Source organism: Diadema setosum, chromosome 3, assembly GCF_964275005.1.
Source record: "Diadema setosum chromosome 3, eeDiaSeto1, whole genome shotgun sequence".
Classification (NCBI taxonomy): domain Eukaryota; kingdom Metazoa; phylum Echinodermata; class Echinoidea; order Diadematoida; family Diadematidae; genus Diadema; species Diadema setosum.
The window spans coordinates 5917051-6060738 of record NC_092687.1 but is presented as its reverse complement, the minus strand read 5'-3'; the positions used below and the strand labels follow the sequence as shown (position 1 = coordinate 6060738).

Sequence of the window (143688 nt, the reverse complement as noted above, 5' to 3'; positions counted from 1 at the left end):
GAATAAAGTTAGACATGTTAGACTTTTACTTTCAAGTCTAACTATTAAGTCTAAGTTAAGACTTTACTTGTAATACCAGTTACTAAAACTAAGATCAGCTGAAGTCTAAGACCAAGTCAAATTAACACAGTTCAGAGCCATACCGGTAGTCTAGCTCTAGATCTACATCTAGACTGGTGGTAATAGTAGGTAGAGTCCACCCATTTTTTCCCCCAATCTTTACTGGTCCATTCCTGAAAAAGTTACTGGTCAGTGTCCAACAGTGATTTTTCCTGGTCAGGGACCGTCGGACCAGTGCCAGTGTGCAGAGTTGGTGTAGATGTCATCTATGACAGTATGTGGTCTAGTGATACTACCTAAACACTACGAGTACTCTACAGGTTAGGTGGCTTTCCTGTACAGTGCAGTGTTAAAGTATACTTGTGAATTCAGCCCTAGTACCGTACTGTGTGTAGTGTATGTCTAACGTTAGTTCGAGTGGAGTACCTAAGCACAGCGGTGGGGCTTTTTTCCCCTAAAACTTGTGAATGTGGCCCAACCAAATGCCGTTTATATATTTACGCTTGATTGATAGTGATACAGTGGCGCTGTCGATTTCCACAGCAGCCATACATAATCTTTTGTCCTTTCTTCTTTCCTTTTTTCCCTTTGTTCTTTCACTCTTTTTATTCTTGGAATCGAAGGACTTCCTAAGAAATGTCCCTCGACTGATTTAACCAGGACTCTTGAGTCCTGGTAAACCTAACCTTACCGAGTAACCGTTACCGGGGGGGGGGGGGGGATGGATGGGTAACGTTTGTTAGGCCTAACATAAAAGTAACACTGACTTAGCCCTGTCTTTGGCCGACTTACTGAGATGGCGAGTCTCACTCTTTAACGTTAGTCTAAACGTAGTCGCTAGATCTGTCAGTGTCAGTGTCACCGGTTATTGTATATGGTGCCATCTCTAACGTACTTTAACAAGTTGATGTTAGTTATCTATGTCAACTTACTGATTTAGTAATAGTGGTACTGTCATCCTGTTGGACATCGCCGAAATATCATCCGTGACGTGTTAATTTCGTGTCACAAAGACAAAAGTTGCCAAGATCTAATAGTATTAGATGTCTAGAATTAGATGTAGTCTAGATCTAAGTAATATGAAATCTGTGTAACTTAAAAGTGAAAGGTCTAGACTTCACTTAGTCTATAATTAGACCAGACATTCATGAGGCAAAGGCCTATTTAGTAGATCTATTCTTATTCTACTTTAATGTCAATTCCTGCTAACTCGCCACGTGTTATTCCTCAGGCCAAGGACTTCCGGGTTAGTGATTTTTTTTTTTTGATAAATACCAAACAGCAGACGTGTTTCATTTGCATTCTTGCACAGACTTCATGAAAATATGTGCAGTATCAAAGAAATATGATGCACATGACAATGCCACTGTTTCATAGGTGAATGGTTAATACCTTTAAAAGCTGAATGATAATGTAGAGTCTAAGTCTAATTAAGATGATACAGTCTCTGATAAGAAACAGGTTTGATTGTCGTAGACTGTTTCCCAAATGCAGGTAGTAATATTCAGCTACTTCAATGCAATGCCTTGTTTACAAGTACATGTAGATTTATATTCATGTGAATGATAATTCAATTTCTACATGAGACTTACTAAGTGCTAGACATAAGATCTTGCATCATTAAAATGTGTAAATGACGAGACAATTTGAATATGGATCAAAGACGAACAGCAGTATATTTTGACATTCTTTGATCCTGCATAGGCCTACCATTTTGTTTTATGTTTAATATAAATAGAGCAAAATAATTTCAACTTCAGTTTTGTTGGCTGATTTTTTTGTTCTTCTCAAAATTAAAGTTGTATCTTGTACCATGATGTTTGATTTTAATCAAAAGTTCTTAATTTCTTTCTTTTCTTTCAGATGACTGGTGCCATGTAGTAGCGAAGAACTGGGCTGTCTCAGAAAAGAAAAGAAAAAGTACAGGGTCGTGTACATCATCAACGGATGTGAATACAATGGTAATTAGAGTCTAGGTCTAATCAAGATGTTAAAGTCTCTGATAATAAAGAAGTTTGATTGTCGTAGACCGTTTCCCAAATGCAGTTAGTAATATTCAGCTTTTTCAAAGCAATGCCTTATTTACAAGGACATGTAGATTTATTCATGTGAATGATAATTTAATTTCTACATGAGACTTACTAAGTGCTAGACATAAGATCTTGCATCATAAAAATATGTAAAAGGCGAGACAATTTGAATATGCATCAAAGACGAACAGCAGTATTTTTTGACATTCTTTGATCCTGTATACCATTTTGTTTTATGTTTAATATAAATAGAGCAAAATGATTTCAACTACAGCTTAGTTGGCCGATTTCTTTTTCTCAAAATGAAAGTTGTACCTTGTATCATGATGTTTGATTTTAATCGAAAGTTCTTAATTTCTGTCTTTTCTTTCACATGACTGATGCCATGCAGTAGCGAAGAGCTGGACTGTTTCAGAGAAGAAAACAAGTACAGCATCGTGCTTATCATCAAGGAATGTGAATACAATGGCTTAGGAAAGAAGACAATCTACAGATAGGATAGAAGGGAGAACTTGGGATGAAGGACGACAACATAAGGACGGTATATCTACATTAAAATGTGATTGTAAAGTGGAAACATGAAAGAAGATTCTAAGATTGAAGGTGAAAACATGCATTCCATTCTGTGATGTCGTAATTACAATTTTGCTACACTTTCATAACACTACTGAGAGACATTTATATCAAGGCAAGCTTCATGTGGATATGGAATGTTAGATTTTCTTTAAGTGTTCATTGGTATGTATTTCATGATAATAAATCTTGAAGGTTTTGTGTGGTAATCATAACCTTGTGATACATCTTGATAAATTTCTAAGTGCACATTGGCAATATTCAGATGATGCTGTAATCAGATGAAGTTAGATGGTTGAATAATCATTGCATAGTTGTAATAGTTATCGACTGAGGATTAACATGCCCTTCACTGATTTATTTTTCGTAAACGGTGATAATTGCGAGAGTCAATCTAAATTGTCGGGGGCATAACCAAATGTGTCACACTGTCAAAATGTGTATATCAGAAACTTTTAGCTCGCTGTACGAATTTTCACAGAAAACAGATTTATGAGTCACAAATGGTAGCTTAGACCCATTAACAAAAAGTTCCAGCTTCATCTTCAACCATGTTCATGATACATGTTCATCTACATTTTGCAAACATTCTGAATGTTGATTGAGACATGTTATACATGTATGTATTTTTATGAAATTAATGCAACAAATAATCAAATATGCATCTCTGCTAGATGATAATATTAATCCAGTCAATGACATGCCAAACTCACCTCAAACTGTAATTCATTCTATTCTCCTTTATTCTTTTATTTATTATTTTGTTGTCTTCAACCCACTTTGAATGTGTTACGTATGATTCTTATAAACATGGGAAATGCACTCCATATAACTGATAGGACTTATAACAAATTGACATAATCATTCAACCATCACTAGACAGTTCTGTTATGAGATGTTTTTTATTTAACTAAAATTGTAAATTATGATACGTGTATGCTCCCATGCATACTCACAACAAAATACAGAAATATGATTTCTTTTAATAATAATTCATTATGTCTCTAAATGTACAATTAAAGAAAGTGATTACAAAAAGGATGTCAAACATTGTATATTAAAATAATAGATTATTCATTTGTCTCCATCCGTAGTAACACATGCAACTGCAGTGTGCAGTTTGTGGGCTGCTGTTAAAAAAAAAAAAAAAAAAAAATCACAGGCAGCCCAAGCGGGAATCGAACCCACGACCTCCGGATTACTAGACCAGCGCCATAACCACTAGACCACCGGGATGCCCTAGCACTACCTTTAGACATGAATGATTAAATATAGAAGGGCTTGGGGGCGCTTCGAAGTTAACTGCTCTTATTAAATATGCACATGTCATTTGCAACTCGACTAAAGATGATTAAACGCACTGAAATTCTTACTTTAAATAATATTCATAATCTGTTTTTTTTTTTCTTTAATAGCTTGGGATGTACACTTCATACACTGTATCGGTCTACATTTCGCCTACAATATGGAATTCTTTACTTCGAGACGTTTGTTTTTTACAAAAGAAAATTAAGAGTCCTTTAAAGGTGCTGTAAAACAGTGGCGTGGTTTTTTTTTTTTTTTTTTGGGGGGGGGGGGAAGGGGAGTCAAATTAGCCTTGGCCCCTCTCCACCGTCCTTTTTTTTCCCCCTTTGGCTGCATTTTTTTTAGTCATCACATGAAAATTCGTCTGCATCCACCCCGTAGTTTTGCTGATGACCTTTCTTTTTAATTATCTTAACCACACACAATTTTGGCCGAATTTCCCCACCCCTCTTGTGAATTTGCTAGCACATGTGTTTATAGTACTGGTGGATTAAGGATTCGGAGGGGGGGGGGGGGTCGGCCAAAATTTCTCTTTTCTCATATGTAACAAGCCTACGGGGCGAAAGGCTGATATTATGGGCTTTCTACACACATTTTTAGATGCTAATTATTGGTTAATATGAGCACGATCATTTATGTTGTGATTAATTTGTTTCCTTTTCATATATGTATGACTTCTATTAGAGACTTAATTGGCTTGGCACTCCTTACATCGACCTATTTTAGACACCCATTTCCTTCTCTCTTGCTTTTTCTCTACTGTCCTGTGAATAGCGTAACTACATGTACATGCAGTACCTCTTCTCTTTTGTATGATATACATCAAGTTTCCATCTGAGCATAATGTGTGTTGCAGCACTCTCAAGCTTCATGCATATGCAGCAACATCTTTTTATGTTCATATACATAATTATGCTTGATATATTAATTTGAGAATGTTATTCTTTCTTTTGTATATGTTCCGTCCGCACTCTATAGATGTAAATGTACATTGTAAGATTTGGTGCGCATGTTCGAACTGTGTTTCTCTTTTTGTGAACACACAAGAACTGATGTAATAATGAACTTGAATTACGCATATTCTTTAATATTGATTCGATCTCCATTTGCCATTAGATATTTATTGATTTATGGAGCTCTTCCACAATTGTTATCCTTCCCATTGTCATTACTCATCTCTGAATAATTCAAATTTGATACTTTATTGAGAACCTATGTTTCTTCGATTACATAATGTACCTCTTCAATATATTGCTGCAAAAGGCATAATAAAACATGACCATTGTTATATATTTAAAATGAAGCTTGAAATTCTGATAATTTTGATATTTATGTATTTTTAGGAGTTTATCAGTTTCGAAGAGTGCATGCAGGATGAGTTTTATGTTTTTATATGATCAAGTGCAGCTATCAAAGAATCTGTTGAGCAGGAAAGAGAAAGATGGAAAATGAGGAATTATGAGTGAATTCGCATGCAAGCCAAATGACAATAATGACACCAATAAAAATTGTGACAAAGTAAAAGTCACAAATAATGTGGAATAATAAGAAATAAAGAAATTAATAGATTATTTCAGAGAAAGAAATAACAGAGTGCATGAGTATGAAAGATGAGTAAATGCAAGTAATCATTACTGACTGGCACATCTTTTTCCCTATATTAGCGGTATCCTTCATCTTAGAACAAACATTCATAATTATTATGAAAGAAGTGAACTGAATTTGAATTAAAAATTATGTGAAAAGTAAAGAAAGTAAGTTAAAACAGTAAAAAAAAAAAACACAGTAAAAAGTAAAAAAATATGAAACACAGTATACCGAGTACATATTAATTACCAAATGATAAATATCCACATGCAAAAGTGTTGAATAATATATCCACACAAAAAAGGAGGGGGGAGGGCAAAGAAATCTTTGGAGCGGTCAACGACAGCTCTAATAACAATGCTAAATGAAGATGAAAACAAGGACAACACGCTTTTTAGAACAATTAAGAGAAACTGGCTTATATTATCATCTTAATTATCACCTAATGTATTATAATCATCACAATGATCATTACATGACAATTAATTTCAATTAATAAGGTTATTGTTGATAAGCAGGTATAGCCCTAATAGTATTTGTATGTAAACACATACGAAAATGAAATAGCGACGGTTCGTAAATACACGCGTATTGCACGTTACCTATTGTGCAGGCCCTACAGCGCGGGTCTCACGAACCGGCGTAATACAACTTACGTCGGTTCGTGAGACCCGCGCTTAAGTACATAACCTATGGTGCGCGCAAGAAACGATGGATTTACGAACCGACGCAGTAAGTTTGAAGACAGAAATATCGTAATTCTTTTGAATTCACACTAAAATTACACTATGGATAGGAAGAACAACTTCCACTCTCATCACCCTGTCAAAATTTTCACACACAAGACAGGAAAAGTCATTGAAAACGTTGTCTAAAACTTGTGAGATCTTTAAACGCGATTTTCTCAGAATTGCATTTTCGCTCAAAAACGAAATAGCGTCGGTTCGTGGTAACACCGACGAAATGTCAAAATTTCCATTTTTACTGCAAATGTCACAACACGTCGACGACAAATGTCAAAATCGGATTAACCACTAATGTCATAACACGTCGACGACAAATGTCAAAATTTCCAAATGTTCTGCAAAATGTCATGACGCGTCACAAGGGCGAATCGAGGAAGTCCATAAAAGGGAGGTGCCTTTACAAAATCAAAGACTAACCCTAGCCCCCCTCCATTTTCTTATTTTTATCTATGTTGTGTTCACAAAATAAAGAGAGGGGCACTAACGGGGGATGCATCCCCTCTAAATCCGCGATTGCGTCAACCACAAATATCATTAGGGACTTTTCGATTTGCACGTTGAGCCAGACGTCACCCTGTTATGACGTAGTGTTTACGTACTGCGCATGCGCGAGTGTCGACCCTCGGCTCATCACACAAATTTCGAACGCGTCAACCCCGGTTATCACCGTCCACCCAAATCGGTTGCGCCGCGCTCAACCCACCTTGCTATGACGTCACACTCTTCTCGGATATCGTGCAAAAGAGCACGATGACTCTCGGGAAATCCGTGCTCAGTTCACCTGTTTTCTTTTTTCTTTCGAGAGAATATTTATATTCTAATTACATGAAAGCTTATGATCTTGATACGTCACAGCAGCAGCGCTGACATACAAACTACAGCCTCTGGTACCTACTTTATTTGCCCGTTTTCACTGTTTCGCACTTTGCAACTGCCTACCGTAGTCTCACACATGCATTTACACGTAATGCTGTACGCAAACAGATCTTGCATGGTGCTTTTGGCCTAGCTAGTGCAACAGTGCATTTGCCTAGTAGTCTTACCATGTATCATGTTTTAAAATCCACATAATTCCTCCCAGGATACGCATCTAGTCAAAGACAAAATAAATATTACAAGTACAGAAACGAGTCACAAATTCCGCATATATGCACGCAAGGCACAGGTTGCCTCCTGCACACGCCACGAGACGTGACGCCGGCGCCCGAAATCGAAATTTGTTTAAGCAGCGGGTCAACGTACAGACGTGACGCCTTGACGTACGGTTGCGCTCGGCGGCACGTCCTTCTCGTTCACCCAATCGAAAACTCCCTAATATTGGATTAACCACAAATGTCATAACACGTCGACCACAAATGTCATAACGCGACACAGGGCCGGATCCATGAATTCCGTAAAGGGGGGCTTTATAAATGCAAAGGCTGGCGCGACCTCATTTTCTTATTTTTGTTTCTGTTGGTTTTACCTAATATAGTGAGGGTGCTTGACAGGGGGAAGCCCCCCCCCCCCCCCTCTCGATTCATCATTGCATCAACCACATATGGAAAAACTCATTGAATGCATTACGGGGGCGGATCCAGGAGTTTCGTAAAGTTTACGCGACTTTACAAAAGTAAAGGCTACAGCACCCCTTTTTTTTTTATTCTATCTATGTTGTTTTAAACACATACACAAACAAAAGAACGGGGCACCAGAGGGGGATGTGCCCCCTCTTGATCCATCATTGCTTCAACCACAATAGAATGACCACGCTCATTGCTTGCATTACAGGGGCGGATCCAGAAGTTTCGTAAAGGTGAGGCGTCTTTACAAAGTCAAAGTCTTGCGGGATCCCCCCTCCCCTATTTTCTTCTTTTTATTTCTGTTGTGTTGACGAAATAAAGACATTGGACACTAAAGGGGGATGTGCCCCCTTTCAATCCACGATTGCGTCAACCGCAAATGTCAAAATCGGGGATTAACCACAAATGTCATAACGCGTCGACGACAGATGTCATTTTTTTCAAACTAACTGCAAATGTCATAACGCGCCAAAGGGGTGGATCCAGAAATTCCGTAAAGGGAAGGGGCGCCTTAAAAAAAATCAAAGGCTGGCGCGACATCCCCCCCCCCCATTTTCTTATCTTTATTTCTATTGGTTTAACCTTATAATTGAAGGGGGATGCGCCCCCTCTAAATCCGCAATTGCGTCAACCATAGATATCAATATTGGATTAACCACAAATGTCATAACACGTCAACCACAAATGTCATAATGCATCACAGGGGCGGATCCAGGAATTCTGTAAAGGGGGGGGGGGGGCGCCTGTACAAAATCAAAGGTTGGCGCGACCCCCCCCCCTTTTTCTTATTTTTGTTTCTGTTGGTTTAAGCTAATATAGTGAGGGTGCCCGAGAGGGGGGGGGGGGGGTGCACCCCCTCTCAATCCACGATTGCGTCAACCACAAGTCAAAATCGGGGATTAACCACAAATGTCATAACACGTCGACCACATGGCGTCACAGGGGCTGATTCAGGAATTCCGCAAAGGGGGAGGGGGGATTTACAAAATCAAAGGCTGGCAAGACATTCCCCCTCCCCCATTTCTTATTTTTGTTTCTGTTGTTTTAACATAATAATTATAGTGAGGGTGCACCACAGGGGGATGCGCCCCCTCTCGATCCATCATTGCGTCAACCACGTATCAAAACACATTGCTTGCATTACAGGGGGCTGATCCAGGAATTCCGTAAAGGGGAGGCGGCGTAACAAAATAAAAGACTGGCCCGACTTTCGCCCCCCCCCCATTTTCTTATTTTTATTTCTGTTGTGTTGGAAAAATAACGAGACGGGGCACTAAAGGGGGATGCGCCCCCTCTAAATCCGCGATTGCGTCAACCAAAAATCAATATTAGATTCACCCACAGAGTAGTCCAGATTCTGGACGGTTTTTTATCATTACGCATCCACGCGCGCTCCACAGCTTATCGCGCTATCCTCTGTAACCGCTCGATATCGAAGAGGGCGCCAACAAACCTGTCCGAAAAAAAAACAAAAAAACAAAAAAACGTCCAGAATGGTTTGACAGTGCGTAGGGTCAAAAGTTCATATTAGGTATGCTGACGTAATGCCCTATCTCTCGCAAGCTCATTGCGTATGCATGAAAACTAAGGGATCGATCACAGAAAAGAATTATCGCTCGCTTCCTGAGGTATAAAGACCGCACTATCGTGATGCAGAACGCAAAAAATCTCAAGGGAACGAGTATGTATATCACGGAGGATCTCCCGAAGCGAGTGAGGGACCTTTGACGCGAGGAGATGCCCGCCATGAGAGCGGCCCGCGCAGCGGGCAAGCTGGCCTACTTTTCGCGACGCGAACCCTGGAAACTCTTCGTGGATCGGGTGTATATGCCTATGGAGAAGCAAGGTCATTTCGTCCAACAGCACCCGACTGGAATCCGCCTCCAGGTTGAAAAGGTGTCGGATCGAGAGGCTCATCCGACTCTTTTGGAGCAACAGGTGGCTGATGCGGCAAGAATGGAGGTTGGAAACTATATAAGTATCGGGAGCCATTTAGGAGTTGGTGAGTTTGGAAATTGATAGTTAAAGTAAATTTGTTTCAGTGGAGAAAGGTATCACCATCATGAAACGCTGATATGTTGGAGAAAGCGGAAAGTTAAGTTCTACCGTATAACATTTTGACACCTTCTTATGGATCACGCTGCCATTCTGGATATTGGAGACTTTGAAGTCTATTGATTTTTGAAAGGAAAAACATATCACGAGTGCATAGAACACTGAATGTCATGAAATGCTCAAGAAGAGACTCTAGGAAGGGGGACAAAGGTGGAAAACAATGAACCGTCATTTTTTTTTTTTTTTTTAACAAAGAACTGGAAACTGATAAGCGTGTGACATAAAATGACATCTCTGAAAACTGGCTTGGGAAATGTGTTCATCAGCATAAATTTGCAGTATGACATAAAATGTGACATAAAATGACATAAAATGTGTGACATAAAATGACATCTCTGAAAACTGGCTTGGGAAATGTGTTCATCCGTATAAATTTGCAGTATAGATATTTTATTAAAGCTGGTCTTGTTGAGCAGGGTAGGTTATATGAACAGGTTTTGTACATGTCAAACCAAATTATAAGAGCCAAAACGTTCTATCAGCTTTTTTTTTTTTCTTTTTCCTTCCTCTTTCACCAAGTATACATACCTCTGTGATCTAATCTTAATCATTTTTTTTTTTATTTAGCTGGGAAATATCATTTGTCACTACTAAGAGTAGTACATGATGGATGACATTTTGTATCGATAAGCCGAATGGTTGATGTTACAGGCGACAACCTCTCATGGAGGTCTGCCTGGTGAGCAGGGAAGAATAAGAGGTTAAATGAGATTTTGCCTGAGAATTTTGTGAGATCTCAGTATGTTTTATTTAACGGGACATTTTGGATATTATACCAGTTTACTCAAAGGGATTCTTTCTTTCTTTTTATATATATATAAAATTATGCATGATTGCCACAAGATTGGATACACGTGCAGTAGGTCTACATAAAGTGAATAGGGAGTGGTGGAAGGAACATGGTAAAAGGTTAGTGTATTTCAACTGTCAGGACAATTTTATTGTTGGGATATGCTATTAAAGTATACATGTATAATGATTATAGGTGGGGTTTAAGGTAGGAGTTTTGGATAGCAAGGTATATAGGAAGGGTTTTGGGCCAGAAGGAAAAGATTTCGGGAATGTTAATATTATGCAGATACTGGTGAAACATTCTGGGCATAAGGGTACAAGTAGTGAACTGCATCTGTTTCAACCGATGTCTACAAGACATAACTTATCACATATATTCCGAAAACTGAAGGTTCCCTCATGTATAAGGGGAATTTCCCCTTTTAATCGACCCTTTCCTCCCTCAGTCCCTCCCCCCATCAGTAGTTGTTGTTTTTTTGTGATTTCCCAAATGTTGATTCCATCAAGTGAATATGCGTATACGAGATATCTCAATTTCAACCTTAAAAAGGCAAAAGCTCCATCGGAAGGGAAGGGTGGAGATAACACTCGCCCACGCCTTCTCCCTGCTCGCCCGCCCCTACCCCCCCCCCCTTCCGCCATGCATAGAAGTAGACTGTGGCTATACCCAGATCGCTTTATTTCAATTCTAAAAACGGGGGAATCCTCCTTCCCCTACGCTCTACCTCATTAGACTTTATACATACACACAGATGGTGCACATTCGGAATAAGAGCTAAATTCCGTGATTTTAACACTTCGATGAAACAGTATTGCACCAAAAATTTGCACCAGATCGCTGAATTTCAGGTCTGAAAACGCAAAATCACCTTCGTGTGGGAGGGGATATGCCTCTATCTACACCCTCGTGTGCATGCTTTTTCTGTTTGATTGCTGAACAGACAGCGTTCATGACATTCAGTGTAAGAATAGATACAAGAAGATTATTTAAATGATACCATTTTAAGGCAAATTGTTTAATAATAATCTACACTAAAATACGCAAAAACATGCATCAAATTGCACTATTTGCAACATCAAAATGCAAAAAGTTCTCACCGTGGGAGGGGGGGGGGGGGAGGACACCCCCCTCCCACACCCTCCCCCCCCCCCTTCGCTCGCTCCGCTCGCTCGGGTTCAGTCGCGTTCATGATATTCAGTGAAAAGAATTAATACAAGAAGATTGTTTAAATGATACCATTTTATAGGCAAATTGTTAAATGATAATCTACATCAAAATATACTGCTACCTTAAACAAGTGTTACTGTTTTACGTCGATAAAACGCACAAAAACATGCATCAAATTGCACCATTTGCAACATCAAAATGCAAAAAGTTCTTACCGTGGGAGGACACACCCTCCCCTCCCCCTCGCTCGCTCCGCTCGCTCGGGTTCAGTCGCGTTCATGATATTCAGTGAAAAGAATTAATACAAGAAGTGTATTTAAATCATACTATATTATAGGCAAGTATAAATTGTTCAATGATAATCTACATCAAAATATACTGCAACCTTAAACAAGTGGGACTATTTCAACTCGTTAAAACACGCAAAACACATGTATCAAATTGCACCATTTGCAACATCAAAATGCAAAAAGTTCTCACCGTGGGAGCACACCCTCCCCTCCCCCTTCGCTCGCTCCGCTCGCTCGGGTTCAGTCGCGTTCATGATATTCATTGAAAATAATTAATACAAGAAGTGTATTTAAATTATACCATTTTATAGGCAGATTGTTCAATAATAATCTGCACTAAAATATACTGCTACCTTGAACAAGTGGGACTGTGTCACGTCGATAAAACGCGCAAAAATATGCATCAAATTGCACCATATGCAACATCAAAATGCAAAAAGTTCTTACCGTGGGAGGGGAGTTCTTACGGTGGGAGGGGGGACACCCCCCTCCCACACCCTCCCCTCCCCCTCGCTCGCTCCGCTCGCTCGGGTTCAGTCGCGTTCATGATATTCATTGAAAAGAATTAATACAAGAAGTGTATTTAAATTATACCATTTTATAGGCAGATTGTTCAATAATAATCTACACTAAAATATACTGCTACCTTGAACAAGTGGGACTGTGTCACGTCGATAAAACGCGCAAAAACATGCATCAAATTGCACCATTTGCAACATCAAAGTGCAAAAAGTTCTTACCGTGGGAGGGGGGACACCCCCCTCCCACACCCTCCCCTCCCCCCTCGCTCGCTCCGCTCGCTCGGGTTCAGTCGCGTTCATGATATTCAGTGAAAAGAATTAATACAAGAAGTATGGGATTTTAAATTATACCATTTTGTAGGCAGACTGTTCAATAATAATCTACACTAAAATATGCTGCTACCTTGAACAAGTGGGACTTTTTCACGTCGATAAAACGCGCAAAAACATGCATCAAATTGCACCATTTGCAACATCAAAATGCAAAAAGTTCTCACCGTGGGAGCACACCCTCCCCTCCCCCTTCGCTCGCTCCGCTCGCTCGGGTTCAGTCGCGTTCATGATATTCATTGAAAAGAATTAATACAAGAAGTGTATTTAAATTATACCATTTTATAGGCAGATTGTTCAATAATAATCTACACTAAAATATACTGCTACCTTGAACAAGTGGGACTGTGTCACGTCGATAAAACGCGCAAAAACATGCATCAAATTGCACCATTTGCAACATCAAAATGCAAAAAGTTCTTACCGTGGGAGGGGGGACACCCCCCTCCCACACCCTCCCCTCCCCCCTCGCTCGCTCCGCTCGCTCGGGTTCAGTCGCGTTCATGATATTCAGTGAAAAGAATTAATACAAGAAGTATGGGATTTTAAATTATACCATTTTATAGGCAGATTGTTCAATGATAATCTACACTAAAATATGCTGCTACCTTGAACAAGTGGGACTGTTTCACGTCGATAAAACGCGCAAAAACATGCATCAAATTGCACCATTTGCAACATCAAAATGCAAAAAGTTCTCACCGTGGGAGCACACCCTCCCCTCCCCCTTCGCTCGCTCCGCTCGCTCGGGTTCAGTCGCGTTCATGATATTCAGTGAAAAGAATTAATACAAGAAGTATGGGATTTCAAATTATACCATTTTATAGGCAGATTGTTCAATAATAATCTACACTAAAATATACTGCTACCTTGAACAAGTGGGACTGTTTCACGTCGATAAAACGCGCAAAAACATGCATCAAATTGCACTATTTGCAACATCAAAATGCAAAAAGTTCTTACCATGGGAGGGGGGACTCCCACTCCCTCCCCTCCCCCTTCGCTCGCTCCGCTCGCTCGTGTTCAGTCGCGTTCATGATATTCATTGAAAAGAATTTATACAAGAAGTATGGGATTTTAAATTATACCATTTTATAGGCAGATTGTTCAATAATAATCTACACTGAAATATACTGCTACCTTGAACAAGTGGGACTGTTTCACGTCGATAAAACGCGCAAAAACATGCATCAAATTGCACCATTTGCAACATCAAAATGCAAAAAGTTCTTACCGTGGGAGGGGGGACACCCCCCTCCCACACCCTCCCCTCCCCCTCGCTCGCTCCGCTCGCTCGGGTTCAGTCGCGTTCATGATATTCAGTGAAAAGAATCAATACAAGAAGTGTATTGAAATGATACCATTTTATAGGCAAATTGTGCAATAATAATCTACATCAAAATAAACTGCTTTCTTAAACAAGTGGGACTGTTTCACGTCGATGAAACGCGCAAAAACATGCATCAAATTGCACCATTTACAACATCAAAATGCAAAAAGTTCATACCGTGGGAGGAAATGGAAACACCCCTCCCTCAACCTCCCCCCCCCCTCCCTCGCTCGCTCCGCTCGCTCGGGCTCAGTCGCTTCGCTCATTCGCAGACTAACCACCCCCCCCCTAAAATGAAATCCTGGCTACGCCGTTGATGTATGTTAAAGAGAAGAATGTTTTGATGGCCAAAAGATTAGCATTAGGTTTTATTTCTCCTCTTTTTCTGCTGCTAGTACACATACATTTTTGCGATACAAATTTACATCTACACAAGATGATCTGAAATTTAGAAAGGACAGCAGATGGATACACTTTGTTTATACTGTTTATACCATGACCTCTTTTGAAAGTTTGTTATGGAAGAGTCAGAAGGAAAAATTTATTTTCCCTCTAAGGTTGAAGTTACCCCCCCCCCCCATGGGGAATGGCTACTGCGTGGTATTTGTATTTAATGCAAAAGTCGATGTGTATGTAGTATGTATCGTGGATAGGAAGAGGCACATGTGCTGAAGGGGAAGTATCACACTTTGAGGGGAAGTATCACACGTCGATTGTATGTCATGAGATGCGTATGGAGAGACACAGGTAAAGAGAAGGGAAAAAAGGAATCATCATCAATTATAGAATAAGGATAGGAAAGATTCTGATAAAGTATGTTGCTGTGACCAGGTTGATATGTACATGCTAAACAGGATGCTTACATCCTTTGTAATGGCCGAAATATGGTTATTCGGTGATTTTTTATGTATATTTTACATATATTCTTTATAGTAAGTACACAGTGATTTGTCCTTGAAAAGGAGGTCCTCCCCACAGTTTTGCAAATCCATTAATATGAGAGAGAGAGGGAAGTTCCCTGTGGAGTGGAGCGGGAGAGGGGGCCGAGAAGAGGGTGAAAGGATTGTGGGGTTCGCAGGCTTCACGGTTTTCGGGGGACACTTATAGGCCGGCCATGTTTTGGTGTTCAGATGGGCGGGTTGGTGGGACACACCCCAACTGTTTCTCAAATTGAATTAATGAGACACAAGAACGTCAAGTTTGTGGTGAGGGAATGGGTGAAGGTCTGTGAGGAGCTTCTTCATGCAACCAGCAAATTAGATAATGAGATGTTTTCTTTGAATATGTTTACAAGATACAAGAATGTCAAGTTTAGTGTGACGGAATTGGTGAAGCACTATGAGAAGCTTCTTCATGCAACCAGCCTAATAATTTAGATAATGAGGAGCTTTTTCATGCAACCAGCCCAATAGACAATGAGATGTTTCTCTGAATATGTTTGAACTGATGTTTACAAGTTACAAGACGCAAGAATGTCAAATTTAGTGTGATGGAATTGGTGAAGTTCTGTGAGGAGCTTCTCCACGCAGCCTGTATATGTTTCTTTGAATACATTTTGTCAAATTCTGCTTGAGCGCCACAAGCTTTGATACAGACAATATGTATAGTGTATAGGGAGTGGCACAGTGCTTAAGGCTGAAGTTTTGAGTGCTTCGGTCCACAGGACGACTTTTTGTCGTCGTTTTTTCCCCCCTCTCTCTCTTCGTCTTAAAAGACCATAAAGATGTGCACAGGGATTGAAAGTGGGGGCAAAACTGTACTTTGATTATTGAATAATACGGTATTTGGATGTTTGGATGTTTGTGGAGTGGTGCGGGAGGGGCCGAGTAGAAGGTGGAAGGATTGCGGGGTTCGGAGGCTTCACGGTTTTCGGGGGACATTTCTATAGGCCGGCCATGTTTGGTGTTTAGATGGGCGGGTTGGTGGGTCGCGCCCCCACGGTTTCTCATGCATTTTAATACAAAATTTATAATAAGCTTTCTTTTTTTTTTGTATTTGCTCTGTAAATGTAGGACTTGTTTTAAGATAAAAATAGAAACAAGTGTCTGATTTTGATGTATTTTGATTTAGGAATGTGTTTTATCTGTATTGACTAAAGGCGGCATTTTTTTCCGAGTTTCAGGTATGGCGTGCATGGGAGATTGGGGAGCGCGGCTCAGAAGACCCGCGGCCACTCGTCTGAGTATTCACAGGGCTGGTCGGGGGTGTTTTCCGAGGAGTGTGGGGGTTAGGGATGCCATTTTTTCTTATTTCTTCTCCGTTTCAGTCGCTTTGCGGCGTTCTACGGGGAAGGAATGTACTAGCTTATATTCTGCATAAGATGATGTCACAATGAGAACAGACAGGTGTGTTTTTTTTTTTCTCGCTCTCTCTTCGTTTGTAGTGAGGGTTGTTAGTTTGTGATTATGGTGCAATGTACATTATCAATTTTAGCGCGAAGGAATTGGTGAAGGCCTTAGGAAGCTTCTACATGCAAATGAAGATCGATGTTTTATTTGAACATGTTAAACTCGTCTTGAAGGCAATGTTGGTTGCAAAGAGTCATTTTGTTTAAGATTTCATGTGTCATACGTACAATGCTTGAGTTTTGAATACTCATTGCTTGGTAGGTGGGAGAGAAGGCTGCATGTGGGGTTAAGAAAAGATGTTCTGGATTATTGTTACTGGGGGTTTTAAGAGGTGGGCATCTGGTTCCGGGCAACTTCGTACTTTTCTGAGGTTAGGTTTGTTTTTGAGACATATTTCAGATATTTTTGATAATGAGTAATACAGATGAATCTGGAAAAGATTTTATAGATTGCAAAATGTATTCACTTAATCTAAAGGGAATTAGAGACAGGGGGAAAAGAGATAGAATTTTTTGTGGTGTAAAGATAAAGGTGCAGATATTGTTTTTTTACAGGAAACATTTAGTACCAGAGATATAGTGGACAGATGGAGTTTGATGTGGGAAGGTCCCTGTTATTTTAGTCATGGTTCTAATCACAGTAGAGGGGTGCTTGTGTTAATCTCCCCAAAGGTTGATATTGATGTGTTGCAGGTTTTTCGAGACAATGAAGGTAGATATATATTTATAGATTGTAAGATACCAGGTACCAGATTGATATTAGGTAATGTTTATTTTCCCACAAGAAATTATGAAAGTGATCAATTGATATTTTGGAAAGAGGTTTGTAAAACTCTTGCTAAAATTAATAAGAAAGGGTATCCGGTGATAGTAGGCGGTGATTCTAATATGATTTGGGATATTGAATTAGATTATTTTGGTTATTCTGTGGATAGGACTCCAAAAAGAATTAATCAAGTAGTTGAGGAATTCATGTCAGAAAATAATTATTTGGATATTTGGAGAATTAGGCATCCTTTGAAAAGGCAATTTACTTATACTCAAACAAATCCTTTTATGCAAAGTAGATTGGATTATTGGATAATATCTGGAAGTTTGGATGAAGTAGGTATAACATGTGAAATAATTCCATCTGTTGCTCCGGATCATCATCCAATATTTTTGCATTTATATAATAAAACAAGAAAAAGATGGGAAAAAAGAAGAGGATCATATTGGAAATTTAATAATAGTCTTTGTGAAAATCAGGTATATGTATTAGCGATGAAAAAGGAAATCATTAAATTAAAAAATGAATTAAGTATGGAAATACAAGATAAAAGGTTGTTATGGGATTTTATGAAGTTTGAAGTTTGAAGTTTGAAGTTTTATTAGCAACAACATTTGAACATGTACATTTTCAATCAGTATACAATGGTATTTACATACATATATGAAAAAAATACTTATCTATTACTCCTTTACAATAACATGATTAAATGAAGACATTTGAGATTTAAATGTGATACATGTAGCGTAATTCTACAAAGTTGTTGTTAACAAGGAAACCAAAAGTTAGCACACGTGCTAGTCGAGATTGGTCACCTTGATCTTCATACTAAAAGCTAAACACAAACGAAAAATTATTACATGGTTGGTTGAAATGGCTGTTAATATTTAAATACAACGTACATCATATATTTTCTAACACAGAAAACTAATTATACTTGATACAATATCTATTAGAGAAGGAAATCTGCAAGGCATTTACGAAATGTAGATCTTTTGCTTTGTTCACGCATTTCTCCTGGCAATGTGTTCCAAAGTTTTGGTCCTAAGTAAGAAATTGAAAATTGTCCCTGTGTGGTTCTAAATTTTGGTAAGTACAACATTCTTTTTTCATTTGTTCTTGTCCTGTAAGTATGATGCACAATTTGGCAATAGTCATACAGAGGGTGCGGAATAGTTCCATTGCAGAGATCGTACATAAATGTTAAAACTGAGAACTTATGTAACCTAACAACATCTAGAAGTTTGAATCGTTGGAACAATGGTTCTGAATGTGTTCGTAAAGTCGAAAATGTTATAGCTCTCAGAGCCATTTTTTGAGAAATATGTATACAATTTAAGTGAGATTTATAAGTACTGCCCCATACTTCAATACCATATAATATGTGTGGTTGTATAAAAGAAGAAGAAGATGAAGATGAAGATTCGTAGTTTTACACAAAAATTTTCTAAAAGGTTGGCAAAAGAAAAGAGAATGTTAAGAAAGCGATTGGAAAAAGAAGTACGGGATTTAGAACAGAAGCTTGTGAATGATATGAATGAAGAGATTTTGGAAAGACTGGAAAATACAAAAAAGGAATTAAAGGAATCATATGATTATGTAAATGAAGGTATAAAGATTCGATCACGAGCCTCGTGGTATGAAAGTAGAGAAAGGGATTCACGATATTCTAATCAGTTAATGCAAAGGAATAAAAAGAGAAGTATTATTAAGAAATTGAAGATATCGGAGGGTGTTATTTGTAGTGATGAAAAAATCATAGTGGAAGAAATTGGGAATTTTTATAGTAGATTGTATAGTACATTAGATACAAAGAATATAGAAGACTGGAATGTACGTTTTTTTTTTCAAGATTTACCAAAATTAAAGGGGGAATCTCGAGAATATTGTGAAGGTTTGATAAGTAATGAAGCAATTGTGTAGAGATATTAAAAGAATTAAAATTAAATAAATCGCCGGGGAATGATGGTCTGACAACTGAATTTTATAATATATTTTGGCCGGAGATTGGAGGAGTAGTAAGAGAAGCCTTAAATGAGGCATACAAATTAGGGGAAATGTCATCTTCACAGAAGCAAGCAGTAATTAAGTTAATTGCTAAGGATGGGAAAGATCCTTTTTTATTGAAGAATTATAGACCGATATCTCTTCTTAATGTAGATTCTAAGATTTTAACAAAGATTTTAGCTAAACGGATAAAGGAAGTTTTGAATGAAGTTATTTTGGGAGATCAAGTAGGTTATATTGAGGGAAGAAATATTGGGGATGCCATTCGAATCATAGATGATATGATATTTCATACCTCTCATTATAATTTACCAGGGTTTTTATTGGCTATAGATTTTGAAAAGGCTTTTGATTCTATTTCTCATCAATTTCTTCAGAAGGTTTTGCTTTCTTTTGGATTGGCCCGTCATTTCAAAAGTGGGTACAAGTTTTGTATACAAATGCTTTGAGTTGTGTTTTGAATGAGGGGGTTTCTACCGGTTATTTTAAAGTGGAGAGAGGTGTTCGACAGGGTGACGCACTGTCTCCTTATTTATTCATTTTATGCATGGAACTAATGGCGCATAGATTACGAAGGGATAATTCTGTACAAGGAATAAAGTTTGGAGAGGAGGAAATTAAATTAGTTTTATATGCAGATGATATGACTATTTTTATACGTAATGAGAAATCAATTTATAGGTTAAAGATGATGTTTGAAGAATTTCAAAAAATGTCGGGATTAAAGGTAAATATGGATAAGACTAAAGTATTAAGATTGGGATTATATCAGCATTTGAAATTAGATAATAATTTTTGGAGAAACAGTTAATTTTGTGAAGATACTTGGGGTTTTCTTTTCTTTAGACGAGGGAACGAAGGAAAATATGAATTATAAAGAGATTTTGAGTAAGATAAAAGTTCTTTTGAATTTCTGGAAACAAAGAGATCTAACTTTGATGGGAAAGATTCAATTACTCAAAGTACATATTTATTCAAAAGTTATATATCGAGCTTCTCTCACTCCTGTTCCTAGGTGGGTTTTTGATTCTTTAGACAAATTGGTTTTTGATTTTATATGGAAAGGAAAAAGAGATAAAATTGAAAAAGATATATTGTTTTTAGATTATAGACAAGGTGGGTTAAAAATGATGAATTTTGTTGATTTAGTTAAAGCACAGCGAGTTATGTGGGTTAAGAAACTTCTTAATAAAGATGAAAATATGAGAAGGAAGCAATATTTTAATGTTGTTACGAGAGATATAGGAGGAGAATTATATTTTTGTGTGATTATTTACCAGCGCTATTGAAAGTGAGAGCTCCATTATTTTATAGGGATTTATTAGAAGTGTAGGTACAAACGAAACAAATGAGAAGTAATGTTAGTAGTAGTTTGTATAGTGGTAATGTTATAATATTTAATAATAAATATATACGATTGAATAGAAGTTGTATATATGATGAAAGTATGTATAAAAATGGAGTTATAGATTAAAACATATATTAGGAAATAATGGTGAATTGAACTGTGATAGATATTTTAGAGATTTAGGTTTAGGAGTTAAAGATATTTTTTGTTAAGATGTATTCATAAAAATATACCGATGGGTTGGAGGAGAAATGTGAAAGAAAAAGAAAAAGATATTTTGGAAACTGATTTTATTATACGAGGGAAAACAATCGCCATTAGCAATTTAAGATCAAAACAAATCTATTTGCAATTTCTTAAGGAAAAAGAAAGTGCAGTATTGATTTTTGATAGAATTAATCAAACTTATGGGTTTTCTGTCAAGGAGATACAAAATATATTTTTAAGGCCAAGACAATGTACATTAAATAGCCGATTAAGAGAGTTTCAGTTTAAACTGATGCATGGTATTGTTTATACAAATCACCAAACCTGAAAAGATGGTGAAGAAACATACAAACACTTATTTCATATTTGTGAGCATGTGAAATTACTCTGGGAATCATGTAAAGAAATGATAGAGAATGTTGAATTTAAAAATTGTACTTGGGAAGAAATTCTGTTTGGGTGGAAGGAGGATAATAGGGGAAAACATCAGTTGTTAAATCACATTTTAATTTTGGTTGAATATTTGATTTTTAAAAGTAGAGAATATGGAAAGCCGCCTACATGTCGTGAAATAAAAAATAATATTTTAGAGGATAGATTTGAGGAAAAGAAATTAACATCAATGAAGGGAACTTTAACCATTCATTTTAGTAAATGGGAAAATTTGAAAATAAGTATGGAAGGACCCGGAGCCAGATGTCCACGGGGAAGGGGGGAAGGGAGGGGAATGGTAGAGGGGAGAGGGAGGGGGGGGGGGGGAGGGGGAGGGGGAGGGGGAGGGGGTGATTAACGGGAATATCGATTCCATTTGGTTGTATATCGATTTTATTTGGGTGCATATTGATGTGTTCAATATTTCTTTGTATGAAGCACCGTTACGCTGAAAGTACAGCTCCATTTGATTTTAATGAAAGCAAGTAAGCAGTGTATGTTGTTGTTTTTTTTTTTCTCGGTGAATTGTATTTCCTTTGCTAATGCACTGTCCCTGCTGAAAGTACAGCTTGGTTTGATTTCATTATAATTGTGTTTTGTTAAATCGTGAATTCTGTAATACATATGATTCGATTTATCATGAAATTATATTGAATATGGAATCAATAAAAGATTATGGAAAAAAAAGTTCTGTGGGATCGATCGATCTGCAGCCAGCTGTGTGCATTGCACCGTGAATATTGTGCGATCTGCAACAATTACTAATTATGTGCACAGAGATGCCTGCATTTTTGCACAACACACATTATCACAATCAAAGAGCCAACTCTTTGATCACAATGCAATGCGAAACTCAGTACTTCAGTGATTCGTACCATGTATTGTTGCACAGCTGATTCGTGCAACGTTTTTGACTGGCTGAAAGTTATGGCTGCAGTCATCTAGGACCTACTTTCACGTTGTGTTTTGGACTTTATTGTGCCCAGATTCGATGATGACTTGAATATTATTCTTGAGATTGGAAATGGCTAGCTACAAATCGCCAGCTCGCCGATGTATGATTTCTGATGTGCCACTTCTAACGTCCAAACACTACATAAAACTGCAAAGAACTCTGTGAAGGTCGTGAGATGTGGACCTCAAGAAAAGTTGAAAGATTTGTTTGGCGATGTTATTGTTGGTAAAGGGGATCAATGAGTTTTTTTTTTTTTTTTTTTTTTTTGGGGGGGGGGATTGTGCCAATCATGTTCATTAAAGGAAATAATTTTGTAATTAATTACTCTTCATTAATAATATTGAATGATGAAATATTCAGAAATTAAAGAAATTCTTTAATTGACATAGGCACTTGTATGCACCTGTTTTCAATATTATCTGGCCCACTAAGTAACAATGTAATTTTGGAATATAAGCTCAGGGCTGTGAGATGTGGGTTCTATGAACCATACTTAGCTATGGTATACAAGATATCAAGCATATTCAGGGGTGGAGAAGGTGAAGGGGATACATTACACAATTTGTAGTGCAAAGTTTTGAAGTACATGTAAGGAACCAGAAAATGCCTTTTTTGTTTGTTCTTTTCCCCAAATGTTAGTAGAGAGCAGTCTAAATTTAAAGAATTGCTCTATGTTTGTAAAACTTTTATCATTTTATTACCACTTCATGTAGGGCCTACTGGGCAGTTAGACCGAAACTATTTGCTTTGATAATTTCTGTAACAGAGACAATCAGACCAATATCCCTGTTGTAAGAATACCCCGTCATTCAGTCTTTTGTCTGTTAGTCTTCATGATAATAAAGCTAAATTTAGTAAAGCAAGATGAAGACGTTTAAGGGCATTTTTGCTACAGAGATATTGGTAGATTGGTCTCTGCAATTACAGAAGTGAACAGTTTTGGTTGAACTGCCCTTCTGCATATGCATATATATATATATATATATATATATATATATATATATGGGTGAAAACGTTGAACGATGTACAATTGGCCATTTTCGGGCTTTTCGATATTCAAACCCTTGTAAAATTGTCACCTCGGGGTGTTTTTCATAGTTTTAGGTACATTTGGTAGGGGAGGGTTGTACCTTCCAGAAAATATATACTTTGTAGTGTTCTTACTGCATTTTCTTTTAAAAATAATGCCTTGAAGCTGAAAAAATAGACAAACATGCATATTTTGGGGAAAAATCCCAGAATCACATGTCTTAATTTTTGTTCTAATGCAATTCTACAGCTTTGTTTTTCCTTGTGAGTAAGCCCACACACTTCAACTATTTAATCAAGTACTTCTGCCATGAACGTGTGTATCATTTATCTTATCAGGAAACGTTGAATTCACTTATGTCTGAAAAAGAACGTCTCTGAATGAATTATCTTTTCCTTGACGCCAAAAATTCAGGATGACTATGAAAACATGTAAGGCCATATTTATTTAGCGTCTTATCCATACTACCATTCCATCAAAATTTGTGAGTGGGCTGTGTGAAATAATCGTGTGGTGGCTCATTAAAGAAAATTATACTGAATAACCATCAGAGATGTTCAGTTGTTTATTAGTGTCATTAATGAAAGTGGATTATACTTGAGATAAAAAGTGGTTATCAGTATGTCAGTGTGAGCCAGGCGACTATGATGATTGGCAACTTTAGTAGCATACTGTCCACAAAAGTGAGTTCTGGTTGAAAACCCGAAATGGTGAATGTCTCTGATCAAAACAAATGTCCCTGATTGGAAGTCTCTGAAGGGATATTCCCTCATCTGACACTTTCGCACTGCGAGATACTTTATTTGCGTGCTTATTTTACGCACTGACGAGCCATCCTGGAATCGTGTCAGCACAGTTCAACGACAGATATGCCCACAAATCTTGAAAATGTGAGTAATAACAAAAACTTTCCTGGTGTTTTTGCCGATTTATTAGAATTATTATTCCGTAGATTTGCCAATCAGTATCATTTGTAAAATTATGTATTGTAATCTTTGGATTAGACGTAAATTAAAAAAGGATAGACAGTAGATATGTAAGAATCTGCACGAAAATCAAAGACCGCACGTCTCTGAGCAAAATGAAAAACGTCTCTGAAAATTACTGTTGCATGAAATACAGACATCCAATAATCAAATTATGAGAACATTAAAGTAAATTTGTGTTTGGATGGTCTCAGTTAGTATAATAGGAACAAGTAGAACCAAGTTAACACGGGCGTGTTGTAATATTAAGAAAAATGAAGCTTCCTGAAAGATGTTGAAAATATGTAAAAGAGTTTCAAATTTAAGATTTTCTGTTGATTGAGCAAGTGTAAACACATTGCCAGGACAGAAAATATGTTTTATGACGAGTAATAGGTCAATAGTCTATGATTATTATGTAGTAGTCACTTTAGTTTACGTATTTTTTGTGAGAGAGGAAGAAATGTAAGAAAAAGAGGTTTAGGTCAGAGACGTTCTCTGAACAAATAGGATCTGCTCTCAAACCAATATCAATGACCCATTATGGCGAATTGCTGCCTATGTTTGGAGCACATTGGTTCCTCAATCCAAATATAATGCCAATATCTTGTAAAAATCAAATCCATTAAGTACTGATATGCAAAGATGTTTACGTCAGAGACGTTACATTGAACGTTTTACACATTTTCAACTACTTCTATAATGAGTAGATTTTTCATTATTCCACAGTATATGGCCCTCGTATACATACATCGTTCTAGGTAATTTACGCAATCTAAAAACAATGTTGATTTTATAATTTTGATCAGAGACGTTCATTTGTGCGTACATTGTTCTTCCAGTGCATGATAAATTCATTTTAATATCATTTTAACTCTATCTTCTTTTTTTTTTCTTACAGCAAGATGGGAGGACCGAATGGATTTTAAATGCTCCGAATATTAGAATTTCGTCCCGCTCAGGATCTTTAGGTTCAGTCATGTTCATAGAGCCTACAAGTTCCAGACAACGGCCGTGGTACTGGCAAGACCGGACGGACATTTTGGAGGTGCCATCTGTTTACAAAATAATGACTATCCCAACCCCTGTTTCAGGTAGCAAGCGGCGCAGTTGGTACCATGCACTGATTGAGGACATGGAATACCAAGTGGAGGGGAAATACAATTCAATGTTATTTAATGTTTTTAATGCACATCACTACGTTTGATTTTGATTCTGTAAAATCTGAGGCTCACAAATTTGCACCTAATTTGTAACAATAGCAGCACACCTGCGGTGCATACTTGCACCCTTAATTGTGCTTAATTGCACCCTTAATTAACTGCCTTTTTGAAGTTTTGCTAATTTCTGCAAGCAAGTTCTCGTACAGTTGATAAGAATATGCAAATGAGTGAGCTAACCATGTCATAACCTCACAATTTTTCATTGATCGTGTACAAAAAATAACGAACATTCGTTTTTTTTTTTTTTTTTTTTTTTTTTGTCTTTGAAATCTGAAGCATGATGCTATTCCTGGTTGATTACCTTCAGAATAGTAATCAGTTAGATATACCCGGATTAAAGCCTCGGGCATAATTATGTTTGAATGAAAAACTGAAAATTTCAAAAGTTTATGTGCAAACATTATGGCAAGTTGTGAGGGAATGACAAGCTCAATTTGCCATTAGCATATTCATAATGACCGTTCAAAAACTGTTTCCTGAAAAATTAGCGAAACTTCAAAACGTCATAACTTCATCATTTTTTTCTTGAGCCCGTGAAATTTTATTCTTTCTTATCAGCGGCTAGCTCATATTTGGGCTGAATTTCCCCTGTAATAACTCCTTTTCTCTTAGAAGTAAGGTGAGATATTCTAGTGGTATCATTGAGGTTTGTAAGCCAAATACATGAGAAAAGGAAAAATACTAACATCTATGATGAAACAAGAAAATGTCTATTAAGAATGTACCTTTACTTAGTTTCCTCTACAACACTATACTTATGTATGGCCTTCGAGTAGAAAGAAGGATTGATAATCCCCTACCGATGTGACAGGTAAGATATTGTAATGTTATCATTGTCAACCTCTTGAAAGAGGTTTTCAGTTCATTTTTGGTCAAACATTTGCTGTACCACACCGTTGATATTCTTTTGAGTTTGGCGTTTACAATTTATATATGCCATATTATACAAAAAAGCACAGCGGAATTTGATGCTTCTAGGATGAGTATAGGTTAATTACAGCTTTCTGAGACGACATCATAACAGTGACCCAGGTACGGTCCCTAATAAAAATCCGAGCTGGCCTGACATACACATACAATCATATTTGAGGTATAGTGGTCAAATTAAAATAGTATTAGTAAATTCGTGTTTACCTTTGTTATAGATTTGGACTACATTTGGAAGAAATCATATACAATATTGATAGCATGTGGGCACACCTTCGCATACACCGGAAGGTGAAATACAAAGTAGTGGTCATCATAAACAAAAATAATTCTTGACATATGCCTCGGTAAATGATTTCTCAATGAATGTGGAATGTTGAGTTACGAGCATCTTTTAAAGTAGGGAGTTTCGTGTTTAATTCTAGTGATAACTTACAGCCGAAACGTCCCTGATGGAAAAGCAAATGTCTCTGATATATATATAAAAAAATAGGTAAGGTAGTCAACATTGCAAGTATTTCATGTAATTTTTATTTGTCTGTCATTCAAAAATGTTGTAAGATACGAATGATATAACAAGGACAGGTTTGTTGTTGATTTTTGGTGTAGAAATCGAAATTCCTCTTACAATTTAGAGGTTCGTAGTTACAATCGGTTATTATGAAAAATAATTCAAGTTGAAATTACCATTCTGAATTGTTCACAAAAGATAAACATATGTTTAATAGAAGAATAATGTTCTTTGTTCACAAACCTCGAAATTATGGATCAAAGGACACCGTTTTTATTGTCTATGTCCGAGGAACGTCTATGAGTGAAACCTGAACGTCTCTGATCAAAACATGGCTTACTTTCAGCATCTGTAAAGGGCTTTTATGGGGATTTGACCAAACGAAATGCACTAAATTCAATATTAGTATCTAGTGAACATTACCATTTAAACAAATGAGAACCCTGCTATATGTTTTGTTCAAATGAGATGAAAGTGACGATAAGAATATAAAAATCTCTGCTTAAATGACAAAAACTCCACTTTTACTTTAACTTCCGTGTGTATTAGCTTTTGTAAACTTCACAGGAGGTAAACAATATTTTAGGAACAAATTAACACAGTCTTCAAAAGCATGAACAAGATAAAATAGATTCATTTGAATGTTTTTCTACCCTTCATTTGAATTTTCACTAAAACAATGTTTATTTTAGTCAGAGACGTTCGCCAATATGTCACAGTTCTATCTAATCTTGAATAAAAACAACACCCTTGGAGATATCCCAGTACAATCGGGTTTCCAAGAAAGCTGATATCAATGACATTTGACTGAGATATATTTATATCAGTGAGTGACGTTTTTTTTTTTTTTTTATTTTGACCCCTTATTTGCCCAATTGTACATCGTTCAACGTTTTCACCCATATATATATATATATATATATCCAATCATATCTTCCTTTTTTTTTTTGCAAACCATACCTGTATTTGCTCAAAATAGAAGCTCCATGTATATATACATTATTAGATAAGTAGGCCTATTCATATCAAAAGACTGTATGACAGAGCAACTTGTTTGTTTCTAATTCACAAACATTTAAGGGGGATATCAGCATGAAATTATGCTTGGGAAATGTGTGGGCCATGCACACAACACACACAAACGCATACACGCATGTGCACACACACACACTCACGTGTTAGCAATTTGATTAAACCCCCTATTACAATTCACATCCAAATTAAAACATTGTACATATACTTTGTACATACAGCTGTAATTACACTGTAGTAGACTTTACTTTTTTCTCCACGTTTATGGCGGCTGATTATTGGTAAATAAGTTAAGATTTTTTTTTTCAGTGTTGAGGCGTGGTCAGAAAATACGTCAATTTATCACTGTTGTACTTTGAAATGTACAATGTACAGTGTACATGTACATTGTACATGTGCAATATATGTTCTGTTAAATACACTGTGTAGTTTTCATCATTTCATGTCCAGTAAGAGCAGACAGCAAAGTGAAAACAAATGGACTACAAGTAGTGTAATTTGAACATATAATTTGTACATTTTTTAATCACATTACTTCTTAAGCCTTCATTATAAAAATTTGGCCATGATGGTAAAACTGTTAATGTTGTACCAACTACCAAGGAAGTTTCAAAGCCAGCATCCCACTCCCAACTGCCAATAATGAGGTCAAAAAGTTGTCACTCTGGGAAGGACATTCAAAATAATTCCTCAGGTGTATAAGTGCCTTCAAAGTTGGATACTCTGTGCCACCAAGTACTCATAAGGAACTGAAATTAAATGTTCTATAGTTTCTCCATGCTCTTGAAATTCCTTCATTATACACTTTCATTTGTATATGTACATGTACAAGTACTGTAATATCCAATACATTTACTGTATATTCATGATAGTTCATGATCATTGTTCAATAACAGTGCATTATTTCAAACAAAATACATTGTAAACTGTTTGACTCTGAATTTTGATGTCAGAGAAATAATATGATATGTCACATTTCAGTCTGATTACCATGTGTAGTAGACTCTCATTACACATCAAAAACACAGGATTAACACAAACTGGTTACAAGTTATGACAAAGAAATCTTCCTGGTCCCACTGTAGATTTTGTTTTTTCATTTGTTGTGTTTTACAACAATTCTTGGTTAAAAAAAAAATGCTTCGAAGTTCAAAAAAAGAAAATAAATTCATTGCTACACAGTTCAAACTACAGGTATAAATGTTCATGTGCATAAACAGAACTAGTTTTATTTTTATCAAAATGGGCCAAAGAACATACTGTACTTCTCATGAATGATTTCGTATGTAAAGAAAGTATATGTAAACAAGTTCTTGGTAGTTGTACAACTCAAAAACATACCGTACACATGTGTACACTTGTATGTACATGTATGCATAGATGAATATGCGATGTACAATTGCATGTGCAGACAAATGGCATAACAGTTCAATTTTCAAACACCCACCCAAACACCCAAAACACACAGCCCATCCCCACTTGGCATGGTCTGTATGTACATACGTACATGTAATCCACTACATCACAAAAACACAACCTTGAACTAAAATATTTCAACTTTTCCATAATCTTATCACTTGTAATTACGATATGTACCCATCAACATGTCCAATGAAATGAAAATATTCATGCCTAAAAAACAAAGTACAGTATGAAAAGTAGGTGTGTACAAATGTACATTGCATTTGCTTCTATTAATAAGAGCAAGGTACAGTAATTGCAGTGATAAAAAGAAAATTATTGCATATGTAGCGTGGAATTGCAAAAATTTTGGTGCACCAGAAACCAATGTACCAACCACTCACCATTACAAACCTTAAGGAGGAAAAACACCCACAGTGGATTCTTGCTTTGAAACAATCATATGAATTCTCTAAAAAACAATTTTCAAAGCCCAAAGGTACAAGCTACACGTACACGTGTATACGTAACATTTTTCAGTTTAAAAAACAAAAAAAAAAAATCTTAGCTACGATGTACAACTGTACAGCATGCAGCTGTACATGACTCTTCATGTTACCAGTATATCTGATAAGGCCTGAAAATTGAGTGCTTTTAAAAAGTGGATATAATCGTCTAGATCACTTGGGCATCCACACAAAACCGTACTGTGTACGCTGCTTACGTCAACACCCAGGCCAGACGCAATGCTTAGCTATCAGAGCTCTGATTTCACCATCTGTTGCCAACATGCTGTCAACCATTTCCTTTTGGATATCAGTTTCCGTGTTCCAGTGGTACATATTATAAACTTATTAACATACCTGTGGGAACCTTCTGGAAGCAGTGCCATAAAGGTCGCGTACACATTACTGCACAATTTTTCTTATCATCCCTTCACAACATGCACGATGAGTCTTTTGAAGTCATCTGCCAGCCACTTGAACATTGTATCTAAATCTCTTGCAGCAGACTTGACAATATGTTTTATATTTTGCTTGTCCGGCAACTGATTTACCCACACATAATTGCGAAGACCAAAGTTTTCGATGATACCGCTACGCACATCTCTGGTTGCAGTGGCTGTCAGGGCAACAGCGGGACTGACTGATGACTTGAGTTTCGATCGTAATTCACCCAATTTTCCATACGCTGCTCGAAATGCTTTGGTGTCTCCAGATGCGCTCCCCCTATTTGGAAAATAAGAAAAAAAAAAACCCAGTAAGATTAAAAAAAAAAGAACATTTTCTACATTGCACATAAGTGATGTTAATAATCCCTGCAGTCTCTACGATGCATATCACATAGCCATAAGACTGCATAATTTTATTCTATAGATGAACAAGTATGAGTACATTTGCATACTGAAGCATGTTCCCATTTGAATTTTTTCTCAATGTACATGCACATGAAGAATTAGTCTGTGGGCCACAGCGTGTGTCTCGATTGCCCCTCTGTGTAGAGGAGCAAAGCCGACGAGGCACAGGCTGTAGCTCACAGACTAAAGCTATGAAAAGGCAGTAGGCCTATGTGTAATTGCATTTGTATGCGAGAAAGTTACAGTAATACTGTACTGTACAAAACAATTAAACCAGTGCAGTTACGGTGTTAACAATTTATCACAATTACACAGGATTTAACTCAGTACACCTAGTAGGAACACTCACAAGATATAGTACTGTAGTAGAAGCCTGCCATGTGTTTACCCTACCCGGCCCAGAGGCCAGACATACGGTAAATAGTTTTACAATCATTTTTTGTTGTTCAACTAGGGGCCTACAGTTACAGTTTGTAATTCAAGACAAGAGACACGTAATGAAAGTTGCCTTGACGAATCATTTTTAGAAACTGGATAGATCTAAATTGATTAGCTTACCGCTAGGCTGCTTGAGTCCTTGACTTTGTCACGCAGGCCAAGCAAGATCCATAGCCCTGCTCATCTGGTCCGAAATTAAAGACTTCAAAGGCATGACAGCAGGAGCCACGGCTTTCGGAGAGTCTGGTCCATCATGTAGATCTAGTTTGCGAAGAATATCAACGCATAACGGTGCAGCTTGGAAGTTGGAACACCACACTATTGCCGAAACCATGCAGGGAGATAAACAAATATAAAATCATGACCACGCACGGAGAAACGAAACGAGTACGTGTAGCTGTAGTAGGGACTTCTGAGTTCTCTGGTTCTGCTGCTGCTCCCCGAAACCGTCAACGAATCCAAGCTTCTCAGTAGCACATTGCATTGAATGCTCTTCTCATTATCACTGTCAGAAAAGCGACGTCGAGACGCTGATGTTGACATCATTGATCATGTAAACACGATTTGGAGGAAATACTTGAAATGCTGTACAGATTTTGGTCGGAAAACGCAAGCACATTGCACAAGCTGTATGCTGTACACGCGATCCGGGGGATCCCCGATCGAGAAGTAAAAGCCCCCTCGAAATTGACATGTACGATAGGTCACGATTCTCTAAATGGGCGAATATTTTTTTCTATACGTATTTATCAATTTTTAATTTTTAATTTTTAAATTATTATTTTTTTTTTGTCGAAAAATAGATCCAAATTGTTGATAAGTATGATATTTATAATTTAATTTATAACAATTATGGGAACGAGTAGAAGTTAGTCTTAATCTTACACACGGTTTTTGTACGTTCTAATTTCATTCTCCTCTTGTGATCTCTAAGATATACTATTTGAGCAATTTTTGATAAAAAGAACAATAATTTTGAAATGCCAGTAATATATGTTGAGATTAATACCAATATTGGCGTAAAATACGTGTTATATTGCTAAATGCAATGTACCTGTTTGCAATAAGACTACAAGATTAGAGATCGATCGACTTTTTTCGATCCCGCAAATTGCCTGCTGGATGCGATCTCATCGACCAATCAGGACGCTCGAAATGAATGAGCGGGTGGGGGTGGGGCCAATTTTTTCCGAAATATTTCGGGGAGACTTGGCAAACCAGACTGGACTGTTTTGGAGGTCGAGATGCGTGCGTGCGCGGCAAATAATACACGAGCGTACGGTGGGGCATACGCGTGCTGTAGCGGTGTGTGCGCGCGGTAAATGATCACACAAAACAGTCCAGGCAGTGGACTACCCACAGAGCTGCATTTACAGCTCTATGGATTAACTACAAATGTCATAACACGTCACAGGGGCGCATCCAGGAATTCCGTAGGGGGGGGGGGGCGCCAATACAAAATCAAACGTGGCGCGACCCCCCTTTTCTTATTTTTGTTTCCGTTGGTTTAACCTAATAATTGAGGCTTGTGCCGAAAGGGTGGGTTGGGTGGTGGCGCGTCGCGTTAATGGGAACACCACCCTTCGTCCAAAGCCCCCCCCCCCCGGTTTTGCCGAAAGGGGGCGTTGGGAGCGTTGGGTCGCGTCGCGTTGACTGGAACCCCTGACCACCCTTCGTCCAAAGCCCCCCCCCCCCCCCCCCGGTTTTGCCGAAAGGGTGCGTTGGTACTTTTTCTCATGTAATATTAAAAGACGAGTTTTGAATTTATATTTTACCTTCAAACAACCATTTCAAAGAGGCTATCGTCCGGATCGGTTTACATTCTATTACCACGTAGTCTACAGCCAGTTGGTCTAAGAGATTGTTTAATATCAGTTGGTCTAATTACCAGTTGGTCTAGTCATTTTGTCCAATTACTGTTTGGTCTAATTACTATTTGGTCTACAGTCAATTCGTCTAATAATAGCCATTTGGTCTATTTTTGGTCTATTATGAGTTGGTCTAATTCCATTTCGTCTAATCATCAAATGGTCTGAAATAAAACCAAATTTGTCCAATGTAAATTTGGTGTACACATCAATAAAAAGGCCCCCCCCCAAAAAAAAAAGAAGAAAAAATAGCCCAGTTGGTCATATAGACGAAACGATGATTGGACCAAATGGTACCTGATTAGACCAGGAGGCTGGCTATTAGACAAAATTACAATAAGATTAATGGTTATTAGACTAAATGGGTGTAGACTAAATGATGATGGACAGAGGCTAGACCAACTGGGCAATGGACCAAAATTAATGATATGTACACCAGATTTATAGTGGACAATTTTTTTTTAATTTTAGACCATTTGATGATTAGACGAAATGGAATTAGACCAACTCACAATAGACCAAATCGGTATTTGATGATATAAATTGGTGTTAGACCAAAAATAGCCCAAATGGCTATTATTAGACGAATTGACTGTAGACCAAATAGTAACTAAACCAAATAACAATTAGACCAAACAGTAATTGGACGAAATGATGACTAGACCAACTGGTTATTAGACCAACTGATATTAAACAGTCTATTAGACCAACTGGCTGTAGACCAAGTGGTAATAGAGTGTAAACCGATCCGGACGATAGCCTCTTTGAAATGGTTGTTAGATAGTTAAATATAAATTAAAAACTCGTCTTTTAATATTACATGAGAAAAAGTACCAATGCACCCTTTCGGCAAAACCGGGGGGGGGGGGGGGGGGGCTTTGGACGAAGGGTGGGGTTCCAGTCAACGCGACGCGACCCAACGCTCCCAACGCACCCTTTCGGCAAAACCGGGGGGGGGGGGGGCTTTGGACGAAGGGTGGTGTTCCCATTAACGCGACGCGCCACCACCCAACCCACCCTTTCGGCACAAGCCATATATTGAGGGTGCACGAGATGGGGAAGCGCCCCCTCTCGATCCATCATTGCTTCAACCACATATATAAAATCTCATTGCTTGCATTACAGGGGCGGATCCAGAAATCTTGTAAAGGGGAGGCGTCTTTACAAAGTCAAAGATTGGCGCGACCTTCCCCCTCCCCATTTTCATTTCATCTCATTTCATTTTATTTTATTCTTCTCCCCTTTCCAACAGAACATAATACAGTATAGATTAGGAATCACAACACAATCGTACACATACATCTTGCAAATGACATCAAATGATACAATAATAAAGTTACATATATATGCGTGTATACGCAAAAAAACACAAAAACAACAAAACAAGGTTATGTTTCAGTTGAAAAAAAAAGAACTGAGAGGTCCAATAAAAAGCAAGCTTGTAGATTGTGAACCCCTCAAGAAAAATCGAATGAAATACTTATGTGCATATGCTTAGCACAAGTACTAGGTGTTTCAAAAAACATTTCCCACTTTTGATTCATGAGTGATAGCTGAATAGTGTACAATTTGGTTGAAGGCGGTTTAAATATGAAGCATAAGTAAATTACATGAAATCCATGATTAATTTCACAGTTAGGTTCCAGACTTTGCTCTATTTTCAACCCTCTGTACAACATTTCACTTTGCACAGGGGTCAATGGGTGTGTATGGGAGTGTGTGGTTAACACCCTGACAATGGTCCTGAACAATGGCCAGGGTTTGAATCAAAGACGCTTAACTAATAAGACACAAAAGTGCACGCTAATCCTGTACAAAACAAATGGACAGCGCGCGGTTCTCAAGCGTATACGCACATCAACCGAGACGCGCTGCCTTGACGCTTGATAAACAGCAGCAGCGGCTTCAGGAACAGCGCGTCTCAGGTGATGTGTGTCTTTGCCTGAGACGCGCTGTCTTTGAAGATGTTGTTGTTTATCAAGCGTCTTTGATTGCGAGATCATGTTGTTGCCAATTTTTTACCTCCACGAAATAATCCTTATTAATTTAAAATCTCGGTCTTCAGATTAATCCCCTTAATCGAAAAAAAGCTACGACTATAATTTTTAAATCTTTTTAAAATAATAAAAATACCACTACCTTTTGAAATGAGTGATGTTAATAGGTGTACTGAGTTTGTACTTAGCTCTCTTTTGTATCGTCATGTCGGGTAGCCATTTTGTGTCCATTCTTATCGCGCGCCTTCGTATCTTGTTATCTACTATCTTTGGTTTGAATGTTTCATTATTCATTCATGAGAAATTCCACTATCACAGCTAGTCTTTATTCAGCCTCTGGCAGTATCTGTGTAAAGTCAAACGCCTGTCGATATTGTCGTTGAGTCGCGTCAGTGCTCTTCCTACTTCTGAAAAACAAAATTACAAAGAACACCTTCTGTTCTATCGTAAATGTGGTGACAGGAAGTTAAGAAAATCAATTAGAGTATACACTTGTGTACATGGAGCCTTAAATAAATCTACTCTGAAACAAATCGCCCCAATGATAAATGCTGCTGAACTCTTTACCAAAAATAACCTCTTTTTATCGAAAAAACGAAAAATTTGTCAGACTATTTAATTAGTAGACAGTTGTATTAAAATGAGGAACTTTGGATCATTCATGCTTATTTATATCCCAAATTTAGTGATTTGTCAGAAGCAAAATTTGACAATGATTGCCAGCTGGAATGAAATGTGGTGTTTGCAAGCATTTTACCGTGCATGAATTCAGACTAGCAGTGCCCAGGGCAATCCACATCAATTATGATTAAGCATTCATGTGCCAGGAAGCCCCAGACTGACGCCTAGTCAACAGGTGGTTCAGGCACGTCCATTGTTTAGGGCCATTGTCAGCACACACTCACATACACATCATTGGTTCCTGTGCGAAGTTCAATTTTTGTACAGAGGGTTAAATTTTGACCAAAATCTGAAACCTTATACTTCAAAGTCAATCTTAGATTTAATGAAAATGATTTATGTTTTCACGTGCAAATCACCTTCAACCAAATTGTACACTATCCAGCTATTACTCATATCAATGATAGTTTTATCGAATGAATAGTTTTTGAAATATTTATGATCAAAAGTGGGAAATGTTTTTTTGAAACACCTAGTATAATTTAAGACAAGACGGAACAAAATGGGAGACACACAGCAACATGGTGACACGACTCGACAAAATAGATGGAAAAATGGAAGGAAGGAAGAAAGAGAATGCCTACACGCTGATCAAGGAAACGACAGAGGGAAACGAACAAGGGAATTGAAGAGGGAATTGAAGAGGTGCTTCAAACAGCTGGTGGCTGCATACCGCCGTGCAGAGATTATTATGGCTATTTCATTATAATAGATTCAGAGATATATTGATTGATGGTTGGATGATGAACCCTGTGGTTGTTGGGACTGGGTTAATAAAAACGAAAAATCAGAGAGGGTTTAACAGAAAGGATTTCAACTTCCGCTTAAAAGAATACAAAAAAGGAATTTTTTTGTAATTTCGAAACTTAATGAATTCCAGAATCTAGGGCCTGTGTATAATAATGTGTTCTGAGCCAATAATGTTCTCAGAAGGGGTAAATGAAACTCAGCAGATTGCCTGGTGGGATAATTATGGAAAAACTGATTCCTTGTAAACATTGAATTGAATATACAGGGAAGTGCATTTGCGTTGAAAGTAAACATAAACTGTCCAATTTGAAAAAAAAATGCAAATCTTTAATTTTCAAAATCTTATATTTAGTGAATAATGGATCTGTATGGGAACGTGGTGGGACGCAACAAATAACACGAATGCACTTTTTTTTTGTAATAACAGTAGTCAATCTAACAAAGTTTGATGAGCGCTACCCCATGCTAAAAGACCGTAATTAAGATATTAAAGGTAAAATTAAAGACAAATACAACGTCAGCAAAGAAGACAATGGAATATGATACTTAAGTCTATTAATGATACCAATATTACGTGAAATTATTGTACTAATGTTAATAATATGTGGCCTCCATGATCATTTATCGTCTACTGTAATCCCAAGGAATTTTTTATGAGATACACGTTCTGATTGGGTCTCATCAAAAATAATCTCTTTACGTAAGGCTTCTTTAGAATTGCTAAATAACATTTACTTAGTTTTCAAAAGATTAAGAGATAATTTCTTAACTCTTATCCACTGGGTCACTTTTTTTCAATTCGGAATTAACAACGTCCACGAGTTTATCTGGATTTTGATGTGAAAAAAAACACTATTTGAATCATCAGCAAAAAAGGAAAAATGACAACACGTGGGATGATCTGCAAAAAAAAAATCATTAATATAAATGATAAAAAGTAAAGGTCCTAATAAGCTACCCTGTGGGACGCCACACTTACTGAATTCGAGACTTGAAACGTTCCCGTTCAGAGATACGTATTGTTTGCGGTTTTTCAGGTAGCTCCTGAACGACTCCAAGGCCTTCCCCCTTATTCCATAATGAGACAACTTGTAAAGTAAAAGTTCATGATTTATGGTATCGAAAGCCTTGGAACAGACCAGGAATATACCAATGAGATGAGAATGATTATCAATAGTATGTGCTGCGTGATCGATAAACTTCAAAAGAGCATGAATGGTACTGTGTTTCTGACGAAACCCTAATTGAGAACTTGTAAAAGCATTATGAAAAGTAAAAAAAAAAATAATCGTTCTTTTAAATATCAATTTTTCCAAAAATGTTAGATAAAGATGAAAGCAAAGAAATGGGCCTGTAATTACTCATATCAGAACCATCTCCTTTTTTGAATAAAGGGAAAACCTTAGCTATTTTCATAAAATCAGGAAAAACAACACATGATATAGATCTATTAAAAATATGTGAAAGTGGATAAGCGATTGAAAATATAATTCCCTTTAAAATAAAATTATTTATGTCATCGTAACCAGCACTTCTCTTGTCATTCATTGCAATATCAATAATTCGTATTTCGTAATTGGAAAAAAAAATAGAACTTGAGTTAGATTGACCTAAAAATGTTGAATAATGCGTATTTGATCGTGGTACCCTATTTTGCCTAATTCCCCCCTATCAATGAAAAATAAGAATTAAAAATATTAGCTATTTCACTTGGATTTTCATATTTTGTTATCATATCTTTTTTTGGTAATATTTTATTTCTTTTTTGATATATTCAACATCTTCCATGTATTCTTCATATTATGTCTATATTTTTCTAACTGAAACATATAATTTTTCCCCTTTTCCAACCGTAAAATCTTGGTTAAAGTATTTCTATAGAAAGTGTATTTTCTTCTTTTCAGTTCTGTTGTGTTGCCCAAATAAAGAGATGGGCACTAAAGGGGGATGCACCTCCTCTCAATCCACGATTGCGACAACCACAAGACAAAATCGGAGATTAACCACAAATGTCATAACGCGTCTCAGGGGTGGATCCAGGAATTCCGTACAGGGGGGAGGGGGGCGCCTTTACAAGATCAAAGGCTGGCGAGACACCCCCCCCCCATTTCTTATTTTTGTTTCTCTTGTTTTAACTCTTTATGTGCCATGGTGGAAACCCCCTGTGTGCCACGTTATTCTGAGACATGAAGGTAGTTGTGCTTTGAGAAGGAATTCTGTTTTTCAAATTTGTATAACTTCTACAAATTTCTGTTAAGATGGGCATAATAGTAGGCAAAGTTAAAGAGGAGTGGAAAGCTTTGTTTCGATATAAATTGTATGACGACCCCATTTTCCATTTTTCTTTTGAATGACCAAATGCTACATTATTGTAAAGGCATGACTTTTGCACATAAAACCGTGACAGAAACTTATAAGAATGTACCCGCAAATCTAGTTGGGAACATCGCTTGATAGTCGATCACCACATAGAATGCAAGCCGTATATGAGAGGAACAAAAGCACGAGAAAAGCTTTCATTGTGCCGCGGGATTAGCAGGAATTAGCGGTTTGTCGATCGGTCTTGGCGGCTTTGTTTGTTGAGCAGAATATGCGAAGTTGGCACGCCGTCGACTGAGTCGGACGTGCGAATGTGGCACATAAAGAGTTAACCGAATAATTATAGTGAGGGTGCACCAGAGGGGGATGCGTCCCCTCTCGATCCATCTTTGCGTCAACCACAAATATCAAAACTCGTTGCTTTCATTACGGGGGCGGATCCAGGAATTCCGTAAAGGGGAGGGGCGCCTTTACAAAATGAAAGGCTGGCGCGACCCTCCCTCCTTTTGTGTTGACGAAATAAAGAGAGGGGCACTAATGAGGGGAGGGGGTGCGCCTCCTCTAAATCCGCGATTGCGTCAACCGCATATGTCAATATTTGAAGAGTTTGTTCGCAAAAACCGATAAGTCCATATTTGCCAAATGGAGATAGTTGCGATTAAAGGTCAAGAAAAATAAAGAGAATAATAAGAAAATGTTTGCTTCTTTTGATCATAACTTCAAAAATGTACCTTTATATGTAGTGACCAATATATCATTTAAAAGGTATTATTTTGTACTTTATGACAGAGACCGTACTAGTACTTCAAAATCTTCAAAAATGGACTTATCGGTTTTGCAAACAAACTCTTCATTTGATTAACCACAAATGTCATAACGCGTCACAGGACCGGATCCAGGAATTCCGTAAAGGCGGGGGGGGGGGGGGCTTTACAAAATCAAAGGCTGGTGCGACCCCCTTTTCTTATTTTTTTTTTTCTGTTGGTTTCAGTTAATGTAGTGAGGGTCCCCCTCTCGATCCATCGTTGCGGAAAAAATGGGAAAAAATTATTGCTTGAAATTATGGGGGCGGATCCAGGAATTTTGTAAAGGGGAGGCGTCCGTCTTTACAAGAAAGTCAAAGGCTGGCGTGACCTCCGCCCCCATATTTTGTTCTTTTTATTTCTGTTGTGTTGACAAAATAAAGAGAGGGGCACTGAAGAGGGATGCGCCCCTTCTAAATCCGCGGTTGCGTCAACCAAAAGTCAAATTCGGGAATTAACCACAAATGTCATAACACGTCGACCAAAAATGTCATATCGCGTCACAGGGGCGGATCCAGGAATTCAGTAAAGGGGGATGGGGCGCCTTTACAAAATCAAAGGCTGGCGCGACACTCCCCCCCCCCCATTCCTTATTTTTGTTTCTGTTTTTTTTTTTTACCGAACAATTATACTAAGGGTGCACCAGAGGGGGATGCGGCCACTCTTGATTAATCATTGCGTAAACCACACATGGAAAAACTCATTGCTTGCATTACGTGGGCGGATCCAGGAATTCCGTATAGTGGAGGTTCGTTTACAAAATTAAAGACTGCCGCTTTAACTGTCGTTTAAACAAAATAAATAAAAAAAAAATATTAATAAGGGGGAGGGGGATTGCGCCAACCTTTCATTTTGAGAAGACTTCTCCGCTTTACGCTTTACGGAATTCCTGGACCCGCTCCTGTAATGCAGGCAATGAGCAAGTATTTCTTTTGTTGTTAAAACAACAAAAATGAAAAATAGGGGGTGCGGCAGATTTTAAATTTGTAAAGGCGCCTTCCCTTTAGAGAATTCCTGGTTCCTGTTTTTGGCATTTTGTGGTTGACGCTATCGCGGATCGAGACGGGCGCATACCCCTCTGATGCCCCCTCTATTTTTTTTTTTCCTTCAAAACAACATAAACGGTAAAAAGATGGGGTGATGCGTCAGGCTTTCATTACGCAAAGGTGCACCCCCTCCCCTTTACGGAATATCTGGACCCGCCCTTTAATGGAAGCAATGAGTCTGGTCATTTGTGGTTGGCGCAATCATGAATCGAGAGGGGGCGCATCCCCCCGGTTGGCGCAATCATGGATCGAGAGGGGGCGCATCCCCCATGGTGCCCCCTCTATATATTTTGTTAAAACAAGAGAAAATGAAAAGAAGAAGATGGGGTGGTGTCGCGTGAGCCTTTGATTATGTAAAGGCGCTTTAGACCGGGGCCCAGAAGATTTATTCAGCTGAAAAGGGTCACACTTTTTGATGGTCTCATCATATAAGGATGTGGCCAAGGGTCAATAAAATGAATTGCTGGCAAGTCACATCCTGTACCGTAAGCCTAGGGGCCACAAAAAGGGGCCCCGAAAAATGGATTTATTCAGCCGAAGGGGGTCACGGACAAAAGTTGGTGGATATTGTTCATTTGAGTGTACTTATCATGAAAACAGCAATGCCAGCTATTTTATCCTGTACGGGGCCCCAGACAGTAGCCCCAAAGGGCCCCACAAATATGGTGTTATTCAGCTGAAAAGGGTCACGGCTAATTTCTCTTGGAATGGAAATAGTTCTTATCAGATATATCCAAAACACCAATGCCAGCTATTTTATCCTGTACGGAGCCCCAGACAGTAGCCCCAAAGTGCCCCACCCCCCCCCCCCCCATAGGCCCTACGTACAAACACACACAAACATTGGTTTTATTCAGCTGAAAAGAGTTACGGCTAATTTCTTTTGCAATGGAAGGAGTACCCATAAGAGATATCCAAAACACCAAAGCCAGCTATCTTATCCTGTACGGGGCCCCGGACAGTAGCCCGAAAGTGCCCCCCCCCCCCCCCGGCACACACACACACACACATTAGTTTCATTCAGATAAAAAGAGTCACGGCTAATTTCTTTGGCAATGGAAGTAGTAGTCATCAGAGATATCCAAAATACCAAAGCCAGATGTTTTATCCTGCACGGGGCCCCAGACAGTGGCCCCAAATTGCCCCTTCCCCCCTCCCCCCCCCCCCCCACACACACACATTGATTTTATTCAGCTGAAAAGGGTCGCAGCTAATTTCTTTTGCAATTTAAGTAGTACCCATCAGAGATATCCAAAACACCAAAGCCAGCTATTTTATCCTGTACGGGGCCCCAGACAGTAGCCCCAAAGTCCCCCCCCCCCCACACACACACACATTAGTTTCATTCAGCTGAAAAAGGCCACGGCTAATTTCTTTTGCAATGTAAGTAGTACCCATCAGAGATATCCAAAATACCAAAGCCAGCTATTTTATCCTGCACGGGGCCCCAGTCATTAGCCCCAAAGTGCTCCCTTCCCCCCTCCCCCCCCCTCTTCCACACACATTGATTTTATTCAGCTGAAAAGGGTCGTGGCTACTTTCTTTTGCAATCGGAAGTAGTAGGCATACTCATCAGACATTATCCAAAACACCATAAAGCCAGTCATTTTATCCTGTACGGGGCCCCAGACAGTAGCCCCAAAGTGCCCCCTACACACACTCACACACACACACACACACACACACACACACACACACACACATTAGTTTCATTCAGCTGAAAAGGGTCACGGCTAATTTCTTTTGCAATGGAAGTAGTACCCATCAGAGATATCCAAAATACCAAAGCCAGTTATTTCATCCTGTACGGGGCCCCAGACAGTATAGCCCCAAACACGGGTATTTTTTTTTTTTTTTTTTTTGCACTGGAAGAAGTACCTATCACCCTTGCTATCAGAGATATTCAACACACCAAGGCCAGTTATTTTATCCTTTACGGAGCCCCAGACAGTAGCTCCACAGTGTCCCATCCATTTACATGTACTGTGAATCAGCTGAAAATGGTCTTACATATTGTTTTGTAGCGTTAATATCAGGCCTAATACAGAGATATCACAAGCACCAAAGCAAGTCATCTTATCCTGTATACGGGGTCCTATAGGTTACAGTAGCAAAACCCCAGAAGTTTGCAAAGGAAGCATACTTTTGTATAGTGCACAACAGAGATGACCATATTACGAAAACCAGTCATTTCATCCTGTACTGGGCCCGGTACAGTAGCAATAAAGTGCCCCTCCCCCACATAATGACATCATTTAGCTGAAAAGAGTCATAGTTGTTTTTCTTTTACAATCGAAGTAGGCCTTAGTTTACATCATGATACCCAAAACATCAAAGCCAGTTAGGTTTTCCCAGCCAATTTCGCACTTTTGTCGGTTCATTTGATAGAAGGTTCGAATTCGTAAAACGGGTATTCAAATTGGCTGGTACCCGACGTTCATTCAAATTCGCCTTGACTTGCCGAAAAAAGGTATTTCAGTCATTAAATTTCGCGAAAGACATTCAAATTCCAAACGTGTTCATTCAAATTTACACCATGCTATTTCTTTTTTCTTTTTTTTTTTGGAAGGTGAGAACATTTTAACGTGTCTTTCTATATGTGTTTTTGTTTCATCTATGAATTACTGTCATAAAGCAGTAAAAGTATCATATTTTTTATCTAGTATAACTGGATTTGGTTGTTCTGTAACGCTTCTTCTCTTTCATACATGTCATTATAGGCCTATACGTGTACCTGACAAAGCAGATTAACTTAATTTTTTATAGTCATGACAGCACAATAGATACAGACGTATATCTCTAGAAGACATAGAAAGAATTATTTAAAGAAAAACACATTTGAGGATCATAACCTTGACTTCCTGGAACTGGCCGACCGCTCGTAATAAAGCGCTCGTAACGGCCAGATAATTTGTGGCTTCTTACTTCTTCGGATTCAATAAGCACGTTAAAAAAAAAATGTTGTCAAAGTCTCTTAAACGAATACGAAAACATGAAATGTTATGATGCTTACAAAACAATAACTACGATGAAAGAAAATAAGGAAAGAGGTCAAGTATGAACATAATATTATCTGTTTACTGCAGAACATGTTAAATTAGATGCCCAGAAATCAATTTGAATGAACGAGCGCAGCATGTGATTACTAGACTATATCATTATGAATTTATGAATGAACGGATTGTGGAATGGTGCTTGTCTTATATATGGATTTCAGTTAAAAAAGTGTTATTTAGAATAAGGTTAGAGGTAATGTGAATGTTTCAAAATGAATTTGAATGAAGAGATCATGACATTGTACTACCATGTCATCTAGGCGATTTTTTTGTTAAATTTAATTCAGCATTAAAGAATTGGATTAAAAAGAGGTGCGAAATTGGCCCGGATGCAGGGCCCTTGACAGATATAGCCCCAAGGTATTCCCACCCCATATGACTTAAGCTTTTTTAGGTGAAAAGAGTCATGTATGCCTATTTTCCTTGGCAGTGGAATTAACAGCTGAGATACCTACAACACAAACCCATCCAGTTATTTTTTTCTTTAAGGGCCCTCAGCCTGTACCTGGAAAGTGCTCCCGTATTATTTTATTCTGAGTGAAAAGAATCACTGCTATAATTTCTTTTGCAATGGAAGTAGCACTCAACGACGTATCAAAAACACCGAAACCAGTTATAGCTGTACGGGACCCCACGGAGTGTTCCTAAAGTGTTCCCACATGTAATTCCACTATCAAGGTCTGCATCCCGATCTATTTATTCAATCTGTCAGATCGGGAGAGAGCAGCAAAAGTGTACGGGGACTGGGAGCATCATAGCAGCAGCGTTTGGGTGATGGGGTTGGATCTGGCAATTTTACAGATCGGGAAGAAATTTTGAACTGGTTCAAAATTTCTTCCCCATCTCCCCATCAAGATTAACCTATTTTGAATCGCAGCTCAAACGGGGAGAGAGCGGTGACAGTGTAAATACCGCGGGATGAGCGTAACAATTCCAGGTTTTTCTGACCGTAGTAACAGCGGCACAAGAACGGGAAGTAGTCTAAACTAGACACCGACGTGGTCCCGCTGCTGCGCAGCTTTCTTGATCAAAGCACGACCTTCCCGCTTTAACAACGCTCTCACTAAGTTCTCTACTCTCGTATAAAATCAAGGCCTGTTCCTACGACGCTTCATTCCTGCTTTGATAACGCTGTTGGCCGCTTTAGCTACGCTGTTCCTACGCTTTCTCAGACTCATTATTACGCATGTCTTCTGCTCTCGCCGCTCTAAAATCGAACGTAGCCGATACGCTGGAAATTGTTCGCCAGAATAGCAGAGCTACCAACTCTCACGCATTCTGCGTGAGACTCAAGCATTTAGGGACAATCTCACGATCTCACGCATGGCACCCATTTTTCTCACGCATCGGGCCAAGTCTGCAACTTGGGCGTGTAAATTATGAGTATAGCTCAAAAGATTAAAGTGATAGTTGCAAATGAAGGTATATTTCTCTTTTGTTTTTCAAAACAAGTAAAATATAGTCACTTAAGTATGCACCTAGCTGATGAAATTGAAAAAGCTCCCTACCGTGGGACTCCGGCCACAGGGGGGAAAAACCCCTCCCACACCTTTGCTCGCGCGCATATTCGCATGCTGAGATGCCGAGTCATGAATATCTCACTCATAAATTTTTTTTTGAACTTGGCATCCCTGGAACAGCAAAACTGATGATGATGAGGAGGACGTTGTCGTTGTTGCGAAAATGAAGACGAAGGATCGCATATTTAAGAAGAAGAAGAGATGAACACAAAAAAGAGAAGAAAGAAAAACACTTTGGAGCTCCTGTCTGGGGCCCTGTGCAGGATACAATATCTGACTTTTGTATTTTGGATATCCAATTGGTACTATTTCCATTGCAAAAGAAATTAGCCGTGACCCTTTTCGGCTGAATGAAACCAATGTGTGTGTGTGTGTGTGTGCGTGTGTGTGTAGGGGGCACTTTGGGGCTACTGTCTGGGGCCCCGTACAGGATAAAATAGCTGGCTTTAGTGCTTTGGATATCTCTGATGAGTACTACCTCCGATTGTAAAAGAAAGTAGCCGTGACCCTTTTCAGCTGAATAAAATCAATATGTGTGTGTGCGCGGGAGGGGGGGGGAGGGGGTAAGGGGGCAATTTGGGGCTACTGTCTTGGGCCCCGTGCAGGATAAAATAACTGGCTTTGGTATTTTGGATTTCTCTGATTGGAACTACTTCCATTGCAAAAGAAATTAGCCGTGACCCTTTTCAGCTGAATGAAACTATATTGCGTGTGTGTTTGTGGGGGGGGGGGGGGGGTTCACTTTGGGGCTACTGTCTGGGGCCCCGTACAGGATAAAATAGCTGGCTTTGGTGTTTTCGATATTTCTGATGGGTACTACTTCCATTACAAAAGAAATTATCCGTGACTCTTCTCAGCTGAATAAAGTCAATGTGTGTGTGTGTGTGTGTTTGTACGTACACTGTAGGGCCTATAGGGGGTGGGGCACTTTGGGGCTACTGTCTGGGGCCCCGTGCAGGATAAAATAGCTGGCTTTGGTGTTTTGGATATCTCTTATGGGTACTCCTTCCATTGCAAAAGAAATTAGCCGTGACCCTTTTCAGCTGAATAACACCATATTTGTGGGGCTCTTTGGGGCTACTGTCTAGGGCCCCGTACAGGATAAAATAGCTGGCATTGCTGTTTTCATGATAAGTACACCCAAAGGAACAATATCCACCAACTTTTGTCCGTGACCCCCTTCGGCTGAATAAATCCATTTTTCGGGGCCTCTTTATGTGGCCCCTAGGCTTACGGTACAGGATGTGACTTGCCAGCAATTTATTTTATTGACCCTTGGCCACATCCTTATATGATGAGACCATCAAAAAGTGTGACCCTTTTCAGCTGAATAAATCGTCTGGGTACCCGGTCTACTTCCCCATCACGGAATTCCTGGATACGCCCCTGTAATGCAAGCAAAAGAGGTTGGTCATTTTTTCGATGTTGACACAATCATGGCTCGAGAGGGGGCGCGTCCCCCATGGTGCCCCTCTATATATTTTATTAGAACACGAGAAAATGAAAAGAAGAAAATGGGGTGGCGTCGCGTGAACCTTTGATTTTGTAAAGGCGCCTCTCCACGGAATTCCTGGGTACGCCCCTGTAATGTAAGCAATGGGTTTGGTCATTTGTGGTTGACGCAATCATGGATCGAGAGGGGGCGCATCCCCAACGGTGCCCGAAAACAAGGAAATGGGGTGGTGTCGCGTGAGAATTTGATTTTGTAAAGGCACCTCCCCGTCACGGAATTCCTGGATACGCGATTCGTGTGGTACTGTCGTGTGGTACTATCCTGTGGTACTTTCCTGTGGTACTATCCTGTGGTACTGCCCCGTAAAACGTCTCAAAATAACACAAGACAATTCCTGTGGTACTGTCCTGTGGTATGTCCTGAAATACCACAGGGCAATTCGTGTGGTGCTGTCCTGTATACGTCCAACAATATATCAATTTCTATGGTACGTCCCAAAATACCACAGGGCAATTCGCATGATACTATCCTGTGGTACTATCGTGGGGTACTTTCCTGTGGGAATGTCCTGTGGTACCACCCTGTGGTACTGCCTTGTGGTACAGGACAATTCCTGTGGTACTGTCCTGTGGTAATGTCCTGTGGTACTGCCATGTGGTACGTCCCAAATTACCACAGGACAATTCTTGTTGTACCGTCCTGTGGTACTGTCCTGTGGTACTTTTCGGTAGCAATGCCCTGTGGTACTTTCCAAAATACCACAGGTCAATTTCTGTGGTACTGTCCTGTGGCACTGTCCTGTGGAATTGCCCTGTGGTACGTCCCAAAATACCACAGAACAATTCGTGTGGTACTGTCCTGTGGTACTTTCGTATGGTACATACAAAATACCACAGGACAACTCGTGTGGCACTGTCATGTAATACTATCCTGTGGTACTTTCATGTGGTACTGTGCTGTGGTACTGCCATCTGGTACGTCCCAAAATACCACAAGGCAAAACCTGTGGTACTGTAATGTGGTACGTCCCAAAATACCACAGGACAATTTGCGTGGAACTGTCCTGTGGTACTATCCTGTGGTGCTGTCCTGTGGTACTGTCTTGTATAGGGGTCTAGATCACAGATCTAGATCTAAGTTTCAGATCTATTTCTAGGGCTAAATGTTTATAATTTAGCTTTTAACATGTGGATTCTAGATTCTTCATATTACAGACTTAAAGAATGTCTATGCCGAGTCAAATCTAGAAAAATAGATAACTGAGTAAAAACAGAATAACCGGCGATTCAGTCTAAGTTAAGTAACGGTAGGCCCCAGTAGTCTAGTAGGCCCCTACTGCACAATTCTACTGGGAGTACCGGTACGGTACCGGTATTCAAAAGTAAACTTGTAAAAGTGTTAGTATTGGTCAATTTCTAACGTCTGTAGGATTGGATCGAAAATGCCGTCGTGATGGACGGTATCCTAGATATTCATTAAACTTCTCGAGATCAATCCTATAGATCCAAGCCAACTAACCGCTTATCACAGTGAAAAAACAAAATAAGACGTATGGAATTACAGATTTGTTGTTCGCGTGACCTACGCTACCGCACAGTACATTGATTTCACGTACACTACCAATGGACAAGTGCTGCAGTACTAAGTAGGCCTAAAGTTGACTGGAGCGTGATGTCAGACAAGATGCAAACTATAACGTTTGTTAGACCTAGAAATGGTCTAGGCTTGAAAAACACTAGATTTTAGCGAAACTTAATTATAAGGCATACCGCATATTGACCTGTTTTGAAGCCTGCCAGTCTATGGAGGGAAAGAAAGTGGCAATTTCTCCCAAGAGTAACGAGGGTTATTGCTTTTGGATCCATTGCTTTAGCGTGACTGTCGTGTACTACTCCGTAGCCGGCCGTTACCGTGTCTAGCTAGCTAGGCACTGCTTGCTTGAACGTGCAGCACGTTCGTCACTACCAAGGCCGCGCATGCCCGTGTTAAGATATACCATGTCCGTGCGGGATGCAGGAACACCTTGGTCCAAGCGTTGTCGTAAGTCGACTTACGCAGTTCTGCCTGATTAACATCGGGAAATTCATTTCGTATCTCGACTTACGCAGGTCTGCCAGATTAATCTCCCTCTCTCCTCTGGAATTTTTTCAAAATTACTTTCTTAAAATAACTTTCTGTACCGAATCACATCTTATTTTTTGGCCCACTTGAAAGGGCATGAGAAAAAACACACAAAACACTCAAAACCTGAAAATCGACCAAAATCGACTTAGGGAGTCCTACCAGATTACGGCCGTATTACCACAGGAATTTTTGTAGTACTGTCCTGTGATACGTCCCAAATGACCACAGGATAACTCGTGTCGCACTGTCCTCTCGTACTGTCCAGTGGTACGTTTCTGTCGTAATGTCCTGTGGTACTGCTATGTATACGTCTCAAAATACCACAGGACAATTCGTGTTGTACTGTCCTGTGGTACTTTCCTATGGTACATCCAAAATACCACAGGACAATACCTGTGGTACTATAACTGTGGTACTGTTTTGTGGTATACGTCCAATATTCGGCCGTAATCTGGCAGAACTGCGTATCTCCCTAAACACATTACGCCAGAAATCGGGTTTAAAGATTCAATGTTACACCTTTATTAACTGGGATACGATGGGTTGCATTTTTCCTCTTTTCTTGGTCATAATTGGTCTAGGGAGTTTGTTTCCAGCAAAAAAATGACAATTTGACCTTTTTAAGTAGTAATGATTACCTATTTAAACAACTTACGCAGTTCTGCCAGATTAATCGTCGCCAAATTTTTGCGATAGTAATTTCTAAATTGCGTATCTCTGGTCACGTGCCCGGGTTGATCAGCCAGAAATGCGCAAGTCTTTGGCCATGCGGGGGAGGGGGGGGGGGTGGTTTCAGGCAGAAATGCATATCTCTTTTCGTCGTCAACCACGCGCTTATCAGCCATCTGGCTTATCTGACTGATAAACACGTGGTTTACCAACCAGAACTACGTACCTCGGTCTATTTTCTGCGGGTTGCCACTATCGGGTTTTACCATCCAACCCCTTTTTATTCAGCGGATGCAGTGTCAAAACAATGAATATTTTAGATCGAGTACAAATCTTTTTTAAATATTTGTATTCTATAAGTCATCATTATTGATTCACATTCAATTTCATTTAATCCATTCAATCGTATGTGGAAAATAACTTGCTTTCCCAAAATTTTGTCAGTCTGTGTTCATGTTTCAGTATACAAATGATGCACAAGATAGAGTGCGTTAGTGAAGGCGTATAGTGCACTCGAGGGTATTTACAACTGTGAAGCATGCACGAGGCGAAGCCGAGTGCATGTTGCACTACATTGTAAATACCCGAGAGTGAGCTATACGCCTCCACTAACGCCACGAAATAATCCTGTGCATCATTTGTTTTATAAAATGGGTCGAAAATTCGAAAAATAGCAGCATTTTTCAGCGTTTTTCACGGACCATTGTGGGTCAAGATGTCCGAAGATGTTCGTCCCAAACACTTACGCACGTCGCACTCGGAAATCCCGCACATACAGTATAAGTATGATGGGGGGTTGGGTTTCCGGACACTTAAGTTCCCGCATGAAAACTTACTTATTTTACATAGGATATGCACCCTTTACCTTAAAGACTTGATATAGACTCCTCATATAGGCCTACTAGACAACATACTCTGAAAACGGCGTGAGAATTAACCTGCTAAATCGTTGGATTTGCCCTTCAAAGTGACTCCATGTACGCGTCCGGTCCCACAACGCTTGGTCTGCTGTACTGTACAAAGTGTACGTATATAAGAGTATACGTACGCCACACATGTTATGCACAAGGGAAGAAAGGCCGGCCGGCCGGCCGGCAGCCCGAACTAGAAGTTGTTTACAGGATTGACAGCGCGTATGCATGCAATTCAAAGGAGCCGCCGCGCTCACAGACGATTGGCAATAGGATTTAACACGGAGTGCAATGGGACTAGAATAAAGGAAGCACACGTGACTTATATCAGCGCTTCCTAGTGGCTACATTCTTGAACCCATTTTATAATATTATTTAGCGGCACAAGAAGAACCGCTACATCAAAAGCCTGGCTGCTACTTGGAATGGGTTATTGTCGATCTCATGAAGCATTGCATTTGGATTAAGAATAATATCAGACTAGATGTTCAGCTATATTGTTCATCAAGACTACAGTACAGGTACTACATTGTAGACCGTCTATACCGTAGTCTATTCAGGGGGGCGTTTCATCAACGAGTTCGTCGGGGGTTTTCACCGACGAATTTGCTATCAGCCAATCAGACGCAAGGATTTACACTGACAACTGTTAAAAGCTAATGAAATCCTTGGTATGATTGGCTGATAGCAAATTTGTCGGTGAAAACTCCGACGAACTCGTTGATGAAGCGCCCCCCAGGCCTAACGATACACTAGACATCTAGAGACTAGTAGAGCGGTACGTAGGGATCTGCATACGATAGGTCTACTGATTTTATCATTCCTACTGTATATGCCCAAAGTAAGAGTATGCCTAGGCCCTTTTGGCTGAAGGCCTAAACTCTATTTAAACTAAAGAATACTAGGAGCTAGGCCTGACAAATAGTTTATTTACAACTTTATTAGAAATTAAAAAAATAAACCCTTTTGTGTCGACTCCTAATGAAGGCCTACTACAGTACTAACGTTAGGGTAGTAGTTCTAACCGTTACTCTCTATGCATGCCTAAAACGTACTCGAACTCTCGAACTCTTTCTACTCGATTGTCTAGGCCTATGTAACATCCAGAAGTCTATTTTGGGGCGTCATTAACAGACTAGTAATATCAATGAAAATTAGTTTCTAGTCTAGACTCTAGATCTACACTATATATCCAGGTAGGCTCTAGCTAAAGCTAGAGCTAGACTGTCTATTGGGGATCTTGGCCTAGTACTAATGTTACTAATGTTATAGTAGATCTAAGAACAACGTAAAGCCTAACCAGCCTATCTAATGACTAACGGTAAGTCTATAAAGTCTATAGCCTATAATGTCTAGTAAAAGTAGTATAGGGGTTTAGGTCACAGATCTAGATCTAAGTTTCAGATCTATTTCTAGGGCTAAATGTTTATAATTTAGCTTTTAATCTGTATACTCTAGATTCTTCATATTACAGACTTAAAGAATGTCTATGCCGAATCGAATCTAGAAAAATAGAAAACTGAGTAAAGACAGATTAACCGGCGATTCAGTCTAAGTTAATTAACAGTAGGCCCCAGTAGTCTAGTAGGCCCCTACTGCACAACTCTACTGGGAGTACCGGTACGGTACCGGTATTCAAAAGTAAACTTATAAAAGTATTCGCATTGGTCAATTTCTGACGTCTGTAGAATTGGGTTGAAAATGTTATCTTTATGGACGGTACCTAGATATTCATTAAAATTCTCGAGATCAATCCTATAGATCCAAGACAACTAACCGCTTATCACAGTGAAAAACAAAATAAGAAGTATGGAATTACAGATTTGTTGCTCGCGTGGCCTACGCTACCGCACAGTTCATTGATTTCACGTACACTAACAATGGACAAGTGCTGCAGTACTAAGTAGGCCTAAAGTTGACTGGAGCGTGATGTCACACAAGATGCAAACTATAACGTTTGTTAGATCTAGAAATGGTCTAGGCTTGAAAAACACTAGATTTTAGCAAAACTTAATTATAAGGCATACCGCATATTGACCTGTTTTGAAGCCTGCCAGTCTATGAAGGGAAAGAAAGTGGCAATTTCTCCCAAGAGTAACGAGGGTTATTGCTTTTGGATCCATTGCTTTAGCGTGACTGTCGTGTACTATTCCGTAGCCGGCCGTTACCGTGTCTAGCTAGCTAGGCACTGCTTGCTTAAACATGCAGCACGTTCATCACTACCAAGGCAGCGGCGCGTGTTAAGATAATGTCCGTGCGGGATGCAGGAACACCTTGGTCCAAGCGTTGTCGTAAGTCGACTTACGCAATTCTACCTGATTAACATCGGGAAATTCATTTCGTATCTCGACTTACGCAGTTCTGCCAGATTAATCGCCCTCTCTCCTCAGGAATTTTTTCAAAATTACTTTCTTAAAATAACTTTCTCTACCGAATCACATCTTATTTTTTGGCCCACTTGAAAGAGCATGAGAAAAAACACACAAAACACTCAAAACCTGAAAATCGACCAAAATCGACTTAGGGAGTTCTGCCAGATTACGGCCGTATTACCACAGGAATTTTTGTAGTACTGTCCTGTGATACGTCCCAAATTACCACAGGATAACTCGTGTCGCACTGTCCTCTCGTACTGACCAGTGGTACGTTTCTGTCGTAATGACCTGTGGTACTGCTATGTATACGTCTCAAAATACCACAGGACAATTCGTGTGGAACTGTCCTGTGGTACTGTCCTGTGGTACTTTCCTATGGTACATCCAAAATACCACAGGACAATTCGTGTGGTACTATCCTGTGGTACTCTCCTGTGGTACTTTCCTGTGGTACTGTCCTGTGGTACTGCCCTGTGGAACGTCCCAAAATACCACAGGACAATAGTGTGGTACTGTCCTGTATACGTCAAAAATTATTTAAATTTTTGTGGTACTGTCCTTTGGAACGTCCCAAAATACCAAGGGACAATTCTCGTGGTACTGTCCTGTGGTAATATTCTGCTGGTTGTGCCCTGTGGTATGTCCCAAATACCACAGGACAATGCATGTCGTACATTCTTGTGGTACTGTCCTGTGGTACTTTCCTGTGGTACGTCCCAAAATACCACAGAACAATTCGTGTGGTACTGTCCCGTGGTACTATCCAGTGGTACTTTCCTGTGGTACTGTCCGGTAGTACTGCCATGTAGTACGTCCCAAAATACCACAGGACAATTCGTGTGGTACTGTCCTGTGGTACTATCCTGTGGTACTTTCCTGTTGTACTTTCCTATGGTACAGTCCTGTGGTACGTCCCAAAATACCACTAAACAATTGGTGTGGTACTGTCATGTGGTACTGTCATGCGGTACTGTCTTGTGGTACTTTCCTATTGTACTGCCCTGTGGTACGTCCCAAAATACCACAGGACAATTCGTGTGGTACTGTCCTGTGGCACTTTCGTATGGTACATACAAAATACCACAGGACAATTCGTTTGGTACGGTCCTGTGATACTATCCTGTTGTACTTTCCTGTGGTACGTACCAAAATACCAGTGGACAACTTCTGTGGTACTGTCATGTGGTACTATCCTGTGGTACTGTCCTGTGGTAGTGTCTTGTGGTATACGTCCAATATTTCCACAGGAATTTCTGTGGTACTCTTTTGTGGTACGTCCCAAAATTACCACAGGAATTTCTGTGGTACTCTTTTGTGGTACGTCCCAAAATTACCACAGGATAACTCGTGTGTCACTGTCCTCTCGTGCTGTCCTGTGGTACTTTTCTGTGGTAATGTCCTGTGGTACTGTCATGTATACGTCACAAAATACCACAGGACAATTCGTGTGGTACTGTCCTGTGGTACTGTCCTGTGGTACTTTCCTGTGGTACAGTCCTGCGGAACGTCCCAAAATTCAATTCCTCTAGTAACTGTCCTTTGGTACGTCCCAATATTCCACAGGACAATTCGTGTGGTACTGTCCTGTGGTACTTTCCTGTGGTACTGTCCTAAGGTACTCCCCTGTGTTACATCCCAAAATACCACAGGACAATTCATGTTGTACTGTCCTGAGGTATAATGTCCCAATTTGTGTGGTACCGACCAGTACCATCGGGAGTACCACATGAGCATGTAATACAGTACCACACAGCTCCAGTGTGGTAACATATATTCATGTGGTACATCGTGTGGTGCTAATTAGTACTACAGGGAGTACCCTATAAGCCTGTCGTACAGTACCACACAGTTCCTGTGGTAACATTTATTTATGTGGTACATTGTGTGGTACTGACAAGTACTACAGGGAGTACCCTACAAGCCTGTGGAACAGTACCACACAGTTCCTATGGTAACATTACAAGTGTGTGGTCCATAGTGTACCACAGGGAGTACCACAGGGCTTTTTTGTTAAGGTCATTAGCAAGCAAGGAAAAACACATACACAAGTTATATATCATTTTATAGAGGAAAATAATCTCGTTAATATGGTATATAACATTTTGTTATTCAACGCATATTATAGTTGTAGTACTCATCAGAAGTGAGTGACGTCATTCATATGTCATCTTATCCACTACGGGATATTCCGTATGTGGCCCCTGCGGCATTTGGACGAACTACGGAATATCCCGTAGATGGCCCGATGTGGGTTACTTGATAAATCCCACGAGGATTGGAACAACCATTCCTCAGCATTTCCAACTGATTCCCACTAATCACTTTTACTAGTAATGCCCTTTAATCATGTCTACTCCAGATTTTCACAAAAAATCTTCGTCTTCTTATCACTTTCCTACTGTACTTGATAGCTTGAATCAATAAAACACCTCGACGGAGCTGGAATTACGGCTGCTGCATCACAAGCGTACGCCAAGAGTATCTGCGCCATGCCAAACCTTCGGACTCTGGAGCTAGAGCAGATTTGGTTTGAAGACGAGTTCTTTGTCGCCCTAGCCGAATCAGCATCAGGAGCAAGGGTATCTCAAATTACATTACAGTTTGTTTATCTCCAATGTGATGTCGTACATTAAGCAAAAAAGCAGAGTTCTGTGTTGTCTCTTATTCATAGTACAGAAAAAATAAATGCAATGTTTTATAACGTTATTCGCCATACGACTTTTTTTTTAGTCTTTCCAACAGAAGCTGAGAGTTTCTTTAACACAAAGACATGACAGGCTGAGGTTATTCTTGCTACAACTAAGCCATTTTTGTCTATGGTAGACTCTTATAAAATCGACAAGGCGAAACATGTTTTAGCCTCACATTTATCCTGTACGCCAGTACCTAGTTATTCCTTCATCTTTCATACGAGTATCTCGGCCGTGATTTGGCAAAACAATGTATCTGCATTTTGGTACTTTCGAGATATTCGCGATTTTAGATTTAGAAGCCACAAAGTACTAGAATTGTTCCTTTTTCTCTCCAGTGGAATAATTTTCCAAGATACTTTTTTTTTTTCAGAATATGGCTTACATCAGTCTTCTAGTATCTAGTTAAGATTTAAATCCAAAACAGATTTTTTTTTTGGTTAAAATATCAAAGACTTTTTGTAGATACGTTTGCCAGATCACCCAAACTTCGGATCACGTGCGTGGTCAGGCAAAACAACGCAAGTTATTCTGCGCACCACGGCAGTAGCATGGCAGAACAACGTATCTTACGTCGCACTGGGCAGTAGCGAGGCAGAACAACGTATGTGCAGCGTGCAGCCTCTCTGCGCATCATTCTGCGCAGAGAATGTGATTTGGCAAAACAACGTATCTGCGTTTTAGAACTCGGCAATAGCAAGGCAGAACAACGTATGTGCAGCTGCAGCCTCTATGCGCATCATTCTGAGCAGGGAATGTGATTTGGCAAAACAACGTTTTTGGTACAGTAGCTGCGCTGCGCCCCCCCCCCCCCCCCAGGAAAAACGCAGTATCTAACATTTATGGCGATTTTCACTTTTTTGCATAAATATTGTCAGTGGGCAATCCTTCTTCATATGACATATTCAGATTTTTGAAAAAAATGTTTGGAAAGCTACTTTTCCGTAACTGCCAAACGCAGTATCTACCATGGGCGTAAATCCCGGGGGGGGGGGGGATGGAGGGGGGGGGGGGATATATCCCCCCCCCCTGAAATGGAGGAGGGGGGGATGGCCTGTACAATCATCCCCCCCCCCCCACACTGAAATTTGAGGGGAAAAATGGAGGAAGCAGAAATGTGCTTTTATCAATTTTGACATATTTTTATTGCATGACGTTCGTACGCCCGCCTTCAGAGAGGTAACAGAGCTGAACAGTATTCCATCTTGTAGGATAATGTATACGTAATTTTCTCAAGCGCTCGCTCACTTCGCTCGCTCGCGAAGGAAGTAATATCGACATAAAGTATGGTCCAGACGTTGACAACGTCAAATAGCATAGGCTTACATGTAAACATACTATGACGCGAGCAACTCGGGACCATCTGCAAATTGTGTACGAAAACAAACAACAATAACCGCCATAATTGAACCCCCCTCCATTTTCCTGAATCATTCCTGAAACGATGATGACTCTGATACATCTATGGGCATACCCAGGGATGATCAGGGGCGTCGAATCTATCTTGGGGGAGGGGGGGGGGGCAAAGAGGCATTTGCCCCACCCCTGCGGAAGTGTTGGGGCAGACAAATCAGTTGTCCCCCAAGCAATTCCCGAGATGAAGACAAATCTCGAACTTTCTTTGTAGAAAATTGTCCAAATACCGCCAGAACTATGCACCAGATCGTTGAATTGCATTCATATATCGCATGCAAAAGCTCCGCTACTGGATCCCTTTCGATAGACTTTGAACACTTTTGAGATTGACGTATTTCCTAGTATTTTATCAAAGAGCGTGCAGCAGACCTTTCACTTACAAAAGCTCCCTCATATGCAGAGACGTCGATAGGGGGGGGGGGATGGTTGTTGCTGGATGTTGCTGCCAGTAAATGCCAGCAGTTGCGCCCGTTGCGCCCCCCTTAATTTCCAAAGCGAAAAAAATAGCTAGAAACGGCAGTTTTTGGACTGTAAAATGTAAAAATTTCCAAGCTCGCTCGCTTCGCTCGCTCGCATTTAATCGTTATGCCTGATTCTGATATTGCTTCCAGTAGCTGACAGCAGTTTCGCCCGTTGCGCCCCCCTTAATTTCAAAGACGAAAAAATATAGCTACAAACGGCAGTTTTTGTATTGTAAAATGTCAAAAATTTCAAGCTTGCTCGCTTCGATCGCTCGCATTTAATCGCAATGCTATTCTCCCGATGTTGCTGCCAGTAATTGCCCGCAGTTGCACCCAGTGCGCCCTCCTTAATTTCCAAAGCGAAAATGTAGGCCTACCATTAGCTATCAAACGGTAGTTTTGGGACTTTAAAATGTAAAAAATTTTCAAGCTCGCTCACTTCACTCGCTCGCATTAATCGTTATGCCATTCTCCTGATGTTGCTGCCAGTAACTGGCAGCAGTTGCGCCTGTCGCGCTTCCCTTAATTTCCAAAGCGAAAAATAAAGCTACAAACGGTAGTTTTGCGACTGTAAAATGTCAACATTTTCAAGCTCGCTCGCTTCGCTCGCTCGCATTTAATCGTTATGCTATTCTTCTGATGTTGATGCCAGTAATTGTCAGCAGTTGCGCTGTTTGCGCCCCCCCCCCCCTTAATATCCAAAGCGATAAAAAATATAGTTACAAACGGCAGTTTTGGGACTGTAAAATGTAAAAATTTTCAAGCTCGCTCGCTTTGCTCGCTCGCATTTAATTGCTATGCTATTCTCCTGATGTTGCCGCCAGTAATCGCCAGCAGTTGGGCCCGGTGCGCCCCCCCCCCCACTTATTTTCCAAAGCGAATAGGTATAGCTACTAACAGCAGTTTTGTGGTTTTAGAATGTCAAAATTTTCAAGCTCGTTCGCTTCGCTCGCTCGCATTTAATCGTTATGCTATTCTCCTGATGTTGCTGCCAGTAACTGGCAGCAGTTACGCTCGTTGCGCCCCCCTTAATTTCCAAAGCAAAAAAATATAGCTACAAACTGCAGTTTTGGGACTGTAAAGTGTCAAAATTTCAAGCTCCCTCTCTCCGCTCGCTCGCATTTAATCGTTATGCCATTCTCCTGATGTTGATGCCAGTAATTGCCAGCAGTTGCGCCCGGTGTGCCCCCTCCCTTCCTTCTTAATATCCAAAGCGAAAAAAATATAGTTACAAACGGCAGTATTTGGACTGTAAAATGTCAAAATTTTCAAGCTCGCTCGCTTCGCTCGCTCGCATTTAATCGTTATGCCAATCTCCTGATGTCGTGCCGGTAATTGCCAGCAGTTGAGCCCGGTGCGCAACCCCATTAATTTTGAAAGCGAAAAAATATAGCTACAAACGGCAATTTTTTTTTTTCTAATGATAGTACCACGCCGTACAATGCATTTCACTGTATTTGGTAACGTTTGGTTACGTTTCTGTGCGATTTACGTACGGAAAATAAAAGGCAGATTGATGCTCTTAACATGCTAACACACGCATTCAAAATGTTTTTTTTTTTTTTTTTTTGAAATACACCGTGTACTAATGTTTCAGTATACGGTTTGAAACTTTTAATTTGCGAGTCCTTTATAAAGTTATAGCAGGGTTATTACATTATCAAGCAAAAATTAAAGTATTTAGGGATTCGGATTAGCGCAGAAGACTAACAGTGCTATATATGGCGATCGTTCGCAACAGAGACAATCCTCTCCAATAGATATACAATGTAATTCTGTTTTCATGAATTGAAAGAGAAACGAAAAGAAGTCAACTTTTTAACTTCATTTAGCTTTCTCACCAATTGAACTTGATTTGATCTGCCACGCAGGATCGCTGTGTGTTCTATTAATTCTATTAAAATATTATCTAATCGGCGTGCTTGTTTTTTATGCAGAATGTCACAGGTAAGTTTAATTCATTGAAGTTCATAATGTTTGTACATATGGCGTATTAGTTGTTTTGTATTTTTATTTTTATAATATATCATGTGTCCATTATCTGATTCTGACCACGAAAATATGGCGACTGTTTAAATAATAATAATAACAATAATAATAATTGCATTTATATGGCGCTTCATACTGACGTTTCTAAGCGCACAAATTAAATGCGGAGCATGTACTGGAAAACTGTAATGTCTCCTGCCAGTATAGACAAACTAATTTCTAGTCTATCCCCGCTTGAAATGGAAATGAAATTAAAAAAAAAAAAAAACGAAGTTCGACTTCCAGTAGATTTCAACCGTTTTATATAGTGCCTGATTCATGTAATGAACACAATTCTTTAGCACATAAGCAATCACACAACTTTCGGGAATAGATGTGTGTCTTAATGATTGTATCTCATGGAAGAAAACTCGTCGTCTTGCCTGACTTTTAGCTTTTTCCTGTTCAAGCTTGCGTGAAAGAAATAGTTGAACAATCGCAATCTTTGAGAGAGGCACACACTAAGCACAGGAGTACTGAGACACACTTCGAAATAAAAACGGGTCATTTATCACTATTGACAACGCATGACGTTGAACTGTTTTTTTTTTCCCTTGGGAGGGGGGGGGGTAATACAATTGATTATTCTGAAGATTTGTTAATCACACAATGAAATATGGTTCATTATTAGCTTAGGTTCGTTAACAAGAACATTAAATGCGGTTCCTTTCCAGTCATTGCCGGTGGTTCCTTTACCCGAAGTAATCAAGCAATCATTTTTTTTTTTCTAATAAGGTTTGTGAATACAAAACGAAATGAAGAAGGCCTAAGTATTAATTCCGAATATTTGTCAGTATTATTATATCTATACTCCACTTCTCAAATGCAGAAAAATTGTAACTGCAAATGTAATGTTAAAAAAAAAAAAAACATTCAGCTTAAGCTACAAGTTAATGGTTTTTTATATGCTATGGTATTACAAAAGTGACCGAGAATAAGAAGTATATTTATGATACAATCATTGTAAACCCAACGTGAAGCCGTCAAGCCTACATCAACCTTTGCTTCTGATACGTTTAATATGTGCAGCATTGGCAAGCGTGATAAGCGATAATTACTGTGCACGTAACGCCTAAAAAGGAAATGTGCCTAATATGGCGGGAATGCAGAATGTTACAGAACAGACGCGAAAGCAGTCTTTGATGCTCTGCAACATTACGACCATGTGCGTAATTTGAGGGTTTTTAGTACACGCAAAGAACACGATCTCAAAAGACGACTATCGTTAATTAACTTCATTGACTTTTTCTACCGATGCTGTCTTTTGAACCCCCGCCTACAATATGTTCTCAGGTTCTATTTAGGTATTGGTACTTGCATACTAAACGCATCCTCTTTAGTTTCCATTGACAACAACATCGGAGGAGAATGGAAGCGATGAACGCCCTCGCTACAAGACGCTCTCGTAAGACGCATTGCGTGCCCGCCTACAATAGGTTCTCAGGTTTAGGTATTGGTACTTGCTAAACGCATCCTCTTTAGTTTCCATTGACAACAACATGGGAGGAGAATGGAAGCGATCAACGCCCTCGCTAAAAGACGCTTCTCGTAAGACGCATTGTGTGCCTTTTTTTCTTTTTACTGTTTGCTATTGTTTTTGAGTTAAAAACTTGCGGCAAACCACAACGCAGCCGACACACAACGTGTACCGACTCATTCATGCGGCGGCAGCGGCACGGACACAAACGCGCCGAAGTTTACATTCGGGCTGCCGTATTGGTCAGAATCGTTATTGACAGACCTGTCCTGCGATTGGTTAATTATCTTACATACCCAAGCTATCGCCTTATACGGTAGTGCGTGCGATGGAGCGTAAACGCCGTCGCTAAGCAGGACTGCTGTATTGTTTCGTCCCGTGAAAGAAACAGGTTGTGAGCTTGAACGTAGCCTGAACTTTGAGAGCGACTTTCTCCGTTATTTAGAAAATGCACTGACATCATAAACGTAGTTTATATTCGTTTTTATGATCTATAGGGATATCGAAATGAGTTGTATTACACATCAGTGTAAAGCTTAGAGTCTGTAGAATTCACATATAGGCATAACTACGATTTCATTTTTTGCGACTTTTGACTCATTCCGACGGAGCGCATCACATATTTCATATTCTACCTCGATGATGAACATCTTCCGTACTATTTCAATATTAACTTGTTGCGAAGTAACTTTGTTAGGCCTAGACCCTAGTCAAAATTCCTCAGGCTCAGAATCCGAAAGTTTCGGCGAAAGGCAATAGATCTATTTGTGCTGTATCGGATAAACGTCAGGTTGTTGTAACATGTTAAACCCTATGCTATAACAGTTAGGGTTCTAGAAGTCTAAGACTTGTCTAGACAGAAACGTTTGAGTCTTGCGTCTCTTTTCTAACGTTAGACTTAACGTTAATCAGAACTTTCAGGGACCGTTTTCCGAAAGTCTAAAGAAAGATCTAGTGTAGGACTAGAATAGACCTACTACTAGAGCAGGCCTGTTTATAAAACTATAAGTAAGATTATAAGAAGTGTAAAACTAAAACTTTAGCACTTAGAATCCTAAGTCTAGTGAAGTGTCAATGTTCAATTAGACTATCTACTCCATACCATACTGTCTTAGAATTAAATAGCTGACAATAGATTATGTGAAAAATAGGTAAATGGACAAAATAGAGACAGTTAAGAATAAGTTGTATTTCAATTCTTATCTAGACAGTATCTACAGTAGACCCTAGTGAGACTGGGTTGCGTAAAATGCATGCATGATCCCATGCTGCATGCTACAACTTACAAATCAAAAAAGTTACATTACAAATTTACATGACATAAAAAACTTAGGTTCAATCCAAAAGGAATAGGCCTAGAGAGGGGATGTCACTTCGATCTAAACCGGTTCTAGATGTATGGTTTTTTTTTTCTAATTAAAGAGTCCTGTCTCGTGTAGGACTTAGACTAAACCTTCTACTTATTCTAGGCTATTTTTTTTTTCTGTGAGTATCGTGCATGTATAGCCTGAGGCTATAGACTCGTGTAGCCTGTTACGTAGCCAGCCTAGAATAAACGATATAAAAAACTAGTCTAGATCGATCTAGGTCCAGACATCCGATTTAGATTTATTTTGGTCTAGACAGACTTTAGCCTAGACTGTACAGATCTAGATCTAGTATTCTAGATGCTAATTAGCGGCTAGGCCATGTAGCATCACATTACAGCCATGGCAAGCTTCATATTAAACACGTAACGTTACAGCAAAATCGGTCTGGGAATGTAAGCGAAACGTTCTAAGAATGATTTGTTATTTGTTAATGTTATGAAGCCTGCTCTGTAATCAGGGCATAAATCTGGGGATGGAGGATGCATCCCCCAGGGCCAGAGGTTGAGGATGGTGCATCATGAATACTTGTACAATGATACATGCATACATAATTCCTTTAACGGCGCTAGTCGTTAAAAGGGGTTTACACTCGCTCACTGACTCGTTTTTTGCCTTTGAGGGCGTCTGGCGCTAGTCGGAGCCTGAGAGCAGGCGGCATACGCAAAGAGCGCCGCCGAAAACATGAACAAGTTATCTCCTTTGATGGTTCCCGATGGCGCAACCGCATTAGTACGCTTAGCAGTGCGCGTGGGAAAGCTGAACATTTAGCGTGGGAAAGTTTAGCAGTTAATGTGAGAAGGGATTATTCTGTACGTGGATTTCACGGAGAGAGCATCAATTTCGGGCCCTCGCTTAAATTATTGTATAGAGCTATTCATTCGGATACAAAATCGTCAACTCTTGCTACGATCAGAGGCAGTGGAAATTCCAAGATGCCAAAGCACAGGCCAAAACATTCGCAGAGGAAAACTTCACGGGCTGCAGCATCGGCCAGTGCTCCTCCGGTACCGACAAGAGCAAGGAGGATTGCTCGGAATGCTCCCGCACCCAGTACACACCGTGAAGGAACGACTACTCCCCCTCCAGTGTCCTCGCGTTCCGCGGGGTCGGCGGCCCGAAGCCCAGCAGACGAACATAATACCAGCCGGGGCCCCGGCGCAAGTACCGCTGTTAGACAGCCGGACTACAGGGTGCAGACGGAGGACCGTGCTACGGGGCAGGCGGCCGGGAGAGCTCATGTGACGGTCCAGCCTGAGCAGGACATGGGTGGCGCGGTCGGCGAAAACGGTGAGTACCCAAATGAAGGGCTACTAGTGCCTTGGCCTACGGTGACCGCACATAAGGTTAATGAAATGTCTCTGATCGAGGTCGATGAACAGGGTCAGTCGTTAGACACTGGATTCCCGAAGCCTCCCCTGATGTCGACACCTAGGGAAGAGCTAGGTGCAACGGTTCCCATATCGATCAAAGAAAAGATATGGAAGGGCGAGTTTGTAGATTTGGGTTGTTTACTCAAGAATGCCCTGATTCAAAGTGATCAAACCCCTGTGGTTTTGACATACTCAGGTGCTGCACTACAACTACAGCCGCAGCGCAAAGTCCCAGGAATTACCACCATAGAGCAGTGGACTAGTGCCTTCACTGTGAAGCATCAGTGTATACCGAGAGACACGGTTCCCGGGCGAGAGAGTTGTTCAAGTATATGGACGTCGTTAGATCTGCTGCCTATTTTCCCGGCTATGGCTGGCGCACATATGATACCCTGTTTCGCTTGAGGCAAGAACGCGAACCCACTAGGTCATGGGCGGTGCTGATGACGGCTGCCGCGCCGTATACAATGCAGCCTATTGCTCACGGCAGTGCTGGCTTTCGCCGGACCAATTTTCGTTTCGCCGGGCAATCAGATCGCAGTGGGAGCCGAGCAGGAGGTCGCCGCTACTGTTTCGGTTTCAATGGCGGGCAGTGTGTCAGAAAGCAATGTCTATTTGTCCACGCATGCGAGCGATGTGGACAAAGCTGCCATGGCAGATTCCGATGTCCTCAGGGGCGAACTGGGAAAAAGAACACTAGCAACAACGCCGATTAATTTGAACCGTATGACCCCCTTTTTGCGCTCTCATACTAATACTCAAGATGCACAATTTTTGCATGAAGGCTTTGTTAAGGGGTTTCGTATTGGTTACACAGGTCAAGGGGTAGCGGTTAGAACTCGTAATTTGCAATCGGCTTACGAGCATAAAGAAATTTTGCGTAATAAATTGCAAAAAGAGATAGAATTAGGTCGTATCGAGGGGCCCTTTGAACGTCCTCCTTTTCATAAAATCCGGTGTTCCCCAGTAGGGCTCGTGCCCAAGAAGACTCCTGGAGAGTTTCGGATGATCCACAACCTTTCAGCTCCAAAATCTAACTCGGTTAACGGTCAAATAGATCAGGCTAACTGTTCAGTAGTGTATGCAAGTTTTTATGATGCCGTAGCACTTGTGCAAAAGGTGGGCATTGGCTCATGCATGGGGAAGGCTGATGTAAAATCAGCTTTCCGCCTGTTGCCTGTGCATCCAGACGATTTTGATTTACTGGGTATGAGTATTGATGGTAAATTCTACTATGATAAGTGTATGCCTATGGGGTGTTCAATTGCATGTTCAGTATTTGAGAAGTTCACTTCATTTGTGGAATATTGTTGTCAGGTAGTTGCAAGTTCCAGAAATACATTGCATTACCTTGATGACTTCTTCTTTGTGGGTAGATCAGAGGTTGAATATAGGCATTTGATGTGTAGTTTCAAGGCAACATGCGAGCGCCTTGGGATACCAATAGCACATGAGAAGACTGAGGGACCGGTCACATCGATTACATTCCTTGGTCTGCAGATCGATTCCAAGGCTTCCATAGTTCGCGTACCGCAAGAGAAGGTGGCATCTCTTCTCGATATGATAAATATCATGTTGAATAAGGAAAAGGTGACGTGTAGGGCCTTGCAATCGGTCATAGGTAGTCTCAACTTTGTGTGCAGGGCTGTAGCTCCGGGGCGAGCATTCCTACGGCGTTTAATAGACTTGACCATTGGGGTACGCGAGCAGCACTATAAGATCCGCCTTTCTCGCGGAACGCGGGACGACCTGCAAGCTTGGCAGCAGTTTTTGTGCAGCTTTAACGGCAGGGTCATTTTCCCAGATCATCATACATGGAGCAACGACGAGTTGCATTTCTACACAGATGCATCTGGGAGCATTGGTTTTGGTGCTTACTTTCAAAGCAAATGGACGCAAGGGAGGTGGCCAGACGGCGTACATACCCCATTGTATTCCATAGCACTGCTAGAGCTCTTCCCCATAGTAGTCGCGTTACTGTTATGGGGATCACAACTGGAGAATAAGCATGTGTCGTTCTGGTCTGATAATCAAACTGTTGTTGCAGTTATCAATTCTCAGACGTCGAAGTGCCCTTTAATCATGGGGCTAATTAGAAAGCTAGTGGTCACTTGCCTGCAGCACAACATACGTTTTGGTGCTCGCTATGTCCCAGGGGCTCGTAATAACATCGCGGACGGTCTTTCTCGTATCCAGAACGAGCGTTTCCGTCTGCTGGCACCGGAGGCGGATTTGGAACCAGGTCCGCTGCCTACCCATCTTTGGGAGACCTTCAACAAGAGTGGTCGGACTTAATGGATGCATCTAGGGCCCGCAATACTCAGGCAGTTTATCATCAGGCTCAGGAGGCCTTTAGTAAGTTCATATCAATTTATTTTCCCGGATCTTATACACCATGCTCATATGAACAGGTAGCGTTGTTTATTTCTTATTTATCGTTGCAAGGTTATGCAGCCTCCACTATTGTTACATATGTTTCTGGTCTGTCATTTCATTTGCGGGCGCAAGGACTCCCTGATGTAACAAAGCATTTCGTAGTCAGTCGTTTGTTAGATGGTTGCTGGCGATATCGTTCGAGGGCCGATTCGCGCTGTCCTATCACGATCTCAATACTGAAAAAAGTGCTGTCATGTCTTCCGGCACTCTGTACGTCCTATGATTCTATGCTTTTTCCAGCCTGTTTCCTAGTGGCATTTTTCGGATTTTTGAGAGTTGGTGAGTTTACCAGTGCCTCTCGCCCAACGGCTGAGGTGAGCCTTCGAGCAGATGATGTGGCAGTGTGCGGGCTGTCTCCCGAGCGACACATAAGAATTTTCATTCGGTCCTCTAAAACAGATCAACTTGGCCGGGGTTGCTATATCATGATTCCAGAGGCACCCGGTAATCCCATCTGTCCAGTTCGGGCAGTGTGCATTATTTGGCAGTAAGACCTCAATGTGGGATCGCATTATTCTGCGGATTCGATGGGGGCCATTTGACTAGACGCCGGTTCACCGATGTGTTGAGGAAATGCATGTCCATGTTAAGTATGCCAGAGTCGCGTTTTACCTCCCACTCATTCCGAATAGGTGCTGCCACGGCGGCAGCAGTAGCGGGTTTTGACTCACAGGCAATCCAGCAGATGGGGCGCTGGGTGACAGATACACATAAACGTTACATTTGCATAAATTTGGTAGGGGCAGAATAGTCGCTTACATGTTCGGGACAGTTATGTTCGTAGATTCATGTTGCTATAGTTGCTAGAATAGTGGATATGTTTTTGTTATGTTGGTATATACTGTGGTATGCTGAGGAACGAGGGTCTTGCTCGCTATAAAATTCAGTTTGAGCACATAAACTTTGGTAAATGAACATGTTGTTAGATTATAGATCAGTTCAAGTATGATTAACCCAGTTTAGTAGGGTTAACCCAGCTTAGAAATTGTGAATTATGTCGAAAAGTATGGACGATTTCAGTATATACAAATGCTGGGGCACATAGAGCAAATATTTGGTTGAGCTAGACGCTGCCGGGTGATAGTTTTCTTTGTTTTGCAGGCAGGCGAGGTCGGCATACGATCCTGGTAGTTGGGGACTCAATAGCGTACTGGAACGGGAGATTCGGCAGTCGAGAGGGAGTCCAAGCAATGAGGCAGCGGGCTCCAGTCCAATGGAGAGGATATAGGGGGCTTCGACTCGGTCAGGTTCATAGCAGGCTGGAATCGATTCTTTCGTCTCAGCACTTCTGCAACTTGTCACACGCCATCATCCACGCGGGTACAAACGACATCGGTTTTTTTCCGAACAAATTACTGATGGAGCTGGTCTCAGAAACAATGTTTAAAGTGTAGCAACTTCTTCCAGAAGCAATAATTGTTTGGTCGGAAATCCTGCCAAGGAGGAAATACGCCCGTTTTGCGGATTCCCACCAGAATCGGGCTGATAGGATTCGCCTTGCTATGAACAAGCGAGCACGCGCATGTTGTCTGCAAGCAGGGGCTCCTGTTATCACGCATGAAGCCATTCGACATCATGACGCCACTCTTTACCGACAGGACGGCATACACTTATCCGACGTTGGCATAGCACTATTTCTAAAAGATCTCAGAAGCGGGATAGCCGACATGATATGAGCTAGGTGTGGTTTGCTTTTTTGTTTTGTTTTTGTCTTGTCTTTTTTTATGTGTCAGTTACCTCCCACTCGCACTAACGTCGGCACACCAATAATGATGTACCACAAATCTTTATTGATACATGTATGTACTCTGATTTTGGCAAAACCTATAACGACTTTTTAATGAGCTAGGAGTGATTTGTTTTTGTTGCCCTTTTCACTCACAATAACGTGGGCACATCAATACCTATCACAATGTTTGATTGATGCATGTACTGAGAAGTTTGTAAAACAATAGCAACTATGTCTAAGTTGTTAAAAAAAAGAGAGACACGGGTAGTGAGGTTGGTAATGAAAGGTGTTCATAAGATTGATAAGGGAGTCTATTAGATCGTTTTTAGTTCGATAACTCCCACGTTTGGTAGTAGTTTTGTAATGTTTTCTGGGGCTAGAGATAGTCACAAAATGCCTTTACTAGGATGTAAACTAGCTCTTGTTCCGATGTGTGCTTTCTAGATTAACGATGTGTATAGCAAAACAGCAACAACAAAATATGTGTAACGTGGATCTTTATTGCGTCCCCCCTTTTACCGCTGTACGGCTCTCCTGCGCATTGGCGGCGGGCTGTGCCCGTATGGCGGAAATTGTTCATTTCTGGCCCTCTGCGCAGATGTAGTTTATACAGAACATGAAATGTTTTCCACTTGTTATGTCAAACTCGTAGGGAAGGGTGTATTTCGGAATGTTTGTTTTATTAACAATTGTTATTGTGGCCATTTATGCATCAAGAGGCACCGTGAGGAAACCCGGCGGGTCACGGACGCGCCCGCCTATGACTAGTGCCGAGCACTTTTTTGATGCAAGGGGCTTTTGTATATGGGTCTGTACGCGCTTGTGGGTTCCGAGTTGAGTGGGCTCGCCTGTCAATCAGAGAAGTCCATTGTAGTTATACTCGATGGGGATACTTCTCGGATTACCATGCAGGGAGTCCTCCGACAAGGGCCTAAGAGGCAAGGCGGGATGCGGGGTGCTTGTCTGTAGGTGGCCCGTACGCAGAGAGCACTGCCATATGTTGTTGTATTCCACGGTGCAGATGCTCGTCATGAGATGAATACAAATTTGCGGAGAGAAAACCCGGGTCCTTCCAGAGTTAGACATAGCAGTGGCGTGTTTGAAAGCATTTATTACTTGGATAATATTTCTGTTTGTCGATGTAAAATTACCGAATCCTGAAACCGGAAAGTATAATTATGTATAACAAGCATTGGTATGATCATGTTGTTACTTTCTCGTCTATAAAGTGTACAACCCTATCATGTTATCATGAGTAACTATGTTATGTAATGTGGTAAACACTTTTTGTTTTGGTAAACTTGTACTCTCCAATAAATCAACGAACATGAATACTCCGTTCTCAGTTTGTATTTATGTCGGAAGTGCTGTGAGTGTAATTATGGCAGAAGATTAATCCTAGTCATTCCGCTGTAGATACTGCGTTTTTCCTTGGGGAAATTCGTTCCATTGTAGATACTGCGTTTTTGCTTGGGGAAATCGGTCAATTGCTTGGGGTTTCCCCAAAGTATCTACATTTTCATCAATAACTTAAAAAAAAACCAAAACAAAAACAAAATGATATTTTCCAGGAAAATTCGTAGCTAGATAGACTACAATTCCACCATGAAGGAATTTTTCAAAAGAGTATATTTTCCAGGGGCTTTGGCAAAAATATAAAATGGTGAATATCTCGGTTGTTGAGGAATGGAGCTGGATGTAGATACTGCGTTTTTACTTGGGGGGGGGGGGGCAGTGCGGCTAAGACTGGGCGGGCAGCTGCATGCTGCTGTTAGGTTGTTTTGCCATGTCACACAACGAAGATGCGTTATTCTGCCAGAAAAACCGGAAGCTCAGATGAGATTCTGGGACAGAAACTGTTTTGGCAGAACAACGTAAGTAAGTTACGTTGTTTTGCTAAATTATTTTGACCTATTTTGAAAAATTGCTGAAATTTAAATGCATTAAAAAACAATTGATATCACTTTCAGAGCTGAAATTTTGACAGATGTTAAAAAATGGCTTAATTTATATAAAAAGCATAAAACCTGAAAAAAACCACACAATTTCAGATACGTTGTTTTGCCAAATCACGGCCGATCATTTGTTAGTCTGTTTTGGTTTCCGCGTGACATTCTTTAATAAAGTTATAAAGTTTGTGGTTAAGTCCTGACAGATTGCTTATCATATGATTATGTGTCTTTTTATTTGTTTGTTTGTTTTTCTAGGTAGGCACTTAAGTGAGCTCTTACTTGTGTCTTCTTTTTACCCTCTTCCTGTACTACATAGCTGGAATCGATAAAACACGCTGGATTACCTGACATCTCTGCTAATGTATCACAAGCCTATGCCAAGAGTATCTGTACCATGCCCAAACTTAAGCTTCTGGAGATAAATTCTGTCAAGATAGCAGACGAGTTCTTTGTCGCCCTCGCCGAATCAGCATCAGGAGCAAGGGTATCTCAAAATGCATTACAGTTTGTTTATCTCCAATGTAATGTCGTACATTAGACAAAAGAGCAGAGTTCTGTGTTATCTCTTGTTCATAGTACAGAAAATATATTGTTTCATAACGTTGTTCGTGATACGACTTTTTTTTTTTAGTCTTTCCAACAGAAACTGAGAGTTTCTTTAACACAAAGATATAAGAGGCTGAGGTTCTTGCTACAACAAAGCTATTTTTGTCTGTGGTAGACTCTTATAAAATCGACAAGGCGGAACAAGTTTAGCCTTACAATACCTATCCTGTACGCCAGTACAAAATTATTCCCTCATCTTTCATTCGAGTATCATGTGTTAATCGGTTTTGGTTTCTACCTGACATTCTTTAATAAAGTTATAAAGTTTGTGGTTAAGTCCTCACAAATTGCTTATCACATGATTATTTTTTTTAGTTGTTTTTTTTTTTCTGGGTAGGCACTTGAATGAGTTCTTACTTCCTTTCCTCTTTTCACTCTCTTAAAATACTGCATAGCTGGAATCAATAAAACACGCTGGATTACCTGACATCTCTGCTGATGTATCACAAGCCTACGCAAAGAGTATCTGTACCATGCCCAAACTTAAGCTTCTGGAGATAACTTCTGTCGAGATAGCAGACGAGTTCTTTGTCGCCCTCGCCGAATCAGCATCAGGAGCAAGAGTATCTCACATTTCATTACATTTTGTTTTTTACTCTAATGTAATGTTGTTCATCGACAAAAAACAAAAACAAAAACAGATTTTTGTGTTATTTTATGTTAACAGTACAGAAAATACAATGTTTGACAAGGTTGTCCGTGGTACAAAGACTTTTTTTAGTTTTTTTCAACAGAAATTGAATGTTTCTTTGACAAAAAGGCGTGATAGGCTGTGGTTCTTCCTGTTATAACTAAACCATTAAAAGTCCACGCTAGTCGGTCATGAAAATCGACATGGTGAAAAAAACTATCGCCTCATAATTACCCAGTATGTCATTGCACAATTATTTCTTCAACTTCAGTTTGTATCATTTGTCCATCTCTTATAGTTTACATGTGACATACATAGATAAAGTACTAAAGCTTGTGGTTATAACCTGACATATTGCTTATCAAATGATTATGCGTCTTGTGTGTGTTGGTGTGTGTGTGTTTCTGGAGAGACACTTAACTGATTTCTTTCGTGTAGGGGCAATTCCGCAGTAATGTTACATTTCAACAAATTTAGATATTTATTTTTACGGCTAAATCACCATTTGTTCATTATAAGGCAAAATCATGTTAAAACATGTTCACCCTTCCCAGGTTTTTGATATAGAAAAGAATGAATACATTCCAACAATTATTAAAATTGCTATGGCACTAAAGGGCTGGTTAGTAACGTTACGAATAAAAAGGACATGAAAAAAAAATAAATGTCTTGTTATAGAAAGTGTGCAAAAATTTAAGTTACTACAAAGAACGTTTTGCATTAATTTTAATTATTGCATCATTACAAATGTTCACGCAAATATTTTTAACAGTTCGACCGATGATTTTTTAGCTAGACCCCCAAAAGCATGGTTAGTAACGTTACGGTTAGTGACGTTACATTTGTCCGGAGTAAATCCGCAGGTCATTTCACCCCCTTTGTAATTGACAAAATGTAACATGACTTCTGGAGTATTTAAATGTATTTATCCTTTACCCTTCAAGAAAACTTTACGGAAAAATATCCAAGGAACCCACTGCAATTTGCATTTAAGTGAATTTCAGCGGTTCCAGTCCCACATGTACATTTTAAATGATGGTTTTAGATCACGCAAAATCAATAAATACGAAAAATGGGTCGAGGAACACTACCCCCTGGAAAATCACCCCCGGATAATTACCCCCCAGGAAAATTCCCCCCTAGGGTAACTACCCCGCGGACAACTACCCTCCAAGGGCAATTACCCTCCAGGGTAATTACCCCCTAGAAAAACTACCCCCGGACAACTACCCTCCTATGGCAATCACTCCCCAGGGCAATTCCCCTTAGGAAAACTACCCCCTGGATAACTACCCCTCGGATAACTACCCATGGATAACTACCCTCCCGGATAACTACCCCTGGATAACTACCCCCCCCCCCCCCGGAGAGCTACCCCCTGGGTAACTACCCCCCGGAGAACTACCCCCTGGGTAACTAACCCCCGGAGAACTACCCCCTGGCTAACTACCCCCCGGAGAACTACCCTCTGGATAACTACCCCCCCCCCCCCCCCCCCGGAGAACTATCCCCTGGGTAACTACCCCCCGGAGAACTACCCCCTGGGTAACTACCCCCGGATAACTAACCCCAGGATAATTACCCCCCGGATAATTATCCCCCGGAGAATTACCCCCCGGATAATTACCCTCCGGACAACTACCCCCAGATAATTACCACCAGGATAATTATCCCCAGGTTAACTAACCCCTCCTCCGATAACCAGACCCCATATAACTTCCACCCGATAACTACCCCCTCCGATAACTTCCCATGGATGATTACCCCGGATAAGTAGTCCTACAACTCCCCCTCCCCTATATAACTATCAAAAGGAAAATTACCCCCAGGACAGTGCACCACGTCAATTACCCCCTGGATAACTACCTCCCGGGTCATTGCCCCCTCCCCCAACTCTTACTTTTAACCCGTATAGGACGGTTTGTTTTGGCGAGCGAACACCCCCACAGACGGGCAGGTTTTCCAAAATCGAGCGCGAACCGAGGGTTACTAAGGGGATGTGACTTACGGTCCCGCTTTACCCAATCATCAAATTGCCGTGTATGCGGTGTAGGAATCCGCTTTCTGATTGGATAATTAACGACCGCTCATGAATAATAATGTCGATTCCCTTCGCTATCTGGGTTCGCGCGCGCGGTTTGAACTTCATGTACTGTACGATCGTCAATTTACGTTCCCTCGTCAACTCAAATGAATAGCGTCTTTTATTATTGGGCACCAGGATGTGCCGAGGGTGTCGCAAATTTCTACTACATTATTGTCTGGAATTTACTGATTCATGGAGGCAATCTTTTTTTATGGAAACTGTAATCCGTTGATTACTAGCCTTCAAAGTCTTTCATTGAAAAGCAATCGATCGGAGGATTGTGTACAGGCTTGCGCATTTCCATTTACACGACTATAAGACACGGCGAGTAATTCTCGTATTGTGGCGATATCAAAAGCACACGAACCCACTCTTGACTTCCTGTTGTTCACAAAATTCCTTACCATAGCTAGTCAAGGAATTTTGGAAACAGAAGGAAGTTTATTCATTGTATACAACGTTTGAAAAATCTTGAACACCTTGTTTGTCCCCGCTACTTGTATCCAAATACAAAGCTCGCGTGTCTGTAACAGAAGCACGTGGCTCTATTTCAAAACTAGGCAAACCATCAACGTCAATGTAGTATCACAAGTAGAATTGGTGGTACTGATTTATCAAAGTCGAATTTCGTAATAGAACAACGTCCACTTGAGTTTGTTTCTTGGCTCTGTTTCAGTAATTCCCATAAAGTTGACAAGAGCCTGGAATGTTAAATATTCAATAAATCTTTGCATCTTTCTGACTTTCTTTGAGACGACTAAACATGCATAATCCACGCTTGCGCGATACCTGCCATCCCCTGAAGAAGTCTGTATAAAGAAGTTTGCTTCCTGAAATTATCAATCGTGACTACCTACAAATTTCGACCATGCGACTTATAATAGGTTTTCATGGGATACATAAAAAAGATCATCGAGTGGATTTGTGAGTTTATTATCGGGGTTTGATGCTGCCATTTTTCTGTGCGATTTTACGATTCCCTTACAACTTCAACGTAATGTCGGGAAGATATTATTCACTATATATCAAGTGAAATGAGATTTTACACAGTGATACAAGACATATATTATAAAAAGTAATTACCAAACAAAATGAGTATCGTTATTTCTTAATTAAAAAAAAGAGAATAAAACACCGGTCCTGTTCAAGCCAGTTGACAGAACATGTATGAGCTCTACTGATGAAACAGGGAGTCTATACAATGAGAAGAAAAAAAGGAGAGAAAAATAGGCTGGTCATCTAAATTTTGTTTGATGGACGGTAGATAATCTGAAAAGATTTTTGCAAACGTAATGTAAAATTATACAAGATGAGGTTAGCCTACAACCTGTGTTTTGGTAATATCTTTTTACGTTTTATGTATATAATATATATATGATATATATATATATATATATATATATATATATATATATATATACATATATATAAATATATATATATATATATATATATATTTATATACATATATAAATTTTATGGGCAGAGTATCTTGGAGAAGAGATCATCACCAATGATAATATTCAATCTACATGTTTGTATATGTCAATGAAGAAGTGGATAGCTGGAAAAGAAAGTGATGAGATGTAATGAGATAAAATGAAGGAGCAATAATTGAGACAAATGTATTACAAAGGAAGAGCAAAGTGGCAAAAAAGGGGCAAAAGGGTACAACATTATGCAAAGATTTTGCAGTCATTTTTTGTGTACGTTTGCCTTCCAGTTTCGTAGTTACGTAATTCAAAATCGCCAACAAAAAAGAAAAAGAAAGATAGCGCCATGAAGATGTTCATTCAACCTCGTTTGCCTTTCACTATATCCTATCACTTCAAAAAATGTAGCATTACCACTATTTAAATTAGAATGCCCATCAAGAATTCAGATTCGCATCAAATCAACAGGGTCGCAGGTGAGCATTTCCGAGTTCGTCGGAGAAGTTCATTCATATTAGAAACAAAAAGGTTGACCACCCGGCAGCTGATAGAAGAAGACGACATGACCATGGGAGAACGGCGAGCACATGCCACACAAGCTTGAAGGTCTAAAATCATAACATCACTTCAGAAAATAAGGAAAAGACTATGTTTGTTGAAATAAACGACATTTCTCCCGACATTCTTCGATCTCTCATAACAGGCGATTAATTTTGCTGAAATGATGTTCTATTATGTCATGAATGTAAATCAATATTTGTTTTATTGTGTATACCAGTCATCCCCGATAAAAGACAGAAAATGAAGTAGTATTCTCATTCAATAAGCATAATGTATAAAGGAAACGAGCATTTGCTGCAATCGTTTATGAATATGAAAACGCTGCAATGCGATTTCACGAAGTCTAAAGGAATGAATGCAAGTAGGTCTACCTAAAGACAGAGATGTATAATGCAATTATTATAAAGAAATACGCAGTCACGATAAGTGCATAAACCACTTCAATAGCAGCATGAAAACATTTTATCACATCAATATATGAGATGGACAAGAACATTTCATGCTTTTATTGCTCGAAATTCCTTGCTCCTAAACAAAGTAGAGTGTTCAATTGAAGCGACGGGTTATCACATCTCCGTCTCTCGCAAAACTGAATCACCACTTCGCAAATTTGCAGTGCTTTCTACAAATTTAAATAAAAAAAGTTTTAATTTTTTTTTTAGGCATGAGTTACCATATTCGACTGATTATAAATGCTAAAATCATTGTAACTCAATGATCGCGAAATCATTTGACTTGTGAACTTCCGAAAGAGATGGACTGAAAAACCCAGACTTCTAAACGTATAAATAATTGAGTATATGAATATAAGAACGACCCAAGTCCAATTTTTGGTCAAATTCAGTTTGACATGGGAAATTGTAGCTTATGCATGGACTCATCTTGTGTATAAATGATAAATCCTAATTACCCCCGGAAGTGCCTGAAATGAATGAGTTAAATCTTATATTAATGTAAGAATGAAGAACTTGGGTCATTCTTACATTCATATAATAGTGCCCTCTCTCATCCTTCTCCCATCTCTATAGCAGAATATCATGTATATGAATCAAAGAACGACCCAAGTCCATATGAATCAAAGAACGACCCAAGTCCACCACACAAAATGGCCTCTCCACAATTAATGTAAATGTTAATTGTCATAATAACATATGTTCTAATTTGTATATACAATGTTGCCTTCCCGTCACAGTTAAATAGAATATTATTGGACAAATAAAAAAGTTTTTTTTTTTTTTTTTTTTAGTTTACTCGAAATGATCTTCCATGGACTTGGGTCATTCTTATATTCATATACTCAATTGACAGAGCGACTACAGCTGAACATTAGCATAATACGAAGATTTCATACACAAGTAGAACCAAAAAAGACTAAACAGTCGACATCACCATTGTCGGTATCGTCGTAATATGGGATGTAATTTTATTTTGACTGCCTCTTTGAAATGCTGGAAGCATCAAATACTGAACATCATAATTTTTATTTGTGAATTCTAAGCGTATGAGAGAGAGAGAAAAAAAAATTCTGCCGTATGTCTTTTTTTCTCGCTTTGTTGCAGCGTATGTCATTGTCGAAGTTAAAATTCTGTAATAAATGTTCGTAACAAGTACATGAGAACTTGCACATTCGATTCCCAACAACCATAAAATCATTGGGGTACAAAGCACATCACTATAATGCATTCTATGGACCGGTGCAGAAAAAAAGAGACTGTCTGTAATCGGCCTTTGAACTTCTTTATAAAATGGGTTCAAGAATGTAGCCAATTGGAAGCGCTGAAATGAGTCACGTGTGCTTGTATTTCTCACTAACATCCGGATCGGATCCACGGCCGACGTCACAATGTTTGCACTAGCAGTGCACACTCAATCAGTTGTTACAAGTGCGTCCCGCGCTACTATACGCGCTGTCAATCCTGTAAACAAACAACTTCTAGTTCGGGCTGCCGGCCGGCCTTTCTTGTGTGCATAACATGTGTGGCGTACGTATATTCTTTATACGTACAGTACTTATATGTGCGGGATTTCCGAGTGCGACGTGTTTGGGACGAACATCTTCGGACATCTTGATCCAGGAAGGTACGTCGACCCATTTTATAAAACAAATGATGCACAGAATTATTTCGTGGCGTTAGTGGAGACGCAGCTCACTCTCGGGTATTTACAATGTAGTGCAACATGCACTCGGCTTCGCCTGGTGCATGTTTCACAATTGTAAATACCCTCGGGTGCGCTACGCCTCCACTAACGCACTCTATCCTGTGCATCATTTGTATACTATTACGCTCATAATCCCCAACTTTTCAGATTTTCAAATGGCGTCTACGAGTGCGCCTAGGAATGTTTTTGTATCAACATACTGTCTATTCATGGAGGTATAGTGTAACCTGATACTCTGGCCACCTGGTCTATTCAAAGTGTTCTTGCCTATAACACGCGCACATGTTACGCTGTGTTTCACCATGATGAATATAATTGTAAGACCCCATAGTGGCAATATCGGCTCTTGCATTCGACGGAGAAATTCATTCAATTTAGCAACAAAAAAGGTTGGCCATCCGGCAGCTGTAAGAAGCCGACATGATCATGGAAGTATGGCAAGCACAAGCCACACAGGCTTGAAGGCCTAAAATTATTACATCACTTCAAAAATAAGGAAAACACGATATTTTTGTTGAAATAAACGTCATTTCTCCCAGCATTCTTTGATATCACATAACAGACGGCTAATTTTGCTGAAATGATCGTCTCTTATGTCATGAGTGTAAATCAAACTTGTTTTATTGTCTACCAGTCATCCCCCACAAAAGAAAAAAAATGAAGTACTAACAATCTCATTCAATAAGCATAATGTATAAAGGAAACGAGCATTTGCTGCAATCGTTTATGAATATGAAAATGTATGCAATGCGATTTCACGAAGTCTAATGGAATGAATGAATGTAGGCATACGTACCTAAATGCAGAGATATAAGTAGATATATAAAGAAATACACAGGCACAATAAGTGCATAACTTACTTCAATAGCAGCATGAGAAAGTGTGATTACATCGATAAACATGAGATAAGACAAGAACATTTCATGCTTTTATTGCCCGAAATACCTTGCTCCTAAACAAAGTGTTCAATTGAAGCGATGTGGTTATCACATCTCCGTCTCTCGCAAAATTGAATCACCACTTCGCAAATTTGGAGCGCTTTCTACAAAGAAAAATAAAAAAAGAAAAATCGTGTTTTTTTCGATATAAGTTATCATATTTGACTGATTATAAATGGATTGAACTCCATGATCGAAAAAAAAAAAACCTGACTCGTGAATATACGAAAGAAATGGACTGAAAACACCTCAGACTTCTAAATGTATAAATAATTGACAGAGCGACTATAGCCGAAAATGAGCATATTATGAGGAATTCATACAGAACTAGAACAAAAAAGACCAAACAGTCGACATCACTATCGTCGGCGTCATAGTAATATGGGATATTATTTTATTTCGACTGCTTCTTTGAAATGCTGCATACATCAAATACCGAACATCATAATTGTATCTAGAATTTTTGGCGAATGCTAAGCGTATGAGAAAAAAAAATGCCATAATTTACTCGCTTTATTGCAGCGTATTTCGTTGTCGAAGTTTAAATTCTACTGAAAACATGTTGGTAACAACCACATGAGAACTTGCACATTCGCTTCCCAACAAACATAAAATCATTGGAGTCCGTAAAAGAGGTTACGTAATACATACGAAGCACATCACCATAATGCATTATATGGACCGGTGCAGAAAAAAGAGACTATCTGTAATCGGCCTTTGAACCTCTCTATTATGCTCATAATCCCCGACTTTTCAGATGGCGTCTACGAGCGCGTCTAGGACTGTTTTTGTATCAACATCCTGTCTATTCAAGGAGGTACAATGTAACCTGATACTCTGGTCTATTCAAAGTATTCTTGGCTAAAACACTCGCATATGTTAGGTTGTGTTTTACCATGATGAATAGGACCCCATAGTGGCAATATCGGCTCTTGCGTTGTATGAATATTATACAGTAAATCCTCTAGTTGGTTCGTTGGCCAAGTAGATTTTTTGAACGATCTTATAACATAATCAGGCTGTCATTCGTAAGTATGACAGAAAAGAAAGAAAAAAAAAACTTCAAGCATCATCAAAGTTGAGTTTCGCAGACCAATCTTTCATTTGAATTTGTTTCTTGGTTTTGTTTCAGCAATTATTTTTTTCATAATATTGACAAGAGCTTGATGGAATGTTCAAAATTCAAATAAATCACTGCATCTTTCTTGCTGTTTTTGACTACTAATGATGACTAAATCTGAAAAAATCCATGCTCTTGCGGTACCTGCAATCCACACTGAAGTTTTTGTGTGTAAAGACGTTTGCTTTCTGAAACTATCCAATCATGACTGCCTACAGATATGACTTAGGTTTCCATGGGATAAATAAAAGATATCAACGAGCGCATTTGTGATTTTACTGTTGGGGTTTAAATGCTGCCAATTTTACCAGTGCAATCTTACGATTGAGTTATAACTCTATCGTACTGCCGGGAAGATATTGCTCATTACGAATCACGTGAAATAAGATTTAACACAGTGATAATACATAAGCTATTTATCATATGATAAAAAGTCATCACTAAGAGGAAAGATAATTGTTTTGATGAATATGTATATTTGATATAACATTTATGAGGTCTTCCGGTCTTCAGGCGAAACACTGGAGTCTATGCAATAAGAAGAAAGATTGAGAGATAGAGAGAGAGAAAAAAATAGGCTGGTCTTCTAAATTATGTTTGATGGATGTAATCCGAACACTCTTTTGCAAACGAAATGTAATATTATACACAGCTTGGTTTGCCTATAAAATTTGTGTTATGGTAACATCTTTTAAGATTGTATTTATAATACAGGCAAAGTATCCTCGAGAAGTGATCGTCACCATCAATGATAATATTCAGTCCACACATTTATAGATGATAATGAAGAATTGGATTACGGGAAAGAGAGGGAGAGAGATGGAAAGGGGGGAGAGAAATATGGTGGTCTTCTAAATTTTGTTTGGTGGATGGTAATCCGATCACACTTTTGTTATCGAAATGTAATGTTACACACGGCTAGGTTTGCCGTTATTATAATATCTTTTTAGATTATATATATATATATATATATATATATATATATATATATATATACATATATAACGGGCCAGATATCTTGGAGAAGTGACCACCACCATCAATGATAATAATCGATCTATACGTCTGTAGACGGTAGTGAAGTGGATAGCTGGAAAGGAAAGTGATGAAATGTAATTAAATAGAATGAAGGAGCACTAATCGAAGCAAATGTATCATAAAGGAAAAGGAAAGTGGCAAACTTGAGTTTACAAAATGGTACATTATGCAAAGATTTTGCAGTCGTTTTTTGCGCATGTTTGTCTTTCAATTTCATAGTTATGTAATTCATAATCGCCAACAAAAAATATAGCTCCATGAAGATGGTCATTCAGCTTTGGTTTCCTTTCACTATATCCTATCACTTCAAAAATGTAGCATGAACACATTTCAATCTAGAATGCCAATCGAGAACTCATATTCGTCTGTATGTGAGAGTTTTTTTTTTTTTTTTTTTTTTTTTTTTTTTTTTTCAAACACAGTCGCAGGTAGCATTTCCGAGTTCGTCGGAGAAGTTCATTCAATTTAGCAACAAAAGGTTGGCCACCTGGAAGCTGAAGAAGTCGGCATGACCATGGAAGAATAGCGAGCACATGCCACACAGGCTTGAAGGCCTAACATCGTTACATCACTTCAAAAATTAACGAAAAGACAACATGTTTTTTGAAATTACACCATTTCTCCTAACATTCTTCGATCTCTCATAGCAGAGGGCTAATTCCCCTGATATGATCTTCTCTTCTGTCAAGAGTGTAAATCAATATTCATTTCATTGTGTTTACCAATCATCCCCCGATAAAAGACAGAACATAAAGTACTTTTCTCATTCAATATGCATAATGCATAAAGCAAACGAGCATTTGCTGCAGTCGTTAATGAATATGAAAATGCTGCAACGCGATTTCATGAAGTCTATAATTCGATTGAAAGCATGTACCTTAACGCGGAGGTAGATAGAGAGAAGACACATGCACAATAAGTGCTTAAACCACTTTAGTGATAGCATTAAAACATTAATTACATCAAATAAAAAGAAGAGCATTTCGTACTTTTACTGCTCGAAATACCTTACTCCCAAAAAGTCGAGTGCTACAATTGAAGCGCTCCATAATCACAACTCCGTCTTACGCAGAATTGAATAACCGCTTCGCGAATTTTGAGCGTTTTCTACAATTTGAATGAAAAATAGATTTTTTTTTTTTTCGGCATGAGTTGTCATATACGATTGACTGAAAATGGATTGAACTACAAGCAGTGGCGTATGGCTAAAATCCTTGCAACTCAATGATAGCAAAATCATTTTGACTTATGAACTTACGAAAGAAATGGACTAAAAACCCCAGATTTCTAAACGTTTAAATAATTCATCGAGCAACTGCAGCAGAAAATAAGCGTATTATAAAGAATTCATAAAAAAAGAAATACAGACTAAACAGTCGAAATCACCAATCTCACTATCAACGTAATATGGGATATAATTCTATCTAATATACTTTTTTGAACTGCTGCAAATACCAAATACCGATCGTTTTTTTTATAGACAATTTCTCGCAAATGCTATAAACGTATATATGAGAGAAAATTTGTGCCATGTGGCATGTTTATTCGCTTTATTGCAGCGCATTTCGTTGATGCATTTTAATTTCTATAATAAATTAATGTTTGGAACAAGCACATGAGAACTTGCACATTCAATTCCCAACAACCGTAAAGTTATGGTTACATATACATACGAAGCACATCGCTAACATCCATTCTATATGGACCGGTACAGAAACGAAAAGACTGTCAGTGATTGACCTTTGACCTTCTCTATTATGCTCATAATCCCCTGCCCTTTTAGATTGCGTCTACGAGAGGGTCTGTCTAGGAATGTTTTTGTATCTACATCCTGTCTATTCATAAATATACAATATAACCTGATACTCTTGCCAGCTGGTCTATTCAAAATATTCTCACCCATAACACGTGCACATGTGACGCTGTGTTACGCCATGATGAATATACGACTTCAATGAAGTAGCACAATCGACTGCGTTGTTTGTATGCAGTACATCCCCTACTCGGTTTGTTCTTGGCCAAGTGATCTCTTTTTTTTAAACGATTTTATAACACAATCAGAATATTATCCATGACGGTAAAACTCTTCAAACAACTACAAGTAACATCGCTGTCATGATAACAAACAGACACAAAAACATTCACACACATCACATGCAGGGACACGGAAAAGATTTACTTTTGAATTTATTCAATTTGCTGAGTTTTGATAGATCCCATGACTCGGCATTAGCGGAAGAAGAAGGCCAACATTTCATGCCAATAATGGTAAGCAGGTTGCCATGCCGAGATGGCTTTCATAGCAAATCCGTAAGTACGACATTACATTACTGATATAACATGAAGTAGTATGCCACAATACTTTATCATGTAAATGTGTGCTAATAAGGTAAGTGCGTGCACGCAACGGTCTTGACCGCCGCACGCACGCTTTTCACTTGAGTGTGACAATTTGCATACCGATGCAAATGAGATCGCCAGAGCGTGCAGCTGGTCGCTCGTCATTGGTCAGTTTCCCGACCGTTGCGAAGGTCTGAATGTCGTGAAAATTGCACTCATGTTTGTCAATATTTTGCTTGTTTATAGACATAAGATATGACCAATCATCACAAAATGTACTCAGATGGCAACTTTGATGTATGTAGTCCCACAAAATATAATTCATTTTTAACATAGGCATCGTATTGTTGGTGAAATTCTAAGTTTAAAAATGCGTATTCATTTCACTCTCTCAGCCCGAGTATACTCGGGACCAGTCCACAGCCTGGAAAACGTCAGCCCGAGTATACTCGGGACATGTCCTAAACGGGTTAATAAAAAGAATATTATTACTACAGGAAACGAAGTTCTTTGTATCATTTGCCAGGAATCACGGAGATGCCATACTGATATTTCATCAAATGACGATGTAGGATTTGGTTACAGTTCGCCATTCCAAAGGTTCTTTTCTTACTTAAGTACGTTAATCCGAAGGCTCCTTATACCGAAGTCTCGCCATTCCCGGGATTCCGATGGTTTGTTTGTCTGAAGGTTCGCACTTCCGAAGAATCATTCCGAAAGTTCATAATTTAGATCAAAATAATATATTGTTCATTTTCCGAAGGTCCGTTGATCTGAAAATGAAATGAGGTTCGTCATTCTGAACGTTAATTATAAATCAAAAAATGAGAACGGTTCACTATTCAGAATCCGAAAGTGAATTAAGTTTGTTAATAAAAAAAATATGAGAAAGGTTACTTATTTCAAAGATTTATTTATCTTATAAGACGATTATAAGGATTGCAATTTTTAAGTTGTGTAAAGGTACTCACCTTTTTCCACCATGGATTAACGATTCTTTTTGTAATGTTCCAATTAACGAACGTTTTGAACTCCTATCATTTTCGGACTAACGAACCGTATAAGAACTAGAGATTGTAATTTGTCATTACTGACAAATTAAGATGATCCGATTTTTTTTTTTCAATCAATAATTCGAGGTCTGATCGCAATAGGCATGACCATACAGGTTTCATCTGTGTTTAGAGACATTGGCCGTGTGATGTTTGGATTCTCATTTAGGAAAGGGAGTCATATCTGTCATCGTTGGTACCAACTTCTGTATACACTAGATAACGAAGATACAGCAACAAATACATACTTTAGGCATGACCATACAGGTTTCATCTGTGTTTAGGGACATTCGCCGTGTAATGTTTGGAATCTCATTTAGAAAAGCGAGTCAGACCTGCCATCTTTGGTACCAAATTCCGTATACACTGTAACGAAGATACAGAATGAAGTATATTTGACCATTGACCCCACTTTGCACAGCCAGGATGGCATCTAAGCAAAAAGTGGTTATTTCGTAAAATGATTCTTGTAACATGGTCTTTGCGTGTGCAAAATATGGGAAAGATAGGGCATGTATTCACCAAGATACAGGATAAAACATTTATGACCTTTGACCCTAATGTACATACCCAAGATGGTGCCCGATCAAGTAGTTGTTATTTTATGAAATAATGTACGTGACATGAACTAAACATGTGCAAAATATTAAAGTGAAAACAACATTTTCTGAAAGCATAACTCTCACTCTTACCACTTTCCAAACATCTCATCAGTTTGACGGGGAGAAGGTATGAAATTAGTGCATTGACGCTACCCATTTTTTTCAAATGCGATTTTCTCGGAATTGTGTTTTTGCGCTGCGCGGCGGTTTTCGTCGGTTCGCCGTATCACCGACGATATAGTACAGAGCATACCATTTTAAGAGGAATTCAAAGTGTATTTGATGAAAATCGGGTTTGGAATGACTGAAACGTTGAAAAACAAAGTAAAACAAAGCGATCGTAATAAAATGTGGGTCCCACGTTTTATTAGAATCACACTTTTTTGGATATCTCAGCCATTTCAAAACCAATTTCCATCAAATAAACGTTGAATTCCTCAAAGAATTACATGCTCTTTCATATTTCATAAGATGTTTCTCATTATCTGACCAAAAAAATGTTAGAAACCTGAAATTAGGTCTGAACCAAAACTGTACGATCCCTTTAAAGTGTCGAGAACATTTAATTTGAAAACTAGCACAACTCTACTTGTATGTAAAATAAACTGTAATTTTATTCAAATGACAGATTAGGGCACCGTTTGATGAAAGTTGCCAGTTATGACATCTTGTTAGTCTCTATTAATTTCAATAAAACCATGGGTTCTGCTTGATTGATAAGCTCGAGTCACTGACTTGTTACCATGGACCTGCTTTGATTGACCTACAACGGTTGGTAATTGTGTGGAACTGACAGCTTGTCAGGACTGATAACTTTCATAAAACCGTGCCCGGATCCTATCAGAAACTATGGCTTTATATCGAAGGGTCCCTCGCTAATGTTAAGGGAATATGAATTGCAGTGAAATCACCTCTCCTTTTCTTATGTTTATCGTCTAATATGTTATAATGGTAGAAGATGACAAGCCAAAAGAGTAAATGATGACAGTGTAAGAGAAAGGTGCATTAATGTAGGGCCTACATGAGCTTAGTCTTCTGATATGGTGTCGTGAACTTATGGAAAAATTACAACGGGTGTGTGGTAACATTCGGGGTGGGGGAGGGAGGGTTGTCCAGTGGGTAATTATCAGGAGGTGGCGGGGGGGGGGGGGTCGGTGTATGGTTATGGGGAGGGGGGAGGGTATCTCGGGGTGGTAATCCGGATGGTAGTTATCCTGGGGGTAGTTATCGGGGGGGGGGGGGAGTTATCCGGGTGGTACTAGTAGTTATCGGGGGGGGGGTAGTTACCCAGGGGGAGTTTTCCGGGGGTAGATATCCAGGGGGTACGGGGGGGGGGTAGTTAACTGGGGGGTAGTTCTCCGGGGGGTAGTTATCCAGGGGTAGTTATCCGGGTGGTAGTTATCGGGGGGGGGGGGGTATCCGGGGGGGTAGTCATCCAGGGGGTAGTTACCCAGGGGGTAGTTATCCGGGGGGTAGATGTCCTAGGGGTAATTGCCCTTGGGGGTAGTTGCCCTAGGAGGTTAGATGACCGGGTGGTAGTTGTCGTAGGGGGTAATGGCCCTGGGGGGTGATTGCCCTAGGAGGGTAGTTGTCCGGGGGGTAGTTGCCCTAGGGGGGAATAGACCTGGGGGTAACTATCCGGGTGATAGTTATCCGGAGAGTAGTTGCCCAGGGGGTAAGTGCCCGGATACGACGAAAAATAAATCTACTGAATTCGAAAGACCTTGGTAAACAGCATGGTATTAGTTGATACCTAAATTAAAGAATAAGACAAAGAGGCACATTTCTTTTATCGATGTCATGTCCACCTAATTGCGGAATTGCCCCTTAGTATTTTCTTTTCACCCTCTTAAAATACTGCATAGCTCGAATCAATATCACACGCTGGATTACCTGACATCTCCGCTGATGTATCACAAGCCTACGCCAAGAGTATCTGTACCATGCCAAACCTTAAGACTCTGAAGTTATTTGGTGTCAGGATAGCAGACGAGTTCTTTGCCGCCCTTGCCAAAACAGCGTCAGACGCAAGGGTATCTCACTTTGCATTACAATTTGTGTTTTTCTCCATTGTAATTCCATACACTTAACAAAGGAACAAATTTCTGTGTTTTCTTACGTTTTTAGCAAAAAAAAAAAAAAACACACACACACAATGTTTGTTAAGTTTGTCTGTGGTACAAAGACTTTTTTATTCTTTCCAACAGATAATACTCTAATTAAGTCATAAAGGTTGATGGTAAAATATGAGAGATTGCATATCACATGATTATGTGTCTTTTCTGTTTTCTTTTTCTAGGTAGGCACTTTAATGACCTCTTACTTGTGTCTTTTCACCCTCTTTCTGGACTACATAGCTGGAATCAATAACACACGCTGGATTACCTGACATCTCTGCTGATGTATCACAAGCCTACGCCAAGAGTATCTGTACCATGCCAAACCTTAAGACTCTGGAGCTATGTGGTGTCAGGATAGCAGACGAGTTCTTTGCCGCCCTTGCCAAAACAGTGTCAGACGCAAGGGTACGTCACATTGCATTACAGTTTGTTTTTCTCCACTAAAATGCCATGCATTTAACAATGGAGCAAATTTCTGTGTAATCTTATGTTCTTAGCAGAAAAAAGAAAACGCAATGTTTAATAAGGTTGTCTGCGGTACAAAGACTTTTTTATTCTTTCCAACGTATGATACTCTAATAAAGTAATAAAGGTTGATGTTACAACCTGACATATTGCTTATCACATGATTATGTGTCTTTTTTTTTTCAGATAGGCACTTACATTAGCTGTTACTTGTGCCTTCTTTTCACGTTCTTACTGTACTACATCGCCTGAATCATTAACACACGCTTGAGAACCTTACAAGCTTGCGGTAAAAATCTGAAATATTACTTATCACCTGACTATGTGTCTTATGTGTGTGTGTTTTATTTTGATTGCTTTTTTTCTCTGGAGGCACTTAAATGAGTTCTTAATTGCGTATACTTCTCACCGTCTTACTGTACTACATAGTTGGAATCAATAAAACACGATGGAGGACCTGACATCTCGGCTGCTGCATCACAAGCCTACGCCAAAAGTATCTGTACCATGCCAAACCTTAAGACCCTGGAGCTAGGTGATGTCAGGATAGCAGACGAGTTCTTTATCGCCCTCGCCGAAGCAGCATCAGGAGCAAGGGTATCTCACATTGCATTACAGTTTGTTTATATCCAATGTAATGTCGTACATTGAAAAAAAGAGCAGAGTTCTGTGTTATCACTTGTTCATAGTAGAGAAAATCCAATGTTTGATAAGGTTGTCCGTGTTTCAAAGACTTTATCAGTCTTTACAGCAGAAGCTGAAAGTTTCTTTGACATTAAGGCATGACAGGCTGTTGGCTCTTCGTTTTACAGCTAAACCTTTATTTCGTGGTAGTCTCTGATGAAAATCGACAAGGCGAACCTTGTATAGCCTAACAATTGTCCTGCATGACATTACGCAATAATTCTCCCATCTTAAATTATTTTGTTTCATTTGCATATCTGTATTGGTTAACATGTGACATACCCTTATAAAAAGATAAAGTTTGTAGTTGAATCCTGAAAGACTGCTTGTCTCATGACTTTGTGGCTTGTGTGCTCGTTTGTTTGATTGTTTGTTTGTTTTGCCTTCTTTTCTGGGGAGGCACTTAATGATTTCTTACTTGTGTCTTCTTTACACCCTCTTACTGTACGCATAGCTGGAATCAATGATACTCTTTGGAAGACCTGACATACGGGCTGCTGTGTCACAAGCCCACGCCAAGAGTATCGGTACCATTCGAAACAGTAAGAACCCGGAGCTAGGTAATGAAGAAGACGAGTTCTTTGCCGCCCTCGCCGAAACAGCATCAAGAGTAAGGGTATATCACATTGCATTATTGTTTGTTTCTCTCCATTGTAATGTCATACACTGAAAAATAGAGCAGAGTTCTGTGTTTATTATTTTATGTTCATATCACGAAAAAAATCAATGTTGACAAGGTTCTCCGTGATACAAAGACTTTTTTAGTCTTTCCAACAGAATTTGAAAGTTTCTTTGACATAGAGGCGTAAAGGGCTCTGGTTCTTTCTGTTACCAATGAACCATTTTCTGTCCCTTGTATTTTCTGAAAAAAAAGAAGAAATCGACAAGGTGAATCATGTATATCCTCACTGGTCTTGTTCGTTTTTCCGAAGGTTCATTATTTCGGAGATTCGTTAATCCGAAACACACAAATTCCCTGTACCTAGAGGTAAGTTAATCCAAAAATGAAAAAAGGTTCGTTAATCCGAACATTTGTGGCGTTATTACGAAGGTTCGTTACTCCGAAGGTTTGTTGATCCGAAATGTGATGAGGATTGTTATTCTGAAGGTTTATTTATCTGAAAATGAAATAAGATTCGTTATTCCGAAGGTTCGTTAATCCGAAAATGAAACATATCTTGGTATCCCAAAGGTCATTTACAGACCCTATTGCATTTCGCATCAACGAACCTTCGGAATAACTAACCTTTGTTTTTTCGCATTAACGAACCTTCGGAATAACGAACTCTATTTCATTTTCGGATAAACGAGCCTTCGGAATGGCGAACCTTACTTCATTTTTCGGATTAACGAACCTTCGGAATAACGAATCTTCGGAATAAAGAACCTTCGCCACAACGAACCATCGGACTAAAGAACCTTTGGAATAACGAACCTTTGGAATAACGAGCTGTAACCAGCATCACAATCATCCTGTATACCATTCCACAAGAAATATCCCTTCATCTTGCTCTTGTATCATTTGTATGGTGTTTGTGTTAATTCCAGACAGATACACTGTAGCTTATCACATGATCATAATCATGAAATGTGTGTTTTTGTTTTCTGTGGAGGCACGAAAATTAATTTTTACTTGTGTCTCTTTTGAACCTCTTACTGTGCTGCATAGTCGGAATCAATAAGACACGATGGAGGAAATGACATTTCGGTTGCTGCATCAGAAGCCTACGCCAAGAGTATCTGTACAATGCCAAACCTCGAGACTCTGGAGCTAGGTGATGGCAGGATAGCAGACGAGTTCTTTGTCGCCCTCGCCGAATCAGCATCAAGAGCAAGGGTATCTCAGATTGCATGACTGTTTATTTATCTCCATTGTAATGTCATACACTGAAAAATAGAGCAGAGTTCTGTGTTTATATCCTATGTTTATAGCACGAAAAAAAAAAACAAACAATGTTGATAAGGTTCTCCGTGATACAAAAACTTTTTTAGTCTTTCCAGCAAAAGCTGAAAGTTTCCTTGACATAAAGGATTGACGGGCTGTGGTTCTTCCTGTAACAACTAAATCATGTCTGTCCTTTGTATTTTCTGAAAAAAAATATACCAGGCGAATCATGTATAGCCTCACAAATATCCTGGACGCCGTTACACAATTATCATTTCATCTTACATTAGTTTGCATCATTTGCTTATCTGTTATGGTTTACAGGTGACATACTCTGATAAAGAATAAAGAGATAAAACTTGTACTTAAATTCTGACAGACTGCTTATCTCATGATTATGTGACTCTTGTGTGTGTGTGTGTGTGTGTGTGTGTGTTTGTCTTCTTTTCTGGGGAGGCACTTAATTATTTCTTACTTGTGTCTTCTTTACACTGCATAGCTGGAATCAATAACACACTTTGGAGATAATGACATCTCGGCTGCTGCATCACAAGCCTACGCCAAGAGTATCTGTACCATGCCAAACCTTAAGACTCTCGAGCTAAACAGAGTCATGTTAGCAGACGGGTTCTTTGTCGCCCTCGCCGAATCAGCATCAGGAGCAAAGGTATCTCACATTGCATTACAGTTTATTTATCTCCAAGGTAATGTAATACACTGAACAAAGAGCAGAATTCTGTGTTATCTAATGTTTATAGTAAAAAAAATACAATCTTTGATAAGGCTGTCCTTGCTACAAGGCCTCTTCTAGTCTCTCCAACAGAAGCTGAAAGATTCTTTGACATAAAGGCATAGCGGGCTGTACACACTAAAAAAAAATGGTTCACTCTTGCACCTTTTAAGGGTGCAAAGTGATGTCACTCTGGAGGCTCCCTTTAGGTGTTATCTTGCACCCTCAAAAAATGGGTGCAAAAGTTGCACCGTGCGTAAGGGTATAATCTTGCACCCTATGGGTGCACCTTTACACCTCCAGAGAGGGTGCAAAGTTGAACCCATTGAGGGTGAGAAAGTTGTTCCCTTGGGTGCATCTTTCCATCCACACTATGTGGTGCTAAGTTGCACCTTTTCTTGAGGGTGCGATCTTGCACCCTTTACCTTTCGGCGCAACTTTGCACCCTTTCTTGCCTTTAATTTTGGTGCAACTTTGCACCCTTTCGTGAGGGTGCAAAGAAGCACCCAATGTTCCAAGATTGTACCCTCTCTTGAGGGTGCCATTTTGTGCCTCATATGTAGGTTTAATGTTGCACCTATGTGGTGTTATTTGATCCATGACAGCTGCAAAATTGCTTCTTTAAAGGAGCTAGTCAGCGTCACTGCCTGCTCCTTTAGAGGGGCAATATTGCCCAGTAATCTCAATTGCACCTTGAGATTACTGGGCAGTATTGCGCCTTTGAAGGAGCAGGCAGTGACACTGACTGGCTCTTTTAAAGAAGCAATTTTGCAGCTGCAGTCATGGATCAAATAAACACCACATAGGTGTAACATTATAAGATGTATCAAATAAACACCACATAGGTGTAACATTATAAGATGTATATACTAACATCACATAACCGGGAACAACTTAGTTTCCTAACTACTGTAAACCTTGAATAGTGCAAACTGATGTAAGCCTAATTGCTCAGTATATCAAACTAATGTTGTTGTTGCAATCTGCAAAGTAAATAGGATTAGTGTAATTTGGATCCTGTGAATCACGAAATGTGTGTATGTGTGTGGAATTTGTGCGTTTTGAAAATGTTAATGTGGAAGTTAACTTAGTTGTGTTTGAATGATATACTGAAACCAAACAACCAATTACCTTTCCAATTAGGTGAGCACTAACACTATCTTTTACTAAAACAAACCCTCTAGGCAAGAGTATACATCTGCATGAAGGAAGAAGTAAAATATGTGAACGTGCATCACAAAACGAACAAAAAGTCGCACACACTGATTTTGAGTGAGGACTGAAAATAAGTGAAATGGGTCAACCATCCGATCTTGACGTTTTCATACACTCAGAAAAACCTGGAATTGTTACGCTCATCCCGCGGTATTTACACTGTCACTACGCTCTCCCCGTTTGAACTACGATTCAAAATAGGTCAATCGTGATGGGGAGATGGAGAAGAAATTTTGAACAGGTTAAATATTTCTTCCCGATCTGTAATATTGCCCGATCCATGCAACCCCGTCACTCAAACGCTGCTGCTACGATGCACCCGATCCCCGTACACTTTTGCCGCGCTCTCTCCTGATCTGACAGATTGAATAGATCGGGTGCAGATCATGATACATGAGGTAGAACGGGAATAAAATCACATGTGGTGCACTTATAGGAATATTGTGAGCTGGTCCATTATAACTGATTATCGGTGTTTTGGTACCTCGTTGTGAATAGTACTACTTCCATTGCAAAAGACAGTATCTACGAATAGCCATAAGTCTCTTCACTTGAAATAAAACAATACGGGAACACTTTCCAGCTACTAACTGGGGGCCCCTTAAAGAATACAAATAACTGCATGGGTTTGGTGTCTTGGGTATCTCAGCTGTTACTTCCACTGTCAAGGAAATTAGCCATTCATGACTCTTTTCACCTAAAAACTCTCAATTTATATGGGGTGGGCTATACCTGTCAAGGGCCCTGCACAGCATAATATAGGTTTTCCGGGCCTATTTCGTACCTCTTTCAATCCAATTCCTTATTGCTGCATTCAATTTAGAAAAAAAAAAAAGCCTAGATGGCATGGTATTTCAATTTCATGCTACAGTTTCGGGCTACTGTCTGGGGCCCCGTGCAGGATAAAATATCTTGCATTGGTGTTTTGGATATCTCTGATGGGTACTAAATTAGCCCTGACCCTTTTCAGCTGAATAAAATCGATGTGGGGGTTAGGGCACTTTAGGGCTACTGTATTACAGCTTATTAATACAATAAATCAAGCTGTAGATGATAAAGGATATGCGTTAACTGTGTTTATTGATTTAATCAAAACATGTAATGTTATAGGTCATTCTATCCTGTTACAGAAATTATGTTATTACGGTGTAAGTGGTACTAGATTAGAATTATTTTCAAGTTATCTTAAAAATTAACAAATATTAATGGTGTCCCATCTAGACTTGAAGAGTTTGTTCGCAAAAACGGATAGGTCCATTTTTGACGGTTTTAAAGTACGGTTACTGTCATTAAGTACAATATGATAGTTTTTAAATGATATATCGGTCACTACATATAAGGTACATTTTTTTTTTTAAGTTATATGGTCAAAATAAACATACATTTTCTTATTATTCTTTTTATTTTTCTTGACCTTAAATCGCAAATATCTCCATTAGGGAAATATGGACTTATCCATTTTTGCAAACAAACTCTTTACTTAAATAAATTGTGGTAGTCTATTCTTGGGCTTCTTCTTTTTTATTGCATGTACATGATTTGCTGCATTCAACATACTTATGTGATCGTGCATCACAAAGCGAACAAAAAGTCGCACCCCTTGATCGTACGTGAGGACTCAGAAAAGTGAAACGGGTCACCCAAGTCAATGCAGAGACTCCAACTCTCCCGTTTTCGACGGGAGATCTCCCGCCGAAAGCCCATTTTTGCACAATCTCCCGTTCTCCCGTTTGAGATTTGATTTCTCCCGCCCTGGCTCTGTGTCTCCCGGTGGAAAGGATTTCTTACTTATCAAAAAAAAAAAAAAGTAAGCCTTAGGTAGCACCAGAGAACATCTAGAATCCTAGGAACTTCGCACACATCAACTTGGAGTCTCCCGTTTACTAGGGGTTTCGGGCGGGAGAATCTCCAGATCAGAAGGTGCTTGGGGTTGGAGTCTCTGTCAATGTTAAGTTTTTTTTTTTTCATATTTTCTTAAAGAGATACCCTTCTTTTACATTATTCTGAAGTTTGGGATCATAAAATGAATGGGGAAAGTGGATCTTTAGCAGTTTTTCTACAACCCTTTTCGTAGAGTATTGAGGTCAGGTGTGTCTTAGAGGCCCCTTTTCATTTCTTGATTAAACCCTTTGTACACTCTTCACTTCCAAGTCTGATAACTATGGAAGGGATAGCGCTACTGCTTTGAAAGTTGGCATTAATCATGGACAAGCATGCTCATGCTCATGCTCAAAGAATGCTCAATTTCATTTTAATCTGATAATTCCTTCATTGTTGTTACTCCAGTGGTTTACATCCTGTTTTTTGTCCCATTCAACACACAGCGAGCCTGGTTTGGTAAAGATTAAACGCTTGAATAGACAGAGCCTCTTTTCTCGGTTCATACTTTCCAGAGTGTGTGCTTTCTTTCCAATATTAAGATAATTATGTTAGAAGAGTCCATTTCAATTGAGCTATATATCATTTTAAAGCTTAGAGTCTGCTCCTTCACAATCTGCCCTTAACTAAAAATCGCTGTCTGAAAACTTTTTGTTTGTTTTGTGATGCAGGGTCACATATGATATTGAATGGGAAAAGAGGCTGTGAGGTACAAAGGCTATTTAAGTGCCTAATCTAAAAAAAAATGATGTAAACCATTCTAGAAAAAAACAATGAAGGGGTTATCAGATTAAACTGAAATTAAGCATGCTTGCTAACCACATTCTTTTCATAATAAATCTTCACTTTCAAAGGAGTAGCATTATATTCTAAAAATTAATTAGATTTGAATGTGAAGAGTGTGCAAAGAATTTCAAGAAATTAAAAGGAGCCTCTAAAAAAACCTGTTTGCACTACTTTAAGAAAAAAGGGGTTGTGGAAAAATTGCTGAAAACCCCCTTTCCCATCAATTTATGATCTCAAACTTAGGGATAATGTAGAAGAAGAATATCTCTTTCAGGAAATTTGGAAAAATCAAAACTGACTCGGTTGACCTGTTTCACCTTTCTCGAGTCCTCACATAAAGTCAAGGGATGAAACGTTTTGCTTTCTTTGTGATGCGCGGTCACTATATTGTTTGCAGATGACACAAGTGTATTTTGTAGAAAGCTCAGATCCACAGACATTGCTTTATAATATGAATGTTCAACTTCATTGTATAAGCAATTGGATGTCGGTAAGCAAATTGATTTTAAATGTTGATTAGACTTATTATATGTGACCGTGCAACTCAAAACGAACATAAAGTCGCACACACTGATTTTGCGTGAGGACTGAAAATAAGTGAAATGGGTCAACCTAGCCGAACTTGACTTTTTCATATTTTCTGAAAGAGCGAGTCTCCTTTTACATAATGCTAAAATTTGGTATCATAAAACGGGCAGGAAAGTGTGTTTTTTTAGCAGTTTATCTTGAACATTTTTGGTAGAATAGTGTGATAAGGTGTGTCTTAAGAATCCGTTTTTCATTTCTGAAAATCCTTGTCCACGCTCTTCACTTTCAACTCTAATAACTTTTGAAAGGATAGTGCTACTGCTTTGAAAGTTGGCACTAATTATGGACAGAACTGCCCCCCCAAGGAAAAACGCAGTATCTACATCCAGCTCCATTTCTAAACAACCGAGATATTGACCATTTTATCTTTTTGCCAAAGCCCCTGGAAAATATACTCTTTTGAAAAATTCCTTCATTGTGGAATTTTAGTCTATCTAGCTACCAATTTTCCTGGAAAATATCATTTTGTGTTTTTGTTTTGCTTTTCAGTTATTGATGAAAATGTAGATACTTTGGGGAAACCCCACGCAATTGACTGATTTCCCCAAGGAAAAACGCAGTATCTACAATGGAACGAATTTCCCCAAGGAAAAACGCAGTATCTACAGCGGAATGACTAGGATTAATCTTCTGCCATAATTATGTATGCATGTACACATCATTGTTCAAGTATTCTCTGGCCCTGGGGGATGCATCCTCCATCCCCCCCCCCCCATTTATGCCCTGTAGGCTTCATAAGATTATTAAATAACAGATCGTTCTTGGAACGATTTGCTTAAAAGTGTATCCCAGACCGATCTTGCTGTAGGCCTAACGTTACGTCGATACGTGTTTAATATGAAGGTTGCCAGGGCTGTAATGTGATGCTACATGGCCTAGCCACTAACTAGCATCTAGAATACTAGATCTACATCTGTACAGTCTAGGTTACAGTCTGTCTGGACCAAACTAAATATAAAATCGGATGTCTGGACCTAGATCGATCTAGACTAGGTCTAGTTTTTATATCGTTTATTCTAGGCTGGCTACGTAGCAGGCTACACGAGTCTACCGCCTCAGGCTATACATGCACGATGCTCACAGAAAAAAAAATAGCCTAACGTTAGAAATAGAACTGCAGAAGGTTTAAGCCCTACACGAGCCAGGACTCTTTGATTAGAAAAAAAAAAACATCTAGAACCGGTCTAGAATGAAGTGACATCCGCTCTCTAGGCCTATTCCTTCTGGATTTAACCTAAGTTTAACGTCATGTAAATTTGTAATGTAACTTTTTTTACTTGTAAGTTATGTAGCATGCAGCATGGGATCATGCATGCATTTTACGCAACCCAGTCTCACTAACCGGTTAGGGTCTAGACACTGTCTAGATCCGATAAGAATTAAAATACAACTTATTCTTAACTTTCTCTATTTCGTCTATTTACCGTGGGTACCTATTTTCCCCATGGACCCTAATCTATAGTATTGTCAACTCTGTAATTTTAAGACATAAGTATGGTATGGAGTAGATAATTGAACATTGACACTTCACTACTGACACTAGACTTAGGATTCTAAAAAGTGGTTAAGTTTTAGACTTCTTACTACAGGCCTGCCCTAGAGTAGGCCTATTCAAGTCCTACACTTGTTAGATCTTTCTTTAGACTTTCGGAATACGGACCCTGAAAGTTCTGATTAACGTTAAGTCTAACATTAGAAAAGAGACGCAAGACTCAAACGTTAGGCATAGCCTACTGTCTAGACAAGTCTAAAAGACTTAGGCCTAGACTTAGTTAGATCTAAGGGAGGGTGTAACATGTTACATAACCTGACGTTTATCCGATACAACACACAAAGATCTATTGCCTTTCGAAGAAACTTTCGGATTCGGAGCCTGAGGAATTTTGACAAGGGTCTAGGCCTAACAAAGTTACTTCACAACAAGTTATAGTACGGATAATGTTCATCATTGAGGTAGAGTATGAAAGAATAAAGCTGATCGTTTATCACACGAAGCGAAGTAAACACAAATGTATGCATTTGTGTTTACCTCGCTTCGTGTGACAAACATGCATTGTGTTTACTTCGCTTCGTGTGACAAACAATCAGCTTTATTCTTTCAATATTGAAATAGCTTTGAATAACTTACTCATTATCTGCAGATAGATTTTTCTTGAGGGCTAGGCTCACGAGTAATTTTCCCCAAGACAACATTTTGTTTTATTCCAAGTACACACTCCCACTGTATGCTGACTAGCCGGGCCCTGTGCTGACTGCTGCACAGCATCAGTGCAGCTAACTGCTGCAAGCTGTCAGTGTTGCGTTGTATTGTTTAATGTGCACTCGGTTAGTCTTAATCACACACTGTGTTTTATATTAGGATCACGATCTCATCAAAATATTTACTAATCAGTATTGTTTCGGTTAGATATTTTGAACATTATGTCTTATTATTGAGCAAGTATATCTAAAGAAAGTAATTTACGTTCAAATTACAGAACAACCGGCAAAGTATTCACATATATAAATAACAGTGTCTGGTAATTAAGACTAGCTTTGTAGATACTGCGTTTTTCCTTGGGGAAATATTCATCATGTAGATACTGCGTTTTTCCTTGGGGAAAGTGCAAGTTGAGTGTAGATACTGCGTTTGGCAGTTACGGAAAAGTGGCTTTCTAAACATTTTTTCAAAAATCTGAATATGTCATATGAAGAAGGATTGCCCACTGACTATATTTATGCAAAAAAGTGAAAATCGCCAAAAATGTTAGATACTGCGTTTTTCCTTGGGGGGGGGGGGAGAATGTGTTAACCCGTTTAGGACGGTTTGCTTTGGCGAGCGAACACCCCCACAGACGGAAAGGTTTTCCAAAATCGAGCCCGAAGTGAGGGTTACTAAGGGGGTGTGACTTACGGTCACGCTTTACCCAATCATCAAATTGCCGTGTATGCGGTGTAGGAATCCGCTTTCTGATTGGATGAATAACGACCGCTCATGAATAATAATGTCGCTTCCCTTCGCTATCTGGGTTCGCGCGCGCGGTTTGAACTTCACGTACTGTACGAACGCCAATTTACGTTCCTCGTCAACTCCAATGAATAGCGTCTTTTATTATTGGGCACCAGGATATGCCGAGGGTGTCGCAAATTTCTACTACATTATTGTCTTGAATTTACTGATTCATGGAGGCAATCTTTTATTGAAACTGTAATCCGTTGATCACAAGCCTTCAAAGTCTTTCAATGAAAAGCGATCGATCGGAGGATTATGTGTACAGGCTTGCGTATTTCCATTTACACGACTATAAGTCACGGCGAGTAAATATCGTATTGTGGCGATATCAAAAGCACACGAACCCACTCTTGACTAACTGTTGTTCACAAAATTCCTTACCATAGCTAGTCAAGAAAATTTTGGAAAGAGAAGGAAGTTTATTCATTGTATACAACGTTTGAAAATCTGTAACACCTTGTTTGTCCCCGCTACTTGTATCCATATACAAAGCTCGCATGTCTGTAACAGAAGCACGTGGCTTTATTTCAACACTAGGCAAACCATCAACAATGTAATATCACAAGTAGAATTGGTGGTACTGATTTATCAAAGTCGAATTTCGTAATAGAATAACGTCCGCTTGAGTTTATTTCTTGGTTCTGTTTCAGTAATTCCCATAAAGTTGACAAGAGCCTGGAATGTTTAATATTCAAATAAATCTTTGCATCTTTCTAACTCTTTGAGACGACTAAATATGCATAATCCACGCTTGCGCGGTACCTGTCATCCCCTGAAGAAGTCTGTATAAAGAAGTTTGCTTCCTGAAATTATCAATCGTGACTACCTACAAATTTCGATTATGCAACTTATAATAGGTTTTCATGGGATGCATAAAAGAGATCACCGAGTGGATTTGTGAGTTTATTATCGGGGTTTGATGCTGCCATTTTTCTGTGCGATCTTACGATTCCCTTACAACTTCAACGTAATGTCGGGAAAATGTTATTCACTATGGCCGGAATTCTCAAAGGTGGAATAACTTTATTACACCCTTATTCCGCCGATTTATTACGCCTCTTATGCAAATCAGTCGCTCGTGACGTAATTGACGCGATTTATTCCCCGGAATCTATTGTCAAAGGTGGAATAACTTATTCCCCGGAATAACTATTCCGCGGAATAGTTATTCCAGCTTTGAGAATTCGGGCCACTGTATCAAGTGAAATGAGATTTCACACAGTGATACAAGACATATATTTAATTATTATAAAAAGTAATCACCAACCTAAATGAGTATCGCTATTTCTTACATAGGAAAAAAAAAACTAAGAATAAAACACCGGTCCGGTTCAAGCCAGTTGACAGAACATGTATGAACTCTTCAGATGAAACATGGGAGTCTATACGGTGAGAAGAAAAAAAAAAAAGGAGAGAAAATTAGGCTGGTCATCTAAATTTTGTTTGATGGACGGTAGATAATCTGAAAAGATTTTTGCAAACGTAATGTAAAATTATACAAGATGAGGTTTGCCTAAAACCTGTGTTTTGGTAATATCTTTCTATGTTTTATATAATATGTATACATATGTATATATATATGTGTATATATATATATATATATAATTGAAAGAAATTGGACTGAGGCGGGACGTTGCTCTCGATATGACATATAATATATATATATGCTGATAAGGTAGTCCACGTGTCGGCAAGATAAAAAGATAAGTAACAAAGCTGCTGCAACAATGTTCATGCTGTATTCACCAACGGTTTATTTCTTCACACAAATTTTCGAGCGTCTCGCCGCCCTTTCTCAAGGGTTGATACTATATATATATATATATATATATATATATATATATATATATATATATACACATATATAAATTTTATGGGCAGAGTATCTTGGAGAAGAGATCATCACCATCAATGATAATATTGAATCTACAGGTTTGTATATGGGAATGAAGAAGGGGATAGCTGGAAAGGAAGGTGATCAGATGTAATGAGATAAAATGAAGGAGCACTAATTGAGACAAAAATGTATTACAAAGGAAGAGCAAAACAGCAAAAAAGGGCAAAAGGGTACAACATTATGCAAAGATTTTGCAGTCATTTTTTGTGTACGTTTGCCTTCCAATTTCGTAGTTACGTAATTCAAAATAGCCTACAAAAAAGAAAAAAAGATAGCGCCATGAAGATGTTCATTCAACCTCGTTTGCCTTTCACTATGTCCTATCACTTCAAAAAATGTAGCATTAGCACAATTCAAATTAGAATGCCCATCGAGAATTCAGATTCGCATCAATGTGAGAGAGCGTCTTTTCAAACAGGGTCGCAGGTGAGCATTTCCGAGTTCGTCGGAGAAGTTCATTCATATGAGAAACAAAAAGGTTGGCCACCCGGCAGCTGATAGAAGAAGGCGACATGACCATGGGAGAACGGCGAGCAGATGCCACCGAAGCTTGAAGATCTAAAATCATGACATCACTTCAGAAAATAACGAAAAGACGATATGTTTGTTGAAATAAACGACATTTCTCCCGACATTCTTCGATCTCTCATAACAGACGGTTAATTTTGCTGAAATGATCTTCTCTTATGTCATGAGTGCAAATCAATAAGCATAATGCATAAAGGAAACGAGCATTTGCTGCAATCGTTTATGAATATGAAAATGCTGCAATGCGATTTCACGAAGTCTAAAGGAATGAATGCAAGTAGGTCTACCTAAATACAGAGATGTATAATGTAATTATTAAAAAAAAAAATACGCAGCCACGATAAGTGCATAAACCACTTCAAAAGCAGCATGAAAATATTTGATCACATCAGTATATGAGATGGACAAGAACATTTCATGCTTTTATTGCTCGAAATTCCTTGCTCCTAAACAAAGTAGAATGTTCAATTGAAGCGACGGGTTATCACATCTCCGTCTCTCGCAAAACCGAATCACCACTTCACAAATTTGGAGTGCTTTCTACAAATGTAAATAAAAAAGTTTATTTTTTTAAGGTATGAGTTACCATATTCTACTGATTATAAATCGATTGAGCTACAAAACGGTAGTGTGTTGCTAAAACCATTGTAACTCAATGATCGCGAAATCATTTGACTTGTGAACTTCCGAAAGAGATGGACTGAAAAATCCAGACTTCTAAACGTATAAATAATTGTCAGAGCGACTATAGCCGAAAATTAGCATATTATGAAGAATTCATACAAAACTAGAACCAAAAAAGACTAAACAGTCGACATCACCATTGTCGGTATCGTCGTAATACGGGATGTAATTTTATTTTGACTGCCTCTTTGAAATGCTGCAAACATCAAATACTGAACATCATAATTTTTATTTGTGAATTCTAAGCGTATGAGAGAGAGAGAAAAAAAAAAACTTCTGCCGTATGTCTTGTTTCTCGCTTTATTGCAGCGTATGTCATTGTCGAAGTTTAAATTCTGTAATACATGTTCGTAACATGTACATGAGAACTTGCACATTCGATTCCCAACAACCATAAAATCATTGGGGTCCGTAAAAGCGGTTACGTAATACATACGAAGCACATCACTATAATGCATTCTATGGACCGGTGCAGAAAAAAGAGACTGTCTGTAATCGGCCTTTGAACTTCTCTATTATGCTCATAATCCCCGACTTTTCAGATGGCGTCTACGAGTGCGTCTAGGAATGTTTTTGTATCAACATCCTGTCTATTCATGGAGGTACAATGTAACCTGATACTCTGGCCACCTGGTCTATTCAAAGCGTTCTTGCCTATAAAACGCGCACATGTTACGCTGTGTTTCACCATGATGAATATAATAGACCCCATAGTGGCAATATCGGTTCTTGCATTGTATCAAAATGATGACTATGATACAGTATATCCTCTATTTGGTTCGTTGGCCGAGTAGATTTTTTAAACGATCTTATAACATAATCACGCTGTCATTCATAAGTATGAAAGAGAGAAAAAAAGCTTCAAGCAACATCGAAGTTGAGTTTCTCAAACGAATCTTCCATTTGAGTTTGTTTCTTGGTTTTGTTTCAACAATTTTCATAATGTTGACAAGAGCCTGATGGGATGTTCAATATTCAATTGCATCTTTCTTGCAATCTTTGACAGCTAATGGTGACTAAACCTGCGAACTCATGCATTTTTGTATAAAGACGTTTGCTTTCTGAAATTATCCATCATGACTGCCTCCAGATTTCGACCATAATTATATGACTTAGGTTTCCATGGGATGAATAAAGGAGATCAACGAGCGCATTTGTAAGTTTACTGTCGGGTTTTATGTTGCAAATTTTATGTGCAATCATGATTCCCTTACAACTCTACCGTAATAGCGGGAAGGTATTGTTCACTGCACATCACTTGACATTAAATGTTACACAGTGATATGATAATCATCAGCAAACGGGATAGATTATTGTTGCATATATATATATATATATAATTCTATAAAACACCTGTTCAAGTCAGTTGATGGAACATTTATGAGCTCTTTCGATCTGCAAACGAAACATCGGAGTCTATGCGATAAGAAGAAAGATTGAGAGATAGAGAGAGAAAAAAATAGGCTGGTCTTCTAAAATTAGTTCCATGGACGGTAATCTGAACACACTCTTGCAAACGAAATGAAATATTATACACGGCTAGGTTTGCCTATAATCTGTGTTATGGTGATATTTTATTAGATTATATATAATAATACGGGCAAAGTATCTTGGAAAAGTGATCGCCACCATCAATGGGGATATTCAATCTAGACGATTAATTGTAGATGATGGGAATGAAGAAGTAGATATTTGAAAGGAAAGTAATGAGATACAATGAGATAAAACGAAGGAGCACTAATCGAGGCAAATATATTACAAACGAAGAGCAAAACGGCATATTCGAGTGTTCAAAATGGTTCAACATTATGCAAAGATTTTGCAGTCATTTTTTTGTGTGTGAACGTTTGTCTTCTAATTTCACAGTTAGGTAATTCAAAATCGCCTACAAAAAAAAGAAAAAAAAAAGATAGCGCAGTGAAGATGTTCATTCAATCTCAGTTTCCTTTCACTATATCCTATCACTTCAAAAAACGTAGCCTTAACACAATTCAAATTAGAATGTCCACTGAGAATTCAGATTCGTCTCAATGTGAGAGAGCGTCTTTTCAAACAGGGTCGCAGGTGAGCATTCCCGAGTTCGACGGAGAAGTTCATTCAATTTAGCAACAAAAAAGGTTGGCCATCCGGCAGCTGTAGATGAAGCCGACATGATCATGGAAGTATGGCAAGCACATGCCACACAGGCTTGAAGGCCTAAAGTATTACATCACTTCAGAAAATAAGGAAAAGACGATATTTTTTTGTTGAAATAAACGACATTTCTCCCGGCATTCTTTGATATCTCATAACAGACGGCTAATTTTGCTAAAATGGTCTTCTCTTATGTCATGAGTGTAAATCAATATTTGTTTTATTGTGTATACCAGTTATCCCCCGATAAAAGACAAAAACAAAAATGAAGTACTAACAATCTCATTCAATAAGCATAATGTATAAAGGAAGCGAGCATTTGCTGCAATCGTTTATGAATATGAAAATGCCGCAATGCGATTTTACGAAGTCTAATGGCATGAATGAATGTAGGCATACCTAAATGCAGAGATATACGTAGATATATTAAAATATACACAGGCACGATAAGTGCATAAATTACTTCAATAGCAGCATGAAAAAAAGTGATTACATCGATAAACATGAGATAAGACAAGAACATTTCATGCTTTTATTGTCCGAAATACCTTGCTCCTAAACAAAGTGTTCATTTGAAGCGATGTGGTTATCACATCTCCGTCTGTCGCAAAATTGAATCACCACTTCGCAAATTTGGAGCGCTTTCTACAAAGAAAAAAAAAGAAAAAAAAATCGTTTTTTTCGGTATAAGTTGTCATATTTGACAGATTATAAATGGATTGAACTCAATGATCGAAAAAAAAAATTGACTCGTGAACTTACGAAAAAAGTGGACTGAAAACACCTCAGACTTCTACATGTATAAATAATTGACAGAGCGACTATAGCCGAAAATTAGCATATTATGAGGAATTCATACAGAACTAGAACAAAAAAGACTAAACAGTCGACATCAACATCGTCGGTATCATTGTAATATGGGATATTATTTTATTTTGACTGCTTCTTTGAAATGCTGCAAACATCAAATACCGAACATCATAATTATATCTACAATTTTTGGCGAATGCTAAGCGTATAAGAGAAAAAAAGTATGCCATATGTCTTGTTTACTCGCTTTATTGCAGCGTATTTCGTTGTCGAAGTTTAAATTCTATACATATATGTTGGTAACAACCACATGAGAACTTGCACATTCGCTTCCCAACAACCATAAAATCATTGGGGTCCGTAAAAGCGGTTACGTAATACATACGAAGCACATCACTATAATGCATTCTATGGACCGGTGCAGAAAAAAGAGACTGTCTGTAATCGGCCTTTGAACTTCTCTATTATGCTCATAATCCCCCACTTTTCAGATGGCGTCTACGAGCGCGTCTAGGAATGTTTTTGTATCAACATCCCGTCTATTCAAGGAGGTACAATGTAACCTGATACTCTGGCCACCTGGTCTATTCAAAGTATTCTTGCCTAAAACACGCGCATATATTAGGCTGTGTTTTACCATGATGAACATATAGGACCCCATAGTGGCAATATCAGCTCTTGCGTTGTATGAATATTATACAGTAAATCCTCTATTTGGTTCGTTGGCCAAGTAGATTTTTTGAACGATCTTATAGCATAATCAGGCTGTCATTCATAGGTATGACAGAAAAGAAAAGAAAAAACTTCAAGCATCATCAAAGTTGAGTTTCGCAGACCAATCTTTCATTTGAGTTTGTTTCTTGGTTTTGTTTCAGCAATTATATTTTTCGTAATATTGACAAGAGCCTGATGGGATGTACAATATTCAAATAAATCACTGCATCTTTCTTGCTGTTTTTGACAACTATTGATGACTAAATCTGAAAAATCCATGCTCTTGCGGTACCTGCCATCCACACTGAAGTTTTTGTGTATAAAGAAGTTTGCTTTCTGAAATTATCCATCATGACTGCCTACAGATATGACTTAGGTTTCCATGAGATGAATAAAAGATATCAACGAGCGCATTTGTGATTTTACTGTTGGGGTTTAACTGCTGCCAATTTTACTAGTGCAATCTTACGATTGACTTATAACTCTATCGTACTACCGGGAAGATATTGCTCATTACGACTCACATGAAATAAGATTTCACACAGTGATATGACATAAGTTATTCATCATATGATAAAAAGTCATCACTAACAGGAAAGATGATAGTTTTGATGAATATGTATATTTGATATAACATTTATGAGGTCTTCCGGTCTTCAGGCGAAACATTGGAGTCTATGCGAAAAGAAGAAAGATTGAGAGATAGAGAGAGAAAAAAAAAATAGGCTGGTCTTCTAAATTACGTTTGATGGATGTAATCCGAACACTCTTTTGCAAACGAAATGTAATATTATACACAGCTTGGTTTGCCTGTAAAATTTGTGTTATGGTAACATCTTTTTAGGTTGTGTGTATATATATTCGTAATACAGGCAAAGTATCTTCGAGAAGTGATCGTCACCATCAATGATAATATTCCATCCACACATTTGTAGTTATGATAATGAAGAATTGGATTACGCATCTTTTTAGGTTGTGTGTATATATTCATAATACAGGCAAAGCATCTTCGAGAAGTGATCGTCACCATCAATGATAATATTCCATCCACACATTTGTAGATGATAATGAAGAATTGGATTACGGGAAAGAGAGGGAGAGAGGTGGAAAGGGGGGGGGGGAGAGAAATATGGTGGTCTTCTAAATTTTGTTTGGTGGATGGCAATCCGATCACACTTTTGTAATTGAAATGTAATGTTACACACGGCTAGGTTTGCCTGTCTGTGTTATGAATGGTAATATCTAACGGGCAAAATATCTGAGAAGTGACCGCCACCATCACTGATAATAACCAATCTATACGTTTGTAGACGGGAATGAAGTGGATAGCTGGAAAAGAAAGTAATGAAATATAATGAGATAGAATGAAGGAGCACTAATCGAAGCAAATGTATCATAAAGGAAAAGCAAAATGGCAAACTTGAGTTTACAAAATGGTACATTATGCAAAGATTTTGCAGAGGGTTTTTTTTTTTTTTTTGCATATGTTTGTCTTTCAATTTCATAGTTAGGTAATTCATAATCGCCAACAAAAATATAGTTTCATGAAGATGATCATTCGGCTTTGTTTTCCTTTCGGTATATCCTATCACTTCAAAAATGTAGCATGAACATACTTCAATTTAGAATGCTAATCGAGAACTCACATTCGTCTCTATGTGAGAGAGGGTTTTTTTTTTTTTTTTTTCAAACAGAGTCGCAGGGAGCATTTCCGAGTTCGTCGGAGAAGTTCATTCAATTTAGCAACAAAAGGTTGGCCACATGGAAGCTGAAGAAGTCGGCATGACCATGGAAGAATGGCAAGCACATGCCACACAGACTTGAAGGCCTAACATCGTTACATCACTTCAAAAAATAAGGAAAAGACAACATGTTTGTTGAAATTACACCATTTCTCCCGACATTCTTCGATCTCTCATAGCAGAGGGCTAATTCCCCTGAAATGATCTTCTCTTCTGTCAAGAGTGTAAATCAATATTAATTTCATTGTGTATACCAATGATCCCCCGATAAAAGACAGAAAATAAAGTACTTTTCTCATTCAATATGCATGATGCATAAGGCAAACGAGCATTTGCTGCAATCGTTTATAAATATGAAAATGCTTCAACGCGATTTCATGAAGTCTATAATTCGATTGAAAGCATGTACCTAAATGCAGAGGTAGATAGAGAGAAGACACATGCACAATAAGTGCTTAAACCACTTTGGTGATAGCATTAAAACATTAATTACATAAAATAAAGAGAAGAGCATTTCGTACTTTTATTGCTCGAAATACCTTACTCCCAAAAGTCGAGTGCTACAATTGAAGCGCTCCATAATCACATCTCCGTCATTCGCAGAATTGAATGACCGCTTGGCAAATTTTGAGCGTTTTCTACAAATTTGAATGAAAAATAGATTTTTTTCTCGGCATGAGTTGTCATATCCGATTGACTGAAAATGGATTGAACTACAACCAGTGGCGTTTGGCTAAAATCCTTGCAACTCAATGATAGCAAAATCATTTTGACTTATGAACTTACTAAAGAAATGGACTAAAAAACCAAGATTTCTAAACGTTTAAATAATTTGTCGAGCGACTGCAGGCAAAAATAAGCATATCATAAAGAATTCATACAAAAAATAGAATACAGACTAAACAGTCGAAATCACCATTGTCACTATCAACGTAATATGGGATATAATTTTATCTAATATACTTTTTTGAACTGCTGCAAATACCAAACACCGATTTTTTTTTTTCACAGACAATTTCTCGCAAATGCTATAAACGTATTTCTCGCAAATGCTATAAACGTATGAGAGAAAACTTGTGCCATGTGTCTTGTTTATTCGCTTTATTGCAGCGCATTTCGTTGTTGTATTTTAATTTTTTATAATAAATTGATGTTTGGAACATGTCCATGAGAACTTGCACATTCAATTCCCAACAACCATAAAGTTATGGTTCCATATACATACGAAGCACATCGCTAACATCCATTCTATATGGACCGGTACAGAAGCGAAAAGACTGTCGGTAATCGACGTTTGACCTTCTCTATTAGTATGCTCATAATCCCCTGCCCTTTTAGATTGCGTCTATAATACGAGAGGGTCTATCTAGGAATGTTTTTGTATCTGCATCCTGTCTATTCATAAATATACAATGTAACCTGATACTCTTGCCAGCTGGTCTATTTAAAATATTCTCGCCCATAACACGTGCACATGTGACGCTGTGTTACGCCATGATGAATATACGACTTCGATGAAGTAGCACAATCGACAGCGTTGTTTGCAGTACATCCCCTATATACTCGGTTTGTTCTTGGCCAAGTGGTTTCTTTTTTTAAACGATTTTATAACATAATCAGAATATTATTCATGACGGTAAAACTCTTCAAACAACTACAAGTAACATCGCTGTCATGATAACAAACAGACACAAAAACATTCACACACATCACATGCAGGGACACGCAAAAGATTTACTTTTGAATTTATTCAATTTGCCGAGTTTTGGTAAATCCCAGGACTCGGTAGCGGAAGAAGAAGGCCAATATTTCATGCCAATAATGGTAAGCAGGTTGCCATGCCGAGATGGCTTTCATAGAAAATCCATAAGTACGACATTACATTACTGATATAACACGAAGTAGTATGCCACAATACTTTATCATGTAAATGTGTGCTAATAAGGTAGGTGCGTGCACGCAACGGTCTTGACCGCCGCACGCACGCTTTTCACTTGAGTGTGGCAATTTGCATACCGATGCAAATGAGATCGCCAGAGCGTGCGGCTGGTCGCTCGTCATTGGTCAGTTTCCCGACCGTTGCGAAGGTCTGAATGTCGTGAAAATTGCACTCATGTTTGTCAATATTTTGCTTGTTTATAGACATAAGATATGACCAATCATCACAAAATGTACGCAGATGGCAACTTTGATGTATGTAGTCCCACAAAATATAAATCATTTTTAACATAGGCATCGTATTGTTGGTGAAATTCTAAGTTTAAAAATGCGTGTTCATTTCACTCTCTCAGCCCGAGTATACTCGGGACCAGTCCACAGCCTGGAAAACGTCAGCCCGAGTATACTCGGGACACGTCCTAAACGGGTTAATGAGGCATGCTTAATTTCAGTTTAATCTGATAACCCCTTCATTGTTGTTACTCTGGTGGTTTATTTCCAGTTTTTTTGTCCCATTCATCGCACAGCCAGCACGGTTTGGTAAAGATTAAGCGCTTGAATAGACACTGTACTTCAGAGCCTCTTTTCTCACTTCACACTTTTCCTGAGTTTGTGCTTTCTTTCTAGTACTTAGATAGGTTAAGAGAGTCCATTTGATTTGAGTTACACATCATTTTAAAGCTTAAAGTCTGCTCTTTCAGAATATGGTCTTAACTAAAAATTCATGTATGGCGACTTTTTGTTTGTTTTGAGGTGCAGGGTCACATATATTAATTGGAACGAGAACTAAGCATGATAGTAATTTGAATTTGATGTAATATTTTTAGGTGTTTTTATAGGTGATAAATTGTGTTGAAATGTTCATTTTAGTCATGTATGTTCAACTATATCGAAAAATATTGATGCTCTGTCGAAATTACAATTTCTTCTACAAACATTTTAAAAGATTTGTATTTTTGTTTTGTTTTATCTAACATAAATCTTGTAGTATTGTTTGGGGTTTTACTACAAAGAAAATGTTGAACGTATTCATAAATTACAGAAACGTAGTATTCATTTCATTACCCACTCTTCTATTAGCTCCTAGTAAGTTACTATTTTTTTAAAGATGGAAATTTTACCGATTCAAGAATTTATTTCTTTGGAAAGTATGATTTTCATGTTTAAAGTTTGAAATAATGTTCTTTCTAAAGTAAGTCAATCCATTTTTTTTCCATTCACAGTTACAATACCACGAATCCCTAAAATATTCACACACCATTAAACCGAACTGTAAAAACTCTATCTTCCATATTTCACCATGGTTCTATTCTTTGGAATACCCTCCTCCCTTTTATTAAGAGAAGTAAAACTTTAAGTCAATTTAAAAGGTTTAAAAAATACAAAAACATGTTTTAAATGAAATGTGCTTGCAACTATGAGTATAAAAATATGTTTTTGATGAAATTGGCTTGTAACTATGAGTATACTTTCTTTCCACCTCTGCCTCCTTTTTTATCTTTTCATTGTATATTCCACCTTAGTTTTATCAATTTAATTTAATCTATTATGGTTTACATCTGACAAACTCTGTTAAAGTAATAAAGCGTTTGGTTAAAACCTGACAGATTGCTTAATTATCACATCATTATGTTACTTGTGGTTTGTTTGTTTGTTTTTTTTTTTGTTGTTGTTGTTTTTTTTCGGGGGGCACACGGATATGTGTTCTTACTTGTGTCTTCTTCTCACCCTCTTACTGTGCTGCATAGTTGAAATCAATCAAATACAATGGGGGACCTGACATCTCGGTCGATGCATCACAAGCCTACGCCAAGAGTATCTGTGCCATGTCAAATCTTGAGACTCTTTGGCTATATCGTGTGACGATAGCAGACGAGTTCTTTGTCGCCCTCGCCGAATCAGCATCAAGAGCAAGAGTATCTCACATTGCACTACAGTTTGTTTATCTCTAATGTAATATCATACACCAAACAAAAGAGCAGAGTTATGTGTTATCCTATATTCATAGTATATAGTAGAAAACGTAACAAAACTATAGGAAACAAAAGAGTTGACTTATATGTTATTTTATGTTCATTGTAGAGAAAAATCGAATCTTATATGGCTAAGTACTGTCGGTGCAACAAAGACTGTTTAGTCTTTTCTACCGAAACTGAAACTTTCTTTGACAATAAGGCATGACGGCTTATTGACGGCTATTTTTTGTCCATGGGAGTCTCTGATGAAAATCGACCACACGGAACATGTATAGCCTCACAACAATCCTGTATCAAATTACACAATTATTCCTTTATCAACATTTGTATCATTTGGTAATCTGTTATGATCAACATGACCGTGACATACTCTGGTAAAATAATAAAGCTTGTAGTTAAAACCTGACATATTGATTATAACATGACTATGTGACATTCTTTTTTATTATTTTTTTTTTCTTTGGAGGCACGGAAATGTTTCCTTACTTGTGTCTTTTTTCACACTCTTACTCTACTGCATAGCTGGAATCACTGTTACACGTTGGAGGACCTGTCATCTCGGCTGCTGCATCAAAAGCCTACGCCAAGAGTATCTGTGTCATGCCAAACCTTAAGACTTTTGAGCTAAGTGATGTCAGGATAGCAGACGAGTTCTTTATCGCCCTCTCCGAATCAGCATCAGGAGCAAGGGTATCTCACATTGCATGACAGTTTGTTGATCTCCAATGAAATGTCATACACAGAACAAAAGAGCAGCGATCTATGTTTTCTTATGTTTATAGTAGAGAAAATCCAATGTTAGATAAGGTTGATCGTTTTACAAAGACTTTTTTTTTTAGTCTTTTCAGCAAAAGCTGAACATTTCTTTGACATAAAGACATGAGGGCTGTAGTTCGTTGTGTTACTAATAAGCCATTTTTTGTGCGTGGTTGTCTCCTATGTAGGAAAATCGACTAGACGAAACATTTAAAGACTCACAATTATCCTCTATTCCATTACACAATAATTCCTTCATCTTACATTTGTATCATTTGATAATATTATGCTTGCTTTACATGTGACATACGCTGAAAAAATAATAAAGCTTGTACACTGTAAAAAATTTGTTCAGTTTCTAAACACCTAACTAAACACTTTTCTGTGACAGTTTAAAAACACTGCGACGCGTTTATTTATTAAACATGTTTAGGAACTAAACACATGCTGTGTTTATTTTCAGCACACCCGAGGTGTTTATCACACACACATGTTTATGTTTTAAACGGTTCTGATGTTTAAAAACTAAACACCTGCTCTGTTTATAGCCTAAACACCAAACGTTTACACCATAATCACTCACAGTGTTTAAATACTAAACACCGCACAGTCACATAATCACCCACAATGTTTAAGATCTAAGCACTGAACCAAAAAATAAACATGACGCACTGTTTACAATGTAAACACTGCGACATGTTTATTCGCTGTGACAGATTAAAAACACTGCGACATGTTTATTTGCCATTTTAGTGTTTATTCTCAGAACACATGTCTGATTTTTAGATCGATCACAAAATTGCATACACTAAACATGTGACATGTTTACATATTAAACATCGCAATTTCTCAGTGTTTATATGATACATGTTTACACCTTATATATGGTAAAACCTAACAGATTGCTTATCACATGAATATGTGACAAATGCCTTTTTTTTTCTTTTGTTTTGTCTTTAGAGGCACGGAAGTGATATTTACTTGTGTCTTTTTTTTTCACCCTCTTACTGTACTGCATAGCTGGAATCAATAAAACACGATGGAGGACCTGATATTTTGGCTGCTGCATCCCAAGCCTACTCCAAGAGTATATGTTCCATGCCAAACCTTAAGATTCTGGAGCTTAGTGATCTCAGGATAGCAGACGAGTTCGTTATCGCCCTCGCCGAATCAGCATCACGAGCAAGGGTATCCCACATTGCACTACATGTTATTATCTCAAATGCAATGCCATGCACTGAGCAAAAGAGCAGAGTTCTGTGTTATCGTTTGTTCATAGTAGAGTGAATAAAATGATTGATAAGGTTGTCCGTCGCATAAAGACTTTTAAGTATTTCCAACAGAAGCTGAAAGTTTTTTTTTTTTTTTTTTTTACATTAATGCATGACAGGCTGTGGGTTCTTCCTGTTACAACTACACCGCTTTTGTCCGTGGGAGTCTCTTATGTAAATTGACAAGCAAATAATGCATAGCCTCATATTTATCCTGCATGACATTTAGCAATAATTCTTTCATCTTACATTATTTTGTTTCATTTGTAAATCTGTTATTGTTTAAATGTGGCATACTCTGATTAAAAAAAATAAAGTTAATAGTTATTAGAAATCCTGACAGATTGCTTATCTCATGATTATGTGACTTGTGTGTTTGTTTTCTGTTTTGTCTTATTTTCTGGGGAGGCACTTAATGATTTCTTAATTGTGTCTTCATTATATCCTCTTACTGTACTGCATAGTTGGAATCGATTTTCCACAGTGGAGGACCTGAAATATCGGCTGCGGCATCACAAGTCTACGCCAATAGTATCTGTACCATGCCAAACCTTACGTTTGTTGAGCTACGTGATGTCAGGATAGCAGACGAATTCTTTGCCGCCCTCTCCGAAACAGCGTCGGGAGCAAAGGTATCCCACATTGCATTACAATTTTTGTTAATTTTGTTATCTCCAATGTAAGGCTATTCGGTTACAGCTTGTTATTCCGAAGGTTCGTTAATCTGAATTTCTTTAGTCCAATTGGTCGTTATTCCGAAGGTTCTTTATTGCGAAGTTTCGTTATTCCAAAGGTTCGTTAATCCGAAAATGTGATGAGGTTTGTTATTCCGAAGTTTCATTAATCCGGAAGTGAAATAAGGTTCGTTTTTCTGAAGGTTCGTTCATCCGAAAATGAAACAAAGCTCGTTATCCCGAAGGTTCGCTATGGACCCTTAATCATTTCTGGACATAGTCATTGAAATACTAACACATAACTTACATGGCTACATCCATGCAAACATGCCATGTAAAAAGTCATGGTGATGTTTCAAGGAAACCTCACCATGTGCGTGTGTGTGTGTGTGTGTGTGTTTGATGGAAGAATGTGTTTATTATATCAGCTTTTTGCGTATGTGTTTGATAGAAGAATGTGTTTATTATGTCAGCTTTTTGCGTATGTGTTTTTTAGTTGCGCGTGGGGAGGGATACCTAGTAAGCTGTTGCTGACATAAACGTTGATATTGATTTTATCAGCAGCTTTGACTTTGATGAGTTTGTTTGGCGGCTTTGGATATGAATTTAATGAAATGAGTACGGAGTGGTGCTTGCGTGCGGGCGGATGCTGCTTTTATGCATACGATCCATTATGTCTTATGTATCAATATTGGGAAGTCGTTTCATCAGGAGGGAAGGTGGTATCGGTTCGGGTGTGTGTATGTGGGAAGGGGGTTACATTAGTTATTGCAAAAGTTCGTTATTTTGAAGGCTCTTTAGTCCGAAGTTTCTTTATTCCGAAGATTCGTTATTCCGAAGATCATTTTTGGATCAACGAACCTTCGGAATAACGCCACAAACGTTCGGATTAACTAACCCTTTTTCATTTTCGGATAAACAAGCCTCTACGTATAGGGTATTTTTATAATGTATTTGTGTGTTTTTATATATATGCCCTTGTAAGTAAGAAGATGTTGCATGATCCAAACCAATATATTCAAGGGATATAGGTTTGGTAGGGCCCTACATGTCAAAACTTTCTCGTGAAGAAATTGTTAGTAGGGTTGGTATATGTATGTTGAAGTGAGATTATTTGTAGTATAAATTAACAAAAGGATTTGTTTTTGTTTCGAATTGCTCTTTGTAACTTTTTGTTCATGTTACACCAAGAATGGGTCGATTTATGAATGTTTTGAATGAAATCAATAAATATCAAAGAAAAATCCAGAAAAAAAGTATTGAGTTAGTTTATTTGCTTTATGAGTATTTGTTTGAGTGTTTATTGGTGTTTGTTTGTATTACGTATGTATTAGCGGTGTGCATATGGCAGTTCGTTTGTGCTAAAATCAATTAACGACTGACAAAGTATTTACGGCGTGTGGAAATTATTCGCTCATGCATAAAGCATGCCAAACTTATTCTGGGACATAGAATAGTGGTATGGACGTAGTTGTAGTTAAGACTGATGGAAGAATATGACTGCAGTGAAAAATGAACAAAGACAGAAAACATTTAGGGAGGGTACCTCCCTCGTATGTATTTTCTCTCGGTCTCTCTCACTCGTCTAGCCCGCGTCACCGCTGAAATTGACACACCCATGCTATTCACACCTTTCCGGGCAAGTTTTGCGTGCGACTTGCAAAGAACAATATCGACTACCCGGAGGTCCCCGGAGATGATCCGCACATGACAGTACCTAATACGTATCTCAACCGTAGTCGCCCGGAGGTGCGCACGCATATATATATATTTTTTTTTTAAACCAGCAACAGTGTTTAGGCCCTGTCACACCTTTCCGGGCAAGCTACTCGGGCTTGTTACGTGAAGGGATTTTCTAGCATACCGGACATTCCTGAGGACGGAAAAGGATTTGAGCGAGTGAGCGCATGTGCCTTACTTGCCAGACGCTTTCTACTTAGATAGGGACTTGCGAGTATACTGTGTGACCTTTGTACCAGTCGCGTGGGGGCTGACAACTCAGTCAAGGAATTCCTCTGATGGAATGGCTGAAATCCGACAGAATTCCATTATCTTGGCTGCATACGGAATTGCGAAGAACCTGCGTTGGAGTTGCCTGGGAAGGGCTGCTGCTAAGGGCCTCCTACTGGCGTTCTGCATGGACCTCTCGGGGCATTCCCGCGACTCACCCGGAAAAAAAGTTTTGGTCATGCCCAAAACTTGGCCGCGGTTAACTCGGACTTGCATGAGCACCTCCGGGCAACCTCAGGCGAGATACGCGCTAGATACTGTCAGGTGCGAACCGTGTCACATCGTTCCGGGCAAACTACGCGGGCTTTCGGCGAGGAGGTAGTTTCCAGCACGTAGAAGATTTTCAGGGGTCGAACAAGAGTGTTTGCAATTGTCATTCATGCCTTGCCATACCGAATCTGGGGAAGTTTTGCGGCTTGACTTGCGGGGAAATAAATTTACTCCCCAGAGCTCTCCGCAGTTGGTCCGCACCTGACGCGACGCGCACGTCTACCATACGATTCTCTTTTTTTTTCTTTTTTTTTTCTTTTTCTGATTTTTTTTCTTTTTTTTTTTATTCTTTTTTCTTTTACCAGCGGCATTTGTCTTCTCCATTCTTGTTGATGGAAATTTCTGAGCACTAGGTACGAAGCTATAACACCGCAGGAGACTTGGAAAGCTGACTTGAAAATGACTTGAAAATGACTGGACAGCTGCATATGTGTTTTTGACTAAACACATCGGACGAAAACCCTTCTGGTTCTGCAAAATTTACACCATTTTGCCAACCTGTGATGGAAAGTGGGCAAGTCGATCGTTTCGCGTTTGTCCAGTCAACACACGGACTAGTCCCGGCCGTGTAACCGCGCGGGGTATCTATAGCGACACCGGAGTAGGCATTCAATACGTCAGAATATTCCATACTTTTCAAGTTTTCTAACAAAACGACAAGTATCGTATTTCTCACCGAACTACTTCTGACTATGTGAGTACATCATATATTGTGTTGACATTGCATTTTGGAATTCTCCCTGAATTCCCTTTCACTTTGTGTTTTAACTTACTTCTGCACCATTGCCACCAATGGCTGCCATGAAAACCAACGGCTGTGTTGGAGAACCTGGAACAGACACATTGAAGTACAAACTACCAAATACGTGACAAAAAACAGCCTCGTTACTGCCGTCAAAAATGCTAAAATTGGATCAGAGGGAGAAGACTGTGATACATTAACCAGTGAACTTTGTACAATGTATCCCTCGCTACGCGAAGATGTATGCCGCCATTAAATCTTAACCAGCAACAACGACAAGAGCGAACAAAGCGAAATTATAGTGAGATGCCCGCACCTCGCCAGGGGCCCGAATACCGCCACCCCGCTTGAAATTGTTATAAGCGCACTGAACAAAAATGTATGCCCGGGACTGTGTTTAGTATCCCTTAAAAAGCTTGAAACTTGGCAGGGTTACCACAAACAATCAAACTGTGTTGAAACTATACTGGGATTACGTGTTACAATGTATAAGTGTCCGCAAGCATCTTTTACGTGCTTGTCTATGGGAGCATCACGGTCACCCGCACACGTCTTTTCCGTGCTTTGTCTATAGGAGCGCGTGTGGCGAGTTGCGGGCCCCTTCCTCAGCGCGCAACTTGTTTGCATCGTTCGCGTTTGAGGACGATACCTGCAATTTTCCGATATCGAACAGTGAATTTGTGGTTTCATTGGAATCTTCAGCATTTTCAAATATGTAATTGAGATTTCATAGAATTTCAATAACGAATTGTGATTGAAATATGCATAAATATTAACTATGGCGAGGTGCGGGTCACCCAAGTATACTCCACAACAAAAGGTAGCAAACACATGCAAATGTGGTGCTATTGGCCCTCAACTTCCTCTTTTGAAGAAGCAGGTTGCAGCGCTGCTGCATCAATAGCTGGGGCTATCGACTCTCTTATTGCAACCGTGGACCCTGTAAACTCGGTCAAGGAAGCAAATGCGTCATTGAGTCAAGCTACAAACACGAACGTCGATAATGATGCTGCAGCTTGCCCGACTATTGATAATCTGACGCACCAGATTAACGACTATCGAAGAAAGCAACAGGAATTATTCGCAACTCATTCAAGTGCTACTGTGCAAGAGTGCCCACAAACTATAAACGCCGACGGACCAAACAAAGCCGACGTCCTTTTAATAGGCGACTCTATGGTATAAAGGCACATTCAACCTAACAAACTGTCTAGACGAGTGAAACTCAAGTGTTAAACACTCCGTGGTGCCAAAATAGAGGACGCGTGTGAAGCCATTCATGAGCTGGCTACAAATGATGAACCCTCAGAAACTATTCTTCACCTCGGAACAAACAACATGAAGAGCGATGACGAGGATGAAATAGTCGCCAAATTGTCGTCTTTGTCCGAGGAGATCGTTACCAAAACGAACGTGAATACTGTAACACTGTCAACAATCATACATCGACGTGGCGTCAACGCCCACATCAAACTACTAGTCAATGATCGCGGTTGAAATGTGATTGACAAGAGCTGCATTGATCCTAATCTTCATCTCGCCATGGACGGTGCTTACTTGAATGACAGCAGCGTAATCGTCTTCGCACAAAATAGCATACGCCATCTTCGTCGCGACTCTCGAAGTTTCACCGACGACGAGCCTTTTCAGGATCACCGATGGTCCAATCATCGACGTCGGAGACCTAGAGGACGAGTCTTCCCTCGGGACTGGATGCACTCGCTAGCAACGGCGCGAATGGTTGTGAACCCGAGGAATCGTTAGCTGCATTTCCGTACATCGATCTCGATGAGGAAGGAAAGATACCAATCATATCAAAATGTGGTCTTCGAATTTGTCATTTAAATACTAACTCCATTCCTTGTAAGTTAGATGAAATAAAGTACTTGTTAAAAAATACACCTTTTGACATTATTGGATTCAGCGAAACTCATTGTGACGATACTGTGAGTGATCGTGAACTACAACTAGACGAATTTGATCTTATCAGGAAAGACAGAACCCGGCATGGCGGTTGTGTTATGTTATACGTCAGGAAAAACATTGTTTACCATCAGTTACTTGACATTAAATGTGAGTTAGAAGCTTTATTGATCAAAGTTAAACTGCGACACTTCAAATCGTTACTCATTATGTGTTCTCTATCGCCCACCCAATTGTTCAGTTGACTTTTTCGATATTCTGGGTGTTATGCTTGATAAGGCAATAGATTATGATGGTGAAATATTAATCATTGGAGACATTGTTGTCAGTTATGCAAGGGGCATTTCCAACACAGCTTATAACTTCTCCTACTCGTGTAACCCAGAACTCCAATACTCTTATTGATCATAGTGACCGGCGACAACGATTTCAGGCAAAAGTCGGGAATTTTGAAAAATTCATTTTTTTCACTGAATCACATTGCCCATTTCTTAAGCTTTGCATTGATATAAAACACTTGTATTCTTCGGCACCATAAGTGGGCATAGAAAGAGAAATAAAATGCATTTTTAAAGCCTGACAAAATTGCGAGAAAACAGCTTTTGAAGATTCACCTCTTTCTCAAAGACAATGTCCGAGCGGCGATGCGAGGGAAGAATCACCCATCCGTACGATGGTGCCAATCGATGTTAAGCTCCGCCTCTAGCAACCACATCGCCTTCTGATTGGCGTACTGAGAGAGTCAAATTTCCCGGGCACCTTCCTCATGTTCCTCGGAGCTCAGCGTATAGAACCGAAAAACAATGCGTATCGCTCGGGTTTGTTTACAGTACGTCTTTCAAAATGGCGAATACGATAATTGCATGTATGGTGTACATGTACATGTGTATGGTGCACGCATTACGTAATGGCATCCACACGCCATGACCATGTGCATATAACAGGAGCGGTGGCGAATCCACACATTCACAAATCGCATTTTCATTGTGGTTGATTTGTCTTTATCAGTGGCGACTCTTTGAAGGCAGAAAATTGCTAGTGCTGGCAAGGGTCACGCTTCCTGTTTGTTTTGCTTTTACAAAATATGCATATGTTGCTTTGTTCGTTGGTGCTAATTAAATTAAAACAAACAAACAAACACGACTCGTTAGTTTGGTGCTATCTTGACGTGTATAGTATTTGAATGTAATTAGTCATAAGTGATCGCTCCTTTCCTCTCATCTACCTTCCATTGAGTCAGTCTGCTGTCATAATTTTTACTACATGTTCTAGTAGACTAATTTGAGTATATATAGTTTTCTTTTCACACGAATATGTCATGCTACATGGTTTTTGTTTCACTTCCGTTGTCGAACATTGCAGTAGAGTAGTTTGGAGAGAAGGCAAAACGAGAGCGAGCGTAAATAAACCACTATAGCAAGAACAATGGAGCATGTAATCGTGCACGCGTGGACAACGCATTCCCCAAACCCTGCAACTGGTGTCACCGAAAGCCGAATTATGTAAATGTATGCGACGCACCAGCCAATCGCATGGGAGACCCTGCGCCGTAGCAACACTGGGTATACTGGCGCGGCGTTCGAAATATTAAAGCTCGAAACTGACGAGAGCGATCCAACGTAGGGTGCTTAAAATTCCATTTTCGATAGGAAAAACTTAGTCCTATGCTGTGAAGTTTAGTGTAGATTTAGAAAACATATCAAAGATTCGATTTCTGTAAAAAACCTAAATCGATGAAAATAATGGTCAAAATCTTTGTACCCCGCCTAGGAGAGAATTTGCTCTTGCGACTTTTGCCTGAAACCGTTGTCGCGGGTTACATATGTATACTACTTGCCCAGACGATCACTACGTGTCGGGTGTTGTGAAAACCCATATCAGCAATCACTTTTTAACTTTTACCATTATTGGTAACACATTTTTTGACACCCCAAAAAATACTGTGCGGTTTAGAATTTTCAAAAATCTTACTGAAGAAAATTTTGTAAATGATCTCCTACGATTGCCTTTTGCGGAAATATGTTCCGAAACTGATGTAGATGAAGCCTGGGGGAAATGGTGTAAATTATTAATGAGTGTGGTCAACAAACACGCCCCATTAAAATCCAAACGAATAAGAAAGAGGCCATGCCCCTGGGTGACAGGAGATATAATTGAATTGATGCACACCAGGGACTTTTATCATAAAAAGGCCCTACAGCAAGGCCATTCAAGTTTATGGAATGAATATCGTAAAATAAAGAATATAATAACACAGAGGATTCGAGCCTCGAAACATAAATATGTACAGGGTCTTTTGAGTAAAAAATACAGGAAGTTCGAACACACTGTGGTTCACAAGTAAACAGTTATCGGGGAGCATCAAAAAGTCTAAACGAATTATTGCACTCTACGTCAATTGAAAATGAGACGTTGATTGGAAGTAACGACTCATACGACGAAGCAAATGACAATCACCGTTTTGAGACTCTTCAACTTTTTTAAATTACCCAGCAGGTGTGACACTTGAATTTGCAGCCAGAGAAATTGATGGATTATCTGTACAGAGGGCAACTGGCCCCGATGATATATCGGTAACATTTCTGAAATTAATCAAAAACGCCACCAATGTACTTGAAAGTCTTGTATTTATTTCAAATCTCTCATTGAGAAAAGGTTTTCTGCCAAAAGCATGGCGGATGGCGAAGATTTGTCCTATTTTCAAAGCTGGTGATCGCTCTAATGTTGAGAACTACCGGCCCATATCACTGCTCTCTATTGTTTCCAAGATGTTGGAGAAATGTGTATAAAATCATGTTTATTCCTACTTATCGGATACTGCTTACTTCAGCGAGAAGCATTTGGATTCCGCCCTGCACACTCATGCGCAAGCGCCCTATTGTGTATGGTCGATGACTTGGCCGCTGAAGTTGACAAGGGTAAAAATGTGTGGATCATCATTTATAGATACGCGGAAAGCATTCAATTCTGTAAATCATAGTAGTCTGTTAAGAAAGCTTAAAGCATGTGGTTGCTCAAATAATGCACTGAAATTGTTTGATTCTTATTTATGTAATCGGCGTCAATACACTGTGGTTGAAGGTAAACATTCAAATTCTACATCGATCTCAGCCGGGCTGCCGCAAGGCTCGGTCGTAGGCCCCCTCCTGTTCACAGTATATATCAATGATTTGCCATCAAGTGTTAAAACCGGTAACATGTATATGCTTGTAGATGATGCTACACTGTTTGTTAGTGGGTCGACTGTTGAATCAATAGAGAACAAATTAAATCAATCTGTGGAGGAGGTGAATCAATGGACGACAAAAAACAAGTTAGTATTGAATACGCAAAAAACAAAGGTAATGTTGATAGATTCCCGGCAAATATTAAATACGTTACAAAGGAACAAATTGAAAGTTAGAATAGATCATATAGAATGGGATTGTGTAGAACAAAGCAAATGTCTTGGTGTTGTTATTGACGAAACGTTGAGCTTTAAACACCACATTAATGCTACAGTGAAAGTTATGCAACAAAAGCTCGGTGTCACAGAATTTGCCCGATTTCCATCCTTTTGTATGGAAATAAACGGAACAAAGGAATTTTCGTAACCTCTGAGAACTGTTGGCAGGCAATTGTCTTTAACTGACTATTGGTTTTACTATGTTTACAGCAAATTATAAAAAAGAAACAACGAACATATATTCTTTGTTGTTGTTCATTTACCATCTGTGAAGATGGCTGGATAGCCCATATTCAGCTACACTAAGCTGGTCTTCCATGGGGTCCAGTTGGATGTGGGGTGGGACCACTTCACCGGGTTAGACACCCTGCTCTTTTCGATGAATGAATGAAGCGGGATCTTTTACGTGCATGAGCTGTGACTCTTTCATACACGGGACCTCCATTTTATGTCCTATCCGAGGGACAGAGTGTTTTGCCTCTTGCTAGAGGGGACGGTATGTTTACACACAACATTGCTCAGTCCAGACTCGGGTTCGAACCCGGGCCGCGTGATCGTGAGGCAGACGCGCTACCGACTGAGCCAACTCACCGCCCTATTCTTTCTGTTCAGTGGCTTTCTGGCTCTTAGAATTTTATGACATTTATCTTGAAGTGGAATTATTTTATTTATTTATTTATTTATTTATTCACGTTTTCTTTAAAAATATAGGGCAAGTCTCATTCAAGCCAGAGGCCTGCTTTTCAAGAGAGCCCTGTAATTGTACAGATTCATTTTGCACATTATGATAAAAATTATACAGGGAAATAGAAGATAATACAACAAATGACAATTCAAAATACAAAAGATTAAGGAAATAGACATAGTCAAAACCTTACATATACACACAAGCGCATATACTCATGCGCGCATGCACATTATGCACACACGCAGACACACAGACACGCAGACGCACACACACACACACACATGCATACGGACACAGACACATCTGTCTTTAGAAGATCCATAATAACAAATAATGCGTTTCATTAACATGTTAAAATGTACACTACTGCCAAATAAACTTACTAAAACATCAATCTAATCTGCCTTTTGAATGTTGACAGTGATGGACACGTTTGTACAGTACTTGGTAGATTGTTGTATAAAGAGCATGCTATGTACGAAAAGGAGCGTTTCTTATAGTCAGTACGCGGGTGCGGAATGAATAGTGGACTATTGAGGGCGTGTCTGGTATAATACAACACAGGGCGTCTTTCGACTAAAGGGTTTAAGTACGGAGGGGCTAAATCGTTCAAGATTTTAAAAACTGTAACACAATACTGGTATTTTAATCTCCCATCTACAGACTGCCATTTCAATGAGTTTAGTAAAACAGCTTTTGGAGTAGTATAATCAGCTTTCAGAATCAGTCTTGCGTATTTGTTTTGAAGCCTTTGTAACTTTAATATATTACCTTTCGTGCAATTCCCCCATACCACTGCACAGTAATCTATGTGAGATAAGATTAGGGAATAATATAACTGTATCAACATATATTTGGGTAAGAATTTTCGGATCCTCCTTATACATGATATAGCTCGAGAGATTTTGCTTATGATTTGGGAAATATGTGGTAACCAGTTAAGGTTTTCGTCAAAATATACACCTAAGTATTTTAGACCAGACACGCGCTCTAAATATTGACCTTGGTAACAAATACTAAGTTGACATTTATTAAATCGTTTCTTTGATCCAAACAGCATCAATTTAGTCTTATTAACATTAACTTGTATTTTGTTTATATTAAACCAATTACACATCAAATCAAAATTATTCTGTAATGTAGGCCCTAATTTGAACAGCATTTGCATTTTTCCCTTTCACAAAAATGGCCGTATCATCTGCGTATAAAGACACTTTTGATTGATTATAATCAATGTTGCACAAGTCATTTATATTCAAACAAAACAGAAGCGGTCCAAGTATTGACCCTTGTGGTACGCCTGATTTAACTTTGAGAAAACTGCTCAGTGCTCCATCATAAAATACACATTGAGTTCTGTCGGTCAGGTATGATGTAAACCATTCTAGCTACATATCCTGAATACCATAGAAAGACAATTTCTGTAATAAAAAAAGAATGAGATATAATATCGAAGGCTTTTTTCAGATCTAAAAAATTGCCCCTGTGACGTAGCCAGCATCCATATTGTCTAAAATAAAGTCACTAATGTCTGTCAGACATGTTGAGGTTGAATGCTTAGGCCGAAAACCGGACTGCCGTTCAGATAATAAAGAATTGTCGATTAAATATTTGTAAATTTGTTCATGAATAGCTTTCTCTAATATTTTCGATATTAATGGTAACAGCGAGATTGGTCGAAAATTTGAAAGTTCTGATGATTGTCCTTTTTTTGGAATAGGTATTATTTTAGCAACTTTAAAGTCACTGGGAAATTTTTCTGGGTCCCTTTGCATAAAACTTTTTTAGCAACCTTAGAAAATTCAGGTTGGGATTTGCCCAACCTGAGTTTTTTAAGGTTGCTAATCTAAGAATGTAAAATCCGTTGCATAAAAACTCTGGTTGGGAGCTTCCAACCGGAATTTTGTGATTTCAACCGGAAAAAAATCCGGTTGAAGTTTTATGCAACGGGCCCCTGATGAAAGCGATCGATTAAAAAAGGACGGTCAGTGGGCCAGCAATGAAAGGTGCGGCAATCTTGAGTAGTTTAGGATGCAAATCATTTAGGCCACCGGCCTTTGAACAATCAATACAAATCAATTCCTTTTCAACAAACTGTACACTGATATCAGTAAATTTAAACATACTTACAGTTGGTTGCAATGTATGCATATCATTAATAGCAAAATTATCGTTATTACACATATTCATACCAACATTATTAAACATTTTATTTAATTCATCAGCTATTCTATCTTTATCATGACAATGTTCTCCATCAATAATGACTTTCTGATCAGAAGCTGATGAGGTTTTATTTGGTAATAATTTTTTCATCAATTTCCATGTTCTACCCATATCATTTGTCTGTTCAAATTGTTCTTTATAATATTTCCTGCGAAGTTTTTTTATATAACTTATTTGCTTTATTCCTAAAATATATAAATCTCTCCCAATATAAAACATTTCTCGTTTGAAAAAAAAAAATTATTTTTATTATAATTTCTTTCTCTTGCTAAATGTATATAATCATCGTTAATCCACGGAGATCCATTCTGTTTCTTTCGTACCGTAGTGAAGGGAGCATGTTTGTTACTTAGTGTAACAAAGTTCGATTCGAACTTGCCCCACATTTCGTCAACGTCCTGCGACTCTGAAAAAAAGCAATCCCAATTGATTGCTGCCAAATCTTGTAAGAAGAGGCTCTTGTCAAAACGTCTGAAAGAGCGAAAGGTAGAGATTTTGGGCGTGTACTTGGGAATGGACGCTTTCATAGTTACATACACAAGAGAGTGCTCACTAAATCACACTGACTGAACTCCAGAATTCAAAGAACCCATTGAATCCGTGGCTAGGATAAGATCTATTAAGGATGAACTGGTTGGAGTTACGCGGGTGGGAACATCAATTAGCTGGGAGAATTGTAAAGAGTTACAAAGTTCGTTGACTTTCTTTGAAAGAGGATTTTTTGTTAGCATGTTACAATTAAAGTCACCAACAAGAAAGATCTTAGAATAAGGTTTGCCACAAATGTGCTGAATGTTCACTTTCCTAGAACTAGGTTCAATTGGATGAATGATTAAAACGTCAGAGTGCAGGTATTTGGGGGAACTGATGATTTTTACTTGACTTTTGACCCTTTTATAAGTTTATGCATTGAGTAATTCTCAAGGTATTGAGAACAAGACAGTATCAAATGGTAAAATAGTATTATCTAAACCTGGCCTTTGACCTTTGACTTCACGGTTCCAAAGAGAATCACTGTAAGGTAAAACATGCCTAAATATGTAAGTTTCATGATGATACCTTGAGTTACTTTCGAGATATGGAGGAAAAAGCAAAATTTAGCACTTTCACTTGACCTTTGACCTTTTTACCTTTGACCATTTGGCAAGAAACTTCCCACAGAATATATGTGACCCTAAAGTCGCGCACGTCCGAAGCCGTGAAAATCGAGTTTAACTCTTTACGTGCCATGGTGGAAACCCCCTGTGTGCCACGTTATTCTGAGACAGGAAGGTAGTCATGCTTTGAGAAAGAATTATATTTTTCCAATTTGTATAACTTCTACAAATTTCTGCTAAGATGGGCATAATAGTAGGCAAAGTTAAAGAGGAATGCCAAGCTTTGTTTCGATATAAATTGTATGACGAATCTATTTAAAATTTTCCTTTTGAATGACCAGTTGCTACATTACTGTAAAGGCATGACTTCTGCACATAAAACCGTGATAAAAACTTAGAATGTTCGAGCAAATCTAGTTGGGAACACCGCTTGATAGTCAATCACCACACAGAATGCAAGCCGTATATGAGAGGAACAAAAACACGAGAAACGCTTTCATTGTGCCGCCGGATTAGCAGCGATTAGTGATTTATCGATCGGTTTTGGCGGCTTTGTTTGTTAAGCAGAATATGCGAAGTTGGCACACCGTCGACTGAGTCGGACGTGCGAACGTGGCACATAAAGAGTTAAAGTCAGAGCATTAAAATTGGTCAAATTTACGATTTTCTGATTTTGAAATATTATTGGAGTCTAATATGTCTTCTATCATCTGTCGAAATTTTGAAGCAAAATGATCAAAGGAAAGATAGAAAATAGCGTTTTTCTGAGCCATGTTTTTTGGCGTTTCAACGAAGCAGAAACTGGTTCGAAAATTTGGATTTAGCGCCACAGATAGGTTCCGCCCCTAACAACGACCAGAGTGATCTTATTGGTCAGTTTGCTGCTTGCTGCTAACCGAAGCGTGAAGCTCGCACACTGCCCAGTCGACTAGTGCGGGCGGGCGGGATGCGCTATGCTCAGCAGCTTCTCACATCCTGGTCATTGATTGGTTGGTCAGGAGACCGCCTACGCTGATGTGCTTGAATGAACTCTTCGGGGGTTGCTAGGGCTTACCTTCTATTGTCCAGAGGTGAAAACTGACTTGCGTGTCCCTTGATCGCGATTGCGTCGAAAGGAAGACTTTTAGGGCTCTTTTCTCGAAACAGTGATTTTCCAGGCGTCTCGACATGCTTTCTTTTAAACATCGATATCTCCGCAGCCGATTATTTTTATAAAATGTGTTATATATCAATTTAAACCAGAAAGATTAGGGGATTACATCATGCAATTTTCAAATAATCGACCTCGCCCGACTTTAGGATCACTTTGCTGTAGCCGATCACATATATTGGGTAATACATGCATACATCAAGTTAAAAAAAAATATTCAGGCATTGCATATATATAAAGAAAGTAGTGATATTTTGAGGAGTTGACTTTGGCCTTTGACCCCCTGAACTTTGACCCATGACCCTCAACTTCCCTAGATAATCACTGCCTATCGGTACATACATATATACTAAGTTCCATGAAAATACCTTGAACCATTTGCGAGATATGGAGAAAAACATGAAATTTCAACCTTTTTTTTCACAAAATAACTTGTGACCTTTGACCTTTGACCCCGTGACCCTAAAATCCAAACAAAGTATCATCCCCCAGGATATGCCCTCATACCAAGTTTGCTGTAAAACGGGACGGACGTACAGATGTACGGACGGACGTTCGGACGGACGAACGGAGGACCCGAAAACATAATGCCTCTGGCCACTTCGTTGGCGGCGGGAGGCATAAAAATTACAGAATTAATGCACTTACCACTATCTGCGGCTATCTCTAGTTAATACTGACTGGGGTGGCGGGCCCTGTCACCGTTAGCGAGTGCCCATTCTCATACAATGTGTCACGGAGACAGCACCGCAGCGTGATATCCCCTTCAAGGCCTGATGTCACACTGCCGCTCGGTCGTGATTTGGCAAAAAGGTGTATGTCTGAAAAATATCATGTTTTTGGTTTTTACCATTTGGGGGGTTTTCGATGCCGAAATTTTCATGTGACCAACTTTCGTAAGTCATCGATCCTTTGTTTCCGAGATACTTGGGGCTATCTCTGTATTATTTTATCAATTTTCCTGCTTTTGATTAGGCAAAAGGGTGTATCTTTACATACACCCTTGACGTACAATGACGTACCAGGATAGAGAACTACATGATTTGGCAAAAGGGTGTATCTCTAGATACACCTCTAACCGTGCACGCTGGGGAGAGCTTAAAGATTTGGCAGATAGGTGTATCTTTAGATACATCCATCTGCCGAATGAATCATGAATTATAGTTGCGAAGTATGATAAGGCAGAAAGGTGTATCTTTTATACTCTGTGTATATTATATACTCTGTTATACGTGCTGCTGGCATGTATGTGTACCGTTTCACCGGTCGGTGCGGTGGCGGGCCATGCTCCTGACTCAAACTGGCAGCCCGTTGCACTGCAGGAGTTTCTCCTTGTTGCTAGTCGGTGAGTAGATAGAACCTAATATCTAGAAGTTCAGATCTAACGTTTGTCCTAGACTTCTATGGCCACTTCTATGCCATTAGATGCGCAGATTCGTAAAATCTAGTATGTTGAAATGACAGCTTTTCCGGCAAGTGTGGCTGTGGGATGAGAGTTCTCTACGCTTCAAAATGACAGTGATCCCTGCACTGTCCGTGCTGTGCAGTGCATGTAGAAGCCTGTACATAGTGTAATGGTGTGTTGTGTGACTGTAAGATCGGCTACCCATTACGCTATGCGAATGGGGCTGTTACCTAACAGACATTTAGTGGCAGTTACACACAAAGGTCTAGAGAAAGATATGTCCCTGTCTTTGGAAATGATACTTGGATGTACTGCTAAAAGTGCTCAGTGGATGCAAACAGTTAAATGATCCTACCTGAATTTTCACATTTATTGAATTTATTGCAAAAATTGGGAGCAGCATGATAACTGCGTTTTTAAGAACAGATACATGATGTGCAAACAACTGCCTCTTTGTTTGCTAAAGCATTCAGTAGAGAAAACAAACGAACCTTTTGTCGAAAAAAGGGGCACAAAGCTAAAAATATAATGATTCATCTCATTGGAAGTAGAAGTTTTTGAAAAAAGGGAGGAGAAGGAAGAAGAAAAATTCTTCAGCTGTAGTCCTTAACCATGCATATCCATGAGACCATGTTTTGTTAATATTTAGACTCTAGGGTGAGTTGTAATTTGCGCACATTTTTCTATGTTTGATGAACAAGTTGTGCATCCTGATAGTTTTCTTTATTGTTATTTTTTAAAATCTTTTTGTAATAATGAAGTAAAGATTGTCAAGAGTTAACATTTGATTAGAAATGGTCTCACATACACCCTTCTCCCTACAAAATCTCTGGTATATTTTGTTATCGTTTAATTTGGCAAAAAGGTGTATCTCTATACATACACCTTTTTGCCAAGTTAAATGCACGATTTCTCACGGTGTATGAGAAGATACACCTTTTTGCCAAAATAGCGTGGGTTGCAGTCCCTGTAAACGTGATTTGGCAAAAAGGTGTATCTCTATGCATACACCTTTTTGCCAAGTCAAATGCATGATTTCTTACGGTGTATGTGAAGATACACCTTTTTGCCAAAATAGCGTGGGTCTCAGTCCCTGTAAACGTGATTTGGCAAAAAGGTGTATCTCTATACATACACCTTTTTGCCAGGTTAAATGTATGATTTCTTACGGTGTATGTGAAGATACACCTTTTTGCCAAAATAGCGTGGGTCGCAGTCCCTGTAAACGTGATTTGGCAAAAAGGTGTATGTCTCTAAACATGCTAAAAGTGCTGATTCTGAAGTATTCTTTAAAGTTAGATGCAAGAAAATTATCAGGAAATGAAATTTGAAGTGTATACTAAATCATGAAATTGAATCCCTGAGTGTTGCACAGTTTAGGTGGCTTCTACGCTCAAGGAAACTGCCAAAACTTTAAAGTCGATTTTCTCGGCTTTGTAGTCGCTGTAAAACGGCAGACATACACCTTTTTGCCAAATCACGACCGCGCTCCTTGCCACACATAGCACTACCGTGGCTCTACCGAGAGCGGCCTGGAATGTCTTCTATTGACATCAATTGACATTTGACATCTATTGCATCAATTTACATACTTAAGTGCTTATTTTCAAATTCCATGCTATTTACCTCAGTGGAGGAGAGCGTCTGTCACTCCACTCGTGACAAATAACCCCCCATTTAAGATGACAGTCGCTCTGAAAAAAAAAAAATCCAATGTCTCTAGCAGGTAAGTACTTTCTCACCATTACTCTTCTAAATCAAAAACATTATACTCCTTATAGCAATTCACTGCTTCATAACTTCACTCGTCGTGATACATTACAGACTACTGTTCCAACTATCTGCTGCTGTGCAAGGAGACAGTTTGTATGTGTATTCTATTAAACCAACAAACTCCATAGTATACTATACAACCTCATTTACTCAATCAATAACATAAAACATACATCATATCTCTTTTAACACTCTTTTGCATTATTATACCAGCCACAATTCAATAACAGAATTACCTTTTCGCACCGCACAATACAAAATTGACACTATCGGCACAATTTCAACAGACTCTCTTTGTTGGCCAGTATAACATTGGAGAATATTGTGATACCTGCGTTAAACACTTATTGTGTGCATTAGCTGTTGTTACAAAATAAAATGGAGTGCAAAACCTTCTTATGCACGGTATTTACCGGGGTGTCTGATTCAGAGTTGTCAAATAATTCAAGAGATGTATGAGTCAACTGCATGTCTTACCTCATACTCATCATACATAATGTGTGTAATACTATAGCTTTCCAATATACCTCCTAACATACAATGTTTATATATAACAATAACAATACACTCATTGCAAAATTACGTTGTGATTAAACTTACATATAGTAGAGATAACATGGGCTGTGTACACCTATATTTCTACTCAATAGGGCATCTGCTGAGGTAATCAGGCCCAACATTCTCTGACCCCTTGATTACCTGTACACGATACTGATATGCCTGCAGTGCAAGCGCCCAGCGCATTAATCTTGGATTTTGCATTCGCGCGTGTGTTAGATGAGCAAGCGGATAGTGGTTCAGTTTGCAGCTGGAATGCTCGGCCATACAAGAAGTACGATAACTTTTTGACCACCCACGCAAGAGCTAGACACTCGCGCTCAGCGATTGGGTACACGCGCTCGCGTTTAAGCAGTTTTCGAGAAGCGTTTCGAGAATAAGTTTTCGATGTCGTGCCCGATGATGTCGGTCCGTCCCGGGACATCGGTCATGACGTCCGAGAACTCCAGCAAGAGGGATTTTATCTCCTTCACCTTCACCTCGTCTAGCTCGTCACTGCACTTCACGTCATGCACGCTTTCCGACGCTTCGATGGAGGGAGATGAGATGGGCACCGATCCGTCATCATCTACCTGGTCGTCCACGACGCTGACGTAGTTCACCTCCAGTTGTCCCTGGTGTTCGCTCTCGACATCGTTGACTTTCGCGACTTCTCTCACAATGTACCATTTCATGAGATTGGCGTGGTACGTCCTTTCCTTACCGTTCACAAGCAGTCGGTAATCGTCTCTGGCGATTCGCTGCACGACTTCGAATGGACATCGCCATTGCATTTGCAGTTTATTCCTCGTCGTAACAGGAGTAGCACTTTGTCGCCGCATTCGAAGCGTCTCTCTTTCGTCTTCACGTCGAAGTGTTTCTTGTACTTTCTCGATGCTTACGACAGCTTCTCTTTGGCGAGTTCACACGTATGTTCGAGTCGGTTCTAGAGGTTGATGACGTACTGGTAAGTAGTCTTCGTTTCCTCCGCGGGGACCTCCTTAGTCCACATCTCTTTCATTACAGTCATGGGTCCTCTCACCATTCTGCCGTATATGAGCTCAAAAGAGGAAAAGCCAAGGCTTTCGTGAGGCACCTCTCGATATGCGAAGAGAAGAGCTGGCAGGAAGCGGTCCCAATCACGAGGTCGTTCCTGGCACATCCTCCTCAGCATCTGCTTCAAAGTGCCGTTGAATCTCTCGCAGGCTCCGTTAGCCATCGGGTGTTATGGTGTCGTGAGAAATTGCTTCATTCCCAAGAGTTGGGCTGCCTCTTTCATCACACCTGAAACGAATTGAGTGCCGTTATCAGACAGTATCTCAATAAGAATGCCTAACCTCGAGAATACTTCAACTAACGCCTCTGCTACTCGTTCTGCTTCGATTCGTGGTAACGCTACCGCCTCTGGGTATCTGGAAGCAAAATCGATTGTCGTCAGGATATATCCATTCCCTCTTACGGTGATCGGTTCAAGTGGTCCGATCAAATCGACCGCCACTCTACGAAAACATATATCAATCAAAGGGGGGATGGTCAGGGGTACTTTCCCTATCTTACCCTTTGGCGTAGTGCGTTGACATGAATTGCATGATGCCCAGTAACGCTTGAAATCGGCTTGAATCCCTGGCCATTAGAAGTGGGCAGGAATCCGGTCAGCAGTCTTCTTTGCCTGCAAGTGACCTGCCAAAGGGGAGTCATGAGCTAGTCGGAGTACTTCACTGCGATACGGCTGGGGCACCACAAGCTGCGTGAATATTTTTTATTTCTCTCTCGACGTAGGGAGACCTGTATTCACGGAAGAGAAGATTGTCACGACAAAATATCTGACCTCACTTCCTTTCCCTTCAGCCTTAGCCTCACATTTCTCCGCCAACTTTCGAAGTTTCTCCAACATAGCATCTCGTGCCTGCTCTCTGATAATCTCCTCCCTGGTTGCAGTGATCGTCGGCTGGTCTGCTGATCCTAGTTTCTTCCACGGCCGTTCCTTGGATTTTTTCATGCCTCTTGTCTCTACTGCTGCACTTTCATTGGTTGAAGGAAGGGGTGTCTGTGGCTGTTTCACACTCTCGTCAATGTGGGGACGATTACGACTGTCGGAGGTCGTTGTGATGGCGTTCTGCGTTGTCCCTTTCGAAGACTCTGCTTCCGCGGACTCTGCCTCTGAACCAGAGGTCGTCATCTTGTCAGCTGACGGCTTCTCCCTAGCATCATCTCCGCTCCATCCGATGTCCCCATCACCAGGCTGCCTAGCACCACTAACATTACCTATGATTAGATCGTACATGGGATTCGCCATACATAAAGCATGTGTTGTTCAAACAAAGTATGGTGAATCGATTTCAACTTTTGCTAGTGGCACTTTTCTCACAGCGCCGTCTATGAGCACACAAGTTTGAATCTCACCAGTCAGCTGTGATTCCTCTATCAGTTGACGTTTCACCACTACGGTGTTGCAACCAGTGTCTCTCAGCACCTTCACTCTTTTACCATTCAAAATGCCTTCACATGTCGGCATGTCTGTACCTACGTTACACCCACCGCTAAGAAGGGGTAACTCGTGACCACACATCAGTTAAACAGAAGGTGTGCCACTCATTCCTCTCACACATGTTGCCCCCGTTTGTTTTGACTTTGGCACATACTGCTTCTCAGTTACTTTCGACTGGTCAGTTTTATGGTCTGGACGCTCAGAAGCAAAATGTCCTTTCTTACCACAGACAAAGCAACCCTGGCTGTCACGTGACGTGGTGCCCCTTCCTTTGCTTGGCTTGCCTCGTTGCCCTGGTTACGAGACTTATTATCGTCGCGTGCGCGTTTACCTGAGCCGCCGTGCCCGTGTGCGTCCCGATACCGATCTGCGATATCTGCCATCTCTTTCACTGATCGTGAGTTTCTCTCACGAATGAATACAGATAATCCACGATCACAACTTTCGAGCAGCTGTTCACGCACCGCTAGTCCTAGTAGCCCTTCATAGGACTTACTTGTACCCGACATCTCTACCCATCTAGTAGCATATCCGGTTATGCGCGTTGCAAATTGACCAAGTGATTCGCCCATTTTCTGCCGCGCCTCTCGAAAACGTTTGCGAAAGCCTTCCTCAGTTAGTGCAAACTGCCGCAAGAGTGTATCTTTCAGACTATCATGGTCATCAGCTTCATTTGCCGGTAAGAGAGAATAAACCTCCAAAACGCGCCCGGTCAAAAGGTTCCCCAATGCAGGAGCCCACCATTCTTCTGGCCACTGAATTTGTTTTGCATATCTCTCAAAGCGCAACAGATAAGCGTCCAAATCGTCAGAGTCAGCGCGAAACGCCGGCAAGCTTGGTAGGCTACTCCTTACACTATTTTTCCCTTCTCATTAACACTACTATGTTGAGCTATTTCTAACTCAATCCTCTTTTGCTTGGTTATTTATTCCCTCTGCGCCTGTCTTTCATCTCTTTCTAACTTTTCATCTAGTCTCTTTTCTTCGAGATACTTATCTCTTTCAGTGCGAGCAAACTCCACTAGTTCTGTAGCTTGCAGTCCACAATCTTTACCTAATTGTATGCACTTCTCTAATTCCATAGTGGTATCTTATACACACAACAGGAGGTTACACAAATCACGTCTCAAATGGATTCTTGTATGAATAATCCCTGCCAAGTTCTCTCCAGCGGACGAGCCCCCAATTGTCACAGAATTTGCCCGATTTCCATCCTTTTCCATTCTTTTGGGTGTCGATCGATCGCAGGGTCATGCACTGCTTGTTGCTCTCCTAAAATTATTGTTTTCTCTCTGACAACGTGGCTGAAATGACATCTGAGAAATAATTTTCACCCTGACGTCGACGATGTCGAGCTCAAGAAACATTGGATAAGCTCTGTTACCACCAACTCCGTTCAAATAACTGAATTTTGTGACAACTTTGAAGTGGTGACGATGCCCTGTGACACGACAAGGCAAGAAAACACGACATCGGACCACAGCTGGCCCCGGCAACTCTGCGGTAGATTCCATTCCCACCGGTCCTGAAGGGAGTTCAGCTGGTCATCCAACCGACACCACGGACAATCAGTCAATAGACAAAGGAGACAATGACCTTGATTGTCTCCTATCTGAAAAGATACGGCGTGCCCTCCTCTCTCAATCTGTCATGGCGGCCCTCATTCAAGCCGTGAAAGAAGCCATATTGGAAGATATCACTCAACAGGTATACGAGTCCCTCCGCTTGGACATGGAACGACAAGAGAAAGAAGTTCAGGCTCTTTCCAACCAGCTAAAACAACTTCATCGCAGACTTGATGAAGTCAACGAGGAAATCGACGACCAAGAGCAATATAGTCGGAACTACTTAGTCATCCATGGTCTCCCCGAGAACGAGAACGAGAGCACAGACACCGTCATCTCGCAGTTCGCCAAGAAGGAATTGGGTATCGACCTCCACGCCAAGGACATAGACATAGACATAGACTTACACAGCGACCTCGACAACAAGCCGACAACACGCGAACAAGTCGACCTCCGAAACCGAGAGCCGCCATTGTCCGCTTCGCCACGTACAACGCGAGGCAACTCGTCTACAAGTCCAAAGCGAAGCTGAAATGGAAGGGAATCTACATCAATGAATATCTGACCACCTAAAGGCAACAACTCTTGATGATACTCGTGTATCGTTTGTAATACCTCCGTGCGAAACAATCAAAACGCACTCCTCTGTGTCTCGTGTAAGTCATGGTGTCATTTGAAATGTACACCCTCAAGCATCGCCATTTTTAATGAAACATGTGATTGGATATGTGACAAATGTTTGTTTTGTGAGCTACCTTTTTCTACTACTGAGCGAAATCCTGGTATTGTCAAATCGAATCCGTTATACCCTTGTATATATTGTTCCAAACAGAACTGTTTACGTTATAATTTATTCTGTTGTACATGTAATTCTGAAGTGTTTCCATTTAATCACTACGATAGTAATGATCAATTTCTGTGGTAATTATTCTCATATTTTAAGTTAAATGAAATTGTTGATGAAGAAAGATTCTGCTCCCTCTCTGTGAATCATATGAGCATGAACAAGTTTAATCCGATAACCAATGATTTTAATGCTGCATTGAGTGCCTACGACAGTGTCAATGTCTCCAATTTTTGTAATCATTTGTTCTGTGAAGATTTCCTTCACAAAACTAAGGCAACTTCTGATGATTTTGCATTATTACACGTAAATGCAAGAAGCCTTGTCCGAAACAATGAAGAATTGGAACTACTCTTATTTGCTGTAGACTACAAATTTACTGTCATTGGTATTTCAGAAACCTGGTTTCGTAATGATACATCAATTGAGTCTTTCTCTTTCAATGGCTATACACTCGTTCATGTTGACAGACCAAACAGGCAAGGTGGCGGCGTCGCCCTCTATGTAAGAAACGGTGTGGAATTCACACTCTGTTCTAGAATGCCAGCCAGTAGTAGTGTTTGTGATTCAGTGTTTATTGAAATACCGCAAACAAATAAATCCATTATAGTAGGTTGTTGTTATAGAGTACCTAATACTGACATATCTATTTTCACGCAGATTCTCTCCGACTACCTAAGAGATACCAATATTGGTAGTAAAGATTTTTATTTGGTGGGCGACTTCAACATTAACTTACTCAATTATGAAAGAGATAACAAAACAAATGGTTTTCTCGAAACACTCTTTCAGTTTGGTTTGTTCCCCTCTATTACAAAACCTACAAGAATTACGCCCCATACAGCTACTTTGACCGATGATATATTTTGTAATTGTATTGATATAGATTACAAGAGTGGTTTTTTATTCTGATATTTCAGATCATTTTCCTATATTTCATGTCAGTAACCAAAACAAACCCCAAATGTCCAACAAAAAATGGACAAAGACAAGATTAATAACCGTGAATAAGATAGATCATTCTATCCAGCAGCTCCAGTCGGTTGATTTGTCTGATATCTATGACACTGACAATGTTAACAAATCGTATAATATGTTCATTAAAAAATTCTGTCATTTATATGAAATGTGTTTTCCGTTAGTTCGAGTTGCTATAAAGAATATGTCAAAGCCTTGGATAACTCCGGGAATTTTGAAATCAATAAAACGGAAGCAGAGATTGTACAGAGCTTATATCAGAAACCCAACTGATAAAACACGCAAGGCTTATGTCATATATAAAAATAGTTTGACGAATATTATTAGACTATCAAAAAAAGAGTATTTTCACAATAAGTTTATCTCTGTAAAAGGTGACATGAATAAGACGTGGAGACACATGAACAATCTGCTTGGCAAAAAGAGTAATAATCTTCCTACAACTATGTATCATCATCAAGATAAACTGAACACCAAAAAGTCTATTTCCGAAGCGTTTAACAAATACTTTTTGAATACTGGAAAACGTATCCGTCAGCATATCCCTATGACAAACAAGAATTTTGATAAATTTCTCCCAACACAATCCTTCTCTTCTCTCTTTCTCAAACCAACAACAGTCTCCGAAAGAATAGATATTGCGTGCTGTATGAAATCATCAGCATCGTCTGGACCTGACGAAATCCGCAGTCAAGTTATTATGAAGTGTATCCATTATATTGCTGATCCTCTTTGTTTTATTTTTAATCAATCCATGACTCAAGGTACGATTCCAGATAGTTTGAAAATAGCAAAAGTAGTTCCCATTTTCAAGAAAGGAGACAAAAACAGTATAGAAAACTTCAGACCTATTGCCATTTTACCCATTTTTTCCAAGCTCCTTGAAAAAGTACTCCACGCCAGACTACACGGTCACCTTGTTCGCAATGACGTTTTGACACCACAACAATTCGGCTTTAGGAAAAACTACTCAACTGAACTCGGTGTACTGAACTTGGTGAACTCAGTATCTCGCGAAATAGATGCTGGTAACTATTGTGTTTGGGTCTTTATGGATCTTACAAAAGCGTTCGACACCCTCGACCACCACATACTGTTACGTAAACTGAAATGTTATGGTGTACGTGGTATTGCTCTTGATTGGTTCACCAATTACTTGACGAATAGAAAACAGTACGTTGTGGTGGACGGTGTTAAATCCAGTTTTGGTAATCTTTGTTGTGGTGTCCCACAGGGATCAGTTCTGGGACCCCTTTTGTTTCTTGTTTATATTAATGACATTGTATCTTCTTCTAATATAGTCGAGTTTTTATTATATGCCGATGACACAACAATTCTCGTATCCTACAAAAATCTGAATGATCTTATAACAAAAGTTAACGCAGAACTGGTTAATTCATATGAGTGGTTTAATTGTAGTGAATTATTTTTGAATCTTGATAAGACCAAATATGTTTTGTTTAGAACAAGAAACAGAAAAATACCATGTAACCACCTAAATGTATGTATAGGAGGTCACGCTGTGTCAATGGTGGATGATATAAAATTTCTTGGTGTTGTATTAAAAAAAACGAATATCTTTCCTGGAGGCCTCACATCAGTGCCATTTCACTCAAGATATCAAAAAGCCTTGGTGTTCTTAGAAGATTGGAGCACACTTTACCCCCAAACTGTACTTAAAATATTGTATAATACTATCATAATGCCACATTTGAATTATTGTAATATTATCTGGGGTCATACATACAAAAGTCAACTTTGAAAAATAGAAATACTCCAAAAAAAAAAAAAGACAGTCAGAGTTATAACTAATTCTTGTATTTATGCCCAAACGAGCAGCCTGTTTTCTCAGCTTCGTGTATTACCTATTACTGATTCGATATCATTTAATTCTTTAGTCTTCATGTATAAGCTTCACGCTGGATTATTACCAAATGTGTTTAATGATTTATTCGTATCAAATAGTACTGTTCATTTGTATGATACCCGTCTGAGAAACTCACTGCGACAACCAAAGGTAAGCACAACATTACCCCTGAACTCATTCCAAGTAAAATTCCCCAAACTATGGGATGCTCTTCCAGAAGATATAAAGCGTAGTTCTACTTTATCACGATTTAAGAGATTGTCCTTTAATTTGCTCCTTCCGAGGGAAAGTTAAATTGAAAAAAAAAAAAAAATCATTGTCATCCTAGTCACACTTGTACTCACATGAATGAAATGATTGCTTGCGAGCACCTTGGTTTCTACTCTTCTTTCATCTCTCCTGCATTTTCGCTGTTGTTTTCCACGGTATCTGTGCATATATATATATTTATATATGCATGCTGTTTTTTCCCCTTTCCCATTCCCACCAAACCAAATGTACAACCTTGAAATGTATATTAAATATTTTGTTTGTTTGTTTTAGATGTATGTTGATATTTAAGCATTACTGGGGCCCCTATTTATAAGCACTGCTTCTCCTGGGGTTCCCACCATCAAGTTTAATTGTTTTCTGCTTTGTTTTTGTTTACTTTGTACAGAGTTATGTATCTTTGTGTATCTTTTTATTGTATACTCTTAAATTGATGGTGAATAAAACTGAACTGAACTGAACTGAACTTATATGGAAATAAACGGAACAAAGAAATTTTCATAACCACTGAGAACTGTTGGCAGGCTGTAACTCATACAAGACGAAACGGAGGATACAACGTGCATTTAGTTAACTCAAATATTGTAATTGTCTATAAGCGACTTTTGGTTTTACAGCAAATTATAAAAAGGAAAAAAAAACGAACATAAATTCTTTCTGCTTAGTGGCTTTCTGGCTCTTAGAATTTTGTGACATTAAACTTGAAGTGGAATTATTTCACCTCGATTTTGGCAGTCGACGCATGTATAGCTTACGACGATGATGTATGACAAGATGGGTTGGTGACGTATATGACGATGACGGTGTAAGTCGATGACGGGGCCCCGTTACGCTGGTGCTGGTATGGACTCGTCACGATTACCGTTCGCGTGGTCGCTCTCCCGACGGACATCTTCGCGATGTCTCCTCAGCATCCAGGAATGAAGTTCAGTCGACAGTCTATGCTCCCTTACTGCCTCGGAGCTGGTCAACAGTCATAGACGCCAGTGGAGGAGAGCGTCTGTCACTCCACTCGTGACACTCGGCATGATTAGACGAATAAAGCATTTATTTACCCCGAACCAATTAAGCAGATTATACTGGGGGTTTGTTCTACCCCATACAATGTAGGCTACTGCTCTACTCTTTGGTCTTTAAGATCCGAATTTAATCATACTACTATAAACAAATTGCATAAGCGTGCTGGCTGTATGGTTAGTGGATATACTTGAGATACCCCATCTGATCAAGTCTTACAAAACCTCGGGTGGTGTACTCTCAAAACACTATATAAGAAAAATATCGCCATCATGATGTACAAATGTGTGAATAGCATTGCTCCATCAATATTGTGTGAAAGGTTCTGATTTAACGATAATGTATCTTTGCGGATAACCCGCAATTCAAACAGAAAGTTATTAAGGAAGCCAATGTGTATTTTTTTAATCAAAAAACCTTCATTAATATCGGAGAACTATGGAACTCTCTTCCTGATGAATGTCGAAACGCAAATTCGCTTTCCATATTTAAGAGTGAGTTGGGTCATGTTACATCTCTACAGTAATGTCAAACTAAAAAAAAACTGTTCGTACCCCAGCTCAGTGTAACAATCTCGTCACAGTCATGTTCTTCACGTTGCACTTATGTTGTACTTGTATAATGTTGCCTTTTTTAAGCTCTTGCCGCGCAGTGCACCTACATACTCAAACACTCATCGTACTTACAAACCTACATACACATACACGCATACACACACAAACACACACACACACATACAACGAACACATATACACATACACACACATACACAAACAACATCAACATAATCATAACTCTTCAGTACATTACCATAGGATTGGCAGATTTGTAACTTCACTTGTTTTTTAATTGAATTGAAATTGTGTTATTTCATTGCAGTTACATAAATATGTATATATTATATATTAATGTTTTTACAGTTCATGTATGATGTATAATAATGTCCACTGAATTGTTGTATTCAGTTTTAATTGTTGTTTGATGAGTTATATATTCTGTAACATTTTACACCTAAATGTGTATATTATTTATGCAATGTTGCGTATTTTAATGTTCTGTATTGTACATTTTATGTGTTGTTTATAAAAAGGGCCTTGCTGCAAACCAGACCTTGCTGAGCAAGCAACCCTTTCAAAATATGTGAAATAAATAGATGAATAAAATAAACCTGTACTCGCAAAATGTCAACATTGCGATTTGACCCCGGAAACTTTTACCTAGGTCGTAAGGTATATCAGTTGAAAGATACTCCGAGGGCTTGTCCGCACGGGCAATTTACTCCGAACGACTAGTCGTGGTAGCGAGATAATCGTGAGAAAACTCAGGAATATCTCGTTCGGAGGAAGAGGTCGTGCTAAATTCCTCCGATTGGAGGAAGTTACAACGACCTTGTTCAGACGGGCACTACTCTGACCTTTCCTCCGAAGTTACTCCGACAAGCTTCCTCCAACCCCTCCTCCAAAGTTACTCCGACCAAAACTACCCTCGTCTGAACAAAGATTACGCCAGCCATTCCCCCTTCCTATTTTCCTATCTGTTCTGTATTATGTACGAGGGTCGCATGCAAATCAAGCAGTGCTTAATCTGTAGCCCTTGTGTGTTATTCATTGCATCGCTGATAAGTTTTGCTGTACATGGTAAAGGCAATGAAGAAAGATACGTTATCAAAAATTGATGTTTATGTATATATGTGTTTGGCACCAACAATGTATACGATATAATTATGTGAATGTATCTGGATGAGCAATTATATTATGCAGGAACCAGTATACCAAAACAAATCAATTCAAAATCGGATCAAATTTCTGTCCGTGGTTGTCTCTTAGAAAAATCGACTACACAAAACATAAGAGTCACAATTATCCTGAATGCCATTACACAATTATTCCTTCAGCTTACATTTGTATCATTCGATAATCTGTTATGGTTAACATGTGACATAATTTTGATAAAATAGTTAAAACCTCACAGATTGTTTATCACATGATCATGACACACATGTTTTGTTATTTTTTTGTTTTCTTTTTCTTTTTCTGTCGAGGCACGGAAATGACTGCTTACTTGTGTCTTTTTCACCCTCTTACTGTACTACATAGCTGGAATCAATGATACACTTTGGAGGACCTGCAATCTCGCCTGATGCATCACAAGCCTACGCCACGAGCATCTGTACCATGCCAAACCTTAAGACTTTGGAGCTACACGATGTCAGGATAGCAGACGAGTTCTTTGTCGCCCTCGCCGAATCAGCATCAAGAGCAAGGGTATCTCACATTGCATTACTGTTTGTTTCTCTCAATGGTAATGTCATACACAGAACAAAAGAGCAGAGTTCTGTGTTTATAACTTATGTTCATAGTAGGTAAAATCCAACGTTTGATAAGGTCCTCCGTGATACAAAGACTTTTTTTTTAGTCTTTCCAACAGAAGCTGAAAGTTTTCTCGCCATAAGGGCATGATAGCTGTGGGTTCTATATGTTACAACAAAACCATTTTTGTCCTTGATAGTCTCTAATGAAAATCGAAAAGACGAAACATTAATACCCCAAAAATTATCCTATATGTCATTAAACAATTATTCACTCATCTTACACTTGTATGATGTGTTAATCTTTTGTGCTTTACGTGTAGAATTATATAATAAAGTAATAAAGCCTGTGAATAATTCCTGACAGATAGCTAATCTCAAGAATATAATTATGATGTGCTTGTGTGTGTTTTTTTTCTGTGGAGGCACTTAATGATTTCTTACTTGTGTCTTTTTGTCACCCTCTTACTGCATTGCATAGCTGGAATCGATAAAACACATTGGAGGGCCTGATATCTTACCTCATGCATCACAAGCTTATGCCAAGAGTATCTGTACCATGCCAAACCTTAACACTCTGGAGCTAGGTGATGTCAGGATAGCAGACGAGTTCTTTGTCGTCCTCGCCGAATCAGCATCAAAAGCAACGGTACGTCACATTGCATGACTGTTTGTTTCTCTCCATTGTACTGTTATACACAGAACCAAAGAGCAGAGTTCGGTGTTTTCTTTTGTTCATAGTAGAGGAAATATAATGTTTGATCAGCATCAGGAGCAAATGTATCTCACATTGCATGTTAATATCTCCCATTTACTGCCATAAAATGAGCAAAAGAGCAGAGTTCTGTGTTATCGTTTATTCATTGTAAAAAAAAAAAATGTTCGATAAGGTTGTCTTTGGCACAAAGACTTTTTTAGTCTTTTCAACAGAAGTTGAAAGCTTCTTTGACATTAAGGCATGGCAGGCTGTGGGTTCTTCCTGTTACAACTACTTTGAAAACTATTTTTGTACGTTGTATTCTCCGACAAAAAAAAAAAAAAAAATCGACAAGATGAATCATGTAATTATCATGCATACCGTTACGCTATCATTTTTCCATCCTACATTATTTTTGTATCATTTCTAAGCCTGTTATGGTTTACATGTGACCTTCTCTGATAAGGAGATAAAGTTTGTAGTGAAATCCTATGTGATGTCATAATAGCAGACGAGTTCTTTGTCGCCCTCACCCAATCAGCATCAGGAGCAAATGTAGGCCTATCTCACATTGCATTACAGTTCGTTTATCTCAAAGGTAATGTAATACACTGAACAAAGAGCAGAATTTTGTGTTATCTTTTGTTCATAGTAGAAAAGAAAAATACAATGTTTGATAAGGACTTGTCCGTGCTACAAAGACGTTTTTTTTTTTACTCTCTCCAACAGAAGCTGAACGTTTCTTTGACATAAAGGCATGACGGGCTGTGGTTGTTCTCTTTACAACCATAAAACCATTGTTGTCCGTTGTAGTTTCTTAGGAATGGTTATCTTTCGTATGATATAGGTTTTCCCGGTCAATTTCATACTTTTGTCACTCAAATTCATTAATGTGCATTCAAATTCACGCAGCGCACGCACGCGAAAATATTCGGGCATTCAAATTCAGAATCCGAGCGATCAATTTCATTTATGGGGGTTCTATTTCGTTTTCGTGAAATCAAATTCACGATTGGGCATTCAATTTCAAAATGCGAGCACCGACTTTCCTACTCGTGCATTCAAATTCATGCGATAGTCACGTGATAGTCCCAATGAGCTTGTTTGGAGCGTTCAAATTCATTTTTAGGCGATCAAGTTCTTACTTCGTGCAATCAATTTAACGAGGAAAATGAAGTAGACTTTTAAGAAAGGGGAAAAGGGCCAACACAATCAATAAAGGCTTGCATATAGTGTAATTATGGTTGTTTACAGGTTCTACATTGTTCTCTGTTCACGTATTCTTTGTTTTTCATCTCAATAAATTTCAAATTGCAATGTCCAATCAGCCATCATCAGTGCATCCAAACAACACAACGACTAGTAATCATATCTCTTGGTGATACTGAATGCTGACAACGCCCCAACACCAACCACATAATCGTGACAATGACAATTCACCAATTTAAAGACAAACTGACACACAGTGATCTCACATAGTCCCGCAAAAGTAAACCA

General features: G+C 39.2%; 2 protein-coding genes across 2 annotated transcripts; both read left to right on the top strand.

Annotated features, from left to right (window-relative positions):
- The first annotated feature begins 55380 nt into the window (after positions 1-55380).
- Positions 55381-142161, top strand: LOC140226687 (uncharacterized). The gene is made up of 14 exons (XM_072307127.1): positions 55381-55509; positions 70176-70343; positions 70861-71028; positions 86292-86459; positions 86784-86951; positions 87441-87608; positions 89365-89532; positions 90080-90247; positions 109964-110131; positions 110714-110881; positions 111968-112135; positions 112683-112850; positions 141283-141450; positions 141976-142161. The coding sequence occupies exons 1-14, from the start codon at positions 55420-55422 to the stop codon at positions 142159-142161; spliced, it is 2292 nt and encodes a 763-aa protein (XP_072163228.1). The 5' UTR covers positions 55381-55419.
- On the top strand, positions 63271-67367 carry LOC140226625 (uncharacterized). The gene is made up of 2 exons (XM_072307075.1): positions 63271-64070; positions 65939-67367. The coding sequence occupies exons 1-2, from the start codon at positions 63305-63307 to the stop codon at positions 66667-66669; spliced, it is 1497 nt and encodes a 498-aa protein (XP_072163176.1). The 5' UTR covers positions 63271-63304; the 3' UTR covers positions 66670-67367.
- Positions 142162-143688: the final 1527 nt, after the last annotated feature.

Excerpts from the sequence above, each read along its gene's own strand:
- LOC140226687 (XM_072307127.1), top strand. The coding sequence starts at position 55,420 with ATGCCAAACCTTCGGACTCTGGAGCTAGAGCAGATTTGGTTTGAAGAC. Across the intron at positions 86,460-86,783 it reads AAACAGCGTCAGACGCAAGG|CTGGAATCAATAACACACGC; the intron begins GTATCTCACTTT and ends TGGACTACATAG. Across the intron at positions 89,533-90,079 it reads AATCAGCATCAAGAGCAAGG|CTGGAATCAATAACACACTT; the intron begins GTATCTCAGATT and ends TACACTGCATAG.
- LOC140226625 (XM_072307075.1), top strand. The coding sequence starts at position 63,305 with ATGCCAAAGCACAGGCCAAAACATTCGCAGAGGAAAACTTCACGGGCT. Across the intron at positions 64,071-65,938 it reads CGGGCGAGAGAGTTGTTCAA|AACGAGCGTTTCCGTCTGCT; the intron begins GTATATGGACGT and ends TCTCGTATCCAG.